The following is a 144,179-nucleotide window of genomic DNA, read 5'->3' as shown; positions in this document are numbered from 1 at the left end:
TGCTTTCAGGCCTCCCAGCCAGCTCCATTAAACCCCTTCAGATGATTCAGAATTCAGCGCGCCTCGTCTTCAACCAGCCCAAGAGAACCCATGTCACACCCCTCTTCATCTCCCTCCACTGGCTTCCTGTAGCTGCCCGCATCAGGTTCAAGGCCTTGATGCTCACCTACAAGACCTTGTCAGGAACAGCGCCCCCTACCTCAACTCTCTCCTGAAGGCCTACGTTCCCTCTCACAATCTGCGATCGATTAGCGACCGACGTTTAGCAGTTCCAACTCAGCGTGGCGCAAGGTCCCTTTCCAAAACCTTCACGCTAACTGTTCCTCAGTGGTGGAATGCACTTCCAATCTCAATCCGGACCACAGAATCTCTCACCATCTTCAAAAAACAGCTAAAGACCCACCTCTTCCATGAACACCTAACCAACTCATAATTTAAAAAAATAAATAAATAAATAAAAATTTAAAAATTTAAAAAATTGCACTTACACCTCTACTCTGTGCACTTTGCTTCTTCTGGAATTCAATTAATGGATCTTGTATGGTAGCACTACTTGTATTGTTCTCTGCTTGATATATCGCTTTGCTTGTATTTTTCTCATTTGTAAGTCGCTTTGGATAAAAGCGTCTGCTAAGTGAATAAATGTAAATGTAAATGTAAGTAAATGTAACCCTAGCAGCCATCAATACCACTGTAACTATTTAAGAGTATTTAAACTAATGTATAGTTTTATTTGAAGACTGTTAAAATCCCCTTAGTAACAGGCCTGTCAAAGTACTGACATAATGTGCCTAATGTTAAAGATCCTGAATATGATCCGCTACACAATACCACCTTAAGGTACAGGTCTTTATATGAAAGTTCAGCTTTATTAAACAATAATGATTATAGGAAATCAATATGTTTGCTACAAAAAGTAAAACAGTCAATGACATGAAATTACACAACAGTGAGACTGTAACAATGTCATTGTCATGTGATACTGTGGGGTGGAGCTTCATGAACCATTATGAGTTTAACATGTCAGAGTACAGAAAGACCTCCAAATGCTTTCATCCAGCAAAGACCATTCATCATGTTCCCCATTATATTCATGTGTCTGTGGCTTTCACTAGGTGAGTTTCCATTTAAATGAAAACTGTTCAATTAGTGATTATTTAGTGAGTGTGGTGTTAAAATATGTCTGACTCATGTACATTGGCAAAGTATTCTATTCTCTATGACAGGTGATTCAATGGCAGATCCAATAAAGTCACTTTTCCCTCATAAAGATCAATATGAAGGTGATAATGTTATCCTGTCCTGCAGCTACAGTGGTACTGTAAGAACCCTGTACTGGTACAGGCAATATCCAAAATCCAAACCTGAGTTCCTTCTTTACATCACTCCAAGTGGAGTTAAAAGTGCTTCCATCCCACCGCGTCTGTCTGCTGAAGTTGATCAAAATAATAAACAAGTGGATCTGCTCATCTCCTCTGCTGCTGTATCAGACTCTGCACTATACTACTGTGCTCTGGAGCCCACAGTGACAGGAAATCCATCGGCACTGTACAAAAACCTTGACACGGTTTTGTTATACTGAATGCAGAACAACTGGTAAAGTCTAAGCACATAACAGATATGGTGAACAACTGTGAGGTGTACAACAAACATAAAAGATTCCAAAGCAAAGATCCACTACATCTGCACAGTGTTCCAGAAAGACTTTGGCAGAAGATTGGTGCTGACCTGTTTACCTTTGATCAAAAAGTGTATCTACTCTTAATGGACTATTACTCGAAATTCTTTAAAGGGTCATGAAACGTCCCTCTTTCAGCTCAAGTCTACCTCTCAGTGTTTTTGAAAAATGCAGCTTAAATGGGCGTGGATGGCTGTGCGAAGAAGGGAGGGGGAGTGGGTGTGGCAGGGAAAGGCATGGGAGGAAGAGGGGGGCGAGCCTTCAGAACACTCACAATATAAGTTGGATAGTGACAAAGTTTGCAGATGAGCCAGAGGACATCTCTCCTCCTGAATCCCCAGGGCTAAATGGAGACACAATAGGTAGCAGTGCAGGTCCTAAGCCCTGTCTATTTAATCATTTGCCCCTGGCGTGACTATGGAGGAAAACATAACAAAACCAGAGGCAGTGCAGATGAAAGAAATGTCGGAATAGTAGTTAGCTAATAGGCTCAAGCTTTTCATGAATAAAAAGATGAAGGCTCTTCCCTTCAACATGAACTCTCGGTGTATAGTTTTGCACGTGACGGCCCGCGGAGCTTTAAGTGGTTTAATTAGTGGCTAACCTGGCCCACCAAATAAATATTAAAGTCAATTTTGTTCTATGTTAAAGTAGAAGTGAAGTAAGTCTAGAGGGCAAAATCAAGGAATAAACTCCATAAACTCCAAATAAACTCAGCCACAGCCAAAATGTGCTACATTCTCTCTGTAACCATGTCTCTTTCCAAAAGAAAAAAAAAAATAGAGGTTTCACAGTAACAGGGGTGAATACTTATTCAATTAAATCCTTAAAACAGGACATTTTTATTGGTAATATTTTTCCTCAACTATATTAATAGTTAAGTATAGAGTTATTTTGTGTAGATTCATGATACATATAATCCCAATTAAGTCTATATATTTTGGAGCCAAAATGTGGATTTTTCCCCTAATAATTCACAGTCAGTGCATCTGTTTAGTAGGTGATATATCCATTTGTACATTCAGAATGTAGTTTTCAGATAGATCCTGATAAATAAATACATTATATATACATTATCTTTATTATAACTGTAAAAATGAGTTTGACACCCTGAAAGAAAATGTAAAATAAAACTTTTAATTATGAGTTTATAATGTTTAAGGATTGAAATGATCTCTTTTAATAAGAACAGTACTTTTATTATCTTTTCAGTTTGAGCCACAGGTTCCCCATGTGAGATGAATGTAATGCCAGTGTACTGCATGAAGTCAAGAATCTGTCAGCAACATTGGTGACACTGTCATGTGATGCTGTGGGTGGAGCTTCATGAATATTTAAAATGTTAACATAATAATGTACGGTAAGACTTCAGAATATGTTCATTTGGCAACACCATTCATCATGTTCACTGTACTATTTATGTGTCTATGGCTTTTATCAGGTGAGGTAACATTAACATTTTGTTATTTTAGAAAAATTATGTGTTGAATTAGTGATTAACTAGTCCATGTGGTGTTAAGAAAAATTTGAATGTTATGTAACTCTGAGTTGATCATGTAAAGGTTAAAAATTTTATCTCTGTGACAGGTGACTCCATGGCAGACCCAATAGAGCCACTTCTCACTAGTAAAATTGTAGATGAAGGTGATAATGTTACTCTGTCCTGCAGCTACAAAAACAGTGCTTCAGTACCAGACTACCTGTACTGGTACAAACAATATCCAAAATCCAAACCCGAACACCTTCTTTTCCTTGCTCCAAGTGGATTTAAAAGTGACTCCATCCCACGTCTGTCTGCTGAAGTTGATGATAATAAAAAACAAGTGGATCTGCTCATCTCCTCTGCTGCTGTATCAGACTCTGCACTGTACTACTGTGCTCTGAGGCCCATAGTGACAGGAAATCCATCTGCACTGTACAAAAACCCTGACAGTGTTTATCTGCTTTTCAAAACAAGTTAAATAATTTACACCTCATCAAACTCTCTCTTTCTCTCTCTCATGCACACACACACACACACACACACACACGCACACTCTTTTCTCTCTCACAATAATTTATATAGATTCATACAGACATAATAAAGTTGTACAGTTGATGTTTAATTTGCTTAATTCGCTTAATATTTGTAACGTTTACAGCATATTCAAATACAAAATTACTTCCACAAGATGATTTTATTTTAGAACAATTCAATCATTTCTAAATTTATTTAGTGGGCCAGATTAGCCAGTATCCCATTAGAGCTTGTCACTTGTCACTGCATCAGAAGTCTGCACCCTTCATCTTGGTCCACTTTCCCCAGTGGCCTAACATAGATCCGAATTATGGATTGTCTGACTACCTGGCACCGTACAATGTCCCACCTGTAAGAAACGTGGGAGAGCCGGATCACATTTGTGCTCTCAGGAATGTTTCATGGGCAGCTCGCATGCCCTCCAAGCACACCACAAGAAATCAAGAGCAGAGCTCCAACCTGAGACCCACAAGGGGGTCTCACCTGCCGAGCTCCAGCCAGAGGTCAATGTAGTGACCTCCTCCCCAGAACCCCAACCTGAGACCTACGAAGTGGTCTCACCTGCCGAGCTCCAGCCAGAGGTCAACATGGTGACCTCCTCCATAGAGCTCCAACCTAAGACCCACGAGGCCAAGTTCTTGTTTGAGGTCGAAGAGACGACCTCTCAAGCCAAGTTCCTGTCCGAGGTCGAAGAGGTGACCTCTCAAGCTAAATTCCTGTCCGAGGTCAAAGAGACGTCCTCACAAGCCATGTTCCTGTCCGAGATCGAAGAGACGGCCTCCCAAGACACGTTCCTGTCTGAGGTCAACGAAGCGAACTCGCATGCCAAATTCCAATCTGTAACTGACGTCACGACCAACCAGGTTCTCCTCATACATGAAACCGACGTCACGACCAACCAGGTACTGGTCATGCCTGAAGCCGACATCACAACCATCCAGGTTCTATTCACGCCTGAACCCGGCATCACGACCAACCAGATTCTGCTCACGCCTGAAGCTGACGTCACGACCAACCAGGTTCTGCTCACGTCTGAATCCGACGTCACGACCAAACAAGAGTTGCTCATGCCTGAAACCGACATCACGTTCAACCAAGTTATGCCCATGCCAGTGTTTGTTGACATGACCAACCAAGTTCTCCTCATGCCTGAAACTGACTTCACAACCAACCAGGTTCTGCTCACGCCTGAAACCGATGTAACGACCAACCAGGTGGTGCTCACACATCAAGCCGACATCACAACCAACCAAGTTATGTTCATGCCAGAGTCTGTTGACACGACCAGACAAGTTCACCCCATGCCTGAAACTGACGTCACGACCAGCCAAGTTCTACTCATGCCTGAAATGGACGTCACGACCAACCAGGTTCTGCTCATGCCAGAGGCGGACGTCACGACCAACCAAGTTATGCTCATCCCAGAGTCTGTTGACACAACCAACCAAGTTCTCCTCATGCCTGAAACCGATGTCACGACCAACCAGCTAATAGGCTAATAAGCTTTTCACAAATAAAAAGGCAAAGGCTCTTTCCTTCAACACACACCACGTGCTCTCATGAATAATTAAGTGACAGCATACAGGTTCAAGATGCTGACGCTTCTTAAAGACTAAAGACGCATACTTCTAAAAGATGCATATTTCCACATAGGAATATCGCCCAGTCACAGGAAGTTCCTGAGGTTTGCGTTTGGAAACAACGCATACCATTATTGGTTTCTTCCCTTCGGGCTAGATTTATCCCTTGCACCTTCACAAAGTGCATGGATGCTGCTCTGGCTCCCTTGTGACTCATGGGCATCTGTGTACTAAACTACCTGGATGACTGGTTAATTCTAGCACAATCCAGGGAACTGGCGCTTCAAGATGTTGTTCTCACTCACATGAGGAGCTTGGGGCTCAGGTTGAACCTCAAGAAAAGTATGCTTTCTCCAGTGCAGAGGACAACTTTTCTAGGGATTATATGGGATTCTACTATGATGAGGGTGTTTCTATCCCCAACACGCATAGGGTCGATCCTATCAGTGTTGAGCAAGATAAAGCTGGATCTGGGCATCCCCCCCAGTCCTTACGAGAGACTATTGGGCCTTATGGTAGCAGCAGCCAATGTCATAAGGTTGGGCCTATTGCACATGAGACCATTTCAATGTTGACTGAAAAGTTGGGGAATGTCCCACGGCGATGCCTACATGCTCTGAATATTTGGAGGTGTCCCCAGTTTCTAGCCTCGGGTCACACTCTAGTGGCATTTACTTATCACAAGACGTTAATGACAGACGCCTCCCTCACAGGCTGGGGTGCGGTTTTAAACGCTGTCCAGCTCACGGTCTTTGGAGCGGCCCTCATCTGGAATGGCATATAAATCGCCTAGAGATGCGGGCCATTTTCCAGCAATGAAGTTCTTACTTCCTCAATTTAGAGGTCACCATGTGTTAGTGAAATACAACACAGCGGTGGTCTCATATCAACCACAAGGGAGGGTTACGTTCACGCCCCCTGTTCAGGCAGGCGCAACTAATTCTTCTCTGGGCAGAGGGAAGGTTCTTGTCAGTGAGTGCAATCTACATTCCGGGCAGCCAAAATGTGGGGGCAGACATCCTGTCGCAGCAGGGGCTGAGGCCCGGGGGTTGGAGGCTCCATCCACAAGTGGTGGAGTCCATATGGCATTGGTTCGGCCAAGCGGAAGTGTATGTGTTCACCTCAGTGGAGACAAAACACTGCCCACTGTGGTTCGCCTTCACTCCTCCCGCACCATTAGGGTTGGACGCCATGGTGCACATGTGGCTGAGGTCGCATCTATATACTTTTCCCCCGATCTCTCTGCTCCCACAAGTTCTAGCGAGAGTTCGCCAAAACTGTCTATGTCTGCTTAGCTGCACCTTATTGGCCAGCTCGAATATGGTTCTCAGAGATAATATCCCTGCTAGACAGTACTCCTTGGGAGATTCCCATCCACAGGGATCTACTGTCTCAAGCCGGAGGGCTGATTTATCACCCTCAGCCGGAACTATGGAAACTGTTTGTCTGGCCCCTGAGGGGCACTAGTTCATAGATTCTGGTCTCACAACTAAGGTTGTAGACACCACGTTGAATGTTAGAACACTATCCATGAGGAAATTGTATGGGCTCAAGTGGTAACTTTTTGATTTGTGGTGTGAGGAGCGTCAGCAAGACCCAGTGAACTGTGCAATAGCTACAGTCCTGGAGTTCTTAAAAGGATGTTTCTCAGCGGGGTGTGCTCCTTCTACAATCAGGGTTTATGTTGCCGGCAATTTGGCCAGCCATGCCCTTGTTGATGGAGCGTCCGTGGGCAACATTCTCTAACTTTGAGGTTTATGCGTGTTGTCAGGCGGGTGAGGCCAATTTGCAGGCTGCGCATACCTTCCTGGGACCTTACTGTGGTCCTGGAAGGTCTGTCAGGGGCCTCATTTGAGCCCTTAGAGTCAGCCTCTGAGAAGCTTCTCACTCTAAAGGTAGCTCTTCTGCTGGCCCTGACATCGCTCAAGCAAGTAGGAGATCTACAAACTGTCTCTGTTGCCCCTTCCTGCCTTGACTTTACCCCTGGATTTGCCAAGGCCTTATTATATTCCTAAAGTGCCTGGATCTGCTGCCCAGCCTGTGGTGTTGCAGGCTTTCTGCCCTCCTCTGTTCCTCACACTGGAGCAAGAGAGAATGCACCTGCTGTGTCCAGCTCTCTGTACTTACGTCCACCACTCCAGCCAGTGGTGTAAGTCAGTGCAGCTGCTGGTCTGCTTCGGCAGTGACAGTAGAGGTGATGCCGTGTCGATGCAGCGTATCTCTAATTAGATAGTGGAAGCAATCTCTATCACTTATGAGGTGCGTGGTCTCGCTACGCCTCTGGGCATAAGTACTCATTCCACTAGAGGGGTCGCTTCCTCAAAGGCTTTGTCCAATGGCTTATCCTTACAGGACATGTGTGCAGCTGCAGGTTGGTCTACGCCACACACATTCATTCGTTATTACAGCCTGGATATTCATTCCGCCCCAGGCTCGAGTGTCTTGCAGTGACGCTTGGGCTTGGGTCTTTTTGAACAGGATCAACCCTCGGTATGATGGAGTGGGTATTCTCGTTCCCATAGCGTTCCCATAATGTGGCGTTCCCTTTGAAAGGGAACGTTTGGGCTATGCATGTAACCCTGTTCCCTGAGAAGGGAACGAGACATTGCGTAGCTTTGTCATACCAGGGCAGGCCTGTTAATTGCATCTTCACTTCAGATAATAGAGGCTGACGGCACGGTTCACAGGTGCCATATATATATATATATATATATATATATATATATATATATATATATATATATCTCATGCGACGCACTTAAATGCCACGTCACCTAATCACGGCAGGCCTATAAATAGGCATGATGTTACACAAGCGTCAGATGCCGAGGGTGCTCCCCCCATAGTGTTATGCTAAACGTAACATCTCGTTCCCTTGTCAGGGTACAGGGTTACATGTGTAACCCAGAAGTTTTTGCAGAAGCCTTATAGTTTGGTGTCAAAATTTGCTGGTATTTCACGCTGTTAATTATTCCCTCCACCCTGATTATGCCCCAGTTCCAGCGCAAGAAAAACAGCCCCAAAGTATGATGCTGCCACCACCATGGTGTTCTTTTGCTGTGTTCTGACATGATTGGACTTCATTTCATTTTTTGTTAAATATTTTTTACATCACAAAAACCTGCCATTTTAGGGATATGTAGACTTTTTATTTCCACTCATTATAGAGTGAATAAATTCACCTGGATATTATAGTTGTAAAACTAAAAATCTTTCTAACACACAACAATGCTTGACTGTAGAAGAGTGATTTAGAATCTCACTATTGGGTGTTAGCCAGAAGAGAATGAGATCCCTTTTGAGTCAGATTCTTCTCAAGGTTTCTTCCTCATGTTATGTCAGGAAGTTAAAAAGCGATTAGTCACTCAGGCGAACAGTAACTGGTAGGTGTTTCTTTCCGGATTTTTTTAGTTGAAACTAGTTTTAGCACCGATTGTCAGATAGAAGCTGTAACTGCGCTTCCTAGTTGCTACAAGCTGTTTACACGTTGCTAGATTAAAGCTAATTCCGGTATCCATATTCAGTTTTGGCCGGGAGTCGCTCGTTCACGTGACTCTGTACTCTTTGTTTTACTAATTAAAGAGGGGTGCTCAGCTGGGATGCACCACAGTATTTAAGAATTAAGAAGCGCTGAGGTGGAAGCGTCAGCCCTTGTCGTGTGAAGACTGAGCTTGTGTAAAGACCTGCGAGTCTACCTGCGCAAGTCCATCAAGCAAGAACACCGACAAGACACCACTTACGCTGCTAAGTATAATTTTTTCTCCCATTATTCCTCTTGCTGTTTACCTGTTTACACACTAACATGTGTTATCAGTTTATCCCTGTTATTTGCTACAGGCACAGACCACGGCACACTCCCAGAAAAGTATGCAACTTGGACAACCCATGCTCTCTGAATGTGGGCTCTGCAGGTTCCCTCTCGTTCTCTATCGGACTTTGGAACTGCCAGTCTGCCTTCAACAAGGCAGATTTCATTCCTGCCTTTGCAACATACTCCAACTTCAGTGTGCTGGCTCTGACTGAGACCTGGATCCATACTGAGAACACTGCCACACTCGCTGCCCTAGCCTCCAACTACAACTTCTCCCATACCTCACGTCCCAACAGATGAGGGGGTGGTACAGGTTTGCTTCTCTCAAAAACATGGAAATTTACCTGTCTTTCTCCCTCTTGTTCATACACTTCCTTTGAATTTCATGCTGTTACAGTCACTGACTCTGCCAAAATGCACTTTCTTGTTGTTTACCGTCCTCCAGGTCAACTGGGGAAGTTCAATGATGAATTTGACACGCTACTTTCCCCTAACCCGGATGATGAAACTCCTTTTGTGGTCCTTGTTGGCTTCAACATTCATCTAGTCAAGTCACATGCAGCTGACTTTCTTGTTCTCCTTCCCACAATTGACCTCAAGCAGTTCACCACACCAGCAACCCACAAAGCCGGCAAACAGCTCGAACTCATCCTCACTTGTAACTGCACCACACACAATCTTAATTACTCCTAAAAATTACTCCTCTCCACACCTCTGACCATTTCTTTATCCAGTTCTTTATTTCTCTCCCCTCACCACCTTCACTGTCTCCACCCTCTATCTCTTTTCATCTTCGCTCTCTTTCCTCCTCACACTTCTCCTCCATTGTTACAACCTTACTTCTGTCTGATAGCCACCTCTCCTCACGGGACTTAAACATCGCAACTGACATGCTATGTTCCACTCTAACATCTGCTCTTGACAGAATCTGTCCCCTAACCACAAGACCTGCTCGCACGTCACCCTCTAGCCCTTGGCTCTCAGAAGCTCTGCGTAACAACCGGGCCAAAGTAAGAGCATCTGAAAGGAAATGACGTAAATCTAACAATCCGACTGACCTAACCAATTACCAGACACTTCTCTCCTCTTTCTCCAATAGCATCTCCATTGCTAAAGCCACATACTACCAAGAGCAGATTGGCAGTTCTCCCAACACCCGCACTCTCTACAAAACCTTTTCTTCTCTTCTTTGTCCCCCTCCTCCTCCTCCCTTCCTCTCTCACTGCAGATGACTTTGCCACTTTCTTTTCCAAAAGGTTACATCAATCAGGAACCAGTTCTCAACCCCAGACCTGCATAGACCGGCTCCTCCTCCATGTAACTCCAAACTGGCCTCCTTCACTCCTCTCTCAGAGACTGATCTCTCAAAACTCCTCCTCTCTAGCTGTCCCACAACCTGTCCTCTTGACCCTATCCTTTCTCACCGTCTTCAGTCCATCTCTCCCACGCTATTACCTGCACTCACACACATCTTTAACATATCCCTCTCTACTGGCATATACCCAACCTCATTTAAGCAGACCTGGGTTACCCCACTGCTTAAAAAAACATCACTTAACCCTGCTGTAGTTGACAACTAAAGACCTGTTTCCCTCCTCCCTTTTCTTTCCAAAACACTTGAAAGAGCTGTTTTTAATCAACTCTCCAATTTTCTCACACAGAACAACCTCCTGGACACCAAGCAATCTGGTTTCTAGAGCAATCACTTCGCGGAAACTGCTCTGCTTTCCATCCCTGTAGCCTTACAACTAGCAAGAGCAACCTCTAGATCATCTGTCCTCATCCTACTCAATCTCTCTGCTGCTTTCAACACTGTGAACCATCAGATCCTCCTGTCAACTCTCTCCAGCCTGGGCATCACTGGAACGGTTCTGCGCTGGGAGGAATCATATCTCTCAGACAGATCCTTCAAGGTATTGTGGAGGGGAGGTATTTATGAAACTAAGCAACTCACAACTGGTGTTCCACAGGGGTCAGTTCTGGGTCCACTGCTCTTTTCTATCCACATTACATCTCTGGGGCAGGTGATTGAGTCTCATGGCTTCTCATATCATTGCTATGCTGATGACACCCAGCTCCATTTGTCCTTCCATCCTGACGTACCATCCATCTCTGTACGAATCTCTGCTTGCCTGTCGGACATCTCGGTCTGGATGAGGGAACACCACCTTAAGCTCAACCTGGCAAAATCTGAGCTTCTTGTCATCCCAGTCTGTCCCTCAATCAACCACAACCTCACTGTACAGCTCGGCTCAACCACACTCTAGCCAACCAGGACGGCCAGGAACCTTGGGGTGATTCTTGATGACAGCTTGACCTTTACAGACCACAACAACTGCACGCTCCTGTAGGTTCATCCTGTACAATATCAAGAGAATCAGACCCTACCTCACAGAACAAGGCTCTTGTTATCTTAAAACTGGACTACTGCAACTCACTACTCTCGAGCCTCCCAGCCAGCTCCATCAAACCCCTTCAGATGATTCAGAATGCAACAGCATGCCTCTTCTTCAACCAGCCCAAGAGAAACCATGTCACACCCCTCTTCATCTCCCTCCACTGGCTTCCTGTAGCTGCTCGCATCAAATTCAAGGCCTTGATGCTCACCTACAAGACCTTGTCTGGAACAGCACCCTCCTACCTCAACTCTCTCTTGAAGGCTTACGTTCCCTCACGCAATCTGCGATCGATGCTATCAATCAACGACCTACGCTTAATAGTACCTACTCAGCGTGGCTCAAGGTCCCTTTCAAGAACATTCAAACTAGCTGTTCCTCAGTGGTGGAATGAACTTCCAACCTCAGAATCTGTCACCATCTTTAAGAAACAGCTAAAGACCCACCTCTTCCATGAACACCTAACCAACCCATAAAAAAAATAAATAAATAAATAAAATCTTACTTTAAACTTACACCTCTACTCTGCGCACTTTGCTTCTTCTGGAACTCAATTAATGTATCTTGTATGGTAGCACTACTTGTACTGTTCTCTGACACACACACACATACATACATACATACATATATCATACTACAAATCTAGGGAAATGTACTGTACAAGTAGCAAAACTTTCACATAGTACATAAAGTTTCCAAAGCTAAATGACAAAATTCACACTTCAGCTGTGCAAGCGAAGTCCTTCTGAACCTTGAGGAGGTCCAGTATACAGTCCCCTCTGAAACTATTGGAACGGCAAGGCCAATTCATTTTTTTTATGGGGTTTTTTTCTGTAGACTAAAGACATTTGAGTTTGAGAAAAAAGATTAATATGAGAGAGACATTAGAATTTTAGCTTTATTTCCTGGTATTTATATGTAGGTGTTAAATGACATAGAATGTAGCAAATTTTGTATTAGACCACCCAATTTTTAAGTAAGAAAAAATATTGGAACATGTAACTGACAGGTGTTTCTTGTTACCCAAATTTGTCATTTTAGCTTGCTTGTTTAGACAAGAAAAAGTTCTGAACATCTACTCTTGGATGTACCCTTCAATTTCACCTGTGAAGACTGCATTTTTTGTTTAAAAAAAAAAAGGATGTGCCACCCTGAAGAACAGAGGACTGTCTATGGGAGAAAAGCAAGCCATTTTGAAGCTGAGAAAACAGGAAAATCAATCAGAGGCAATGCACGAACATTGGGCATAGCCAATACAACAATTTGGAATGTCCTGAGAAAAAAAAACAACTCTGGTGTACTGAGTAACAGACACCCAATGGGTCAGCCAATAAAAACAATAACAGCTGATGGCAGAAACATTGTGAGATCTGTGAATAAAAACCCAAATACAACAGTTAGTGACATCATCAACAACCTCTACAGTGCAATCTGTAAATTGCTAGACAATTTAAACAGAAATGCATTCCAAATTAATTGGGAGGAATCATGCAGCAAGACAATGATCCAAAAGACATGCAACGCAACAAAGGACTTTATCGCTTTGGAAAAATGGAAGGTTTTCACTGGCCAAGTCAATCACCAGACTCTAATCCAGTTGAGCGTGCATTTCACCTTCTGAAGAAGAGACTGGAGGGTGAAACTCCCTGAAACAAGCAACAACTGAAAGAGGCTGCAGTAAAAGCCTGGATAAACATATCCACACTGGAAACCCGGATAAGTTGATTTTACTTAAAAATTTAAGTAATGTTTACTCGATAGCATAAGTGAACTTAACTTAAAAATTCCATCCCATCCAAGTTTAATACACTAAATGCTAAGTTAATCAAACTTAAAATCTTTTGTACTATTAATTAGAACATTAAAGTTCAATGCACTAAATTCCAAGTTGATTTAACTCAAAATCATTTGTGATATCAATTGCTCTGTCCATTTACTCAACTCAGTTCCTTAAGTTAAATTAAGTAAACTTTAAATTCATTAAATTACATTTAAAGAATAAAAATAAAAAAAAGCAAGCAAATACCAGAAGAAAAAAAAAATAATTAAAAAAATATTTAAACTGAAATATTTTCATTTGAAAATACAATACACACAGTCAAGAAAATTCAGTAAAATTATTTGCCAGATTTTACTTCCTAAAGATCTGGTCTTCTGAACAATGTTAGGAAACTTGTCTGTAAACATGTTATTCAAAAAGTGCAACATTACAAAGTTTCTCTTTTTGGTATTGTAGCTGGAATTACACATGGGTGACATGGGGGGGGGGTAAGAGGGGGCCCCCCCTCCCATATTACCATCAATTTATTGTAGTCATGGAGTTTCAGATTTGAAAATTGTTTAATACGTATGTATATGTACATCTCCGCGTTGATAGTGGGCAGTAGAACAAAATAAGAGCAGTTACTTTATTGAGATTTGGCCATAATCAACCAGTAATTTCATTTCCAGTGACTGACGGGAGAAAGTTCCATAAAGAATAGTATGGGATTTATGAATGGCTTGAATATAGTCCCATCATTGATTGGGCTTTTTGTTTCACGTGTCGCGCATTTGGTGGCAATGAGTCTAAGACAGACACATTTCATGTGACTGGATTTACCAACTGGAAAAAAGCCACTGAAAAATGAAGATCAGAAAAGGAGCGTGCACGTTTCTGCTGGGTTAAAAATGAACGGCATGCTGTTTTTGAGTCTTTGCGAGAATGGAGCAGTGACTTTTCAGGTAAATCTACTACATTGAAATCTCTGAGCAACACAAGCTGGAGCTGCCATGCAGAGGCTCTCAAGGCAATACTTGATAACTTTGAGACTTTCGTTGACAAGTTTAGCGAAACTTCTGAAAACGATGTGCGAGTCGGAGGAAAGGCAAGTAGTCTGCTGACATCTGTGACCGATTTTCACTTTTTGCTCCCTTGCATTTTGATGCGATGAATTCTCATACAGTGCAGTGTACTGTCCAAAGCGTTACAGTCATCCACCTTACATTATACCATTGTAAAAAGCCTAGCATCTTCCGCAATCTCTGCTCTTTTAGCAATGAGAACTGATCATCACTCTCAGCAGCTTTGGGAGTTCACAGTCGAGTTGTGCGATAAGAACAACTTCTGCGGCCCGCAACGTGCATGGAGGAGAACAACCAAAGCAACGGTGCCTGGACTGAATTCGGCCTCAGCTCAGGACTATTACAAGGAATTGCTTTTCAGAGTACTGAACAATACTATTAAAGAGATCTGTGAGCAATTTCAGGAAAATTACACTTTGACTGCACTTAATCACATCCTCAGCTCTAATACAGACACTGAAGGGGACCTGACATTTATTTGTCATCACTATGGATTTCCAGAAGAGGAGACAAATGCAGAATTGTCACTTTTCAACGTTATGTCAACTGGAGAAGTGAGTTTTGAACAACGATTATCACTGTTCAGAGAGTCAAAGCTAGTCCACAGTCTAGTAAATGTTGGTAAACATTGGGGGGTTTACTACTCACAAACAGCACCTCGATGTGGAAAATACCCAATAAAAATGAACAGATGAAAAAATGTTCCCTGAACTCGTCTGGTTGAAGTTCAAGCGGGAGAAAACATCCAAAATTGTTTCAAACTATATTTTTATTACTCACAGCCTCTCAATGGAAAATAGAAAAACTAAGGAAAACTCCTTAACAGCCTCTCAATGGAAAATAGAAACAATAAAAACTGGCTAAAACATACTTTCTAACTGCTCATCAACAGCTCCTTGAATTCACTTGCAACCACGAGAAAATGGCTTCCCCTGACTCTGCAACAGCTAACCAGTGGGGAGGCGTGGCCAGGACAAAAAATAATTTTAATCCATTTAACTTAAAGTTATTCACACACTGAAATATTTCTACAAATTAGTAGAATCTACTTACATTTTTATTGTAATGCACTCAAACTTGAATAATTTAAGTATGTTGTAATTAAATTGTTAATTAGATATTAAATCTGGGCTAACAGTGCATCTATTGATCTCAAACCCAAATGTCTTTGATGTATAGCACAAACAAATTAATTGGCCTTGCCATTCCAATAGTTTCAGAGGGGACTGTATTTAAATTTTAAATGCATGTACAGTATTTTTAATGACTGGCAATGTAATAGCTGTCAGATTTGATATAATATCTTGTTATAGAGTAAGTTTATGCTTGATTGCTTTGTGTGTGGCTCCCTTTCAGTACATTGACATGTTTGTTTCCTGTTCTCCTTCACCTGCTCAGTAACCATAAGCCTGTACAATTGTAATTCAAATTGTGACCCAAGTAAATCTTTGGCCCTCAGAAGGGAAGGAAAATGGTCAACAGCTGTTGCAGTGGAATTCATTATTTTTTAAAGTTTGCTGTTAATTAAATAGGTGTATTATTTATTTTTCTTAAAAAATGTTGTATCAAAATTTGCCTATTACCCAAAGACAATTAATATTTAACAGAGAAACAGATACTCACATACATTAACCAGTTGAAGGACGAAAGTAAGACACCGGGCCCATGAGTGAGGAGAGGCAAGGGAACAAGTTTATTGTTGCATGAGATCACACAGTTGAGACGTCCCAAGGATGATCCAAAAGACCAGAGCTGAAGCTCTTCTATTTATACAGTTTTCTTAGGGTCAGGATGACCCAGACATCAGTATGTTTAGAGTTAGCTGTTCCAGAACACCATTACGTACATCAGTTGGCACTGTTGAGCGACTCTTATCATGCAGGTGCAGTTCCGGCTCCAAAATATATTTTGTCTTGTTTCACTCTTTAAAAATAACCTGACCTTGTCTGTGTCACTCCTGACTGGATTTTCATCGAGAAAGGACACTTTCCAACACACCATCTCTACATTATGAGTAAATTTTATGTTTGCTCTACATTTCTTTTTTTATGGTGCTTGCATGTACATTACCCTATGATAGTTTTTCATGAAACAGAATATGAAACAGATTAATTTGTTTTCTGCATACACACCAGGCCTCTGTGTGTGTGTGTGTGTCTCTTAGTTGACCTTCTGCCTGTGTGCAGATGTACTCCACCTACGCTCTGAGACCTGCCGCACTTAATCAAATACATGTATTGTTAACCCCCTTCGCATTGCTTATCTGTGTGTTGTGTCTTAGGTGAACATCCGTACATACAGTCCACCAGCCCAGTGAATTCTCAATAAGATTACATATTATTCATACTAGGTCTCCCTCGTGTTTATTTCATGTATATTTTATATACAACAAAAAACTAAGAGTAAAATTAAATGCACTACAAGACTGGAAACATTGACATGACAGGTACAGGCAAATTAACATGGAAGAATTCTATGTTTTAAAAAAGTGAAATCTCATGTTTTAAGTTTTTAAGGTGATAGTTGCTAAAGTAAAAATGTCTTCTTGACTATAAAAAAAAAAATAATAATTTCATATTTATATGCCCACAAATTATAGTGAATTTTAAATGGTGTTTTCCAACAAGGTGAAGACAGCCTCTTACAGCACTACTTCTGATGCAGAAGTGACACTCTAAGCTCTAATGGGATACTGGCTAATGTTGACACCAACTGAATTTAGAAATGAATTGCTTATAAATAAAAAACAAAGCATTAAACTGAACTACTGAATTTTATATATATATATATATATATATATATATATATATATATATATATATATATATATATATATATATATATATTTCACTCTGCAACTGTGTTTTTTTTTCCAAAAGAACCAATTTAGGGATTTCACAGAAACAGAGGTGAATATGCATGCAGTATGCTTTTGTTTTTATCTGGTAATAATTTTTATATTATTGGCTATTTTTGTAGATTCAAGATACTGTATATAATCCCAGTTAAATCCATTTCAGTTAAAAAAAAAAAAAGTTAAAGGAGGTGAAAAATTGTGGAAGACACACACTCTATACATATTTTGGAACCAAAATGTGGATTTTTTTTTTCTAATGATTTTTTTTTTTCATTATGGTTTTGTTGGTGATATATCCATTTGTATAATCAGAATATAGCTGATAAATGAATTACGTTTAAGGAGCTGCATGTTTCATTACACTTGTTTATTATTATTATTATTATTCTTTGGTTTGGTCCACTGACATTGGATTAATTGTAAGGTGGCCCATTAATTAAAATGAGTTTGACACCCCTGGTAAGTAAAACCTTAATTATTAGATGACCATTTCATAGATTACGATTATACATTTTTAATAACTTCTTTGGTTTCCTGATGGACTAGTGGTTAGCATGTGGCACTCTCACTCAGACACTGGAAGGTTGCGTGAGCCAGTGCACTCTCAGTGCCGGTCCCAAGACCAGAAAATGGGGAGGGTTGCATCCAGCATAAAACTTGTGCCAGAATCAAATATGCAGACGGGTGATCCGCTGTTGCTTTCCTGAATGGGTGCAGCTGAAAGAGGAGGAAAAATATTAAAACTACTTTGATTTTCTTTCATTTTGACTTTGATTAAAATGGCTGGTTCCCTTTGTGAAGAATCTGGTTCCCCAGATTCTTGCCTTATGCAGTACCCTGACTTTACATTCAGCCAATGTAATGCCAGGAAGCTGCAGCAAGTCAAAAATCTGTCCGCAACATTGGAGATGTCATGTGATGCTGTGGGGTGGAGCTTCATGAACCTTTAAGATGTTCACATAAAAGAGTACAGAAAAATATTTTCATTTGGCAAAACCATTCATCATGTTCATGGTTATACTGATGTGCCTGTGGCTTTCACTGAGTAAGTTAACGTTGACTTTTTGTTAAATTCAGAAATTGTAGAAGTAATAGTAAGTTGTAGTGAGTGATTAGTCTGTGTTGTTAAAAAATAAGAATGTGAGTTTGAGTTATGTAACTTTGCCTTGATTGTATAAAATGTTTAAATATTTTGTTCTCGTCTGTATGACAGGTGACTCCATGGCAGATCCAATAAAGCCACTTTTCACTCATAAAGTTGTACATGAAGATGATGATGTTACTTTGTCCTGTAACTACAAAAACTTCAGTGGTACTGTAGATAATCTGCAATGGTACAGGCAATATCCAAAATCCAAACCTGAGTTCCTTCTTTACATCACTCCAAGTGGAGTTAAAAGTGCTTCCATCCCACCGCATCTGTCTGCTGAAGTTGATGATGATGATAAAAAACAAGTGGATCTGCTCATCTCCTCTGCTGCTGTATCAGACTCTGCATTATACTACTGTGCTCTGAGGCCCACAGTGACAGGAAATCCATCTGCACTGTACAAAAACTCTGACACAGTTTTGTTATGCTAAAGGCAGAGGTCTATAATTGAAACCCCTTCAAACCATGAGATCAGGATCCCTGAGTCCTGATATTTTTTGCTGATTTCTCAGAATTCTGCATGTCAGCCAATGTTATTATGTATTAACCAAGCTCTACTGTGATATTAAAGTGACATATATGTGTATAAATCTGAAACCATTGCAGATACTTTCATTCGTTCCTAAGCACTCTATAGATGACCAGCTCACACATTTCAGGTGAAATAAAACTGTTACAGTAGCATAAATTCATGAACAGAACATTCCTGTACATCCCTCCACAATTAAGAGTCTTTTTCCAATTTAAGTTTCCAATGCAATCAAATTTACAACAACAAAAAAATTGTTTAACTGCATTATTACAGTAATACTTCTTAACACTCATATTTAAAAATAAACAAAAATGTATTTGCAAATAAGTATCAGTTTGTTTAGATTAGATGAGAGAAAACTAACTAAGTAAATGTAACCTTAGCAATCATTAATACCACTGTAACTATTTAAGAGTATTTAGACTAATGTATAGTTTTATTTGTAGACTTTATTTATTTATTTATTTGTTTTAGTGTGTGGTAGTGGAGTTGTAGTGCAGTGACTCAGGACCAATTGGTACTGCAGAGTTTTATAATGATGGAGGATGCAGGGTTTTACCAGATGATGGGAGGTGGGGTTGAGAAAACAAAATAAAAGCTTAAAGAAGTCCTTTAATATGCTGACAGCATTGCTTTCACTGGACTAGTCATGACAACACTGAGGCCCTCTATAGAAAAGGATGGAGTAGGATGTTCTTTCTGAGGAGGCTCAGGTCCTTTAATGTGTGCACAAGGCTTCTACCAGTCTGTGGCAGCCAATGTTAACATCTTTGCTGTGGTGTGCTGAGATAGGTGGCATTGGGACTTGTGGACCACAAGTTGTGGTGCCAACAAACTGAGCAATCTGGTGAGGAAAGCCAGCTCTGTGGTGGGGATGGAACTGGACAGTGTGGAGGCAGTGACTGAGAAGAGGATGAGACTAATGCTGAAAGCTATCATGGACAATCCTTCTCGACAACAGTTAATTATCATTTCACAGATATTGCACATATATATAAATAAAAAATTACATTGCACATGTACATTTATAAACAGAACTCTAGCAAATGTACATACACTCAGATCTATTTAATTGTTTTCTGTTATTTTCTGTTGTTTCTTTTGTTTCTATTAATCCTATTGTATAGGTATTTATGACACTTTTTTCTTTTCTTTGATTTTCCTCCTCCTACTTGTGCTTCTGTGTCAACATGAATTTCCCCTACGGGGGATCAATAAAGGTACATCTTATCTAATCTTATATTATCTTATCACCACATACATTTTGGCAAGCATTGCTTATCTCGGTTTGAGTCAAGGAGATGATCAAGAGATGAAGTCTGTTATTTCCAGGGATGATTTTCATGTAATGTGATTACTGGTTCAGTGTGGGTGCAATGTCTATATTATATCTAATTATATATAATATATAATTTCTCTTACTCCCTAATTTCTCTCATGCATTCAATTTGTGTTTAATTTATGATGAATATAGTTGAAGACGTGAACGAAAAAAAACAGTAGTGCCATGTTATCAGCCATAACCACACAGCTCAAAATGCTAATCAAGTCAAGTGAGTTTTTAGTGTCATTCCTCTACATAGTTTGTATACATTGGAACAAAATTTCATTTCTTCCAGACCTTGGATCAACACATAATATTATGCAGGACTACATAAAGTGCAAATACACAACAGTGTGAGGCGAGTGGAGGATAATAAATACACAGAACAGGACAATAAATACACAGAACACGGTTTGTAAAGTGTAAAGTATTGTGTAATGTAGCAGCACAACAACAACAGCAATATTGTCAACAAAAATTAATTCCATAATATTAAAGTGGATGATGTAGCTTTGTAAAGTGCGGTGTGCAGTGGTACTGAGTAATACTGGGTTATGGGTTTGACTAGCCAAGGGAGACAGCCGGGTGTTGAGTAATCTAACTACCTCAGGGAAGAAACTGTATTGGAGTCTGCTAGTGGTGGCACAGTTGCTCCTGTACCTTCTGCCAGATGGCAGGAGAGTGAAGAATCCAGGAGAGGGGTGAGAGGGGTCGTCCGCAATACTGGTGGCTTTGTAGATGCTGCAGTTGAATAAGGTGTTGATGGTGGGTAGAGAGACTCGGATAATAATGGCCTACTCATTGCTTTAATTATGGCTAAGAAAACAATTCTGTTGTTGTTGTTCTTGTTGTCAAAGTTGAATTGGAACATACACTGATTAAAATTAAACACAATGCAATAAACACAATTAAAGGCACAATACAGATACTTAACATTCACAGTGATCTTAGCATACTTGTATTAACAGGCCCAGTTCTAGGAATAAAACCACTACAGAGAGAAACACTCAATCATTACATAGCAGTGAAGATTTCATGAAATTTTTCATCGATAAGGTTGAAAATATTAGACGTGAAATACAGGCCATTAAATTAAAACCGGACAGTACTGTAACAAACCCATTACATGACAATGTAGCAATATCAGATCAATGTTTAGAGAATTTTGCTTCGCTTAGAGAGACCGAACTAGCTACATTAATCTCTTCAGCCAATTCATCAACTTGCATACTAGATCCCGTACCTACATGTTTGTTTAAACAGATTTGTCCAGGAGTAATTGAACCACTTCTAAATATAATCAATTCTTCCCTCAATTGTTCCCTCATCTCAATTGTCCAGCTATAGACCAATATCAAATCTCCTCTTCATCTCTAAGATCTTAGAAAAGGTTGTAGCAAAGCAGTTATGCTCGTACTTAGATAGGAATAACATTCATGAAATGTATCAGTCAGGGTTTAGACCTCATCATAGCACAGAGACAGCATTAGTTAAAGTAGTAAATGACCTTCTACTGACCTACGATCAGGGTTGTGTCTCTCTGCTTGTGTTACTCGACCTTAGTGCAGCTTTTGATACTATAGATCACACTATTCTCCTTGATAGATTAGAAAATGTTGTTGGCATTAAGGGAACAGTCCTCTCCTGGCTCAGGTCTTATCTGACCGATCGTTATCAGTTCGTAGATGTAAATGGTGAATTCTCCATGCGTACTGAGGTTACTTTTGGAGTTCCACAGGGTTCTGTTTTAGGCCCACTGCTCTTTACTTTATATATGCTACCCCTAGGTCAAATTATTCGTAAACATGGAATTAGCTTCCACTGTTATGCTGATGATACACAGTTGTATGTTTCAGCGAAGCCAGAGGACAGACAGAAGCTTAGTAAAGTTGAGGATTGTATAAAGGACATTAGACATTGGATGTTAACTAACTTCCTTCTACTTAATTCTGATAAAACAGAAATACTTTTATTAGGCCCACGTGTAGCTAGAAGTAATCTTTCTGATCACATGGTTACTCTGGATGGTCTTTCTGTTTCATCATGTGCAGCAGTTAAAGACCTTGGAGTGATTATTGACTCCAGCCTATCATTTGATGCTCATGTAGATAATATTACTAGGATAGCTTTCTTTCATCTCAGAAATATTTCTAAAATAAGAAACATATTGTCACTACATGATGCGGAAATACTAGTTCATGCATTCGTCACCTCTAGATTAGATTACTGTAATGCCTTACTGTCTGGATGTTCCAGTAGGAATATAAATAAGCTCCAGTTAGTCCAGAATGCAGCTGCTAGAGTCCTAACTAGAACTAGAAGATACGACCATATCACACCGATATTATCAATACTGCATTGGCTCCCAGTAAAATCTCGCATTAATTATAAAATACTTTTATTAACCTATAAAGCACTAAATGGTCTCGCGCCACAATATCTAAGCGACCTTTTGGTTTTATATAATCCGCCACGCCTACTTAGATCAAAAGATGCAGGCTATTTGACGGTACCTCGAATAGTGAAGGCTACAGCAGGGGGAAGAGCTTTCTCTTATAGAGCCCCACAGTTATGGAACAGTCTTCCTATTAGTGTTCGGGACTCAGACACAGTCTCAGTGTTTAAGTCTAAGCTTAAAACGTATTTGTTTACTCAAGCCTACCCTGACTAGATTCTGTTCTACTACTTTGCAGTCATAATAATCTTTTTTCTCCCTCTCTCCTTTCGCCGAGCCCCACATGAATTTATTGAGATACTAGAGATCCAGATCCTTTCTGCCTCTGGATGGAGCTCAAATCTTCTCTAATTCCAGACTGCTGGGACTACGGCTGCTCCTAAGGCCATACAGACTTCATATAAATCCATAATGAACTTTTTCACACTATCTGTTGTTACCCAGATGAGGATGGGTTCCCTTCTGAGTCGGGTTCCTCTCAAGGTTTCTTCCTCTTAAAACATCTTAGGGAGTTTTTCCTTGCCACCGTCGCCACTCAGTGGCTTGCTCAGTTGGGATAAATTCGCACCTTTAATATCTGTATACCATGTTGATATTTCTGTAAAGCTGCTTTGAGACAATGTCTATTGTAAAAAGCGCTATACAAATAAAATTGAATTGAATTGAATTGAATTGAATTGAAGGCAGTTGTTCAGGAACCAAAGGGTAGTCCTTGATGTAATATGTACAGTATATTGTTATAAGTTTGTACCTGATTACTTTATGTGTGGATCCCTTTCAGTGTGTTTATATGGGTTTTTTGCTTTCTGTTCTGTTTCACCTTCTCAGTAAATCTGTACAATTGTAATTCAAATTGTATCAAGAATATATTTAAAAAATGGCCTTCCAAAGGGGACTAAAAAGGGGACAAAGTAACTGCTGCTTCAGTGGGATTGCATTATCTTTAACATAGCTCAGTTTTCTGTTAATTAAATAAAGTATTATGTCTTTTTCTCAAATTCTCAACTAAGACTAAAATTAAATTCAACTGGTACCATGAAGGTCTTCCACTCACAATGCCCTTGGGAAATTACTGGTTACCTTATACAATGCTGCCATCTAGCGTACATTATTAGGTTGAAAACTTCAGCAGTTTTTCTCAACATACATAATGAACACTAAAACCCAAATCCCCAAACATACCACTCATCTGCACAAAGTCCAAACTTCCACCCCATTCACTCTTCCATTTATTTATTTCCAATTTTTACAATTACTTATGTGTATTTCTCAATACTATGTTCACTTTTTCAAAACTCTTCACACAGTTATCACAACAGCATTCTGTGTGGATTCAAAATTCATGAATTCTTTTCTCAATCAAACTCAACATTCAGCAAAACTAACTAACTAACCAACTAACTAACTAATCAAACAAATAATCACCAATTTGGCCAATTTTTCAAATTTATTGTTACCCAGGTATTTTGTTTTTCACTTCATTACCATCTACACAAATCTGGTCCTATGCATATCATGAACATGTATTTGGTAGAGTTGTTTCCTCATAGCTGCAAGGTCCCTGGGTTGACCCTGAGCTTACTGTCTGCACTACATGCTCTACATGTTTTGAGTTCAAATATCACCATCCCTGTACAATCAGCAATTGCCTTTTTCATTATTCTCCACTAAACCCATTGGCTGCAATGATGGATCTGTGAACCACAAGGACAATCAAACATGGATTTGCTAATCAAAATGTGTTGTCAAAGATGGATTCGCTAATAAAATCATTTTGATTTTATTCGTTCACCTAGTAACATTACGGCATTTCATGGATTCCAACAGCCAGGTAAGAGATGTTTTGGAATGTTTATCATGCATTTGCGTGTATTAGTCTCCTTTTCTTCCAGCATTATAAATTGATCATCATAATAAGTGTCTTTGAACACTTCTAAATATAATCAATTCTTCCCTAAGCACTGGCTATGTACCTAAATCACTTAAATTAGCAGTTATTAAACCCTTGATTAAAAAACCTGATCTTGACCCGTCTCAATTGTCCAACTATAGACCAATATCAAATCTCCCCTTCATCTCTAAGATTTTAGAAAAGGTTGTAGCAAAGCAGTTATGCTCGTACTTAGATAGGAATAACATTCATGAAATGTATCAGTCAGGGTTTAGACCTCATCATAGCACAGAGACAGCATTAGTTAAAGTAGTAAATGACCTTCTACTGACTTATGATCAGGGTTGTGTCTCGCTGCTTGTGTTACTCGACCTTAGTGCAGCTTTTGATACTATAGATCACACTATTCTCCTTGATAGATTAGAAAATGTTGTTGGTATTAAGGGAACAGTCCTCTCCTGGCTCAGGTCTTATCTGACCGATCGTTATCAGTTCGTAGATGTAAATGGTGAATTCTCCACGCGTACTGAGGTTACTTTTGGAGTTCCACAGGGTTCTGTTTTAGGCCCACTGCTCTTTACTTTATATATGCTACCCCTAGGTCAAATTATTCGTAAACATGGAATTAGCTTCCACTGTTATGCTGATGATACACAGTTGTATGTTTCAGCGAAGCCAGAGGACAGACAGAAGCTTAGTAAAGTTGAGGATTGTGTAAAGGACATTAGACATTGGATGTTAATTAACTTCCTTCTACTTAATTCTGATAAAACAGAAATACTTTTATTAGGCCCACGTGTAGCTAGAAGTAATCTTTCTGATCACATGGTTACTCTGGATGGTCTTTCTGTTTCATCATGTACAGCAGTTAAAGACCTTGGTGTGATTAATGACTCCAGCCTATCATTTGATGCTCATGTAGATAATATTACTAGGATAGCTTTCTTTCATCTCAGAAATATTTCTAAAATAAGAAACATATTGTCACTACATGATGTGGAAATACTAGTTCATGCTTTCGTCACCTCTAGATTAGATTATTGTAATGCCGTACTGTCTGGATGTTCCAGTAGGAATATAAATAAGCTCCAGTTAGTCCAGAATGCAGCTGCTAGAGTCCTAACTAGAACTAGAAGATACGACCATATCACACCGATATTATCAATACTGCATTGGCTCCCAGTAAAATCTCGCATTAATTATAAAATACTTTTATTAACCTATAAAGCACTAAATGGTCTCGCGCCACAATATCTAAGCGACCTTTTGGTTTTATATAATCCGCCACGCCTACTTAGGTCAAAAGATGCAGGCTATTTGACGGTACCTCGAATAGTGAAGGCTACAGCAGAGGGAAGAGCTTTCTCTTATAGAGCCCCACAGTTATGGAACAGTCTTCCTATTAGTGTTCGGGACTCAGACACAGTCTCAGTGTTTAAGTCTAAGCTTAAAACGTATTTGTTTACTCAAGCCTACCCTGACTAGATTCTGTTCTACTACTTCGCAGTCATAATTATCTTTTTTCTCCCTCTCTCCTTTCGCCGAGCCCCACACGAATTTATGGAGATACTAGAGATCCAGATCCTTTCTGCCTCTGGATGGAGCTCAAATCTTCTCTAATTCCAGACTGCTGGGACTACGGCTGCTCCTAAGGCCATACAGACTTCATATAAATCCATAATGAACTTTTTCACACTATCTGTTGTTACCCAGATGAGGATGGGTTCCCTTCTGAGTCGGGTTCCTCTCAAGGTTTCTTCCTCTTAAAACATCTTAGGGAGTTTTTCCTCGCCACCGTCGCCACTCAGTGGCTTGCTCAGTTGGGATAAATTCGCACCTTTAATATCTGTATACCATGTTGATATTTCTGTAAAGCTGCTTTGAGACAATGTCTATTCTAAAAAGCGCTATACAAATAAAATTGAATTGAATTGAATTGAATAATTGAATTGTTATTCAATTCAACATGCTGAATTTAGTTTTCACACTGCCTATTGTTTCAAAGCTTCATAACCCTACAGTGGGCAGCCATGGGCAAAAATGACCAAACAAAAAACTAAGGTGGTAAAAACAGAAATCAAAAGAAACCAGGGCTGTTTTAAAATGATAACTGTGGAATTCTAACAACTTTAAAAGTGAAAACATGCCAATGTAGTAGTCAGTACGGTGCAATATGGTCAGTGTTTTTTTTTTTTTCTCAAGACATTTTCTACTGCCGAGTCTTTTGTGAAGTGCTCAAAATGTCCAAGCCATCAAAATCTTACAAGGACATGAGGGATGAGGAGTGGATTTTCCAACTATAGCGGTTTGCCAACACAAGTGTGTGGCTCTCTGAAGCTGGCAACAGACCTGCTCCTTGCCAGAAGAAGTGGTACGTACTGTTTCAGAGAGTATGTATAGGCAAATGTTAATAGGAAAACAGACATATAGCCATACAATGTAATCCATAGGTTGCTTGGCAACTGATAGAGTGTTATTAAGGTTACAGACAGATAAATGTCCAATGCAGGTCCATGGACAGGCATCACTTTTTGGAGGAGTACAGAGATTTCTTGTAGATTCCATCTTCCCAAGGTATGTAATTCAGGCTTTTGTTTTGTTTTGGTTTTCAATAATGACTTGTCTTTGGATAAGTTTTGACCCTGTTTCTTTTTATTGCACTTATTAGGGAACCAATGACCAGCCTTCCTCCACGATTGGTGCTGCCCAAACCCCAACCTCTGCCCAGATGGCCAAATGTGCCAGGGATGGACTGGGTGGACAACCTGGCAGATTATCTGGTGGAGATGAGGGATAAAACTAGTCTAACCTTCAGCAGGTGAATGGCATTTTTTAAAAAGGAATGAAAATGCGAAGAAAGAATCTCCTTTATTTTACACAGTGTTCCTCTGGTCTGACAAACAATATTGCATGTAACTCATCCATGTTTGCATGGTTTGTCTTTTGTCTTTTTCATGGCAGCGATATGGCAGAGCCTGCTGGATTTAGACAAGTAAGGGGTGGTGTTTGCTGACAGACACCAGGAAAGGCTGACCACAGGGAGGTTATAAAAGGCTGTTTTCAACCTCCTGGGGTAGACAGTCTGAAGCAGTGTGTGTTGGCATCAATAGCTTCACCTGCCTAATGTTCCTGGCTTGTAGAGGCCATTTTCATCTGTGCAGGATCCTCAAAAGTCTGAGGAGGAATGGCAAGGGCTCATTGACAAGATGGTCTCTAAACCTGCACGACTATCACAGGATCCGACAGCTTAACCTAAATAAAAGTGCCATCATGCAAAGCACCAATCTGCAGCTGGTGGAGGAGACCACTCTGGTTCAGTGGCACAACAAGAGAGTGAGAAGGAAAGACCTGACTCTTTTGTTGCAAGTAATCAATCTGTCTGATATTCTTCCTGTTGCTGCTGAGCCTCTGCAATTTGCCAACATGTTAATCCCATTGGCCCAGCACTTCTGTCATGCGCCCCACCCTAACCCCACGTTCACTGTGTTTGTTATCCCTGGATCTTCAGCCACCATCTCTCCCCAGCCCAGCAGCACTTCACCTTCTGCGATGCTTAGCAGTGCTCCTCCAGCTTCAGCCCTCCAGCCGCATGTACCACATCAACCACATGCATATACTAAAAGCGGATGCAAAAAAAAAAAAAAGAAAAAAAAAAGGATAATCATTAATTTACATTTCTAACAACTCAAAGGACAACCAATACAATAGAATAAAATAAAATACAATATTATTAATACTGTAAAAGACATTATTTTGTAAAAAGACAGTATTCATAACAGTACATACATAGATAAATGCCATAACTTGCATTGAATTAAATGCAGATAAGCAATAACTGCACAGAAGTGAACTATGGTGATGAACAATTGACTAATTTTAACAGCAGCAATGTAGAGTAGATAGTCTGTAGACCATCAGTTTTCATTTCAAAATTGAATTCAAAATTTATTTCTTGTCTGAGGTGGGACTCGAGATCCATCTGGTTGGCAGCATGACCCAAATTTTGCATAAAAAAGCATTTTTTCAGAGAAAAATGACAAAACAGATGCCTATAAATCACTTCTTTTTATCTCTCCTTTCTTTTTTCTTTCTTTTCCTCTTTTTTCTCTAATTTGTCCTCTTTCTTTTCCTTCTTTTGCCTCTTTCTTTTCCTTCTTTTGCCTTCTTAACTTCTTAATAATTGTCATGTTGGAATGTCCAGGGTGACGTGTGCAAAGTTTTCTCCAAGGTTTTTTGATAATGTGATGTATTCATCTTCACACACCCCCAAAACAGCAGAGATCCACCTCCTTGCTTCATGGTAGGGATTGTGTGTTTCTCTTCATGGGCCCTGCTGACACGTCTCCAAACATAGCATTTATGTTTGTGGCCATAAAGTTACATTTTTGACTCATTATTTAATTCCAAACTCCTTTATTCCAAAATTCTTGAGGTTTCTCTAGATGACTTTTGGCATATTGTAAGCAGGTCGTTTTTTATGGTTGTAGTGGCATAAAAATGGCTTCTATCTGGCCCATTTTTGTTCAAGCAGCTCTTTATTGTACAGCCAGAAACAGCCACAACACTTTGTTTCAGGTAAGCCTGTATTTGAGGAGAAGTTGCTTGAGGCTTTTTTGTTTTTGTTTGTTTGTTTGGGGTTTTTTTTGCTTGATCTAGCTGATCTTGCCTTGGTGATGCTGATGGCATTTTCAAAGCTTTGGATATCTTTTTATAATCTTTTCCTAATGTATAGTGTTGAATTACTTTTTCTTGCAGATCATTTGACAGTTCTTCTGCTTTCCCCATATTTTAGTATCCAGCAAATTCAGTACAGCCACTGAATGAATACACAAGGTTTCCCTAATTACTAACACACTGACAGTTTGTGAACATACACTGATTAAAATTAAACACAATGCAATAAACACAATTAAAGGCACAATACAGATACTTAACATTCACAGTGATCTTAGCATACTTATTGTATACTTATTGTATTAACAGGCCCAAAATACAAGGGTATGCAAACTTTTGAGAGTGGCCATTTGTGCAATTTCAATTATTATTATAATTAATGTAATGACATTTTTGTGATGATAAATAGCTTCATCTGAGTACTATTACCAAATAAAGAATACATGTTTTGAATGATCACTCATAATTTAAAAAAAAACCTAAAGACCCACCTCTTCCGTGAGCACATAACTAACCCTACATCATCCATCCATCCATCCATCTTCTACCACTTACTCCTTCTTCAGGGTCGCGGGGGAACCTGGAGCCTATCCCAGGAAGCATCGGGCACAAGGCGGGGTACACCCTAGACAGGGTACCAGTCCATCGCAGGGCACAATCACACACCCATTCATACACTACGGACACTTTGGACATGCCAATCAGCCTACCATGCATGTCTTTGGACTGGGGGAGGAAACCGGAGTACCCAGAGGAAACCCCCGCAGCACGGGGAGAACATGCAAACTCCACACACACACAGTCCCGGCGGGAATCGAACCCCAGACCCTGGAGGTGTGAGGCGAACGTGCAAACCACTAAGCCACCATGCGCCCCCTACATCATCCTTTTTTGTAAAAAAATAAAAAATAAAAAAATTAAAATATATATTAGCATGTCTTATCCCTCCCTGGACATTTTCTACAGACATATATAGGCATGCTTGGCTAGGTAGTCCTCTCCCGTAGGTATTAAGCCTATGTAATAATACCAAGCCAAAGTATTAATCCTAATTAGGAATCTCAGGAAAATATGAATGATGTGGTTGTTCAGTGCATTTTGTGTCAAAGTAATGAAAAGGGATCCACAGTTCAGTCCACACAGATGCTGCTAAAAATCTGTAAAGCAGTTTTGGGTTTTATCTATTGACAGTAGATGGCAATATGTGTTTAATTTTTTATTTTGAAATGCTGCTCTTCAAGCCCTCTGATGGAGAAGTAATGCAAACACAATCATAGTAAATAAAGGTTTTGGTTTTTTTTTTCATGAAACTGGATTTCAGTTTAGCTAATTTGTTAAGAATAAGGAACAAGCGTCTGTACTAAAATCATAGCAGTTTTAAGGGGGAAATAAAAATCAGATTTTTAATTTGCAAGCAGAATGTGAAGTGTGAAGTAAACTGGATAATACTGCTTTCCAGTGTCTATTATGAAGTGGAAAATTCTGGTAAATCACAGTTTTAAGTATTGACAATAGATGGCAACATGCACTTACTTTTTGATGATGAAATAAGTCACCTCACACCCCCTGGTGGATAGGTATTGCATAAACAAGCTTAGTACATATAGACATTATATATAACATCTAATTGTCTTGTTATGAATGTCCATAACCACAGGGTATGCAATTCTTTGTTATCATCTTCGTTATCGATCTGTACCCATGATTCTCGCAAAAGTGTCGCAAGATTAACATAGCAAGATGAACAGTAATGAGTATTATTATTAGCATAGCCAGATTAACAGTAATAAGTATGAGCAAGAGTAACATAGACAGATTAACAGTAATGAGCATGAGTAAAATAAATAAAAACATGTTTTTTAAATTTTCTTCTGTGATGGACTGACCTCTAATTTAGGACATATTCCTGTATTCTGGATCCACAATGGCAACCCTAACCAGGATAAAGCTGTTACAGAAGATGAATGAATTAATGAATAATGTTTCTATGCTTTGTTTAAAAACTGTAGCATATAGTCATGTGTGTGTTTGTTATAATTAATGATTATGTTCAAAAATAAATGTTTAATAATAAACATCCAAAGATCACTAATATATAGTAATAAAAATTATATTTTTCCAGTACAGTTAAGTTACACAATGAAGTTTCAATACAACTAAATGAAGCAATAAAAAGTAATGTCATTTTTAAAAGTTGTAATTCATTTTGTGTTGTTTGTATTTATGTAATGCAACTTACTGGTGCAGGCTTGGTACATAATTAGCACCAGATTGTGCATGTGCAACCTTTCTTTATGCAAGATGTCATGCAAAAGGTGCATGCATCAGTTTTCCTGTCCTCATTTTTGTCACTACACACATACACAGACACCAACACACATCCTGCCTTGTTTACCTCTCAGCAGAGAAAAACAACCGCAGACGTTTCTGACGCAGGCAGGAAGTCAGCAGTCATTTCTTATTCTGTGCGCGCCCACTTCCTTAGGAAAATAATTCACTGTGGCAAAATCATCAACATATCTCACCCCACTTACCTACTTTTAAAATGACACCAAGAATAAAGAACATATGCTTTAAAGATCTATATCTTCCTTTACCGGATGTGTGTCACTCATCCAAACATAATAATACATTTAAACAAAATACATAAAAATACAGTATATCTATTATTTAAATAGAAAGTTAACGTCAAAGAAACCACCACTTACATATTGTACATAGAACTCATAGTACACACCTTAAGACATAAAATGTCACCAATATTGAGTAATATGTTGTTCTGCATGAATTCCTATAATTTAACTACATAGATATTCATACAAAATATTCACTGACAGATACAAATGGAATGCCAGCAACACGATATAATTAAACAGCACATTTAGTTATGTTGAATATGTTGAATACCAAAAACCTCCCAAATATGACAAATGTATCACCCTAACAGTACTAAAATAAACAGTGCATTATGGCAAGCAAGCATTCAACACTTTTGTTATTCCCGTTCTAATAAACACTATATATATATATATATATATATATATATATATATATATATATATATATATATATATATATATATATATAAGTAGTATACAGTATATCCAGTATTGTGCAAAAGCCTATAATTGGTTATATACATTTTGTCTAAGATGTTTGTGGCACTTAGATTAGTAGAAAATGAGCCATTTTGGGATTCAAAGCATTAATTTTCTGAATAAACATTATGTGTTACAGAAAAAAGGTCAAGTGAAATAGCCAAAGTGTCCAAAAGAACTGTGGCAGGTTCTGCATGATGCATGTAAATACATGGACATGTAAATGGACAATAAAATATAGATTATTTTTATATGTAAAACTATTTCATTTAATCAATTTTGAATGCATCTTTGCTTTACAGAATTGCTTTCTATGTAATAAAAACTTTTGCACAGTGCTAATAATCATTGTTATTATTAAGGGGCCAAGCACAAAATGCTTGGAACTCTCTTGTTTTCATTATGATTTTTCTTCTTTCTTCTTCTTTTTTCTCCTTCTTCTTATTTTTCTCAGCTAAAACTGATCATGCAGACCAAACCGTAGGTTCTACAGACATGAATCGTGGTCAATAGGTGGAAGTCCTTCCTCTTACACAGACAAAAGAGATCAGCCTGATCGGCCTAACTGTGGAGCTATGACGAAGTGTTTATTGTTTTGGCTCATATCTCAGAAACTCATAACTCATACAGTGAAAATTATTTTTCCAATTATTTCTTGGGTTCACCCACCCACAATTTAGATCTGCCCACTCAGTTTGCACAATATGCAAACCCTTCTTTTGAGAATTTGTTTCAGGATTATTGTCCCATCTTCAAAAAACTGGTGTCTGGGGACTCAGGAAAATGTGACTGTCAGTACTTATCAAAAACATTAGTAAACAATATGGCCACCACATACAAATCGCTTCCAGTGAGGTGGAGCCTAATTTACTCAAACATCTCTAGCTCTTGAGTCACACGAAACATGACAGCCATATACAGGACAAGATTTTGAGATTTGGGGCATGGTCATACATAGGGGGCAGAGCTAAATTTAGATAAACTGTTTCTCAGGAAATGTAAGTCCGATCAAGCTCAAACTTGGTATACTGCATGTCTGGGCTTGGTATAGTGTATTTTTGATGATGACCTGATTACTTAAAAAAACATGGTTGCCATTGGCCAATCAGGTTTCAGCAAGCATTTTTAAAGGCCCCAATTTGGCAACTGGGGTGGGCGCTAATCATGCTATTGCACTTATAAATAGCATATCTATTGTAAAATAAGGTGTACAGTGAATCTTTATTTCTTCCCATGCTTTATTTTCTTACACAATAAAAATTTGCCTTTTGTACTATTTATGATAATTTGATAAATATGCCGAACTTGTCAATTTACTCAAGCATCTATAAGAGAGGGTTACCTTTCAACTGTCACACCAAACTTGAACGGTATGTTCTTTATAGATCAACTACTAGCTGATGCAATCTCTTTCAGATTAGTTACTAGGGGCACTATTCATGTTTATGAATGTAAAAAACCAAGCAATATCTCTTGTAAAATGAAATAAATTTTGAAACCTATTTTCTTTGTACTGATTCCTTGACTTACTGCATTAAACCTTGTTATTTTACCAGTTTAGCTCCCACATTCAAGTGTATGATGTTTCATAATATGCAAACCCTAGTATTCATCCTAGGATATTTTTAGATCAGGGGTAATCCATAGCATGTGGGGTGAAGTTCAAATGACTGTTTTTCCCATCAAGATGGAATCTGGTGTACTCCATTTTTGCCCTAATCTTTGAGTGTTATTCTACTGTTGACTAGGTTACATTAAAAAAACACGGCCAGCATCAGCACACACTTCACAGTGTAAACATTAAGTTACCATCATGAAACTTCAACAGTATGTTCCTCTATGGTTGCATTAGTGTTATATACAACGTGGCCAGAACTAGCCACTAGGGGCATTATATGCAAAGGTTGTTTGTCCCCCACAGATTGCAGACTGCTATTCATTAATTTTTCTTCTTCTTCTTCTTCTTCTTTTTCTTCTTCTTCTTCTTCTTCTTTTTATTATTATTATTATTATTATTATTATTATTATTAGTAGTAGTAGTAGTAGTAGTAGTAGTAGTAGTGGCGGGCGGCTGTGGATCAGGTGGTAGAGCGGGTTGTCCATTAATCGTAGGGTTGGCGGTTCGATTTCCTGGCCCACATGACTCCACATGCCGAAGTGTCCTTGGGCATGATACTGAACCCCAAGTTGCTCCCAATGGCAAGTTAGCACCTTGCATGGCAGCTTTGCTACCATTGGTGTGTGAGTGTGTGTGTGAATGAGACACAGTGTAAAGCGCCTTGGATAAAAGCGCTATATAAGTGTGCCATTTACCATTTTTTATCATTAGTAGTAGTTGTTGATGTTGATGTTGTTGTTGTAGCAATTCTCAGTTTGGTTTCAGGTCAGTTGTACAAGATTTGGTCGACACAACACTGAGTTGCATATATCCTTGACCAGATTCTAGATCACAGAAAAACGTGTCACAAAGTTTAGCGAACATGAAAAAGAAAGTATGCTAATATGGTGTTACAAGAAATAAATGATGTCTGAAAAGCAGCTACTCTCGATATTAGTCATGGAATAAAATGTGCTTGTGAAGCAATCTATCATACACCTAAGCCAACTTGTTCTGGGGAAAAAATGTTCACTGTTCTGATAAAATAATCAACAGTTTAAGTTGGAATTGAAAACATCAAGCTTCATGGCCTAAATCAGTTGTGTTATGAGAAGGAAAAATGTGCAATGCACTGGGGTACAAAACACTGAATCTACAGCATAAAGTACACAGTAAAACTATTTTAGAGTTTGTTATCATTGACATTACATCACTTTTCTGTATATTCCCATGCAACACAGGGATTTGTATTTTCTGCATATTTTACATGAATATCATGCAATTAAGTGCCATGCCTTTAGCATTATATAAATACAAAGAATACTAATACAATGAAATACAATGATTTGTAGTGACCTTCTTTCTTTTTTTTTATCAGCCCCCCCCCCCCCCCCCCACACACACACACATACACACACACACAAATGTATACCTCAATTATGCACTTTCCTACACCACTGAATTTGGTTTCATTTTAAGGCAATATAAACTTTACTATATATTTCTGCAATAGTTGCATATTTATAGTGTAATTACATATTTTAAAAATGAAAATAAATAACCAGATACTTTTATGACACACACTCCCTTGAAAAGTGGTAAGAGAATTCAAAACATTCGTGAAAGTTTATCGTAACTTTGTTAGACCATTTTCTGTGGAAGTGAAATTGATTTATTTTAAAGTGCATATTTATAATGGCAGTTATTCCTGCAGATACAGATGGTAAAAATAGTAGTGTTTAAGGTAGCAGTTATTCTGTTATTTATTTAATTAGGAATCCCTAAATCTAAATTTTTATAATTATAACATAAATATATAATCATTACAGAAATATATGATTAATCATTATAACATAAGCTTAAAATAAAACAAATGAAAAGTGCAGAATTATATGTATTTTTTAAAGTCTGTATTCTACTATTGCACTAGTGGTGGGGAAAGAAAACTTATCAGAGGTTAGTACAAAGATTTGTTCACTGTAATGCCATATAAACATATAAATCATATAACTAAATATTTGCTTAAAAATAACTTTAAGACTACACAAGCCAGCAGGAAGTGTGTGAGATTTTATTGGAATGGAAAACATGTGTTATGGATGTGGCCTGTGGGCTCTAAGCAGCTGTGTATGAGAAGAACAACATGCGGCACACTCTGCAGCTGGCTGAACTAGAGAGCACAGTTTCCGTTTCAGACACAGCTCTGGTTTTTATACCATGGAAAACACTGCACACTTCCCGGATGTTGTGGGCACAATCAGCATTGTCAGTAACAACTGTTTTTTCTAACATGTTGAAAATGTATAAGAACATAAATAAATATCATTCTGAGAAGATCATTTGTAATGTTTTTGGAATTTATTTTACAGACAGCAGCAGTACACAGCACATATAGAGCAGTAATGTTCTAAATAACACTAACACTAATAAATTCTAAGGCACTAAATAACAAAATAGTGAAAATCCATGAGGCTTGATATTAAATTCATGATATTAAAACAAACATTAAGCGTGGGTTGCACCAATAAGGATTAAATTAAGCACAGTTTAGAGTTAAGCTAGGATTTATTGATCTGGGTGTTATTTTAAATCGAGTTGTGTTGCACCATTTAATTTTAAACACAGATTAACAAATCGGGGATTAGAATACTAACCTGCGATTGAAACCTCCATTTATGAATAATTTTCTCCATCATGATGGATTTGCCATTGACAACACTGCAGCAGTGCATGCGGATTTCATAAACGTGGAAATGTATCAATTCTCCAGTGTAACTAAACAGCAACAATGTAACTCTTTCACTTCCACTTGAGTGACTACAAAGGGATCGTGAACTTTAAAGTTTGAATGTAAAAAAAAATTCAAAGTGCTGTTATTAACCGCTCATTCTCATAAACGATACAGTCTGAGAAAATGAAAAAGTTTTAAGAAAAAAATTAAAAATCTGAGTTTAAAGTGATGGAGCAACAAGATTATAGTTAATCCAGGTTTATTGTGAAATTAAATATAAATGGTTTAAATGTAAGAGAGAGATGTACTTTGTATATTTTGTGAAACCTTATTTTGACAGGTCTAGGTCAAAGGTCAAGATCATTATCATCAATCATATTTATTTTGACAGGTCTAGGTCAAAAGGTCATCGCCCATCTGGACAGATGTAGTTAAAGATATCTATTGTTGCACATTCTTTTCTATAGATTAATCATTGATTTTGACAGGCCTAGGAAAAGGGTTAATGATAGTTTTCCGGTGCATTCCATTCCACACATACACATACACACGATCCGGTCTAAAAAAGCAGAGCGTTCCGAGAGTCAGGCCTAGGTCAAAAAGGTCATCACCCATTTGAACAGACAAAGTTAAAGATAATTATTGTTGCATGTTCTTATCTATAGCTTTCCAGGAAACCCCGTAAAAATCCCGTTCCGGTGCATTCCACACACACACACACACACACGCACACACACACACACACACACACACACACACACACATACATAAGGCTGATGAAAAAGTAAGTAAATGATTAATAATGAATTTCCATACACATCCAACCAAATATCACACACACACACACACACACACACACACACACACACACACACACATGTGCATACATAAGGCTGATGAAAAATAATCATGGGGGATGACCTTTTGAGCTAGACCTGTCAAAATATATATGATTGATGATAATGATCTTGACCTTTGACCTAGACCTGTCAAAATAAGGGTTTACAAAATATACAAAGTACATCTCTCTCTAATGTAAGCCTGTTAATTTTTAAACAAGGTTTAAAGTTTGGGGCAATATAATTATTAGATAAACCTTGGTTTAATCTAGATTTAAGTTTAATCCTTAATGGTGCAACCCACCCTAAGTGTTACACATGAAAATAAATTGTTCACAGAAGCATTCCCAAGTGTTAATTGAACAAAGTCGCCAGTTTTTTTGACTGTTGTCGAAGTGTTGTCTTCTATTGTCATCTTTAATCAAAGCTCACAGACTTAAAAACATAACAATGGAAATGACTAAATAAATTGAGTCACTACTCAAATGTGTTTAAATGTCATATTTACTTATTTGAATTATCAGAACTCAGTCACCAAGCAGATTGTTTGAAGAACCTAATCTGATCGAATGTAAAGCCTTACCGAGAGCAAGCAAGCTGTTTAATTTTTAACGTAGCTCTATAAACAAATGGACTTAATTAGTTAATTCAACTTAACTCAGTACATTTATGTCAGTGTAACAAATAATAAGTTAAGTAAACTCAAATCTTTATAAGTTCACTCAAATACATTTTTTAGCTTAAATGGTTTAAGGCGATCAGTTTCCCTAAGTGATTTGTGTAAACTTAACTCAACTGGTTCTATTATAGTGCATCATATGCTGATATGTTTACTGTAAAATCTTTGGTAAGCCTTACTTTTCACATTTCCCTCACCTCTGTTGTAACTGTAATTTCTTTTTATTTTCATTTTTATTTTCATTTGTAACTATTTGTTACTTTACCATTTGTAAATCAGTGACCTTTTTGGCAAATTGATCAACATCAGCAAATTCTCATAATTATCACAGTGTTATCAAATTTCGGAAATGAAGTTACACTGATGGGGTGAAGGAACATCTGCACATCTGCTTTCTGAAAGGGTCTCTTGGAAAGAGGCAATTCATTGTGATAAATATGTTTATGGATATCTTTACACTGAACATAGAGGCATAAAGCAGGCACTTAAGCACTTAATCTGTTCTTATTTACAATCATAGCCTTATACCTGTATGCAAACTGACTACTGAACCTGCATGTGAAAGCAAGCAACACGTTAAATAATTAAAATGTATCCATTGCCCTGCACTAATATTGGCACCCTTGGTAAATATGAGCAAAGAAGGCTGTGAAAAATGATCTTTACTGTATAACCTTTTGATTTCTTATCTGCTCTCATGGATATCAAACAATTGCGAACAAATCACATGTTTATCCAAAAAAAAAAAAATCTTTGTTAAATATAGGTGTGCAACAATTATTGACACCCTTTTAGTCAATATTTGTGGTGTCTCCTTTTGCAGAGATATTAACAGCTCTGAGTCTTCTCCTATAATGCCTGATGAGGTCGGAGAATACATGGCAAAGGATTTGAGACCGTTCCTCCATACAGAATCTCTCCAGATCCTTCACATTTCGAGGTCCACGCTGGTGGACTCTCCTCTTCAGTTCACCCCACAGGTTTTCTATGGGGTTCAGGTCAGGGGACTGGGATGGCCCTGGCAGGACCTTGATTTTGTGGTCAGTAAACCATTTTTGTGTTGATTTTGATGATGTTTTGGATCATTGTCCTGCTGGAAGATCCAACAATGGCCCATTTTAAGCTTTCTGGCAGAGGCAGATAGGTTTTCATTTAAAATTATCCTAACATTATTAAACCTAAAATTATGCATCCTAACAAAATGTCCAGGTCCTCTGGCAGAACAACAGCCCCATATTTAACCGTGGGCATGAGGTACTTTTCCATATGGCTACCTCTCTGTGTGCTCCAAAACCTCCTCTGGTGTTTATTACCAAAAAGCTCTATTTTGGTTTCATCTGACCATAGAACCAGATCCCATTTGAAGTTCCAGTAGTGTCGGCACACTGAAGACGCTCGAGTTTGTTTTTGGATGAGTTTTTCTTGAAACCCTTCCAAACAACTTGTGGTGATGTAGATGATTCGGATTGTAGTTTTGGAGACTTTCTGACCCCAAGACACAACTAACATCTGCAGTTCTCCAGCTGTGATCCTTGGAGATTTTTATCCACTTGAACCGTCCTCTTCACAGTGTGTTGAGGCAATACAGACACACGTCCAATTCCAGGTCGATTCATAACATTTCCAGTTGACTGGAACTTCTTAATTATTGCCCTGATGGTGGAAATGGACATTTTCAACACTTGTGCTATTTTCTTATAGACACTTCCCATTTTGTAAACTTTTTGCCACAGATCACAGCTATATTCCTGGGTCTTACCCATTATTATGAATGACTAAGGGAATTTGGCATATGTTTATACTAAACTATACCTCATATTTATACTATATTTTTCTGATATGAATTCATAGGAATGCTAATAATTGTTGCACACCTATATTTAAGAAAGATAAGGATAAACCTGCGGTTTGTTTGCAATTGTTTGACATTCATGAGAGCAGAGTATTTTTGTGAAACATCAAAAGGTTAAACAATAAAGATAATTTTTCACAGCCTTGCTTGCTCACATTTACCAAGGGCGCCAATACTACTGGCATATATATATATATATATATATATATATATATAAATATATATATATATATATATGTGTGTGTGTGTGTGTGTGTGTGTGTGTGTGTACGTATATATATATATATATATATATATATATATATATATATATATATATATATATATATATATATATACACAGTATCTCACAAAAGTGAGTACACCCCTCACATTTTTGTAAATATTTGATGATATCTTTTCATGTGACGACACTGAAGAAATGACACTTTGCTACAATGTAAAGTAGTGAGTGTACAGCTTGTGTAACAGTGTAAATTTGCTGTCCCCTCAAGATAACTCAACACACAGCCATTAATGACTAAACCGCTGGCAACAAAAGTGAGTACACCCCTAAGTGAAAATGTCCAAATTGGGCCCAAAGTGTCAATATTTTGTGTGGCACCATTATTTTCCAGCACTGCCTTAACCCTCTTGGGCATGGAGTTCACCAGAGCTTCACAGGTTCCACAGGAGTCCTCTTCCACTCCTCCATGACCACATCATGGAGCTGGTGGATGTTAGAGACCTTGTGCTCCTCCACCTTCCATTTGAGGATGCCCCACAGATGCTCAATAGGGTTTAGGTCTGGAGACATGCTCGGCCAGTCCATCACCTTCACCCTCAGCTTCTTTAGTAAGGCAGTGGTCGTCTTGGAGGTGTGTTTGGGGTCGTTATCATGCTGGAATACTGCATACTGATCATGCTCTGCTTCAGTATGTCATAGTACATGTTGGCAGAGCAGAGCATGATCAGTGAACACAAAATATTGACACTTTGGGCCCAATTTGGACATTTTCACTTAGGGGTGTACTCACTTTTGTTTCCAGCGGTTTAGACATTAATGGCACTGTGTTGAGTTATTTTGAGGGGACAGCAAATTTACACTGTTACACAAGCTGTACACTCACTACTTTACATTGTAGCAAAGTGTCATTTCTTCAGTGTTGTCACATGAAAAGATATCATCAAATATTTACAAACATGTGAGGGGTGTACTCACTTTTGTGAGATACTGTATATACACAGTGGATGAAATAAGTACGCATCAGCATTTTTTCAGTAAATATATTTCCTATGAGGTTATTCACATGAACTTTTCTCCAGACATCAGTATTAACTCAAGAAATCCACAAATATAAAGAAATCCAAACATTAAAGTCCATAAATGAGGTTATGTGTAATAAAGTAAAAAAGTATTGTACACACTAACTGAAATGTATTTAATACTTAGTGGAAAAGTCTTTGTTTGTAATGACAGCTTCAAGACGCTTCCTGTATGAAGAGATTAATGGTCGCAGTATTCAGGTGTGATTTTCGTCCATTCTTCTAAACATATTGTATTTAAATCTTGAAGATTCTGGGGGGCCCTCTTGTGAACCTTGAGCTTTAGCTCTTTCCACAAATGTTCAGTCAGGTGATTGACTGGGCCATTATAACACCTTGATTTTTTTTTCTCTGAATCCAATTGAGAGTTTCCTTTGCTGTATGCTTTGGATCGTTGTCCTGCTGGAAGCTCCACCCACATCTCATCTTCATCATCCTGGTGGATGGCAGCAGATTCTTCTCAAGAATCTCTTGGTAAAGGGCTCCATTCATCGTTCCTTCAGTTATATGAAGTCTGCCAGTATCATGTGATGAAAAACAGCCCCACACCATGATGCTTCACCTCCAAACTTCACTGTTGGTGTAGTGTTTTTAGGGTGATGTGCAGTGCCATTTCTTCTCCAAACATGGTGTGTAGTATGACAGCCAAAAAGTTCAATTCTGCTCTCGTCTGACCAGACTGCACTCTCCCAGTATTTCATAGGCTTGTCCAAATGAGCTGTAGGAAACTTTAAATGAGCTTCGACATGCCTTTTCTTTAGTAATGGAGTCTTGGGAGGTCTTGGGAGAGATCTTTGCTTTTACTCATCATGAGACGTTTCTTGTGTGACACTTTGGTAAAGCCTTTTTATAGACCATCAATTTACTAACTCAGCTGATATTAATCTGCACAGATTTATACTTTATACTGCACAGATTTGCGGATTTCTTGAGTTAATACTGATCTTTGGTGAAAATTTCATGTGAATATATATATATATATATATATATATATATATATATATATATATATATATATATATATATATATATAAAGGCAACCCGAGTACAGATAATAAAAAAAAAACAATTTTTAAATAATAATCTTATTAATTGAAGCAAAAAACTACCTATTGGGCCGGTGTGAAAATATATTTGCCCCCATAGTTACTAATTCCCTAAATCTTTGAAACAGCATTCATAATGGGGTTTAGCTGGACTAGACCCAACCAGGCCTGATTACTACAAACCCTGTTCAATCACATGAACACCTATATAGAACTTTTTCAACAGCATGAAGTTGGTTAAAGGTCTTACCCAATAACACACTATGCCAAAGTTGAAAGAAGTACCAGAAATGATGAGGAAGATGGTGATTCAAGTACATCAGTCTGGGAAGGGTTCACAAAGCTATTTCAAAGGCTCTGGGACTCCAGAGAACCACAGTGAGAGCCATTATATCCAAATGGAAAAACAGTAGTTTTTCCAGTACAGTGCACAGTAGTGAATCTTCCCAGAAGTGGCCGACCATCTAAAATTCCTCCAAGAGCACAGTGACGACTCATCCAGGAAGACACAAAAGAGCCAAGGACAACATCAAAGGACCTACAAGCCTCTCTTGAATAATAAAGGTCACTGTTCATGACTCCACTATCAGAAAGACACTGGGCAAAAATGGCATCCATTTTGGGAGAGTGTTCTGTGGATTGAGGAGTCGAAAGTGGAACTGTTTTGAAGACAGGGGTCCCATTACATCTGGTATAAACCAAACACTGAATTCCACAAAAAGAACATCATACCTACAGTCAAGCATGGTGGAGGAAGTGTGATGGTGTGGGGATGCTTTGCTGCTTCAGGGCCTGGGCAACTTGCAATAATTGAGGGGTCTCTACCAGAAAATCCTAAAGGAAAATATCCTGTCTTCAGTCTGTAAGTTGAAACTCAAGCATAACTGGATTATGCAGCCAGACCCCAATGATCCTAAGCATAGGAAAATCCTAGTCCTAGAAGTTAGTGAAAGGCTCCAGTTATCAGAAGGGTTTGGTTGCAGTTATTGCTACTAAATGCAGCAGGGGCAGCTGTGGCTCAGTTGGCAGAGCCGGGTGTCCTCTAATCGTAGGGTTGGCGGTTTGATTCCTGGCCCACGTGACTCCACATGCTGAAGGGTCCTTGGGCAAGACACTGAACCCTAAGTTGCTCCTGATGGCAAATTAGCACCTTGCATGACAGCTCTGTTACCACTGGTGTGTATGGGTGAATGAGACAGTGTAAAGTGCTATATAAGTGTGCTATTTACCAAATGTGGCACAATTAGGTTTTCAAATGGGTGTTAGATAATTTACTTTTTTGCTTCACTCAGGTTGCCTTTAATGTTTATTCAGGTAGCCATTATTTTATGTTGTATTTCATTTGAATATATATATATATATATATATAGAGAGAGAGAGAGAGAGAGAGAGAGAGAGAGAGAGAGAGAATGTATATATAAATATACGATATGACTTACAGTATGGATGCTGGAATTCAAACAGAAAGTTGTTTTAGGCCATTCACCCTTTAGATATGGGGTCGGATCAAAACTTGTATCTGAGAAAAATAGACTAAGAATCAATTTCAAACAAAATCTACATTTCAAGTAGATGCACATTCATGGTCACTAATTGTTAAGAAAATTGTTCAATTAAAAAAAATCACATTCAAGCACACAAACAGGGAAAAAATCCTAATGTAATTCAGACATATACAACGAAATGCATTTATTTTTATGAGTCATCAGGAAATGATCTATGGAAATTTAATGGAGCATCATGAGGCACTACCAGAATTAATTGTTATAAAATTACAAAGAATTTTAGGCACAGTTACAGTATAGTGACTTGTGCAAAATATTCACCCACATTAAATTTCTTGATTGTTTAATTCTGAGCACAGTCACATACTCCATTATAAACTTGTGTGCACACGTATGCAACCAGCTTATTGTAAGTTAATATTTTTCCCCTAAGGTTTTACACTGTATGATATTCTGCCCTATTTTGCTGCTGCAGGCACAATCGCACATCGTAAAGGATCATTTTCGGTCCTGAGTTGAGATCGGTGTTCTTACAATACAAAATGTGACATGCTCAAAGGGGGCTGATTTAGTGCTGTGTCACTGCAGACCAATTACGGCAGAATTTAGCAGCTATGTTCATTGTTTTTATTTTTCACTTGATTTTTTTTTGCTTGCTAAATCACATTAAAGGTGGATAAAGATCTGAAACAATTTATCTTGGTTTAATTTTTTTATATCCCCAAATTCTGCAATGTCAACAAGGGTGTGCTGACTGTTTATATCCATTGTACATTTTGTAGTGTTACATCCTGGAACTGAAATGCACTTAACGGGGATTATATATCAAGTATGTACACAAAAGTGTTTCTAATACTCAAGTGTGGTGAACATTCAGCATAACCTGCAAAATAATTTTTAATAAAAAATCTCTCAATATCTCTCTCTCTCTCATACACACACACACACACACACACACACACACACACACACTGATCAGCCAAAACATAAAAACCACTGACTGACAGGTGTTGTGAATAACATTGATTATCTCAGGATCTCAGGATCCAGATGTGCAAAGCATGTAGAGACATATCCCAGAAGACTTGCAGATGTAATTGCCGCCAAATGTGGTTCTACCAAATGATCCCAAGGCGTGATAGGGCAGTGGTAGCTTAGTGGGTAGGACATTGGACTCCTGATTGGAAGTTCATGAGTTCAAATGCCAAGATGCCACTGCTGGGCCCTTAACCCTCAACTGTTCAGTTGTATAAATGAAATGATCGTAAGTTGCCCTGCATAAGGGCATCTGCCAAATGTCATGACTGAGTGAATACTTATGCATTGCACAAATGTTTGCTTTCTTGTTTAAACTTTGCATCACAGTGAAATATAATATATTCAAATGTGAGACATATTAAATAAATCCCAATTAAGTCACAATGAAATGCAAGACATTGTACAATGAATTACGATTCACACAATGAGTTATGTTAGCATTAAACACACATTTGTGTGGGCTTTTGACACATAATTACCCTTATGAAAACATTTCTAAGCTCTTACGCACTGTAGATATGAATATGAATATAAAATGAAGTTTCTCTATGTTCCACCTTGATTACTACCATAGCAACCAATGGCACTAAAACAAGCCTCTTTTCACTTGTATTGTCAACAGTTAAATGAATTGCCTGATTTTATTTGTTCTAAAGATTATATTACAAATTTCAAGAAACTCTTAATGACTCAAAATTTTCCCTCAACAAGTGTGTAACTGTGTGTGGGTGATAACAGGAACTAACTTGTCTTGCAGATGTTCCACAACATTAAATGTAACTATTTAACTATAAATAGTTACATGCTTGCAGTGATGCTCCTTAATAACCTACAAATTATCATTGTTTTTAGGCATGTCAAATTGCTGTGGTCTAAAGAGGAATTAAACACTTCATGTTGTGCTGGTATAGGAAAATAATAAACTTCAGCGTGGGAAGTGCATCACACCACCCCATCATGGACTCTTTTCTTATCACAGCAAGGCTCATCGTGTTTTATTCTTTAAATAACAGCAGCAGCACTAAATAACTCAGCAGCTGTTTATTAATATGCTCTTTATAATACATTGTTGTTTCTGTAGTAACATTATACATAGAGAGTTGCATGCTGGATGTTCCACATGAACAGATTTTGATTTTGTAAAGATTTTCACTGCTTGAGCTTGAACTTAAATTGTATTCTGCCTCAGCTATAGGTTTTAAATAAAGTGTCTGAGAAATTAAGAAATTTAAATGGTTTTCTGGAAGTTTTTGAACACTTGGATACAAACAAATGACAGCTATCTAGTACATGTGCATATGTATAAGAAGTTATATTTACTTGTTTTTCTAATAACCTGCACTTGCTTCTGCAAGTGCTGCATGACCACACATTTAGTGTGAGCAAGAAAACCACTGAAAACATTTACCATGTGTAGAAAAAAAAGAGTGAGAGGAACAGTATACTGCAAGACAGAAGAACACAGTGAGAGTACTTGGTAAAAATAAAAAATAAAAAATTGGTCACTCTTAAAGCTTACAAATCTCTATCCACAATTTTGGTGAAAATGTATATACTGTATGTGTACTGTATGTTTGTAAAGTGTCTGCACACGTTACAGCTAAAAACTAAAAGAATGGTGTAGCAGGTTACTGGAGACAAAAAGGGGTACTGACTAATCACACATTACTTACGAACTGTGGCTTTGCACTGCACAATGATAATGAAAGTCTGACAGATTTTTTCCTATAGTGATGTATACCAAAAATACAAGCTCTATATGTGCATTTGTCAGCTTTTTGTGTGCCCTGAAAGATTATTATTATTATTATTGGAATGAAACTAATATTAACATGCTTTTTATGAGTTATTTATATAACACTTTATGAAACAAGGTCAATATTATGTCACATAAGAAAACTGATTCATATATTTACAGTCCCCTCTGAAACTATAGGAACAGCAAGGCCGATTAATTTGTTTTTGCTGTAGACTGAATATATATTTGGGTTTGAGATCAAAAGATGAATATGAGAAGACAGTCTGAATTTCAGCTTTTATTTCTTGGTATTTATGTGTAGATGTGTTAAATGACATTGAACATAGCACATTTTGTATTAGACCACCCAATTTGTAGGCGAGCAAAAATACTGACACCCATGTGTGTCCTGTTAGATTGATTGTCTAAAAAATAAATAGCACTGAAAAGCTACTCTTGGTTTTAGCCTTCACTTTCACCTATGAAGACTTTTGTTATTAAAGATTTTAAGCCAACATGAAGATCGGAGAGCCATTTTGAAGCTGAGAGATGAGGGAAAATCAATCAGAGGCATTGACAAAAAAAATTTAGTATAGCCAGTACAACAATTTTGGCTGAATGGGTCAGCCAAGGAAATCAACAACAGCAACAGTTTTGGAACCAAGATTAACCTCTACAAAAGTGATGGAAAGACCAAAGTGTGGAGAAAGCTATTCATGCTCCAAAACATACAAGCTCATCTGTGAAACATGGTGGAGGTAATGTCACTGGAACATTCTCACTAATCTTTATTTATGATGTAACTCATGATGATAGCAGCAGAATAAATTCAGAAGTTTACAGGAACACTTTGTCCGCCAATTTACAGAGAAATGCATCCAAATTAATGAGGAGGAACTTTAGCATGCAGCGAGATAATGATCCAAAATACACTGCCAACTCAACAAAGGACTTTATCATGGGGGAAAAAGTGGAATCTATTAGACTGGCCAAGTCAATCAGCAGACCTTCACCCAATTGAGCAACACTTCACCTCCTGAAGAGGAGACTGAAGAGAGAACCCACCCCCCCCCCAAAAAAAAAAAAAACAACAATTGAAAGAGGCTGCGGTAAAAACCTGGAAAAGCATCACAAAAGAAGAAACCAACAGTTTGGCGATGTCAGTAAGTCACAGGCTTGATGCAGTTATTGCAAGCAAGGGATATGCAACCAAATATTAAGTGGTATTTACTTTAATTTACTTCGGCTTAATTGTTTCTATACTTTTGCTCGTCTAAAAATTGGCTGGTGTGATACAAAAGGTTCTATGGTTATTGCTGATTAACACATCTAAATATAAATACAAGTGGGGTAAAAGCTGAAATGCTAAACTCTCATTTCATATCCGTCTTTTGAGCTCAAACCCAAATAGCTTTGGTGTATGGCACAAACAAATGAATTGGCCTTGCTGTTCCAATAACTTTATAGGAGACTGTATGTTTAGTAACCACTTTATCCTGGTGAGTGGTGGAGCCAGAGCTTATCATGGGAATTACTGGGCTGGTCACTTGCATGACACCGAGCACACACATACACACATTCAAACATTCTTACACCTAGGGGCAATTTAGAGTAGCCAATTGAAAACACTGCAAAAAGAAAAATGTTAACTTGGTAAATAAACATATCATGAAAATAGTCTGATTTGTCTAGTACTTCCTATTATAAGATCACAGTAAACCAACTATAAAATTATTAAACCTATTTCTAGGCATTCTGTCTAATTTCAAGTTTTAAATGATCTTAATATATTGGCAGATCATTCTTCTTCTTTCTAGAAATAAATACAAAAAAAAAGTGATAAATTATCTGCCAATAGAACAATACTTTTCAATTTCAAACCTGGAAAGAAATTAGTAGAAAGAAATAGGTTTAATAATCTTATATTTGATTTATTGCAATCTTATAATAGGAAATAGTGCATAGATTTGATTAAATCCAGGGTATTTCCACTTGCTAAGATGTCATTTTTGCAGTGCACTGATACAGTATGTTACTACAGTCTGACTGATATTCATTACCCATACATATGTGTTTAAGAAAAAAAGATTTTTTAAAAAATGACAAGAAATCTTTACTTTTTTCATATAATTATCATTTATTTTGATCTGCCAAAAGACAGTACCTAAATATAAATGAACAATGATCTATACATATAAAAACACATACATTGTATATGCATGTGCATGCATCTTAGCATATTCTGTTAATGATTTCAGTGAGATACCTATGCGGAAAGAGCCAATATGGGAATATAAATGATAAATGATAGATGAAGAAAAAAAGAGAGGATTAGTAACACTGAGTAAAAAATAATAATAAACAGAAAAAACAGACATAACGTGCAGGCAAATGAAAGTAGAATTCAGATTTAACAAACAGTCAAAAGTAAACAGGTCTAGATTTGAGTGGTACATTGTGAAAAAGTCTATTGTTCAAAGTGTAAATAAAAAGTATTATGGAAATAAAATTGAATTCTATTGAATAGTAAGTATATTTTTAATCAGATAAAAAGGAAAGCACTATTTCTTAAATGAACAAAGAATTGTATAATATTGCATTTCAGCAACCATGTTGTCATGTTATGCAGAACATTCCACTTTCTTCACATAGGCAGCACAATATTCATCCAGGTCTTCCAATTTGGGATTGTGTCACCTTAAGAACATTTAAAAAAAACAAAGATTTTAATATTTCAAACAAAAATATATTATCCTAATATTTGGTTATCTTTATCTTGAATTTTTGAATGATTGCATCAGGCCATTTTGAAAAACATTTAGTGATCAGAGGCACTGACTCAACTGATTGTCTGAACAACAGAAAAAACAACAACACCCCAAGACAAATAGGCAACAATTTGTCATGTTTAATAGAACAGACTGTATTCATGAAGTTGAAAATTTGAAGGTTACATAGGTGATAATTTATGTGCTGTATTCAGATTTGGGAACAAAGGTGTTAGTTATGTGTGATCCTGACTTTGGAATTAAGACTAAATTGAGTGAGTAAGGAGTAGTATTAAGTCTAGTGCCACTGTCTTGACAGGTTGATGTTACTACAATATGTCACACTGAAATTCATGTTTTGGACTGTAAACATGCTTTTAAAGAATGCCATTAGGGATCAATATTAAATACATAAATATGCCTATAATAATTAATGAGAAGTATTGTCCTTCCATGAAATTAAATCATTTTTTTTCCTCATGGAGGAGACATCTTAATCAGAGCTGTGGTTACAGTACGGGTTACATTTATGAATTCAATTTAAGTGAGCTGTAAGCATAGTAGATGAATGCTTGGTCAGCTTATCCTTCAAACCTTAAGCACATGCAAACAAATTAACAAAAACAGTGGCATTGCTTTATTAATTTGACAAGTTACAATAGCAATTGTACAATTGTACAATTGTACAATACAATTGTTTTGTGTGCTTGAGTAACTGTCAGTTCAAAATAGAAGATCAAGTGTTGTTTTGTACGACGCCAAATAATGAACGTGGAAGCCGTGTTGTTAAATTCAACTAAATTTCCAATGATTAACGTGACTCCTGTTAGAAGGTTGTTTCAATGCTTGCTGTCTTCTCATTCGTATATCATCAATTGTGTTTTCTTTTTTTAAATTGTCGCTTGCTTTTATGTTACATCACATTACATTTCACAGAAAAAGAAAAGCAAAACACTATTTCCTTCTTCAGCCCACATTTTCTATCCATGATATTTGTCAGGTATAGAACATTATAGAGAACATTACAGTATAGAACATTATAGAGGTCTAGACGTTATTGAAAAACTACACACAGGTGATAATCAGAATCCATGAAATCAATGAAGGTAGTTGCGTGCAACTTTCACCACATAAATACTGATGCAACTTTTGGACCTGAGCCACCAATTCTGAATACAGACCATAAATTGTAGGCTACAACAGCACACACCTTTAAATAGAATCTATTCTATCGAGTAATCATTAGCTTTCCGTTAAAACATGGCTATTAAATTGTGCATATTTTTTAATTCATAATCAAATGTGGTAAATGCTCTCAGGCCTTAAATGGATTGTTATTTCTGTTGTGAAAATAAAGACCTGTGTTGTTGGGCTTCATAGTTACTTCTTTAAATATGCCACTTGTGTTATTCTGTGTCTTATCAACATACAAGACAAACTTATTCTGCTATATCAACAATGCTTACCAATTTCAAAATGCACTAGCTCATCCAGACTTTCAGCGTCATCAAGATATTGAACACAATGGTCTTCAAGAAGAGAACCCTCAACCAAAAGATGCTCAGTCCCAAAAAGTTGGTCTTGGCATCTACAGAGGAGAAATTAAACATTTGTAAGCAATTGTTTTGTATTCTCAAAATCCACAATTACTGATTTATATGTAAGTATAAAAATAAGCAAATCAGAGCAAAACTTCATTTACCTGATTTGAAACCCCCATCTTCACTCTTACTATTATCACACATGGTCGCTATGTATAAAAAAGAATAAAACATTAATAAATATAATGTAATAAATATAAGTTATATTGCAAAAAAGATGTAAGCAGTCCAAAATATTTTGTATAGTAATATTCTGTTACAATCATAGAAAAAATCTGAAAACAGTGCAATTTTGTCAGGTGTATGTGTTGTCTATAAAGTCTCACCATTTTCAGGACAGTTCTTGATATTCCGTAAAAGCCTGCTGTAATATCCCTCGCCTTCAAACCGAACTGCATCTTCTTTGTATTCGTTAGTTGACCAAGTGCCATTGGTAGTATTGTGAACTGTAAAGCGCGTGGCCAGGCAGTAATCTTGTTCATCATCTGACGGAATTTTGTAAATTGACGGCTCCCGTTTATCTTCTGTAAAAACACAAGAAAATGCACATAGAACATAAAGTTAATAAAATGATTAAAGATGAGGATCCAACAGTATATTTCAAATAATGCATAAAGAACACGTTTGATTATGTACTGCAGGAGTACATAAGTGTTATGGTTTGTTGCTAATAACCATTATTAGACAAATGTCTGTATATATAACAAGGGCAGTTTTGTTCATTAAAACATTACATTAAAAGAAGCATTAAAAGAAGCTCTAAACATTGGTTGTACATGCAAAGGTCTTTTATTCAAACCATGCACATCTGAAAGAATGTACTTGAAAGTACATGTACTTGACCTCATTCACATTTATTACACCCATGACTGTATTTAAATGGCAAGCTGTATAAATCTACAGTCTGGGCTAGAAGGAAATGAGCCCCAGCATCTACTTCATAACATTCTATGTATTACATTAATGGTGCTGTTGTTCTTGGTTCCACAAAAGTCCAAAATAATCCACTTTAAGCCTTTTATTAGCACCAAATCTGTATGTCAGAAGTTGAACCTGTAGACCCAGGTTCTAAAGTGACTGACCAATTGTAGCTTGGCAACTGTAATTATGTGCAGGCACCTTGGATGAACTTTTCAGACTAGTAAATTCTATATAACCTACTTTAAAGTGTACAGTAAATTTGATATGTCCTAAAAGTTAGAAAGGAGGAGTGCATTCCTGTTAATACAATTTTGTTTAGGATTACTTTCATCTGAAACATATGAGTAGAGGTTTTTGAACTGGATTAGACGTGTACACCTGTTTAACGTTATATATGTAGCTAAATATTAGCTTGTTTGTTTGTTTTTTTACAACAACTTTTGCAGAAAATCGAACAAGGGCAACCGTATTCATCACTGGAGACAGGTTAATGAACTGACCTCAGTTCACACAGATATTGATCTCATAACTAAAACTCTAGCTACATTTATCATGTTAACTGCGTGTCTGCCAAAAGTTTTTCTTAAAATTTCAACCAAGTAATAATAGTTGTGTCATATTTCATATGCATAGATTTATAAGAAAAGCTAGGATATCTAAAGTTAGGGCATCCAATCTTCTCTTTAGCCTAATTTTAAACACTGCTAACTTTGCAACCTAAAGAAAATGCCACACCGATGGTTTATATAGCAAATGGTTTCTGATATCCAAATAAACACATTTTTACAAAAATAATAATTTAAGAAATCCTACTGGTTTAGTACAGACCTACTGGATGCATAAATTTCTACAATATATTGCATAATTTAAAAGCTTTGGAACTCAAACATAGTTTTGAATGACTTTATGCCTATTTCATTTTTGGTAATCTTAGACAGGCATCCTGCTGATTATTGAAACTACTTGCAATTTTTAAAAATACATACTCACGTAGTTGTATTATTAATTATGTCCCATGGCCAAAGATTATCCTTAAGTTTGTATTCGCACAGTTTAAGGTGTCATTACAAATAGAGTTTCAGTCAGCCATTCTGTATATTGCTAAAACACTGACTAATATGCGATTGTTTCTACAAATATTGGAAAAGTAGACAATAAACTATCTATCCAGACTCAAATAACAGTTTTACATGCAATAAAAGAACTGGCAAAACCATGCTACATGCTCATACACATGTTCTATATTAATGTGCTTAATTAACTAACTAACTTGCCATACTTTATTACATTATGTTAGCTAACACTTAATCTAGTCAATTAGTTTAACCAAAACATAAGCTTGGTGGGCTAGTTAATGGATTAATAACTTATCCACCCCTGCATGTGTAATACAGTTTTTGAAGAATGACAAATTCTACTTACTTTTTTCAACAGTCACTTTTATACCCGAGCCAAATATTATTCTACTGTAATCATTCACACAGTATACAAATTAAGGACAGAAACCTTCAAAGGAAAGTCTTTCCTTTCCAGTTTTTCCAGAATCTGAAAAATATTTTGTCATCTATTTCTGTGTAAATCATTTCATATTCATTTATTTTTAAGCATAGCTCATTTATTATATTATTATTTAAATTAGTTATCGTTTTCTCACTTAAGTCAGGTTCAAACTTAGCAAGTATGCAAATAAGTACGCTTATTTGTATGCATGTTGAACTTCAGACTGCTGAAATTAAAGAAATTTCTCTCATTTTTAACTCTTTCATTAAGAGAATAGTTGCATCCGTAGCTTATATTTAAATCCTAAACTAAAAACTGCTGTTAATGTTTTACTAAAATTAATGCATATGCATTTAATAGGCATTAATTAAAATAAACAAACATGAATTAATAAATATATTTTTTCATTTGAAAATGATTTTCTTGTCATTCTTGTTATTTTTTCACATTTAATTCTGTCTATTAATTTCTACTAATCACTAAAATATACATGCTCGCTGTTTTGATTTTATTCCTTTTGGAATTCATTATTCTTATTTTTTATCATCATGGGATAGAAGATAGTAATATGTTGTAGGCTATAGGATCAGTGAAGCACATGTTTACAGTTATGTAGTTGCTTACTTCAAATAAATTAAAACACCTAACACCAGCTAATATAACAAAAATAGAACTTACTTGTATGAATAATTACTTGAGTTCCATGTCCAAAAATTATCTTATTCCCAGTATTCACACAGACATTGAATGCACAACAAAAACATCAACTGTTTCCCCATAATCCTATTTATACAAAACTCACTTTATTGTGATTTTCATTCTAAAGTTGGACATCTTTTCATCTTTTAAAGATATTTTGTTTGATACTTAATCATTTTATTGTACAACAAATGAAATTTATTGTTTGATGTAATTAAACGCAATATTTTGTAAATTGTTAAAATTGTTTGAGGAACTCAGTTGGTTTATTTGTTATTAAAAGTAATTGTAAAAGTACTCACTAGGTGCAACTGTCATTTTGGTTCGAGTTCCCAATATAACTTTCCCGTTTTGAGATGCCACACATTAGTAGTTCTCTACACAATAATTTCCATATCTATAGTCTATAGTTGATAATAAAGTAGCACATGCAGTTGACAAAAATTTTATTAAATATAAAAATGTAAAACAAAATGCAAAAAAAAAAAAAACCCACTTTAATCCTAGGGATGGATGGATAGATAGATAGATAGATGTACTTCATTGATCCCCAAGAGAAAATTAGTGAAGAATATGCATTTTAGACACTTTTCACTATCTTATTTAAGCATAAACAATTAAACTTAGCAAAGTAATACACAGTATGTTGCACAGGAATTCTGGACCCTACAATTACAGCCTTTTTGGTATTTATATATTGATCCAAATTACTGTATGTTACGTATGTTCCTGTGATTTTGTTTCAACAGTGAACCTCAACAAGTTAAATTACATTTTAAATTCTACATTAAGTTCCACAGAAAAAAATATTAATTTTATATTAACTTATTTAAATATTAACTTTAATTTTTTCTCAAAGATTAAACTTAAAACTAAAAATAAGCTAACAAACATATTGAATTTTACAACTACATACACTTTCACTTAAAATTATATCTGTACATTATTCCTGAAATAGAGAAACTTACTTGTAGGGATAATTAATTTTGTCCCTGATGCAAATATAATTTTCCCATAGCTAGGATTCACACAGCCACTGGCCACAGAACAAAAAAACTTACTGATTTCTCTCATGCTAAACAAATGTAAGGAAAAGTTTATATACACTACTGGTCAAAAGTTTGGAGTCACTTGACTGAAATGTTTCTCATAATCTTAAAAATCCTTTGATCCGAAGGTGTATGATTAAATGTTTGAAATCGGTGTTGTAGACAAAAATATAATTGTCCCAACATACAAAAAATTTTACTGGATGACTTATTCGTAGCGAAATATTGTGGAAAGCAGGAGATAAGAGTCCAGCATAGGTGGGAACTCCTTTAATACTGTTTAAAAAGCATCTCAGGGAAATTCCTCAAGGAAATCGGGTGAATACATACAATACAAGAATACATTTCTGGAAATTCTCGGCAAAAGGGGTGTCTACTTTGAAGACGCCAAAATATAAAATTATTTTTCTATTATTATTCTAAAATGTGGAGGGAAAAAAATAATTAAATAAAAAATAAAGAATGAGTGTTTCTAAACTTTTGACTGGTAGTGCTTATATAAAATCTTATTCTAATAAAACAATTTTGTAGATTTTTGTGGAATGCTTGCTTGCTCATTTTATTGGAATAAAACTAGCTAAGTAAAGGTATCAATAAAAGTAACAAAATGAAATTAATTTTGAATTAAGTTCTAAAAATTATTAGAAATGTTTTTAGTATTGAAACTCCTAAATACTCACTAGAAGTAACTTTAAATTTATTTCCAGTTCCAAATATGACTTTCCAGCTTCCAGAAGTCACACACTGATAATGTTTTAGTGTAAAATTGCCACATCTATAGTATATTAAGCAAATCAATTAGCATATGTGTTAATTGGCATACCTGTGGTTTGAAATAAGAATGTAAGACACTCTGGAATATTTTAAACCTAGATTATTCCTGATATATCGAAACTATGAAAAACTTACTTGTATGGATATTTAGTTTTGTCCCTGAAGCAAATATGATTTTCCCATAGCCGTCATTCACACAGCATGACACCATACAACATTAATGCTCCAGTGAATTAACAATCCATGATAAGCAAGAAACATAATTTCGTGTGCAATTTTTTGAGCAACCTAATGACAAATTTGGCTAATTGTTGCACGTTTTTAATTAAGTAAATTCTTAAATCAACAGCTTATTATTAATGCTGGCTAATTTTTATTGGAATAAAATTAGCTATGCGAACATGTTGAGAAATGTATTGAAAAGAAAATATTATGGTCTAAAATGATCAAAAATAGTAAATATACACTAAAAGCAACTGCTAATTTGGTTGCAGTTCCAACTATGACTTTCCAGCTTCCAGATTTCACACCTTAGCCGTGCTTTATAAAAAATGTTTAGAATTTTGTCATTTTACTTACTTAACTGAACTGTGAGCCAAGTTCCTTTGCCAAGTATTATTCTATAGCCATCAGTCACACTACCACTGTCATCATCTCAAAAACCACTCAGTATGGTGAAAAAATTGCACAGCAATTTTTAGGTATTCATCTGCACATTTTCTTAAAAAGCTGTTTTTTTTTCTTAAAAGTAATATTATATGTTATACTCACATCTTTTAACAAACTTCACATAAGATTTCACATAGTGCTGTATTATATTAGCTTATGCTAAACAACAGCATATATTTCTTGTGGTTGTAGCTTTTGTAATTGTTACCTTTGCTTTTAAAATAAAACATTCTGACAGGGCTGTGAGTTTTAAAGTTATAGTAGGCTAATAGCTGATATGATACAATATAAAGTGTTTCTGAAAAAGCTAATGATACACTTACTAGACTGAACAATCAATGTTGTTCCATTTCCGAAGATGAGCTTGTCATTTGCATAATTCACACACTAACAAACACCTTAGCAAAAAGTTACTGAAGTCCAGTAGAGTTCAGGGTCTAAAATATGGGTTTAAATATGGGAATAACAATGTTCCTACTTGCTGAATCATAGATGTTTTTCAGGGGTTTTTTTCATAGTTTGATCATTTGTGGGATATTGAGTATTTTTATTGGAATAAACAAGTTCAATAAATACCCTGTTGAATATAATACATTTAATTTTTTTGTTTAAAAAAAAATAATTAATAAGTACTCACTAGCTGTCACTGTCAATTTGGTTCCAGTTCCAAATATGATTTTCTGGCTTCCAGAAGTCACACAATACTAGTGCCTTAGACAATAATTCATATGCTTTGCCAGAACACTGTACATAAAGATTACTTAATACCTTTTAGGATAATATATGCATGTTCCCATAAAATATGTACTCATGTAATATTTTAACCATTTGACATGTGATTTACTGTTTGTTCATGTTCATGGAAGTACCATGTTTTAAACCAAAAAGGAGAGAAAAATAATTAAAATTTGAGCTGTTGATGTTCAAAAATCATAAAATTCTTTCATATTTCTAATACTTCCTTTTTTAATTTAGTATTTACACTAGCATAATTAGCTCCATATGTATAGTATATTAATTTAAAACTCCCCTACTAATACACATTGGTATTAGCTTTATAAGATAAAAAAAAAAAAAATTAGGCAACCTGTAAATACAATGCCTGGAATTAATCACAGGAAGACAATTAACTTACGTGCCATCACTATCAGCTTTATCACCTTTCCAAAGATAACATTATATCCTCCAGTAGTCACACATTATGAGACCACAAACCAAAAACTGCTTAGCTAAACAGATAAGAAATATTACTGAATATTTTTGTCTAAGCTTATAGTATACTTTTAAGTTCTTCACTTTACTACATTGTCATTTTAGTCATACATATTCTGTCAATGTGAATTAGTGATTGATTAAATATAAACATTTAAAGTTACCTATCTATTTAAAGAATTAAAATGCAATAATTGCTGTTTTTAATGCATAGTCAATAATAATGCATATAAAATAGTCGATGCGCTTACGTGATTCAATTATTAACTTGATTCCAGTAGCAAACAATAGTTTTCCCACTGCAGCTCCAGAAGTCACACATTATCAAACTACTCAACAATAAGTACTTTAAGAACACGAGATTGATTTGTTCATATCTCAAACTTAGACATTTAAGCTAATTAGCAGGCTCATCTTATAATACCATGAGTACATTGTATGTGAATTCTGAATGAAGAAGCAACAATTATACAATAAGTTTATACACTAATATCAAGAATCATAAATGAACTGATAAGTACTTAATGGCGTCGCTGTCAATTTTCTATATTATATAACATTTATTATAGAATGATTATTTGTGTAGATGTATTGTGTTTTATGTAATAAATGTATTTTTATATAAATTTTATTTCGTATTCTTAAGTGGCACTTAATATCAGTCCTTAATATCAGTTTACACAATTGAATATGATTGATTATTTCTGAGCTTTTTTACATGCTAGAATAATGTTACAAGACAAGAAGAAACATGTTTTTCGTAATATTAGTTATATTCTATGGTAATATTAGAATAGTATGGTAATTAAAATATTAAACAGTATTTAACAAAAGTTCTATAAAATGTCTTGGAAATTGAAAATCTTCTATAGCTGAAAAGGTTGAAATAACAGATCATATTCTTCATTATGACCGACCTGGTGAAATATGCCATGTAAAGTATATTATCATGATAATAAATAAGTACTTACTATAATTAACAGTCAGCTTGATGCCCTGACCAAATATAAGCTTGTTTCTGAATATCACACAGTGTTATGTTCATTACCAATATCTACCATTTTAGAGAATTCAGATTTTGCAGACCAGTACATCTCAATTTATTAATTTTAAGTTATTTAGTAATAAATATAACTGTAGCCAATTATGTTCTTTTTCTTTTGCATTTATGACGTTTGACTTTTACTTAATACATCATAGGTCATAAACATTAGAGAATATTTAAGTTTAAAGTATTATATTTTAAGTTCTTCAGTTACCATTCTAATTTTACTAGGTACAACTGTAGTGTATTAATAGTGCATTAATTTAAGACTCCCCTACTACTTTAAAGAACTTTATCCAACTAAAAGCTTGTCACATAATAGGTAAACCATAAATATATCATATAGTATGTGAATTATTGATGAAGCAGTAATATATGTTCATGTTAATACAATTAATATAACAAATGAATTAATAAGTACTCACTAGCTGTTACAGTCAATTTGGTTCCAGTTCCAAATATGATTTTCTTGTTTTGAGAAGTCACACATTATTAATTCCTTAGACAATAATTTCCACTTCAATTCAACATACAAATTAGCGTATGCACTTCTCGTTTGATTATGCGCTTTGCAAAACTGTACCTAAATACTACTCACTACATTTTGATATTATATTATTTAGTCTACATTTAGATATTATAATAAATACATGATACCTTGATGTATTGTTTGAAATGTTTTACATTTGACATGTGATTGGTTGTTCGTGCATGTACAGTGTCTTTAAAAAAAAAAAAGAACAGAAAAACAACAAAAACGTTTTTGAATTCTCGATATTCTTGATAATATCTGTCTCTTCACATGTTTATCTGCTATTAGCTACATTTAACATATAGCCAGTTTGCATTGTTACAAGTGTATCTATATCTATTAGCATGCAATCTAGATTGCATGCTAAAAGATGTCAATGTAATTTTTTTAATAAAAATTTTATTTTGTACTTTTTAAGTGACATTTTAGAGTTGGGTGGTGTACCCCATCGAGTTGAGTATGCTTTTTTTGTCGTAAAGCTTATTTACATGCTAGAATGATATCACAAGACAAGAAAGAGTTTGGAAATTTTACCACTTACTTGAAGAAATGATCAAACACTTATTTCTCTGATTAGCACTTAACATCTTTGATAGCTGACGAACAACCTGATGAAATATGCCATGCAATGTACATTATCAGGATAATAAATAAGTACTTACTATCATTAACAGTAAGCTTGATGCCTTGACCAAATATAAGCTTGTATCCTGATGTCACACAATGCTATATTCATTAGCAATATCTTTCAATTTAGAGTGTATATTTTGAAGACTCGTAAATCTCAACCTCTTTAAAATAAAAAGAACCATGACAAATGTTTAATAATACTGACTTTTAACTGTAAAAATTGTCATTGAAAATGTAGAACATTCGAAAAATGTTCATGTTCTTACAGTAATAGATGAATGAATTAATAATTACTCACTAGCTGTCACTGTCAATTTAGTTCCAGTTCCAAATATGATTTTCTGGTATCCAGAAGTCACACAATATTGCTGCCTTAGACAATTATTCCCACACACATTCAACATACAGATTAGCTATAGACTTGTTACTTTGGCATTGCAAAATTTATGTACCTAAATTCTACCAATTTCATTAATTTAATTAGTACTAATTTGTGTACTTAAAGCACATATGTTTATGAAAAACTAATTGAATGAAAAATGAGTTACATATACTCATTTAAAACTGTCATACTAAGTCCCAAATGATATTCAATTTAATGGTTAATAATTTTAGGCAACATGTAAATCAAACACCTGAAATTAATCAAGACAAGAAAATTAGCTTACGTGACAGCACCATCAGTTGTGTTGCCCTTCCAAAGATAATTTTCTCAAATCCTACAGTAGTCACACATTATGAGACCACATTCCAAAAATTAAGCTAAAGCTAAAAATGTAATAAACATTACTTATAATGATACTTATAGTGTCTTCCCTTAACTGCATTGCAAATTCAGCTATATATCTGTAAATGTGAATTAGTGATTGATTTTATATACATATAATGTATATAAGCTTAACATATAAGTATGTTAACCTAAGCTATTATGTTCTTTACTTAATCAGTTATTGCTCCGAGTATAGCAACTTAAATGCTAAAATAGTTACTGCACTTATGTGATTAAATTTTTTACTTGATTCCAGTAACAAAGAATAGTTTACCCACTCCACCTCCAGTAGTCACTCAAACTACCCAACAATAAGCACTTTAAGAACACCAGCTTCATCTGCTCACACTTCTATCTATATTTCTCTTACTTTTATAGAAAAATTAAGTTCATTGCTAGCATATCATGCACTATGTATAGCATAGATATATTGTATGTGAATTATTTATGAAGCAACAACATGCATTCATGTTCATACACTAATACCCCACAAGCTGAATTAACTTTAAAGTAATTTCTATGAATAATACTTTACAATGCCCCAGTCAAGTATAACTTTCCAAATTTGCCATTCATTTAGTTGAAAAAAAAAAAAAATGCCACTGAAAATTAAAAACTGTTGAAAATCTTACATCGCTGAAAAGGCTGAAATAACATAATGTGCTTCATATGGCCAACCTAGTGAAATATGCAATGCAAAGTATATTATGGTTATGATAAATAAGTACTTACTACAATTAACAGTCAGCTTGATGCCCTGATCAAATATAATCTTAGTTCCTGCTGTCACACAGTGTTATATTCATAAGCGATTTCTTTCATTTTAGAGAGTTTATACTTTGCAATTCAACTTGCAAAAAACAAACAAATCTAACAAATGTTTAAACATGTTTATGTTTTTGTAGTTTAGCGACAATACATATGATTAAACTTATTTTCTAATATAAAGTGGTGGGAAGTATAAAAGTACAATCACTGCTAATCTACTTAAGTATGGTTTATACTGTATATTTATGTTTAATTTGTTATTTTCTTATCACAGAAATATGTGACCTGATATACATTATTACAAATGTTTAACTGCTGTTAGCTACATTTTGCAACGTATGCATCTCAAATAATAAAATAGCTAATATAAATCACTTACGTGATTCAATCCTTAACTCGATTCCAGTAGCAAAGATTATTTTACTCAGGGCACCTCCAGCAGTCACACATTATCCAACTACCCAACAATAAGCCCTTTAAAAACACCACCTTAATTCTCTCACACCTTAAACTATTTTTTTAAGAACTGTAAGCTAAATCAATTAGCGTATCATGTAATTTGTAAACCAGAAGTATATGTGATTTGTTTATGAAGCAACAACATATGTTGTTATATCTGTTAACTCAGGTTTACATTTGTGAAAATAAGTAAAGCTTGCACAGTTAATTCTTTTTTTACACAGCATTTTTGTCATAATTATTTAAACTTTTTTCATTTTAAATGTTACTTACTTAACTGAACTGTGAGTAAAGTTCCTTTGCCAAATATTATTCGAACACCATCAGTCACACTATTACTGTCCTCATATCAAAAACTTACAGCTGTATGTCCTATAATCTTCAGGATTTCACATACCATAGTGTACTGTATTGCTACTTATCATAACCAATTACATGTATTACATGTGGTTGTAGTTTTGGTTATTGTTTTACTTTTGGTTTAAGGGAACTTCAAAATTTATACGGTGATAGGGCTTTGTATTTTAAGATTAAAGTACACTAATACTTCATATGGTACATTTTAACAATACACTTACTAGACTGAACAATCAGTGTTGTTCCTCTTCCGAAGATGATCGTATTTGCGTAATTCACACACTAACAAATGCATCAACAAAAAGTCCTCTAAACTTCAGGGACTGAAATATTTTCAGTTTTTCACCCATATTTACTGTATATGCTAGGTTCACACCAATATTTAATATTAGGAACATGAAATAAAAGTGGTCCTAATTTAATGAATCCCTAAATCTTGATCAATTTGATCAATTGTTGGATGTTGACTTGTTATATTGGAATATAACAAGTTCAGTTAGTATCTTGTTGACTCAACCAGAATTGTAAAAGAGACAAATGAATTAGATTTGTACTCACTAGCTGTCACTGTCAATTTGATTCCAGTTCCAAATATGATTTTTGTGTTTCCAGGTGTCACACAGTGCTAGTGCCTTGTACTTAATTTCCGACATCTTTAAAAACACATCTTTAGTCTATTCAACATACAATTTCGTTTATAGTTTATACACTTCATGTTCGTTTATGTGCTTTGCAAAACAGCTGTACCTAAGGATTGTTTGTACAGATCACTTGTGTTTTATTTAATTGTATTTTTATGTACATTTTATTTAGTAGTTTTTAAGTGATATCTCAAAACTGGGTGGCATGACAATCCTATCCTTCATAACATTTTATGCCATCAAGTTAAGTATGGTTTATTTATATATTTTTAAGTTTGATTACATGCTAGAATGCAAGAAACATTTTAGTAACTATGCATAAATTCTGTAATTAATTAATATGGGCTTCCTTTGAAGAAATTATCTTATTTCTATAAGAATGACACTTATTTCTATAAATACCACTTTGAATTACTCAAATCTGAAAACTGTAGCGAAAATCTGTGTATAGTTTGTCAATGAAAGACAATGAAAAAACAACAACTACTGTTAACTAATAAGAATAATTTATCATATATCAAGACACAGGTAACAATAAAATCTACCAACCTTTTAAATATAAATAAATTTCACAGATTTATTTCTTGTACTTTTTTTAATCAGTTATTGGTCTGATTGCAACTTCTAAAATTCTAAAACAGTTCATGCACTTACGTGATTCAATTATTAATTTCATTCCAGTAGCGAATAATAGTTTCCCCACTCCAACTCCAGTATTCACACATTATTAAACTCCCTACAAATAAGTACTTCCAAACATATTTACTCTTTCTTTTTTTAAGAAATGTAAGCTAACTACCTGGACATGTACAGTATATGTGTATACTGGACATGTGTGTGTGTGTGTGTGTGTGTGTGTGTGTACACCATAAGCATAATGTTTGTGAATTATTAAACATGCAGCCTTGCAGGTGTTCAAGTTCATAAACTAATTCCACCCATGCTGAATTAACTTTAAAGTAAATATAATAGAACTTTTTTTTTACTTTAACTTCAACAGGCAACGTTAACACCTTTATGAATAAATGTTGAAAATAAGAAAACATAATATCTTATAATATCGAATTATAACCAATCTGGTAAAATATGCAATGCAGACAACATTATTATTACAATAAATAAGTACTTACTATAATTAATGGTCAGCATGATGCCTTGACCAAATATAAGCTTGTTTCCGAATGTCACACTATGCTATGTTCATTAGCAATATCTATCTATAGAGTTCATACTGTCGATTCCAGGAGAACAAAATAAACTTTAAAAAATAAACCTAACAAATAATTTGCCAGTTTGTTTTCTTGTACATATCACTTTATTAACTTTTATTTACTGCATACCTGGTTATATGTCTTTGTATTTGCACATTTTACATGTGATTTGGCTGTTGGTACATGTACAGGCAAGTACAGTGTCCTAGCCCAAAAGCACAGAAAAATAACTGAAATCTTAATGTTCAAGATTTATAGGGATATGTAACCTAATATCTATCCTCACATGTTTTTTCTGCAGTTAGTTACGTTTTGTGAATTCCAATTTGCATTGTGAAAGGTAGCTACTGGCATGCAAGCTAGTTTGTATAATCAGAATTATCATGCTATATAATGTTTGAAAGATTCCAACTAGCTGAATGTAGCTATCTCGACTTAATATTTGCCCACACTCTTTCCCACTTTGGCAAAAGGCTCAAAAATGTATCTTTAGTAACTAAAATTTTCCTGCTAATATCTAATGCTATTGACTTTAAAAGATAAAATATCATTTCAGGCAATCTGTAAACATAACACTTAAAATTTATCAAGGGAACAGATTTAACTTACGTGACTGCACTATCAGTTTTGTCGCCCTTCCAAAGATAATTTTGTCATATCCTACAGTAGTCACACATTATGACACCACAAACCAAAAACTGCTTAGCTAAACGGACAATAAACATTAGTGAATATTTAATGTTTAAAGTTATATTATTATAGTTTTAAGTACTCTAAGAGAATTAGGGATTGAATAAATAGAAATGTTTAAAGATATCTCAACACCCTCTACACCTTTAAACATGAATGTATCTTATACATTGTATACATTGTTTCCTTGGTTATTTCTCTGATCGAAAATCCTAAAATAGTTAATGCACTTACGTGATTCAATTATTAACTTGATTCCAGTAGCAAAGAACATTTTTGCCGCTGCACCTCCAGAAGTCACACATTATCAAACTCCCCAACAAAAAGCTCTTTAATATTCCAAATTCATTCACGCCTCAAAGAATATTTACTCTTTTTTTAAAAAAAAGAATTTCAAGCTAGCTAGAATTCTAAGCTATCACGTAGTAAGTACGCCATAATTATATAATTTCTGAATTATTTATGAAGCAACAACATAAGTTCATATGTCTTCACCCATGCTACATTAACTTTAATTTACAATACTTTATGGTAATAGGTTTAACTTCAATAGGCAATAATGTTCTTATAAGCGCAAACACAAACTCATTTACTTACTACTTTCAACTACTTACTACTCTGCTACTTATTACTTTTTAACATAATTAGTTCTCTTATAAATTAATAATAATTTCTTACTTGACTCTATGTGTAGTACTGTTCCTTTCCCAAAGATAATTCTTCGGGCCCCATCATTCACACAATGGCGAACCACATATCGAAAAGACTTCTAGATATAATCATCCATTTGTTGTGTTCTACAGCTGATATTGTATGAAATACTATATGAAGAATGTTAGGCATAAAAAAAAAAAAATTACTACTTAGCTTCACTACTTTTTATAGTAAGCTTACTAGCCAAACGAAATATATGCTTATTGCCAATTCAATCAAAAGTACACACAATACTTTTGAATGCTGATGACGGCTGGAATGACTTTAAAAGTAAAACTTAAAAATCTGTGAAAACTGTCATGAAATTCAAAAACTATTTCCATTACCTGATGTTATTATATAATTAACCGTTTTGAAAGTTTAAACTTACATTATTCTTTTAAGTTGTTCACTTGATTGTTATCATTTTAGCCATATATGTAAATGTGAATTAAAGAATGATTAAATATATGTATTTAAAGCTACCTCATCTCCAATAGATTTAAAAATATATATACTATTGACTAATAATTAGTCTAATTGTCATTTATCATAAAACAATGTTAACACTAAAATCCACAAATGTTCTAGGTATAAATGATTTCACACATACTGAAATAGTTAACAAACTTACGTGATTCAACTGTTAACTTGATTCCAGTAGCTAAGAATATTTTTCTGAATGAACCTCCAGTAGTCACACATTATTAAACTACCCAACAATATGCACCAGCTTAAATGGTTCACAACTCAAACATTTATTTTACAAATTAAGCTAACAGCCTCTCATGTAACTTTTACCATAAGTATATGTTATTTTTTAGTGAAGCAACACTACTTCATACATAACTTCTAATATTATGAATTAAACAAGTACTCACTAGCTGTCACTGTCAATTTGATTCCAGTTCCAAATATGATTTTCCTGTCTCCAAATGTCACACAATGCCAGAGCCTTTGACAGTAATATCACATCCTTAATCTATTCAACAAACTTATATAAACCAAGAAATGTATACGTTTAAGGATTATAGATGTACTGTATGTGAATTAATATCTATATTTACATGTTCATCTATCATTCCAAATGAACTCAATCAGTTCTCTAATCATTTAATAATCATTTCTTACTTGACTCAATGTGTAGTACTGTCCCTTTTCCAAAGATAATTCGTATTCCCCCATCAGTCACACACTAGTGAACCCTACAGCAAAAAGACTTCTGGATTTATTCATTCATTTGTTGTGTTCTACACATGATATCTTATAAAATACTTTATGAAGTATTAAGTGTTACTACTTTTTATAATAATCTTAATAGCCACACCAAATATATACCCAACAAAAGTACACGGAATAGGAATAACGTTAATAGCGTCTTACGTTAATAGCAAGATCTTTTGAACAGGCTGATGATGGCTAAAATTACATTAAATGTAAATCTTTGATCATTGAAAAGAGGAGTGAAATTCCAAAACCACTTCTTTTACTTAATTTTACTAATTCACTAATTCTGTGCCCTTTCCAAATTTTCCCTTGTCCCATCCATTTCCATTTTCCTAATATCTATTCACAAGGAAGAGTGTTTTCCTTCAGGAAAATACAACTATTAAATTTCCCTGCTGGCAAATGTAGAACATGAAAGACATTTAACAATAAAATAAACTATAAATGGATTTAACAGATCGTAGGCTTTTTTTTTTCTAATCAATTATTGATTTTAACATATAATATCTGACAATAATTTATGCACTTAATTATCTAATTAATTAATTTAGTACCCTAATAAATTAATAATAATTTCTTACTTGATTCTATGTGAAGTACTGTTCCTTTTCCAAAAATAATTCTTCGTCCAGCATCATTCACACACTAGTGAACCCTCTAGCAAAAAAGACTACTAGATATATTCATTCATTTACGGCATTCAACACCTGATAGTGTATCAAATCCTTGTGAGGTATGTTAAGTGTGAACAAAATTATGCCATACTTAGTCTTAATACTTTTTAATAGAAATTTCAGTGATCACACCAAAGGTATGCTTTTTTTTTTTTTTTTTTTTTCAAGTCAATCATAAGTTCATTCAATGGGAATATGTAAGGTCAAAAACATCTTACGTTCAAATGCTGACGATAACTAAAATTACATTAAATGTAAAACTTTCATTATTGAAAACTGCTGTGAAATTCAAGAACAAGTTCCTTTTTCTAATATTACTAATTCAGATACTAATTCCATGCCTTTTCCAAATAGTCACTTGTTCCATCCAGTTCCATTTTTCTAATATACATTTACAAGTAATTATTTTGAAATTATATGTGGATTTATCAATCAATGGTATTACAAAATAACCATATGTTGTTTCATACTGTGAATTACAGAATATAAAAGACATTTAACAATAAGATCCACCAACATTTTAAATATAAATGGATTTTACAGATCATAGACTTTTTAAAAATCAGTTATTACTCTGATTTTAACTGATCTCAAAATAGCCAACACATTTAATGAACTTACTCAGTTCTCTGATAAATTAATAATGATTTCTTACTTGACTCTATGTGCAGTGCTGTTCCTTTTCCGAATATAATTATTTGTCGCCCATCATTCACACACTAGTGAACCCTCTAGCAAAAAGACTTCTGGATATATTCATACATTTTTTGGCATTCTACACCTGATATTCTTGTCAAATCAACAGTAAACGTAATAGGAATATCTGAAGTCAGAGCAAGTTAAAAAAAACACAATGTGAAGTACTTAGACAGTCTTACTTTTGAAAGCAATGTAATGTAAAGCAATGTAAAAATAATAATAATAATAATAATAAATTATGATCATTGAAAACCAGTGTGGAATTCAAAAACTTTTTCCTTTACATGCGGTTACTAATTCAGTTCCTAATTTAATGCCTTTTGCACATATTCCCCATCCAGTGTCCACAAAATAAACATATATGGTTACATATTACACGTATAAATAGACTTTTTAAAAATGTTTAGGTAATTTCTTACTTGACTTTGTGTGTAGTACTGTTCCTTTTCCAAAGATAACTTTTTGTCCCGCAACATTCACACACTAATGAACCCTGCAGCAATAACACTTCTGTATATATTCGTTCATTTGTGGCATTTGACACCTAATATTGTATGAAATAGTCAGAGAATTTTTTTAATGCAATACTCAATCTTACTACTTACTACATTTTTGTAACGCACCAGATAGACACAAAGGATATATAAAATATCTAGTTTTTGTTATAGTATTTTTTGTTATGTTATAGTATTTTAGATTAGGTTGTAGTACTTTAGTACATAACATTTTTCAGTGTTACGGCAAATGTTCAGTAGTTGTGTTTTGACATATTTACTGTATTCCAAGTAGATATTAATAAACAAGTTCAGGTTTGATAAAGTCATAAATAGTGTGTGTAGTAATAGGAACTGTGATGAAGGGTGTAATGATAAATTAAAAAACAAAAACATACTACCTGAATTTACTATCAGCTTTGTTCCTTTTCCAAATATTAATTTAAATCCATCAGTCACACACTGTTACACAACCACACAAAAATATACTTCTGCTGCTAACTGAATACTATAAAGCAATCAAAGGCAGTAAAAGGCAAAGGTGGCATCCTGAAGTTTATAATCATTGAATGTTCTGTCCTCTTATGTCTATTAAACTGGCATTCTTAAACCTACATTCACTGTTACACACAAGAGATTTGGTAAAACTAAGCATATTTAGGCTTTTCATCCCACAATTCATTCCAGTGATGTAAATTTAATAAAATAACATTATTTAACTGTGAACTATGAAAAGTAATAATGCATACGTACTTGTCTCAATTACCAGCTTTGTACCTTTGCCAAAGAAAAGCTTACGTCCACCTCCAGTAGTCACACAATGTGACATTATCTTACAAAAAACTTCCACCAAGAGGGACACCTCACACAATGTGTCAAATAAAAGCTGGCCCAAATTGCACTATTAATTTCTATTCTAGCTCTATAGTATATATGGTTATCTATCTAAAACAAGTAATACAATTAAAACACTACCTGATATTACTCTGAGCTTTGTTCCTTTCCCAAATATTAGTTTCTGTCCTCCGGTGTAAGTCACACACTCTTATACAGCCACACAAAAACATGCAGGCCGACAGTGGCATACAGTGCCACAATATTTTCATTCATTCGTCTTTAGTAACTGCTTCATCCTGGTCAGGGTCATGGAACACTGGGCGCATGGTTGGAATACACCCTGGATGGGTGCAAGTCCATCCATAGCACGGCATCATTGCACAAATACTCAGACAGTAATCTGAGCTCAACTTGAACCAGGGACAATGGAGCTATGAGATGGTGATGCAACCCGCTGTGCCATTGTGCCGCCCTTCAATATTTTCAAATAGTTTGAAAATATCAGAATGGCTTTGCAAGCCTGGTCAGAGATCACATTTAAGGGGGTGATTCAAGTTTAGGAATCAGTGTAAACCTTAATTAGGTTCTCTAGTGATGTCTTGCCAAGCATGTGTCCTTCATCACTATAACTTCCATTATTACGACTAGCACTGTTATTTCTAAATCTAAAAAATTTTCAACCAACTCAAACATTAACACAATATAATTAACTTACATCTTTGACTGTCAATTGAATCTCTTTTCCAAAAATTATATGTCTAAGTTCTGTTACAGCATCCACATTGCATAACACCATATAAACAATAACCGTTACCAAACATTTCCAAACAATATCTTCTAGGATTAGAAATGCATTTCACTCCAAACGCATGCCTTACCAAATGTCAAATTTACAGGACGTTGCACAACATGTTGTCATGCGACACTGGAAGCACATCTAATATCAATATTAGTAATAATGGTATGTTATGTAATAATCTTTATAGTCCTGTAATGTACACGAATATGTTGTAGCACCTTAACAGAACAGAATATATATTTTTTTCATTCTAACGCAATACTTGTCAAAGACTTACCTGTTTCAACAATCAATTTGGTTGCAGAACCAAAATAAATTTTCCAATTTCCAGAGCTAGTCACACACTGTACAGACCAGGAACAAGAAGTGTGATCTTAAATTTCCATATACTACAATGGTGTATCGAGTTTTATGTATTTCATTGCTAATTACTTATATTGTGTGTCCTTTGATCGGTTTACATTTTTAAGGCATTTTAAATATTAATTAATTGAGATTGGAGAGACATAAAATACATTGAAATGGATTTGTTCATTTAGAATATTTTGTAATAAAAGTTGTAAGATCAGAACTGTAAATTATACACCATTTAATTTCAGTAACTTACTTGATTTAACTGTCAGCACTACGCCTGTGCCAAAGATCATCTTATATCCAGTAGTCACACATTATGCGGACATGAAGCAAAAACATTCTTGCATAAGAACCCAATCTTATGTCATTATTGTTCTACTTCACCCTTTTGCCTTACCTTAACATTATATGCTGTTATATTTTAGTGTAGTTTGTACATGGTTGTAGTTGACTTTACATTATGCACAGATAATAAGTGGTTGTGATTTTAATGTAATTAATGCGAACAACCATACATAAATCCTAATGTAAAAGATTAGCTTTACTGTTTTTATCATTATTTCATATTTTATTTGAAACACTTACTTGTTTCAGTGATTAATTGGATTCCAGAGCCAAAATAGATTTTCCAGTCTGATTTAGTCACACACCGTACTATCCCTAAGCAATAACTCTTTAGCTACTCTGATACATTTGATTAAAATTCACTGTTGCATTTCATGATAGATATTTACAACTGTTAAACGTTGACATATTTATGAAAGTATTTGAATCTAAACAGAAGTTTTTAGGCATTAAACTTTGCTAGTGAAAAAAGTTAATATTCTCACCGCATTCTCATTGTATACTCTATACAATGAGATATATAATGTATATATAATATATAATGTCTCTATGGGGTATAATTATCTATTTCATTTTTAAAATTTTCCTAATTAACGTTAGCCACTTACTTGTCTCAACAATAAGTTTGATTCCAGAGCCAAAGTAGATTCTCCTAACCCCATCAGTCACACACTGTTATTTTCCTGATCAAAACGTCTCTCTTCTAAAGCGGTATTCTAGATATACTTAATCAAATTTGACTTTAAATACTGATTGCATGGTAGAAATGTAAATAGAAGTTGTATTCTTTTACTATGTATTTTTGAGCATTACAATATGTTGATAGTAGATTCGCAATATCACATGCCAGTAGTGTCACTAACTTAAACTCAGTTAAGATTGAGAAAATGTATAGTTGTTTTGTTGTTGTTGTAGGTGGTGGTGGTTTTGGGAAAAGTATAATAATAATACAATATAACATTTCTGAGTTTATTACATAAGACTTTTTAAAGGTATTTTTTGTTTGTTTGTTTGTTTGTTTGTTTAGCCACTTACTTGTCTCAACAATAAGTTTGATTCCAGAGCCAAAGTAGATTCTCTGGACTATAGTAGTCACACTGTTATTTTCCTGAGCAATACTTCTCAGGTTTAAAACCGTATTGGAGCCATATTTCATCAGATTTTATTCTAAACAGTGATTGTCATAACTGATAGAGAGTGTTTAATGTAATGTTTGTTCTACCATTTAACTATCTTTGTAATGTGATGCTTCTCAATCTCACTTAGCACTTCATATACAAAGCAAATCATAAACGCCGCCTTTGTGCAAATTATTTGGGTACTAGCTAAAAATAGCTAGGCATTAGTTTAATCAGAGAACAAAGGAATTTAAGAATACAAAGTTGGAATATTGCTAGTTCAGCAGATTTTACTGTCTTTTTGTTCAAAAGCTCAAAACTATAAATGATGCACCAGTAATTATCAGTAACTTACTTGTTTTAACTGTCAGCACTATGCCTCTGCCAAATATTATCTTATATCCAGCTCCAGCAGCCACACATTATCAGGACATGCAGCAAAAACTTTCTTGCATAAGAAATTAATCTTATCAGTCCTTATTGTTCCATTTCAGCAATTTATCTTACCATGTCACTATATATCCCGTATTTTGGTGGAATTTCTACTTGATTTGAATTGGATAACTTTACATTATGCATGGATGAAACAGTATAGCAATTTTATGTATTTAATGTGAACAACCATACACGTGACAATTTGAAAGATTAGTTTAACAGTCTTTAAACATTTTTTCATAATGTATGTGAAAGACTTACTTGATTCAGTGACCAATTTGATTCCAGAGCCAAAATAGATTCTATTGTCTGAGCCAGTCACACACTGTACTGTCCCTAAGCAATAACTCATTGGACACATGACTACTCTGACATGTTTGATTACAATTCTCTATTGCATTTCATTATATCTATCTATCTATCTATCTATCTATCTATCTATATATCTATCTATATTATTTATTTATTCATTTATTTATATAATGATTTCCATAAATTTTATGTTGTATGTTATATTATACATATATTATAATGTTATATTATTTTGTATGATTTATGTCAGTGATACACACAAACACACACACACACACACACACACACAGACACACACACACACACACACCCACACACACGCACACATATGGCTAAAAGAAAAAAGTACATAATAAAAACATATTACATTGTCTTTGAGTATATTTTACCTTATTAAATTTTTGTTTTGTTTTTCTAATTTTTGTTATCCACTTACTTGTCTCAACAATAAGTTTGATTCCAGAGCCAAAGTAGATTCTCCCAACCCCATCAGTCACACACTGTTATTTTCCTGATCAAAACGTCTCTCTTCTAAAGCGGTATTCTAGATATACTTAGATTTACTTAATCAAATTTGATTTCAAATACTGATTGCATGGTAGAAATGTAAATAGAAGTTGTATTCTTTTACTATGTATTTTTGAGCATTACAATATGTTGATAGGAGATTCGCAATATCACATGCCAGTAGTGTCACTAACTTAAACTCAGTTAAGATTGAGAAAATGTATAGTTGTTTTTTGTTGTTGTTGTTGTTGGTGGTGGTGGTTTTGGGAAAAGTATAATAATAATAATAATAATAATAATAATAATAATAATATTAATGCAATATAACATTTCTGAGTTTATTACATAAAACTTTTTAAAGGTATTTTGTTATCCACTTACTTGTCTCAACAATAAGTTTGATTCCAGAACCAAAGTAGATTTTTTGGACTCCATTAGTCACACCGTGTTATTTTCCTGAGCAATAATGATGTGGTCTGAAGCAGTATTCTATACATATTTAATCAATTTCATCAAATACTGATTTCATAATAGAAATGTAAATAGAAGTTGTATTCTTTTACTATGTATTTTTGAGCATTACAATATGTAGATAGTAGATTAATAATGTACATAATAAAAACATGACAATATCTTTGACTATAGGGTATATTATCTATTTAATTTGTTAATTTTTTTCCCTAATATTTGTTAGCCACTTACTTGTCTCAACAGTAAGTTTGATTCCAGAGCCAAAGTAGATTTTCCCAAACCCCTCAGTCACACACTGTTATTTTCCTAAGCAAAAATTCCCTCTTCTAAAGCAGTATTCTAAGTTTATTACTTAAGATCTGCTTAGCATAAATGCACTTTTTGTTTATTTGTTAAAAGCCATAGCATGCACACTGACAACCATATAAGTACAGAGAATGTAGAGAATACTTCTAGGAAAATGTATAGTAGATATTACAGCATATAACATAACTTTTTTTAGCTACTTACTTGTCTCAACAATAAGTTTGATTCCAGAGCTGAAGTAGATTCTCTGCAGTGTGTCACTCACACACCGTTATATTCCCAATCAATAATTCTCTGTTCTAAAGCAGTATTGGATACATATTTCAGCAGATTTTATTCTAAACAATGACTACATTGTGGAAATGTCATTAGGGTTGTATCTTTTACTGTGCGTTTTTGCAATATATAGATAGTGGATTTTCAATATTGAAGTTAAATTCTGTCCAGTTTCTAGAAGCCTCAATGTTTCTCGTGCAACACTTACTTGGTTCAGTGATTAATTTGATTCCAGAGCCAAAATAGATTCTCCAGTCTCCTGTCTGAGTCACACATTCAACTTTCCCTAAGCAATAACACTTTGATCGTGTGACTACTCTGATCCATTTGATTATGGTGCACTATTGCGTTTCATGATTGTAAATCATTAACATGTTTACTAAAGTATTTTCATCTAAATGGAAATTTCTGAGGCAATTTTTTAGCCAATTTATATTAATGACACACTTTCATAATATACACTAAGCATTAGGAAATACAACATTTCAATGCAACAGTCCTTACCTGAAATTTTGTTTAGTTTAGTCATGCATAGTTACACAATCACAAAAAAAACTTACATTTTTGTTACATTTTGAAGAAAACTAATTCTGACTATATATCAATGCATTGTTCACCAAAAAATTCATATTCTTATTGCATACTAATCGCATCATACAGTTCATCTCATATGACATTTAATTTGTGTCACTATCAATGGTTATTGTTATTGTTATTGTTTAGTTCTTTTCGTTTAGTGACAGAAAATGTCGAATAAAAAAATCTTTCAGAATTTTAATACAAGGGGTGTATTTAAGGTGGGTAACCATACGCATGTTGTAATTTGAAAGATTAATTTAACATTTTTTAACATAACAGAATTTTTCATAATTAATGTGAAAGACTTACTTGATTCTGTGATTAATTTGATTCCAGAGCCAAAGTAGATTCTATTGTTATTCACACACTGTACTATCCCTAAGCAATAACTCTTTGGTCATGTGACTAGTCTCATACATTTGAGTAAAATTCGCTATTGCGTTTCATGATATGTATTTGAAATTGAAACCGATGTGTTTGAATATGTCGTTTTGAGGCACTGAACATTTATTAACAAAACATTATGTTTCTTTACTAAATATAGACTTATTTGTAGTAGTGACCTGCTCTTACAAACTTCAACAGTTAAGTTTTGAATAAAACTAATTCTGACATTGTAAACTTGGTATTTCAAGCATTGTGCTTACAACTATGCTAACTTTGATACTAAGTATATTACTTAAGATCTGGTAAGGATAAATTAACTTTTTATTAGTTTTTAAATGTCATATCCAGCATGTATGAAAAATCCTGGATAATGTCTTTAAGATTTTATTTTTTTTTTAGTTTTTGACAAAGCATAACAAAATAATTTATATATATATATTATCTAGCGACTTTTTTTTATTTATATTTTTAACTTACTTGTCTCAACAGTCAGTTTGATTCCAGAGCCAAAATAGATTTTCTTAGTTCCAGTGTCAGTCACACACTGTTATTTTCCTGAGCAACAATTCTCTGTTCTAAAGGAGTATTTCTGCTTAATTTCATTGGATTTTATTCTACACAATGAGTGCATAGTCAAAATGTAGATACAGATTGTATTCTTCAATAGATTTTCAATATCGGGTGCCAGTAGTGTCATTAACTTAAACATGGTACTGTTCACTAGAAGTAACGTAAAGTTAAGAGCATCTTATTTGGTGGACTGTATGATGATATGTTTGTTCCACCATTTAACTATGATCTTTGTACTGTGATGCTTTGCAGAAACTCTCCGAATACAAAGAAAATATATCAATGTTGCTTTTGTACAAATTCTGTTGATACTAGTTAAATGTAACTTTGTATTAGTTCAGAGATCAAAAGTGCTTAAGAATAGAAAGTTGCTACTTTACCTGATATTACTGTCAGTTTTGTTCCTTTTCCAAATATTATTTTCTGTCCAGTATTTGTCACACATTGTTATACATCTGTACAAAAACATGCTTCCTACTACTAGGAAATAATATCTGTTGCATGGTTTTGATTGGAAGTATTATATATACACACACACACACACACACACAAAATTGTATATCACTGACATATATAAGTAACATATATTGAACTCAGCCAAGCATTTCAAAAAGTACTAAAGTTATGTGGACATTCTGGCTAATGATACATTCTAGCTTTGTTTTTAGGTCAATGCACTTTTTGTATCATAGGACAGAAATGAAAACTGTAATAGGTAAAATTACAGTGATGTAAATATGGTCATATAAAGTGTTTAGTTCCAAGTATTGTATTTGAATTGAATTTATACTTAAGGCATTCATTTGTATTTAATTCCAACTAGAGTTCAATAATCACTGCAATTAAGTAATGTACTCACTGCAATAATAATTATTAATAATTTAAATGACTTACTTGTTTCAATGATTAACTTTGTGCCTGTGCCAAAGATGAGCTTATAAACTCCAATCTGAGCAATTACACAGTATGTAACCCAGCAACAAGAAGCCTCATGAGTTGCATGATGCATTGTATAATAGTTTAATTATTATTAAATTACTACATTTATATCTAACTATTTAATGGCACACACCTGTAATTATATACTACTTAGGTATAACATATCACAGCGTGTACACAAATAAATACAAAGTGAAATTTCTTTTACTCTTTGCACACTTACTTTTTTCAACAGTCAGTTTGATTCCTGATCCAAAGTACAGTTTAAAGCCTCCACCATCAGTCACACAGTGTTCTGACTCTGGTCACTAACTCTACAAATCTTTTTATGATATATTCTAGCTACATTTCCTACATTCCGTTTCACTTTATTTAAAATATTATGTATAGTAGACACGTGGACTGTAGGTGTAGCCAAACACTATCATTTTAACTAAAAGACCAGTCTTACAATATCATGTGCCACTACCTAAATGTACTAAATCTACTGTGTAATATTTTTTGTACTATATTCTAGAATAATATATGCACAGTTGTAACGTGACAATCTTACCAAAACATAAAAATCATTACCTTGTTTCTACAAGTTCCAAGGTTTTGTTTTGTTTTTTATCAATACTCACTTGTAATAAAAAAGGCCAAATCTGTTAATTATGAACAATTTAATGAGTAACTTACTTGTTTGAACTGTCAGCACTATGCCTGTGCCAAAGATAATCTTATATCCACCTCCAGCATTCACACATTATGGAGACTTGCAGCAAAAACTTTCTTACATAAGAAATAGGTCTTATCAAATATCCACGTTAACATTTTGCTTTACCTTATCATTATATACTGCCGTAATATCACAAATATTAGTGTAATTGGCTCTAGTTGATTGATTTTCCATTATGGACCAACAAACACGTATAGATATTGTGTTTTTATGTAATAATTTTTGGTAATCCTACTTGTATCACCATTTAACAGATTACATTTTTTTCCCCAAAAAATATATGCTAAACACTTACTTGATTCTGTGATTAATTTGATTCCAGAGCCAAAGTAGATTCTATTGTTATACACACACTGTACTATCCCTAAGCAATAACTCTTTGGTCATGTGACTAGTCTCATACATTTGAGTAAAATTCGCTATTGCGTTTCATGATATGTATTTGAAATTGAAACCGATGTGTTTGAATATGTCGTTTTGAGGCACTGAACATTTATTAACAAAACATTGTGTTTCTTTACTAAATATAGACTTATTTGTAGTAGTGACCTGCTCTTACAAACTTCAACAGTTAAGTTTTGAATAAAACTAATTCTGACATTGTAAACTTGGTATTTCAAGCATTGTGCTTACAACTATGCTAACGTTGATACTAAGTATATTACTTAAGATCTGGTAAGGATAAATTAACTTTTTATTAGTTTTTAAATGTCATATCCAGCATGTATGAAAAATCCTAGATAATGTCTTTAAGATTTTATTTTTTTTTAGTTTTTGACAAAGCATAACAAAATAATTTATATATATATATTATCTAGCGACTTTTTTTATTTATATTTTTAACTTACTTGTCTCAACAGTCAGTTTGATTCCGGAGCCAAAATAGATTTTCTTAGCTCCAGTGTCAGTCACACACTGTTATTTTCCTGAGCAACAATTCTCTGTTCTAAAGGAGTATTTCTGCTTAATTTCATTGGATTTTATTCTACACAATGAGTGCATAGTCAAAATGTAGATACAGATTGTATTCTTCAATAGATTTTCAATATCGGGTGCCAGTAGTGTCATTAACTTAAACATGGTACTGTTAACTAGAAGTAACGTAAAGTTAAGAGCATCTTATTTGGTGGACTGTATGATGATATGTTTGTTCCACCATTTAACTATGATCTTTGTACTGTGATGCTTTGCAGAAACTCTCCAAATACAAAGAAAATATATCAATGTTGCTTTTGTACAAATTCTGTTGATACTAGCTAAATGTAACTTTGTATTAGTTCAGAGATCAAAAGTGCTTAAGAATAGAAAGTTGCCAGTTTACCTGATATTACTGTCAGTTTTGTTCCTTTTCCAAATATTATTTTCTGTCCATTATTTGTCACACATTGTTATACATATGTGCAAAAACATGCTTCCTACTACTAGGAAATAATATCTGTTGCAAGGTTTTGATTGGAAGTATTATATATATACACACACACACACACACACACACACACACACATACACACACACACACACAAAATTGTATATCACTGACATATATAAGTAACATATATTGAACTCAGCCAAGCATTTCAAAAAGTACTAAAGTTATGTGGACATTCTGGCTAATGATACATTCTAGCTTTGTTTTTAGGTCAATGCACTTTTTGTATCATAGGACAGAAATGAAAACTGTAATAGGTAAAATTACAGTGATGTAAATATGGTCATATAAAGTGTTTAGTTCCAAGTATTGTATTTGAATTGAATTTATACTTAAGGCATTCATTTGTATTTAATTCCAACTAGAGTTCAATAATCACTGCAATTAAGTAATGTACTCACTGCAATAATAATTATTAATAATTTAAATGACTTACTTGTTTCAATGATTAACTTTGTGCCTGTGCCAAAGATGAGCTTATAAACTCCACTCTGAGCAAATACACAGTATGTAACCCAGCAACAAGAAGCCTCATGAGTTGCATGATGCATTGTATAATAATTTAATTATTATTAAATTACTACATTTATATCTAACTATTTAATGGCACACACCTGTAATTATATACTACTTAGGTATAACATATCACAGCGTGTACACAAATAAATACAAAGTGAAATTTCTTTTACTCTTTGCACACTTACTTTTTTCAACAGTCAGTTTGATTCCTGATCCAAAGTACAGTTTAAAGCCTCCACCATCAGTCACACAGTGTTCTGACTCTGATCACTAACTCTACAAATCTTTTTATGATATATTCTAGCTACATTTCCTACATTCCGTTTCACTTTATTTAAAATATTATATACTGCCGTAATATCCCAAATATTAGTGTAATTGGCTCTAGTTGATTGATTTTCCATTATGGACCAACAATAACGTATAGATATTGTGTTTTTTATGTAATAATTTTTGGAATTCCTACTTGTATCACCATTTAACAGATTACATTTTTTTCCCCAAAAAAATATATGCTAAACACTTACTTGATTCTGTGATTAATTTGATTCCAGAGCCAAAATAGATTCTTCTGTCTCCTGTGTTAATCACACACTCAACTTTCCTTAAGCAATAACTCTTTGACCATGTGACTACTCTTTGATTTCAATACTCTATTACATTTTATTATTTACTTCATCAGTATATCTCAAATTTCATACTTTACTGAAAAAAACTTAAAATCTTAAAATCTTAGAGAATGTTTATAGAAAATTTATAGTCGCTACTCGTTAAGAAAAAGTACATCATAAGAATACATTAAATGGGTATATACATATATAAAATATGACCTAATAACTTTTTCCCCGATTTTGTTATCCACTTGCTAACATTTTGAATGTATTATTTGTTGCTAATTTTTGTTAGCTACTTACTTACTTGTCTCAATGATAAATTTTGTTCCAGAGACAAAGTAGATTCGTAATGTTTAATATAAGGTTTTTGTACCAGTTAACTTTGATTTTTTTTATTATTATTATTATTATTATTGTTATGATGCTTCAGGGAAACTCAGTGTTCGAACTCTAGTCTAATATCTCAGTGATGAACTATACACAAATTATTATCATCAAGTCTTTAAAATACTATTTGTTGTTACACACTTACTTTTCTGAACAATCAGTTTGATTCCCGAACCAAAGTAGAGTTTAAATCCACCATCATTCACACAGTGTTCTGGCCCTGATCAATAATACTAGATACTAGATTCTAGATACTGTTTTCGTGAGCTATGCTTTTAGTTAAATAGATTAGTTAGAAACTATGTTTTAATTACAATTGTGGAAATTTCATTATCCTGTGTCACTATCTAAATATAACATACAAATTCCATTCTATGTACGAAATATTCAAAACGTTCTATTGTTGGTGAATAATTAATCTGTAATATTCAAACAAACCATATGTCAATAAACATTAGGGTATAAAGATATGTAGTTATGACAGTTCTGTAGTTATGGAATTCAGTAAGTAAAATACCATTAAATTTGCCAATATGACAGGTTATTAGCAAAATGTATAGTTTATATTTAACATTTTGAAATTCATTTTACTTGACTAAAATTACTACATTTCTGCACATTCCTGTACAATGATACAAAAATCATCTAAAAATCATCTGAACTGACACTAGTGATGTACTGTGTATATAATCATAGAAAATGGTTTGTTCCAAGTATTAATTTGAATTTACACTTCATATGTATTCACTTCCAGCTAGAATTAAATAATCACTGTTAAAGTGAATTCACCTTTAAAAGCATACAGACTGCAGTAAAGCTTAATAAATGTAACTTACTTGTTTCAATGATTAACTTTGTGCCTTTGCCAAAGATAATCTTATTAATTCCACTTCCAGTAGTCACACAGTATAAAACCCAGCAACAAGAAGCCTCATAGGTTGCATCATGTTTTTTCATGTAATTTGAGCCATTAATTGATTTTAAAATATGTAATGACGCCCATATGTAATTATACAGTGGCTAAAAATAACAGACAAAATTTATATTGTATTTTTAAGGCCATAATTCTCAAATTGGAAAGTTAAACATAGCCAACAGGTATGTTTGTTGTTAAAACCGTAACAGAAATCACAGCCCATTATTAACATTATTATATTTGTTTTGGTTTAATTATGTTCATAATTCTATACTATACTATACTATACTACACTATACTATACTAAGGGGTTCTATATTAATGATTTTACAGGTAAACTGATCCCTGGCTAAAAATTAAGAACCACTGTTTCAAGGTACATCTTGTATATTATAATGAGTTTCATTTTTTTTTTTTTTTGTAACAATGCAACCTTGACTGTAAACAAATAAAATTTTAAACAAATTAAAATGCTATTTGTTTTACTCTTTGTTGCACACTTACTTTTCTCAACCATCAGTTTGATTCCTGAGCCAAAGTAGAGTTTCCTGCCTCCACTGTCAGTCACACAGTGATCTGGCCCTGATCAATTATTCTATGAATATGGTTTTAATTTTATTTTAATGATCGTATGTATAGTATATATGTGGATTGTAGCCATATCCAAAAACTGCGCTTTAAGTGTAAAAAAAAAAAAAAAAAGTAGATTTACAGTCCCCTGTGCCACTTTGTAAAAAAAACACGCAAAATCAGATATTTTCCATTGAACCATGTAAGGAATACGTACATTTCCTATTATTGGTGAAATATTATTCTATTATATTCATATAAAGCATATGTTTAAGCCTCATATGTATATAGTATTATTCCCAATTAAACTTATATTATTCAATAGTGAAATGCCAGCTACAGTATAAAATGCATAACAAAAGCCAAACAAGTAACAAACCCTGGAAAAGCTCAATGGAATATATAAAGAATAAGCCATTATACTCACTGGAATTAATTGTCAATGCTATGCCTGTTCCAAAGATCAACTTTCCATATCCACCTCCAGTATTCACACAGTGTTTAACTACATATCATTAAGTCTACAGCAAATTGAAGACGGGCAAAATAACTACCTTATTGAGCATTCAAAAATATTCCACTTAGTTTCGTGATATTCTGGTTAAAACTGTCATTTTCCTGAGCAACAATACTTTGTTCTAAAGCAGTATTCTACATATATTTCATTGAATTTTGTTACAATTAGAAATGTAAATAGAAGTTGTTATATTATGCATTTTTGTACAACTTGTGGATAGTTGATTTACAAAATTGTGTGCCAGCAGTGTCACTAAATTAAACTGGGTCCAGTGCAAATATCGTAAAATTAAGATTGTTGTAACTGGTAAACTGTTTAATGCAATGTTTGTTATATAATTTACTTGTGGCTTTCTGCTATTATGCTTCAGTCTCAATCTTAGTTCTTCAAATATAAGCCTAATATGTTGATGCAAGTTTTGCACAAATTCTGTGTATACTATCTAAAAGTAGCTATGTATTAGTTTAATCAGGCAACAAAAACCTTTCAGAATCAGAAGTTATATTAATTAACTTTACCTGATATTACTGTGAGTTTTGTTCCTTTTCCAAATATTACTTTCTGTCCTGAGCTTCTCACACTTAGTTATACATCTGCACAAAAACATGTGTCCTACTAATATGATGCATATTAGCGGTCAAATGTATTGGGAATATTTAAATAATAAATACTTTTTAAATCAGTTTTATGGAAATTAAATAAACCTATTCCTGAATCTAGTCGAGCATTACAATTAGTTATACTTATGTTGACACTCCGGTTAATAACATTATCTAAGGTTGTTAATGTAGCATTTTGTGTCATTGGCCACAAATGAACATTTTTATACTTGGAACCAACACTAGTGGTGTATATATGGTCATATAAAGTAAGTGATTAGTTCAAAGTATTAGATTGGAGTTACACTTACAGAATTCATTTGTATTCCCTCCCAGCTAGAATTTAATAATCACTGGAGGAGTTAACTTAACATTAAACGGCAGTAATGCTAAATATATTTTACTTACTTGTTTCAATTGTTAACTTTGTGGCAGTGCCAAAGATGAGCTTATAAGATCCAGTTCCAGTAGTCACACAGTATAAAAGCCAGCAACAAAATGCCTCATGGGTTGCATCATGCATTGTTATTCAACGTACAAATTGAGCCATTAAATCATTGAAAACTATTTTAATAAGTTATTTTGAGTTCATATAATTATTATCCTGGTTGACTGGTTACTTGATTTGAAAGAGTTTAAACAAAAACCTCAATACCGTAATAACTTTTAACTAATATAAACTTGAGACTAATGTATAAATGGAAAGTTCAGGATTGAAAAGCTGTATGGCTCCAATAGATGAACAGATCCGTTCATAAGTCTGTACTGAGGGGGGTGTATGGATTGTTTTTAACTATAAAATTGTAACTATAAACAAGTAAACAAGTTTAACAATAAACAAGTTTAACTATAAACAAATTTAACAATAAAATTGTTTTATAGTTAACGGAGTCCCCGGCTAAAATAAATAAATAAGAACCACTATTGTAAGGTACAGCCTGCATGTTATTATGAAGTCATTTTTCCACCAAGCAAACCAGCACGTAAACAAATAAAAATGGGTAAGTTTTTAAAATGCTATTTCTTTACTCTTTGCAGCACACTTACTTTTCTCAACAGTCAGTTTGATTCCTGAGCCAAAGTAGAGTTTCCAGCCTCCACTCTCAGTCACACAGTGATCTGGCCCTGATCAATAATTCTACCGATATGGTTTTCATTATGTATTATATATTATTATGTATTTATTTTAACAATCATGTGTATAGTATATCTGTAGATTTTAACTATATCCAAAAACTCTGCTTTAAATAAAAAAAAGTAGATTTACAGTAACCTGTGCTGCTTTTTAAACAAAACATCCAAAATCAGATATTTTCCATTGAAGCATTATATGTAAGGAATATAAAACATATAAATATGTTATAATAAGTACATTTTAAACATATTAATAAAAATTGGCGTATGAAGTGAATTAATTATTACAGAGTACACAGTAAGCATAATACCATAATTGACCAATATCACCTGTTATTCATGTCCTAGTAAAATATGCTGTTTATATCTGAGATTTTTTTTTTAATTAGTCCCTTTGTTGTTGATTGAAATTACTGCATTTAAGTTTGCCTAACATTTATGGAAAAAAATACCTTTTGGAACTATTGTGAATGTTCACTAATATTGAAGATTCATTGTACACCAGAAAAAAAAACATATAATGAATATATAATGAATAAGCCATTATACTCACTGGAATTAATTATTAATTTTATGCCTGATCCAAAGATCAACTTTCCGTATCCAGCTCCAGCATTCACACAGTTGAAAACTATAAGACTTATTAAGTCTACAGCAAATTGAGTAAGAGCAAAATAACTACCCATCTGATCATACCATTCTGAATGTTTACATTTTAATGAATGCCATTTTCCTGAGCAACAATATTCTGTTCTAAAGCAATATTGTGCATATAAATTATTAAATTTAGAGTAGTAGTAGTAGTAGAAATATAAATAGAAGTTATTATATTGTGCATTTTTGTGCATTACAATATATGGGTAGTAGATTTACAATATCCTGTGTCATCAGTGTCACTAATTTAAACTAACTACTAAACACTAAATTCTCACTTAGTTCTTCAAATATAAATCAAACATATTGATGCAACTTTTGTGCAAATTCTGGCGATACTAGCTAAAAGTAGCTATGTATTAGTTTAATCAGGCAACAGAAGCCTTTAAGAATAGGAAGTTATAATACTTTACCTGATATTACTGTGACTTTTGTTCCTTTTCCAAATATTAAGTTCTGTCCTAGGCTTCTCACACATAGTTATACATCTGCACAAAAACCTGCTTCCTACTAATATGATGCATATTAGAGGCATGAAGCAATTTGTTGCAAGGTGTTTTTTGAATGTATTGGGACCAACTTGGAACCAACATTAGTGATATACATGATCATATCAAGTGATCACTTCAAATAATTAAATTGTCACTTCAAATATTCATTTGTATTCCATCCCAGATAGAATTAAATAAGCACTGTAGGAGTTAATTTAACATTAAATCTATACTGACTGTAGTAATGCTTAATAAATGTTACTTACTTGTTATAGTGATTAACTTTGTGCCTGTACCAAAGATGATCTTATCAACTCCAGTTTGAGCATTCACACAGTATAAAAGCCAGCAACAAGAAGTTTCATGGGTTGCACCATGCATTGTTTTATGTACAAACGGAGATATAAATTAATTTAAAACCATTTAAAGGTTCCCAATATTATTGTACAGATTCAAATAATGAGTTAATATTTGAATAGATGGATTATGTTCAAATCATTTTACATTTAAAGGGGTACCTGGCTGCAGAAATGTTAAGAACCATTGTTTTAAGGTACATCTTGTATATTATTATGCACCGACCAGTCAGTACACACATAAATGCGATTAATATGAATGATTAGTTTTGGACACTTACTGCTCTCTACAGTCAGTTTGATTCCTGAGCCGAAATACAGTTTGAAGTTTCCACTGCCAGTCACACAGTGTTCTGGCCCTGATCAATAATTCTACATCTTTTTCATTGTACAGATACATTTGATTTATGTAATTTCAGTTTATTTTTAAAGGTGTGTGTATAGCGGACATGTAGCCCATAGTTGTATCTAAAAAGTTAAGTAAATAGATTACCAATATTGTGCACTACACAAAACACACAAAACTTTTCATTGTTAGTGGATACTGGGTATTCATAAGTTTGATCCAATTACACTTATTTTCAAAATCATATAAGAGAAACAATTACTTTAACTAGTCTATGTTAAACATGAATATTTAAATATCAGTAATATCAATAAAAGTCTAGTTGATACTTTAGGTTTCTAGATCATTTAGATTTCTAAATTTGACTTATTTAGGTTGATAAAGGACATTAATGTGTTGCTAAGCAACGTTTGACTTAAATTTCATGTTGATTATCTTATCAGTTTTAAATGTTGACCTAGTTATTACTATATATCTGCAATATTTATATGAGACATATTGAAGGATATAAATCAAATCAATTACGATAGAGCATTCTGTAACACCATTTAAATTTCCAGTATGAACATATTACTAGTATATTATACTTATACTTATATTATACTTAATACAACATATTACCTGTACTATAATAGCATGTCTAGCACAGTATGCATGTATAACACAAGCCAAGCAAGCAAAAATCCACAGACAAGCTTAGTGGAATATATCGTGAATATATCGTTACTAACCCTAACCCTACTTTTTCCAGAAAATACTTACTTGTTTCAACAATCAGCTTGATTCCTGAGCCAAAATAGAGTCTGTTACCCCCCCCAGTGCCAGTCACACACTGTACTATCTCTGAGCAATAACTTTTCATTATAGTTGAACAATGTAAACTGATATCCTTAACTGAATTTTGTCAATTTAAAAAATATTAAATGAAGTTACGTTTATGATCAGTCTAAGAAATAAGCCAAGTGGTTTGATGTTTATTAAAATCTCAATCAGGTAAATAAAATTTTACTTACTCGGGATTAGAATGAGTTTTGTCCCATTTACCAAACATGAGCTATAGTGTAGCGTATAATGATTAATCTGTTAATCAAATATATATGACATTTGCAAAATGTCTTCACATCAATAGAAGAAATGGCGTGCTAATTCTGTGCGTCAAGCATGTGTTTAGCATATACTTTTCTATTTTTAAAAATCTATTGAAAAATATTTATTTGCTGAAATTTTGTGCTAATCCAAAGATGAACTTTCCATATCCACCCCTGCTATTCACACACTGAGCAACTGCATATTACTGAAATCCCAATTCATAAAAAATTACTTTTGCACTTTCACAAGCTATTCATTCACTTGTCAAAATTCGTGTAGTAATTTAAAAAACATACAAAACGTACATTACTGCAAATACTTACTTGACTGTACAAGCAGTTGTGTGCCTTTGCCAAAGGTAACTTTTCCAGCGATATTAGACACACATTGCTAAACCTCATAACATTTTCTCTATAGAGTTGTACGTACGCAAACGACTGTTTAGTCTTCTTGAAGGTAATAAACCTACACTTTCTAGAATTTTCAATCATCTAAAACCAACAAACAACATGAGCGGGATAGAGGTTCATCACCAAAAAATAAGTCTGTATCCTTCAATATTTAAGGTTTACGGTATTACAGTATACATCAGATACTCTACGTAAACATTAGAACTCAAGTAAAGTCTGAACGAAACATGATTAGAAAATTGGAATAGAATGGAATAGAATAGTGTTTCCACTGCAAGTTGTGTTCCAGCACCAAAGATAATCTTGGTGGCACCAGTGTTCACACTGGTGACTTATACTCTATATGAAATACACCATGCATGACACACTCATGCAGAAATGTAACCCAGCATTTAAACAGATTTCTTAAAAATATTAAAGCTTTTTGACACTAACTAATTCTGCTGTAAACAATACTAAATCTGATACCTGTGGTTTTTAAGGTACTATTGGGTCAAAATACATTATATGGTGTTGTATTGTGAAATAATGTTTTGCATAATGACAAACTGACCTCCACACAAATAAATAGAATTAGGATCTTTGTAATACTTTTTTTTTTAAATAGTTTTTAGCACACTTACTTTTTTCTACAACCAGTTTTGTTCCAGAGCCAAAGTAGATTCTGTTGTCTCTAGTCACACACTGTTCTGTCTCTTATCATTAACTCTATTAGTCAACCTATAATCCATTAAATTTTACTGTAAACATTAAGTAGAAATGAAGCCTATACTGGATTTAAAGTATTCTGTAAGTATATCACTAGCGAAATACATTATGCATTATAATAAAGACAAGCAGAATGAAGATTAATTTTCTGTAATGAGCACTGAAGATTTCTGTAATTACCAGACCTATACACTGTTAATATGAAAAATTATTTATAACCCACCTGAATTTACTGTAAGTGTTGTGCCTTCTCCAAATATTAATTTGTATGCTCCTCCACTCATTGTCACACAGTTTCTTAAGGCTTGACAAATACATATGCAATTTTCGCTTTCAACCATGTTGAGTATATTTGAGTATCACTGTATATAATTATACGATATATTAGACAATTATGGATAATAATCCTCAATAATTAAGACACTATAGTTAATTGAGGGTTATAGAAATGTTAAAACAAAAATAAATGTGTATCTGAATTTATTTGTTGTTCGTATTATTGTATTTTTTTCATCACGTGCACATTAAGCTATACTGTAGTATAGGATAAAACCTACATGACATTTTCTGGGGGTTTTTTTTAATTATTGTAAAATAGTTAATTAGAGGCAAATATAGGAAAAAGGAAGTTACAAAATCGATTGAGATTTTCAGACTTACTCTGAAACTTAACTATGAAATTTATACCTGGCAATGAAGTGCATAATCCATGCGTTTCAAAGCATGAAATGCAAAAAAATTAGTAGAAGTGTGTTTTATACTCACGGGAATTAATTATCACTTTGGTGCCTAATCCAAAGATTAACTTTTGATTTCCACTTCTACTATTCACACACTGGGAAGCTACATAACACTAACTCAGTGTACTAAACGAAAGACAAATAGCTACTTATATAAACTATTAAAATGCCATTTCTTACAGAACTAACTTCTGCACTTTCATGCGCTATGAGTTAATCTATTGGATGTAATGAAATTCCTGTAATACATTGTTCAAATTGTTACTGCAAACACTTACTTGACTGTACCAGCAGTTTTATGCCTTTGCCAAAGATCAGTTTTCTTGCGTTATTATCCACACACTGCTACACCTCATGACATTTTCTCAGTAGCCTCGAATATATACAATATAGACTGTTTTATCAAATACACTATGCATGACACTCATGCAGAAATATAACCTATCATTTGAACACATTTCAAAAATATGAAAGATTTTTAAAGTAAGATTTTAAGTAAATCTGCTGTAAACAATATAAGTGGTAAGATAAAGCCGCTAACACTAAAGATGTGAGCTGCGTCATTGTTGTGTATAAACTACTAATAAAATAAGTTATGAATTCATTTTGAACCATTTAATGTAGTGTATTTGTAATTATATACTACTGAAACAAAGCTCATTCTAAATCTGATACCTGTAGTTAAGGCTCTATCTGGAAGAAGAATATCATATATAATTGTTTTGACAAACTGTCCTTCACACAAATAGATAGGATTAAGAATCTTTTCTTACTTTTTTCTACAATCAGGTTTGTTCCAGAGCCAAAGTAGATTCTGTTGTTTCCATGCACACACTGTTCTGTCCCTTAACAATAACTCTTTATTAATCTAGCTATCTATATTACATTGAATTCTACTGTAAAGATTAAGTATATAGTTGAAATGTACACTTGAATGGATTAACAGTATTCTGTGAACACTTTACAACCTAAATACATCATACAACTAATCTAAAAAGGACAAGCGAGCAAATAATGAGCATTCATGTTTTCAGGAATTACAAGATCGTTTATGCTGTTACTAAAAAAGATTATTTATAACCCACCTGAAATTACTGTAAACTTCATGGCTTCTCCAAATATTAATTTATATCCTCCTGCATCTCCAGTCACACAGTTTTTTACAGCTTGACAAATACATACGCATTTTCTGCCTTCAACAATCTTGAGTGAATTTGAGTATCACTGTCTATAACTATAAAATACATTCTTTACTAATAATAAAGTAATGTTGAAACATGAACAATGAGTATCTGATTTTTTAAAGCTATACTGTAGTACAGATACAACCTGCATACAACCTGCCTGAGATTTGTATTTTAAATTAACGTAAATAGTTCATAATATTCAAGACATTTCTACTTAGGAAGTTACAAAGAAGACTGAGATTTTCAGACTTACAATCTATCAAAATTATTCCTGCCGATGAAACGCATAACAGTAAAAACCTGAACCAAAGATTAGCTTTTGATATCCACCTAAAGTATTCACGCTGGGAAGCAACAGAACACTAACAGCCAAATACTACTGATATGTACTATTAAGCTTCTGCACATAAACACACTATGAATTCATGTTGTGAATGTAGTGTGTAGTATATTGTACAAAGTGTGAACCTTCTTAATTACAGCAAAAACTTACTTGATTGTACCAGCAGTTTTATGCCTTTGCCAAAGATCAGTTTTCCTCCATAGCTATTAGACACACTGCTACACCTCATAACATTTTCTCTATAAAAAATTACTTCCCACTATAAAAAATTACAAATAAAAAAAACCTGAATGCCAACTGGGTTATACATTGTAAGCCAAATGAGCAAATGTAGTGGATTATGTGTTATTTTATACTACGTAAGATATTACAGTACTTTACTGTTGTTTATTGTATTTTACAGTATTTTGCTGGTAACCCGGTTGCCAGTAAGTTATTGTAAAATTATGTACATTTTTTTTACAGTGTATGCACTATATGGTTTTGCCTCCTTAAATAAGATAATGTATATACATTTATTAGAATTTAGCATAATTTTGTTACCGGTAATATAAAACTAACAAGCACCAGTTCAACTTAAAACATAAGTGTGTATCCTTCAATATTTACAGCTTATTGTACTAAAGTTTCTATCATATAATCTATAACATCATGTACCATTCCTAAATTGTGTATCCTGAAGAATCTTTTATAAAACATGATTTAAAATAAAATAGCTAAACAACACTTGCCTGATTGAACTATGAGTTGTGTTCCAGCCCCAAAGATCACCTTGTTTACATTCACACACACTTACAGTCTATATCAAATACCTAAGCATGTTGTCCTCGTGCAGAAATATTTATAGCATGTATAGCTTTTATAATTGTATTGTATGTCTAAAAGTCTGCATGAAACATGAGTAGAGAATCCCGGTAATGCCAAGATTCTGACACTGGAATTATACTCTACATGAAATGCAATTCTTCAAAGTGTCATATTATTGCACTTAAGGAACAAAATTTTGCACTTTGTAGTGAAATTCGTGTAATAAATTAGACAAGCTTAAAAGCCACTTACTTGACTGTACCAGCACTTTTATGCCTTTGCCAAATGTCAGTTTTCCTCCAAAGTTATTAGTCACACACTGCTACACTCAATAATATTTTCTCTATAGCCTCCAGTGTATCAGAGGCAACAATAAGCCTATGGCACAATTGCTGAGTTGCATCATTATGTATAAATCGAGCTATTCATTCATTTATAGATCATTTCATTAATTATTCTTCTAATTATATACTACTTAAATGAAGACTATTTTAAATCTAATATTTGTAGTTCTTAAGGCTCTATCTGGTCTATCATAATATTGTGCATCATAACATTCTGACCTTAAGACAGATAAATAGGATTTGGATCTTCATACACTTACTTTTTTCTACAATCAATTTTATTCCAGAGCCAAAGTAGATTTTGTAGTTTCCATACTGAGTCACACACTGTTCTGTCCCTCATCAATAACTCTCCATTAAGCTATTATTTATATCACATTAAATTTGACTGTAAACATTGAGTATTTAGTTGAATTGCATACTATACAGGATTAACAGTATACTGTTAACACTTCACTAGCTAAATACATCACAAAACTGATCTAATAAGGACAAGCAGAATGAAGCTTAATTGTCCATAATAAATATTCAAGTTTTCAAGAATTACAAAACCATTTATGCGGTTAATATTAAAAAAAGGTTTCTATCGCACCTGAATTCACTGTGTTGCACCTTCTACACATATTAATTTATATCCTTTTACACTCACAGTAACAGTTTTTTTTAATGGCTTGACAAATTCATGTGCATTTTCTGCTGTCAACCATGTTGAGTATATTTGAGTACCGCGGTAAAACTCTGAAATACATTACTTACTAACAGATAATAAAGCTCAATATTTAAAGTCCTATAAATATTTGATGAGTTCTTGAAACAGTACTATGCACGTATTGAGTTTCTGAATACATTTATTTTATTGTTACTTTTGAATTTTTTCAGTGTGTGCAGCTAAGCGTGCTCTCGTGATGAGAAATTTGCGCCACATTTTGCTCCTTCAGTTTAGCTTGAGTCACTTAGTAGGAAAAGTAACAAACACATTATTTTAAGATACAAAGGTTACCAAGTGTATCAAGTTTGACAATTTAATTTGCATGAAGGAAATTTACATCGCCCCAATTTTGTTATATTCCTAGGAACTGAGCATGCTGTTGAATACCAAATAGTGATCACACATTTGTGCTTTCTACACTTCCTATGTTGTCAAATATCTTTGTAGCGAAATCATCAATGCATTAATTATAGCACTATATTAGAGCTTTAGGGTGTATTTTGAGTTACACTTACATAATTACACTTACTTCTTTCTACAATCAGTTGTGTTCCAGAGCCAAAGTAGATTTTGTCACCTCCAGAATAAGTCACACACTGTTCTGTCCCTTATCAATAACTCTCCATTAATCTATTCTACACAGTACATTATGTTAAGTTTGAATGTAAACATTAATTACATAGCAGAAATGTACATTATAGTTGATTTACAGTATTCTGTAAATGCATCACTACCTAAATACAACACACAACTAATAATATGTTATTAGTGAAATATATGAAACATTCATGCGAAAGATTATTTATGCCTCACCTGAATTTACTGTAAGTTTCACGCCTTCTGCAAATATTACTTTGTATTGTGATGCACCTCCAGTCACACAGATCTTTATGCCATCACAAATACATGTGCATTTTCTGCCTTCAGCCATGTTGATTATGTTTGAGTGTCACTGTATATAACTATAAAATACTTTATTTACAAATGTGCTAAACATAAGACAAATAACTACTTAGATGTACTATTAAAATTCCACTTCTTAAATAAATAACCTTTGTACTTTCATACACTATGAATTCATATAGTGACTGTTCGTAAAAATGCATTTAGGAAGTTATAAAAAAAAAAAACAATTATAGTAAACACTTACCTGACTCTACCAGCAGTTTGATGCCATTGCCAAAGGTCAGTTTTCCAAAGTTATTAGACACACACTGCTACACCTCACAGCATTTTCTCTATAGTCCCTGATTTATGAAATAGACTGTTTTGTCTCCATAAATAAGGTCATGTACTTGCCTGGTTCTACTATAAGTCGTGTTCCAGCACCGAAGATAATCCTGGCATTGCCAAGATTCACACAGACTTATACTCTATATCAAATACATCAAGCATGAAACACTCATGCAAAAATAATGCAAGCTAGCACTACAACAAGTTTGAGCTAAATGTAATATTATTAGAATTCCACTTCTTAAAGAATTAAATTCTGCACTTTGTAGTGAAATTCATGTGGTCAATTGTACAAATTTCCTTAATTACAGCGAACACTTACTTGACTGCACGCGTAGTTTTATGCCATTTCCAAATATCAATTTGTCCACATTCCTATTCACACACTGCTATACTTCATAACATTTTCTCTATGGACTCCAATATATGCAATAGACTGCTTTGTCAAATACGCCATGCGAGACACACTCATACAGAATTTTCAGAACTGGTCATCTGGTCAAAGTACATTATGTAGTATTGTAATGTGAAATAGTATTTAGCATCAATAAACCAGTTTAGGATCTTAACAACGCTTTTTAAAAAGTACACTTACTTTTTTCTACAATCAGTTTCATTCCAGAAGCAAAGTGGATTCTATTGTTTCCAGTATTAGTCACACATTATTCAGTCCCTTATCAAGAACTCTCTACTGCTCTATTAAATATATATTACTTTAAATTTTTACTGCAAGCATTAAATATATATTTGATATGTATTCTAGCGTGGATTTACAGTATTCTGTGAACGTTCCACTACGTAAATTCATCAGACAGTGAATCTAATAAGCACAAGTGGACTCGTTGTCAGTAATGAGTATTCACATTTTCAGGAATCGCAAAACTATGTACACTGTTAATATGAAAGATAATTTATATCCCACCTGAATTTACTGTAAGTGTTGTGCCTTCTCCAAATATTAATTTATATTGTTCTGCACCTCGAGTCACACAGTTTCTTAAGGCTCAACAAATACACGTGCATTTTCTGCCCTCAACCATGTTCAGTATATTCGAGTAATTAATGTGTCATACAGCTGTTGCTGCATAAGTTTTGAGTATTTTAATCTATCAAAATTATACCCAAAAGTTTTTTTTTTTTTTAAAGTGTAAAAGTATGTTTTATACTCACGGCAATTAATTATCAATTTTGTGCCTGATCCAAAGATTAACTTTTGATATCCACTTCCAGTATTCACGCACTGGGAAGCTACATAACACTAACTCAGTATAGTAAGTGATAGCCACTACCTATAAAACTGCTATTAAAAACACATCTCTTGATTTAACTTTTTCACTTCATGTGCTATGAATTCATATAGCAAATGGAGTGAAGTTTATGTAGGATATTATACGAAATGTACAAAATCTCTTAATTAAAGCAAACACTTACTTGACAGTACCAGCAGTTCTAGGCCTTTATGCTACACGTCATAACATTTTTTCTATATCTCCCAAAGCATGCAATAGACAGTTTTGTCTTCTTATGTACATACACTTGTAAAGTACATGCCCTTTCTAGATGTTTGCCTCTTTGTGATTACATTACTATAATATCAATAAGCACTTAAACCACTCTTTATGTTCAACAACAAAAATAAACCTATGTCCTCCAGTATTTACTGTTTACAGCATTACAGAGTACGATAGGAATACTATTGTAAACACTTGCCTGATTCAACTATTAGTTGTGTTCCAGCCCCAAAGATCAGCTTGTTTCCATCATTCACACACACTTACAGTCTATAACAAATACTTATGCATGCTGTCCTAATTGAAAAATATATCTAGCATATCTAGCAAACATAAATGATAGTTTGTAAACTAATAGTCTGCATGAAATATGAGTAGAAAAAGCTGAATAGAAACACTACCATTTAAACACATTTCTTTAAAATGTAATATTACTGAAACCCCAATTCTTCATAAACTTCCACTATATATTTATATACTGAATGTAGTGAAATTCATGATTTGTAGAAAATCTCTTATTCATAGAAGGCACTTACTTGACTGTAAAAGCAGTTTTATGCCTTTGCCAAAGGTGAGTTTTTCTCCATAGGTATTAGACACACACTGCTACACCTCATAACGTTTTCTCTAGAGTCGCTTCCAAATGTAATGTTATTGAAGTCCCACTTCTTAAAGAAAAAAAGTACTTATTTACTTATTCACTGTTACACCCCATAACCCTTTTCCTATAGCCTCCAATGTATGCAATAGATTCTTTAGTCAAATACACCATACACGACAGGATCTTTCTAATGCTTTTTAAAATTACACTTACTTTTGTCTACAGTTAGTTTTGTTCCAGAGCCAAAGTAGATTTTGTAGCTTCCAGTAGTAGTCACACACTGTTCTGTCCCTTATCAATAACTCTTTATAGTCTGTTATAAATATTACATTAAGTTTTACTGTGAACATTAAGTATGTAGTTGAAATGTATACTAGAGTGGATTTACAGTATTCTGTAACACCATCACTACCTAAATACATCATATTCTGTTGAGTATATTTGAGTAATAGATACAGCTGTCGCTGAATTTGAATTTTTTTTTTTTTTTAATTAATTTTGTATTTTTTCATCATGTGGAGGTTAAGAACATGGTCTCATTATAAGAAATTTGTTGCTATTTCACATCAAGGTTGAATGAGTCAACTCATAGGAAAAGTTGCAAATGGATATGGTCAAGATAGAGAGAAAAGTTGTTGTTTGTAGCATGTCTTAGAACTTCATTTCAACAAAAGAAAGAGAAATCTAATTTCTTACTGGTCCTATGAGTACGCTATTTAGTAACAAAGAGTGAGCACAAATTTGTGCACTTCAGAAACTGCATTGTATGTTGTCAAATATCTTTAGTGGAGTCATCAATGAATATTATAATACTACATAAGTGCTTTATGATGCACTATGAGCTTTTATATAGTATTTGCAAAAAAATATATTTAGGAAGCTATGAAAGACATTTTCATACTTATCTATGAAAATTAAACCTGGTAATGAAATGCATGACAAAAAAAAAAAAGATATAAATGTGGATTTTTTACTCACGGGAATTAATTATTAGTTCTATGCCTGATCCAAGGATTAACTTTTGATTTCCTCCAGTATTCACACACTGGGAAGCTACATAACACTAACTTAGTGTACTAAACGAAAGCTGAATAACTACTTATATGAACGATTGAAATAACATTTCTTAAGGAACGAACTTTTGCACTTTCACACACTTTGAATTCTTATAGTGAATGAACTCAAATTCATGTAAGAAGTTATACAAAACACAGAAAATCTCTTAATTACAGCAAACACTTACTTGACTGTACCAGCAGTTTTATGCCATTGCCAAAGATCACTTTTCCCAAGTTATTATCCGCACACTGCTACACCTCATTACACTTTCTCACTAGCCTCTAATGTATACAATAAACACACCATGTATGACATGTTCATGCAGAAATGTAACTTAGCATTTAAACACATTTCTTCAAAATACTAAAGATGTTTGAAACTATCTAAATCTGCTATAAACAATATAAGTGTCAAATAAGCTTCTGGCACAAGAGTTGAGTTGCATCATTGTTGTTGGCAAATTCATCTTCACACGAATAAATAAGATGAGGATCTTTGTAATGCTTTTAAAAATTACACTTACTTTTTTCTACAATCAGTTTTGTTCCAGAGCCAAAGTAGATTCTGTCTCCAGTATTAGCCACACACTGTTCTGCCCCTTACCAATAACTATCTCTTACTCTATCGTATATAGTACTTTAAATTCTACTGTAAACATTTAGTATACAGTCGAAATGTATACTATAATGGATTTACAGTATTATGTAAAAACGTCACTACCTAAATACGTTGCGCAAATAATCAAATAAGGAAAAGGTTGAATGAAGATTCATTATGGATTACTATGTAATTCTTATTATTAAGTATCTACTAATATTAAGAAAATTATACTTTGGAAGTTTAATTTTTATTTGGGGGGATTTTATTTAGTATTGTATTTTTTCAGCATGTGAAAGATAATCTATACTGGTGTATGGATACAACTTGCATAAGATTTGTTAAAAATATTCTAGGTAGCTACTAATATTCAGGACTTTTATACTCACAAAGTGACAAGTGACATTTTCAGACTCACAGCTATGAAATGGATTTACCAGTTACAAATGGATAAGGTTAAAATACAGGGCAAAATTTGGATTTGTAGCATTTCTCATAACTTTGCATGAATTAAATTTAAATTGATCTCAATTGTTAATATTCTTCTAAACTGAACGTGCTTTTTGGTAACCAATAGTGCGCACACATTTATGCGTTCTAAACTTCAGAAGTTGCCCTGTATGTTGTTAAATATCTTTAGTGAAGTCATCGATTCATTAATTATAATACTATATTATAGCTTTTTGAGTTTATATAATGCTTACAAAAGATTGTAAACGTAAACTGTAAGCATGGATATATTGCTGTACGGATACAACCTGGGGAAAAATTTTTTTTTAAAGATTGTATATAGTTACTAATATTCTAGAAATTATAAATAAGATTTTACAAAAAAGATATCTTCAGACTTATATCTATGAAAATCACACCTGCCAATGAAATGCATCGCAGTAAAAAAAAATAAAATAAATAAAAACAGTAAAAGTGTATTTTATACATGCCGGAATTCATTTACGTGAATTTAGATTATTTTTAAATGCTTTTAAAAAATACACTTACTTTTCTCTATAATCAGCTTTGTTCCTGAACCAAAGTAGATTTGGTTTGCTCCAGAATAAGTCACACATTGTTGAGTCCCTTATCAATAAGTCTCTATTAATCGCTTAAATGTATTATGGTAAATATTACTGTAAACATTATGTATATAGCAGAATTGTATATTCTAATTTATTTACAACATTTTGTAAATACAAAATTACACCTTATTATAGCACACACCTAATAATATGTGAATATGAATGATTAATTATATCCCACCTGAATTTACTGTAAGTTTCGTGCCTTCTCCAATAATTAATTTATATCCTCCTGCACTTGTAGTCACACAGTTTATTCTGGCTTGACAAATACATGTGCATTTTCTTCACCCATGTTGAGTGAATCTGAGTATGACTGTATATAACTATAAAATGCATTATTTACTAATACATGATTATAAAGCTCAATAGTTACTGCACTATTTTTAATGGAAGATTATAGAGATGTTGAAGCATGAGTTCAGTAATGAGTATCTGTTTTTTGTTTGTTTGTATTACTGAATTTTTTTCAGCATGTGAAAGATAAGCTATACTTCTGTATGGATACAACCTGCATACGATTTTTTTTTAAGTATTCTAGGTAGCTACTAATATTCAGGAGTTATTCTCACAAAGTGACAAATGACATTTTCAGACTCACAGCTATGAAAATTATACCTGCTAATGAAACGCATGGCACAAAACACATGTGTAAAAGTGTTTGTATACTCACGGGAATTAATTACTAATTTTATGCCTGGTCCAAAGATTAACTTTTGATTTCCTCCAGCATTCACACACTGGGAAGCTACATAACACTAACTCCAGTGTACTAATTGAAAGCCAAATAGCTACTTATATGTACTATTAAAATTCTACTTCTTACAGAATTAACTTTTGCATGTTATGAATTCACTTCAAATTAATGTAGGAAGTTATATAAAATGTACAAAATCTTTTCATTAAAGCAAGCACTTACTTGACTGTACCAGCAGTTTTATGCCTTTGGCCAAGATCAGTTTATAGTCATTAGACACACACTGCTACACCTCATAACATTTTTTCAATAGCTCCCAATGCATGCAATAGACTCTTTTGTCTTCTTATGTACATACATTTGTATTGTATGCTTCAGCATTTGTTGTCTACAGTATTACAGTTCAAAATTCTAGGGTTTTTTTTTTTCACTAAAAATTTTCTTTAAAACATGAATAGAAGAAAATGTTTATTATAAACACTTGCCCGATTCAACTATGAGTTGTGTTCCAGCCCCAAAGATCAGCTTGTTTACAGCATCCACACACACTTAAGGTCTATATCAAATACTTATGCATGCTGTCCTTATGGAGAAATACTTCTATCGTATCTAGCAATTTTAATCAGTATAATCTATAGTCTGCTTGAAATATGAATAGAAAAAAAATTATAGGTCTTTCCGACGCAAACGTGATACATTTTTAAAACTGAAAGTCTTCATGGAATATTAGTAGAAAACCTGAATAGAAACACTCGCCTTTTTCCACTATAAGTTGTATTCCAGCACCAAAGAAAATCCTTGTATTTTCAAGATTCACACAGATTTATACACTATATCAAATACACCATGCATGACGTACTCATGCAGACGTTACCTAGCATTTAAACACATTTATTAAAAATGTAGTATTATTGAAATCCCACTTCTTAAAGAAAAAAAGGTTTGTGCTTACAAACACTATGAAATTATATAGTGAATGTAATGAAATCCTTGTGAATTGTACAAAATATAGAAAATCTCTTAATTGCAGTACTTACTTGACTGTATCAGGAGTTTTATACCTTCGCCAAAGATAATTTTTTCCAAGTTATTAGTCACACACTGCTACAACTCATTACATTTTCTCTATAGCCTCCAATGTATATAATAAACTGTTTAGTCGACACCATGCATGACACACTCATGCAGAAATGTAACCTAGCATTTAAACACATTTCTTTAAAAAAAAAATTATAGATTTTTTAAACTAGCTAATACTGCTATGTTGACTAAATGTATGTATGTAAACTAAATGATTAATTCATTTAATACCCTTTAATAATGTTTATTTGTAATTATACACTACTTAAATAAAGACTATTCTAAATCTGATAACTGTAGTTTTAAGGCTCTATTTGGTCAAAGTACGTTACGTAGTATTGTATTGTGAAATAGTATTTTGCATTAAGGCAAACTGGCCTTCACATAAATAAATAGGATTAGGGTCTTTGTAATGCTTTTTTACTTTTAAAATTTCACTTACTTTGTTCTACAGTCAGTTTCATTCCAGAGCCAAAGTAGATTCTGTTGCCTCCAGTATTAGTCACACAGTGTTAAGCCCCTTAACAATAATGCTCTCATACTCTATTGTATATATTCCTTTAAGTTCTATTGTAAACATTAAGTATACTGTTTAAATGTATACTAGAGTGGATTTACAGTATTCATTACAAGCAACACTACCGAAATATATCACATAACTATTCAAATAAGGCCAAACGGAATAAAGATTCGTTGTCCGTAATGAGCATTCAATTTTTCAGGAATTACAAAAACATTTGCACTATTAATATGAAGGATTAATTATAACCCACCTGAATTTACTGTGAGTGTCATGCCTTCTCCAAATATTAATTTATATTGTCCCCCACTCGCAGTCACACAGTTTTTTAAGGCTTGACAAATTCATGTGCATTTTCTGCCCTCAATCATGTTGAGTATATTTCAGTATGGCTGTTAAAACTATAAAAATATATTATTTTGCAATAGATAATAAAGCTCAATAAAATAAGGATTATAGTAATGAACCATAAATAATGAATAACTGAATAAACTTTTTTTGTATTATTGTTTTTTTTTTCAGCAGGTGCAGGATAAGCTATACGGCAGTATGGCTGCAAAAGAAAATCTTATGCAGTATATAAACCTGTATTAAGATTTTTTTTGTAAGTAGTTACTTATATACAGGACATTTATACTGAGGAAGTTATAAAAGAGATTGTGATTTTCAGATTTATATCTATGCAACTTACACTTGGTAATGAAATTCATGTTGTAGTAAAAAAAAAAAAAGAAAGAAAAAGTGTCAAAGTTCTATACTCACGGGAATTAATGATCAATTTTGTGCCTGATCCAAAGATTAATGTTTGATATCCACTTCCACTATTCACACACTGGGAAGCTACATAACACTATCTCATACCTCATAGCTTATTAAATAACAGCAAAAAAAGCATATAAGATGTACCATTAAAATTCCTCTTTTCAAAGAATAACCTTTGCACTTTCATGAACTATGAATTCATGTAGTTAATGTAGTGAAATTTATATAAGACAAAATGTACAGTATAAAACACTTACTTGACTGTACCAGCAGTTTTATGCCTGTGCCAAAGGTCAGCTTTACGTTATTATTCACACACTGCTACACCTCATAACATTTTCTCGATAGCACCCAATGCATGCAATGAACAGCTTTGTGATGTACATAAATTTGCTTGGATTTTGCCTCTTAAAACCAATACGCAATATGAATAATATCTATGTTCAGCAACAAATATAAGTCTGTATTTTTCAATATGTGAAGTCTATAGTATTATAGAATACATCATATACTCTATGTACACTTTATGCACTGCAGAATTTAATCTAGTATTCATAAAACTGTGCATTCTGGGGGAAAAAAACTGATTATAACCTTGTATAAAACATACATTTAAAAAGGTTTCTTAGAAATGCTTGCCTGAATCAACTATGAGTTGTGTTCCAGCCCCAAAGATCAGCTTGTTACCAGCATACACACACACTTACAGTCTATATCAAATACTTAAAGAGCTCTGAAAATCTGGCATTTCTTTCATTTGAAATTTGAAATAACAAAAAGATTTAGAATTCTGAAAAGGGAAATATACAAGATTCAAGATTCACTATGTCTAAGTTAATATTTAAATTTAATCAAATTGGTGCTGTTGGCCATATTTTTTTTTTTCTCAAAACGTCTAATTGTCCTTAAGTCTTATCTCTTCCATTTAAATTGCAATTGCAAGTAGGGGACATTCTGAAATTCTGAAAAGTAAATATTTCTAAGATTCTAGTTTTCACTCAAGTTGTTGCTGCAAAATAGCACATTTTAGCTAGTAGTCCTAGCCTTTTGGACCCCACTGTATATCTAGCATTTAGAATTGGTATTTCCGACACAAACATTATACATTAAAACTAAAAGTCTGCATGAAATATTAGTAGAAATGCTGAACAGAAACACTTGCCTTCTTCTACTATAAGTTGAGTTCCAGCACCAAAGATAATCCTGGTTCCTCCAGGATTCACACAGATATATACTCTATATCAAATACGCCATACACGAGGCACTAATGCAGAAATGTAATCTAGCATTAATGAAATCTTAGCGATTTAGAAACTAAGAAACTTAACTAACTTAAACTAAATAATATTTTTGTACATTACACCAATTTTCAAAATTGCACCTGTCCCTGTCAGACAACTAGGTAATTACTGGAGGAATTTGTCTAATGTTTTTTAAACCATCAGCTAATGGTCACTGAGGTACAGACACACAGATATCTAACCAAAACCAGTATCTCGTATACTTATTTTTTACACAACAAGTGCGTGTCCAGAATCATAGCACAAAATCTTGTTCAATTTCTTGTATATTTAGTATTTTATATTCTTACTTATAAAGTAACTTATCAAAGAAAATTTCATGTTTAAGTTTTGTTGTGAATTTCATTATTAAGACTGTAATATTCTACCAACTGAAGTAGAACAAAATATTAATACTCCAGTAAGCGTTTCACAAATTTAAAATGCTACTGCCACAATGAATCCTAATAATGATAAGCTGACTTACTTGAAGTTATTATAAGCTTTGTTCCATGTCCAAAGATCAGTTTATTTCCAGCACCACCATACACACAGTGGAATGTGTCATTTCATTAACTCCAGTATACTCAACAACTATCTTTTTGTTGTCTTAATTGGTTTTACGCTGACTAAAACTAATGTATAGCTTTTGTTTTTGCCTTATGCCTTAATCTATAGAACTCCAAGAAAAGGATGTTGAAATTTGCAATGTCAGAAACTGACAATGTTCACATTGAAACCAATATCCCTCAAGGATAAATGATTTAAATGTAGATTTTGGTGCTAAAATGTGTACAATGTTAAATGTAATCTGTCCTGCTCTGTCTTGTGCAGATCTTTGTTTTTTAATGGTAAGAACTGAAACAGACACAGCTATGGTCAATCAAAATTTAAAGGCAATTAACTTACCAACTTCAACAAGCAGTTTAGTCCCTTTTCCAAAGATTATCTTGTCAGCACCACGAGTCACACAAAGTGACATGCCATAACAAATACATCTTCAGATTACTCTGAGGCCACAAACTTTTTATTCCTTATAGTTAAATAAAATATAAATGGAAAAGTGCACCCTTCCCTTATTAACCCTAATTAAACCAAACAAACTTGACTATAACATACATAGCTTAAAAGTTGTCTGATTTATTACTAAACACTTACTTGAAGTTATTGAAAGCTTTGTTCCATGTCCAAAGATCAGTTTATTTCTACCACCAGCATCCACACAGTGGAATGTGTCATTTCATTAACTTTTCAGTACACTCTAATCCATTACAAAACATCAAGAAACATCATTATGTTGTCCTGATTGGTTTTACACTGGGCGAAACTAATCTACTGTATAGCTTTACATTTTGGCTTAACGCCTTAATATACAAAACTCCAAGAAAATTAGTTGGGAATTTCCAGTCAGAACATTTCTTCAAATGCTTTCAACAGTGTCAAATCTTCAGACTGTTGACAGTATAAACCGTTGTATAAATTGAAACCTATACCCCTCAAGGATAAATTATTAAAATATAGATTTTTGTGCTAAAATATATATGTGCATTGCTAAATGTAGCATGTACATTATTCTTCTAGGTCTTCAAAACAAATTGATGTCTTCTAATATTCAGAACTGAATCAGGCACAGCTATGTTCGATCAAAAGTTAAAGGCAATTAACTTACCAACTTCAACAAGCAGTTTAGTCGCTTTTCCAAAAATTATCTTGTCACCACTACGAGCCACACACAGTAGCACGCCATAGCGAATACTCCAGTTAATGTATAGTACATCAGAGTACCTTGACACTACACTAAATTTTCCTTAGAATTTAATCAAATATAAAGGCAAAATGAGCACCTTTCCCTTTATTAAACTTTAATTAACCCTTCCCTGTTCAGTAAGGCATAACGTGGTGTTAAAAAGCAAGTTTAATCAAATGCAGTTTTTCTATTTGATTAATTTACTTTACTTAACATTTAGTTGTTACTAATATACTGATCTTAACAAAATGTGAATGCCACAATGAATCCGAAGCACAATAAACTGACTGAGGATATAATATTTCAATCTTCGCACACTGGCAGCAATAAACAAATGGGACTATAACATCGTTAAAATATACATAGTTAAAAGTTGTCTGATTTTTCACTAAACACTTACTTGATGTTATTGTTAGCTTTGTTCCATGTCCAAAGATCAGTTTATCTCTATTAGCATCCACACAGTGGAACATGTCATTTCATTAACGTTCCAGTATACTATAATCTATTCCACAACATCTATATGGTGTCCGGATTGGTTTTACACTGGGCAAATAGCGTTTATTTTGGCTTAACACCATAATATACACAACTGCAAGGAAATTATTTGGGAATTTGCAGTCAAAAATATTCAATCTCGACTGTTGATAGTATAAATTGAAACATACAACATTTCACGCAAGGATATAATACTAACAATATAGTTTGTGCTAAAATATATACGTTGCAGATACACTGCTATGTCTTGATAACAGTTCAATAAGAGTTTTTAACATTCTAATATTTAGAACTGAAACAGACACAACTATAGTCAATCGAAATGTAAAGGCAATACACTTACCAGCTTCAACATGCAATCGAGTCCCTTTTCCAAAAATGATCTTATCATTACTAAGAGTCACACAAAGTGGCATGCCATAGCAAATACTCTAGGTTTAGAGTAACTACATTAGGCTGCACTAAGGCCACAAACTAATGTTTCCTTTTAATTTAATATATGTAAAGTCAAAAAGGGCACCCTTCAACTCATTTAGGCATTCTCTAAGGCTTTAAGCCCACACCAAAAAATTCTTAAATTTCTCAAAGGCATTAAAAAGAACAAAAGAATTACAATTTTGGATTAATTTAACATTTGAATTAACATTTACTTTAATTAACATTTAGTTAGTAGTAGTGGTTATTAATACATAATCATATATGTAGTATGTTACGTTCGCATTCATGAGAAAAACCATCAGAGATTATTTTACATTGACATTTTGTTACGTATTTCGTTATTCAAGACTTTAATATTCTGGAATTGCGTTCCCGAAGGGCGGACATATTTCCTCAACAATGGCAATATTTTAATATTCAGAACTAAAACAGGCACAACTATGGACGATCAAAATTTAATGCCAATTTACTTACCAGCTTCAACATGTAGTTTAGTTCCTTTTCCAAAAATTATTCTCTCAGTACCAGCAGTCACACAAACTGACATGTCATAGCAAATACTCCAGTTTAGGGTGCATAAATAAGACTACATCAATGCCATAGACTAACTTTTCCTTGTAATTTATATAAATGGAAATGCAATCATTACCGGACCATTCAGTATGCCTCAATCTTTATGCACTGTGCATTTGTCCTTATATTTGAGAATAATAATATCTTGTCATACTGAATATCAATAATGTTTCAGTGCATATGATAACTGGATCATGTAGGTACTATTTAAGATTTTTTTTTTTTTAAATCTAGACCTCAATTGACATCTATAGAAAGATTATTAAACAATTTTTTGCCATCACAAATATTCAGGATAGCTTGAATTTCATTGCAAAGTAGATAAAGAATTAGCTTTTGTGGTGTTTCTTGGGCTATGAAAAGTATTCTCATGTTGAAATACATAGCAGCGTATAAAATAAACTGTATAAGCTATTACCTTATAGTCAAGCCTGGTAGTCAGCAAATTTCAACCCAATTAAACTCAAACGTGACAAAAAATGACAACTGAGGAAATAACTTTTGGACCGTAATGCTGTTACTTATGTCATGATAAAATATTTCAATTACTGACCAGTTTTCCAGCACCACCAATATGCATGGTAAAACTATTTTTAATTAAGCAGTCAGGGAGACTATGTATCTCAATGCATACTATAGAACTGGATAAGTGTACAAAACTTACGCAACTCCACAGAAAGTTTAATGCCACTTCCAAAAATGATCTTGTTGTCTCCTCTAGTCACACAAAGCTAAGTGCCATTACAAAAATTACCCTCTTCAAGTGATCTAATGTTCAGGGTAGACATATATTTTTTAATAATAATAATAAATTAAATTAAATAGTGGATATCAATAAAGAATCTGTATTTACACGTAGAATATTATTAATATGAACTTTTAACCCAACCATTATGCGCTGCACATATAACTAAAGTTAAACAGTTCTAAAACAATAATCATATTGTGATACACCTCTTACACCTGCAATGACCAGTATTATGTATTAAAAAAATTGTTTGACAACTTACTAGATTCCACTATGAGCGAGATACCTTGGCCAAATATGATCTTGTTCGCCCCACCAGTATTCACACTGAGTTAAACTCCATATCAAATACTACCAAACTACAGTAACAACACTGTACAATTCTCTTCCATATACTGTAATAATTTACTTCTCTCGAAAATCACCAAATATGGCTGCAGGTTTGACAACTATGACAGCTAGTTTTATTGTTGTTTATAGCTACATTTATAATTGTGACGGGTTATAATAAAAGAATGCTGACTAAATCTACTACTGTATAGATTTACTACATATGTAGCTTTGACTAAGTATCTCCATATTTCTCCAATTAAACCACATATCTCCAGTTAAATGTCTTATTTATAATGTATGTAAAATCTTACATAAACCATAATGGTATTCACTGTCAACTTAATTGAATCGTGCCTCTGCTATACTACATATACCATTTGTCAATCAAATAGCTATTAATTAAATAATTTCTTAAAGATTTACATAAAGAGCTGCATTGTTCTTATGAAGAATTGTTCATTTTCTGCATCAATTCATCTAGTGTTATTGTTATACTTTAATGTTACATTTTAAATACAAGTACTTCCCATCAGGTTCTACCACTTTTCTTTCAGCATTAACAGAAACGTGGACTTATTTGAGCATAGAGATATAAATGTCGAACTCACTTTTCTCAATGAGAAGCCTGGTTCCATGGCCAAAGATGAGTTTACCATTACCGCTATATGTCACACAATATTACACATCAGTACGTTAACCAGGTACACTTACTCATTCCAAACTAGCTTTATAAACTTTAACTAAGGTATGACAAATAATTCTTCCCTGTAATGATCTTCTGACACTACTGAATGGCACAATTGAGACAAAATGCAAATATAGTGAAATAAAAAATAGCCACAAATCATACTAGAAGACATGATGATACAAAGCAAGTTAGATTATATAATTCTAAAAGGAAGTGACACATAATCCTAGGTTGCTGCACAAATGCATATTCAATGAATTTACCATAATTATTTTTTTGTCATTTTAAGTCATGGATAAAATTTAGCACCTTAACATGCTAATTGGCCAAAAACGATACTACTTTCTTACCTGCTGCAACATAAAGCCAAGTTCCTTTGCCAAAAATTAATTTGTATTCACCAGCAGTCACACATTCTCAACTTCCATGCAAAAAAACTGGAGTTAGTGTGTTTGTGATCGTTTACTAGATTAAAGCTAAATTAAAAACAGACCATATTTTAGAATTGTGTAAGTGTACAAAACTTACGCGACTCCACAGATAGTTTAATGCCACTTCCAAAATAGATCTTGTTGCCTTCTCTAATCACACAAAGCTAAACGCCATTACAAAAATTACCCTGTTCAAGTCATCTAATCTTCACGAGAGGCAAATATTAAATAATGTGATATCAATGTGTATTTATTCATATAAATTTATTCATTTTTCCCTGTTAAGTGCCTAAGATATTTTAATAGTACGAAATACAATTTAATGCTTTTTTTAAAAAATAAAAATTATGAACACAATTTAAAGTTTTAACCTAATCAATATGCTTTGCTCCTGCAACTTATGTTAACATCACCATGAAATCTGTTTTCAGTTAGCTTAAGTTTAACAGATTAGAAATTTGGTATTGATACACCTGAATTGATCCATAATATGTTACAAAAAAATTTCAAACTTACTAGATTCTACTATGAGTGAGGTACCTTTGCCAAATATGATCTTGTTTACTCCGATAGTATTTACACTAAGATAAAGTCCCATATCAAATACTCCCTAAATACATCAACACCACTGTACAATTCTCTTCCATATAATGATTTACTTCTCTCAAAAATCACCTAATCTGATTGTAGACAAATTGTATAAATCAAATCTTACTACAATACATTTATTACAGTAGAAAATCAGAGGATTTATGCATTCCATTTTGCTTGATAGTATTCATCTATTAAGTATCATCATATGCTCATCAACTAAGAAATTCATCAAGAAATAAATCAAATAACGTCACCTGATTGAACAAAGAGCTGCGTTCCTTTGCCAAAAATGATTTTGTCCCTGTTGTTAGTCACACAATACAAACCTCCACAACAAAAACTTATTGCATTTCATTCCTTTAAAAATCTTAGCATTTGTTTACAAGTATTGTAAATATGTCATGTTCTGTATGAACTGGTTTAGTTTCTATTATAACTACATTTATCATTGTAATTTAATTGTGTTTATAACAAAAGAATGACTAAATCTACTATTGAAAATTCCACAATTATAACTAAGTATCTCCATGTTTAGTGACACTTTACAGTGAAATGTGTTATTTCTAATAAACTTACTGGTATCCACTGTCAACTTAATGCTGGTCCCAAATATAATCTTATTGGCCCCTCCAGTCACACAGAGGTTTAATCCAGGCCCAAAACTGCTCAACATTTGGGTACTAAAAGTTCTAAAGGTATTTCCTTCATTAAAACTAATAATATGCTAATATTGTAATATCACAATTCTGTTAAAGTACAAAATGTTACAAAGGAAGCACTCAACTGAAAAATGTTACTTGTTTGTTTTTATTTTGATGCCGTTTATAATTTGCACTTTGTAATGCCGTATTTACAGCTTAGTATTAAATCTTACTGGTAGGATTTTTTATACTACATACAACTTACTTACTTGCATGGATTAGCAGTTTAGTTCCATGGCCAAATATCAGTCTTCTATTATCAGCACTCACACAACATGGCATGCTCATACATTATTCTAGAGGTAAGAAGCCTCCAAAACAATACATCCATATTTTGTTTTTAAAATGATGGCAGTTAGGGATTTAAAAAAGGCAGTAACTTCTTACTTATTTTGTAAAGTGCTAGGTTTAAAGTACACTTCACTTTACTTTTTCACTTTACTAAACCTTGTCTCTGGTATACTAAATATATTTCTTACCAATCAAATAGATATTAATTAAATAAATAATCACTTAAACCTATAGATAAAGAGGGACGTTGTTCTTGTGAATATTATCATTACTGACTAATTTTAATGTCACACCTTAAACACAGGCATGCTACAAGCTTCAAAATTAATAATTAACACTAATTAACAAAAGTGTACATATACGTATATATGTGAACATATAGATATCAACATATAAATATAAATGTTGAACTCACTTTTGCCAATGAAAAGCCTGGTTCCATGACCAAAGATGAGTTTACCATTAGTGCCAGATGTCACACAGTATTACAGATCGGTACGTTAACCAGGTACACTTACTCATTCCAAACTAGCTTTATAAACTTTAACTAAGCTGTGACTTAACAAATTAATATTTTGACTCTACTAAATGTGCATGATGTCCGACATATTAGTCACATTGAACAATAGTGTAAGTGTGGCATAATAAGTACAAAAATAGCAGAATTAAAACATAGCAAAGATATAAAAGATACTAGATTCTATTTCAAAAAGAACTGAAGCAGAATCCTGGGTTGTTTCGCACAAATGAATGTATTTATTTATTCCATTCTTTTTGTCGTTGTAAATCTCAAATGAATGCACTCCAATTTAAAATGTTAGCAGGTTTGACCCAATACGTTGTGGCTTAAAAAGTGTAATATCTTACCTGCTGCAACATAAAGCCAAGTTCCTCTGCCAAAAATGATTTTGTATTCACCAACAGTCACACATTCTGAACCTCCATACAAATAACATGGAGTTTGTGAATGTGTGACAGTTTGCTAGATTAAATCTGGATTTAAAAAAAAAAAAAAAAAAAAATCTGCCATAAAAACATTTATTAACTGACATATCATGTTTAGCATTTTTTCTTTTGTTGATGTATTTTGTTGTAGTTTCTGTAGTATTATGTAACTGAATGTTATGTTTCATACCATGTTTAAGTGTCAAGCTACATAGTACATTAACCAAACAATCATAAAATAACGAACTTACCATGTAAAATTTGCAAGTGTAAAAATGCACAGTTTTTTTTAATATATCAAACATACCTGATTCTACTATTAGATTGGCGCCAGTACCAAAAATGATCTTAGTTGTCCCTTGAGTAGTCACACTGAGCAACAAGCCATGACAAAAACTTTCTTTAAAATCTTGCTAAATATTGTCGGCTGCACAGTAAAACAAGAAAACGTGGCGCATGAAAATAATTCATTTCTGATTACAAAACATAAAATAAATTTTATCTTTATCAAAGACTTCAGTGTCGTTCATTAACTCTTTTGGGTTACTATTTTTATCTATTATTAGCTTGTGGAGTTAAAAAAATATCATGAGCTTTATTTTATAGCAAATAAATGTCATCATTTGTACGGAACTTTCTTTAAAGTAATTACATTTAGATGAACTGTGCAGTGTGAGTCAAGAATCTTGATGTAAGCTGATGCACTGATTATCATGACATGAGCTATTTTTATAAAACAGAAATTCAACGGTCAAATGTTGATTTAAAAAAAAAAAACTAGTTACAGTTACAGCTATTTTCTGCAACAGAATTCATATATGTTTCCAAAGTTACATTTTGGCTAAGTAATGTGTCCTACAGTTTAAATATTTAAGAGTGTGCTTTATAAAAGTCTTTAAAAAAAAAAAAAAAAAAGGGCTATACAAATCAACCTCTTAATAATGGTCATTTGTAATCATTTATACTCACTAGATTGAACAAACAGCTTTGTTCCAGCTCCAAAGGAGATCTTGTATCTAGAATCAGAAGTCCACAGTGTCAAACACCCATACATAAAACAGCATCACTGAAGACATGAATCAAGAAAAAACTCAAAATTTTTATTTCTTACCTGTTGCCATGTACAGTTCCTTTGCCAAAAATAATTTTAAAATGAAAAAAAAAAAAATTTAAAAATCCATTTGCATCGATGTTCCTTTGAAAAAATTATCAATGAGACTTGCAACTTTAGCAAAATGTGCAATTGCATACATCACCTTGGAATTGCTCAAATTACTGCAGCTTGATAGCTCAAATACCGCCAGAAAATTAAAGATTTTAAGGTTAATGTACATCCCAATTATGTTACCTGAGTTTTCTTGGTTGCACTCTCAACTGGATGTCCGTTGATTTCTACATGATGAATCTCCTAAAATTATATATAAAAAGCAGTTAAATTTGTAAATAAATTAATTTTCAAGACAAATCTGCACAACCATAATACCACTCAGTTAAATGCACAACTCAGACAACACTTCAAATAAGAGATACGACTGTGCAGCAGCCGTTTTGATGAAGATCTGCTCCACTGCCCCACTTTCATCAAATGAGCATACCTTATCCTCCAGTAAGCTGTGCATATAAGAACTGCATTATTTTAACACATATTATTTTTTTGTTATGCTGTTATACATCTCCATTACTAAATATAATATAACTATTTTCTAGCAGCTTGTATAACCAAGCTTTACCTCTTAGGGCTTATATTGTTCCCAACATAATTCTGTAAGATATAATACACAACCTTGTAAGAGAGCTGTAGCAAAACGTTGAATCTGGGTTTCTTTTAGACTACATACTCAGCCTATAGTGGGGGGTTTTTTTGTTTTGTTTTGTTTTGTTTTTTTCACGCAGAAGCCATGAAGAATAGAAATATTTGGATTTAACTTTATATGTGTAGTGGTCTGGGGAAACCCATTGGATGTCCCTGTAGCTCAATTCTAGAAAATAATCAAAAGTAAAATCTGTACTTTAAGAAAACATGAATATGTTTTGCCCAAACAAAGTACAAATGTGAAAATGTTTTTATTTAGTCTATTTTCTAAACTTGCCTTGGCTGTTACTGGCTGATTTTCGATGTGAGAGTGATCAAAGATCAGGGGAGTGACAAGATGACAATGAAATTAAATCAACGTGACAACTCACTGTAAACTTTTAAATTTGGTAGTTTTTTTTCTGCAAAACTTTTTTCTCGGGCTGCCACACATGTGAAATCGTTGGTCCATATAGGTGTATCTGATAAAAGCTGCATTTTGAATGCATACGGTTACTCATTGTAGATGAGTACAAGAATCAGCACCACCACAGCAGTGACAGTGACTTAGTAGTGTGTGAGGTGCTGGTATGATTGGATCAGGTCTAGCAGCACTGATGGAATTTTAAACTCCACAATAACACTGTTGGCTTAAGAAATAACCCACAAACAAAATGTTTACTGTAGTGATGTGGTCAGAAACTGAGCTAGAGAACAATTAACACAAATGTGCACAGACTATACACCTACAAGTTGGACTAACAAGAAAGTGTTTAAAACTCCTATAGCAACACTGCAGTGCCAGATACACTTAGTATCATAGCAACACCCACTAAGGTACCACTTGAATACCAGGGTCACTGCTGCAACCACCAAAATACTTTCTGATTAATAATAGTACTATGGTGGTCCATTCCATTAATGGATAGGGTAGAGTGCACATGTGTGGGAAGTGGACCCCCTGGTGGCTAAAAGGGCTAATTGCCATAGGTATAAATGTGTATGCCTAGTAAGCCACTTTATGCGTCAGGGTCACAGTGGATCTGAAGTCTTTTCTGGGAACACTGGCTGCAAGATGGGATATTACCCTGGATGTTACACGCATATTGTATACCAGGGATGGGAAATACTTGAGTAATTGTACTTCATTACTATACTTGAGTATTTTTTTTGTATTTATTCTTAAACTGTATGTTACTTCCATTTTCAATTTTAAAAAATTATTCCTTACATTTTTATTTAGACATTCAGAGTACACATTACACATGATTTCATCCAGCCAGTGACAGTAGACTAGATACCAATTGAATGAGCTCCCGTGTATTTTATTTACATTTCAGTGTATTGCATCCAGTTAGGTTTATCATTGTAGAAACAACAATCAAGATTTATGTCAGTTTGTCTTTTGCACAGACCTTCTCATGTTACAGCTACAGTTAACACTACACTACTAGTTAATAGTACTAGTTAATCTGTGTGTATCTGTATATGGATAAACTACCAGACTTCAGTGTGGAACTCGGCACTCCTGGCCCTACCTCAGTAAAATGTTTCAATATGCCGGAGAAAGCAAAGACTCGTATAACAAGATCATTTTTGGAAGTCAATCTAATTATAAAAGCACGATGAGGTATGTTTTGCTAATCTGCTAATATGAACTGCCTATCTAAGTAAGATAGCTTTTTTTCTTTGCTAAAGCAGGTTTGACTAGCATCACTTCCATTAGCTAACATGGCTAGGCCACCAGTCAAATTCTACCTAATAGTACGTGTTGTTTTTTGCATGATATTTTACTTCTGATTAATTCATTAGCAAACTATTTAGCATTAGTAATGCATATAATGAGCAAACTCACAGAGATTGAATGGCATCGTTAGGCCAAATATCATACTTGCTTGTACGAGTTTGGTTTCCACATAAAAACATGATATTTCATTAAAAACATTCACATTTTTTCTGCCACTTTAATTGAGTAAGATTATATATATATATATATATATATATATATATATGTGTGTGTGTGTGTGTGTGTGTGTGTGTGTGTGTGTGTGTGTATATATATATATATATATATATATATATATATATATATTTGGAGACAAAGTATGATGAGTATTTGTCTCCAAATTCACAGCCAGAGGAGGGAGCCAAATAAACCCAACATCATGATTTTGGTAAAGAGCACTTTTATTGTTATATTAACTCACACATACCCATCCTTCACAAATACATATTCATCCCCATTCATCATAGCCCATATACACATGCATCATGATTGTTCTTTTTATTTAGATTCATAGTAGATTCATCAAAACAATTGTTCTTTTTGCCTAGATCCAAATCATTAAAAGCATACACAAATATAAAACTTACTGGAAGGTTATTAGATTGCAGCAATATATTGTTGCTATACATGAAGCCAAAGAATGAGCATTGAATTAAGCATGAACTTGCTGTTGCTTGTTTCTTCATTGCAGACAAAGTGCTCACTTGAGAATTATGCATAATGATGAAACACAGCGTTTCATAAAATGTGTGCTAGATTGTTATCTGAGCGTGAGGTTTACATCGTGCCTTGCAGGGTTATTTGCTGTTAAACCTGTGGTTAATGCAACAACTTGCAAAACTGCTGTCTGTCTGCAGGCCATATTTTAATGTTGCACTATTTCTTTTTAACATTTAACCCCATATGCACACTCTGTTTCATATAGACAACATATCAATAAGAATGTATATGAGATAAATATAGCAAATAGGACAGTTAAAGTAAAGAATATTGAAATTAAACATCATACAGAAATATCATGGAAAATGACTGCTTGTTCAAATATCTGCTTTTTATCAAACTTAACAAGTGTATGAATATAAATTGTACTAAATGAAATACTTACATTTTAACCACATCGTTCGAAATTTATGCATCAAACCGAAGAATTTGAACGCAGGAAATAAGCTTTTCAAAAACATAAAATGTTATTTTCTTAGGAAATGTCAATGAACACCTATGAACACTTACAATTTGGAAATTAACTGTCTACAGCTTTCATTTCTGTCCATCTAGACTTATATAAACAGCATAAATGTTAATTTACTGGAGGTTTTGCTGTGTAGTTGAATATCAGCAGTATTAGATTAGGCAGAAGGTTGAAGGGAAGGTTCTGGATTTGTCTAGCTTTAGACAAGAAATGCTTTAATTGTCATCATTATATTTATACCAACTGCTTTAGCCAACAGAAGTCTGAGACCAGTCACAATCAAAAGCATGGTGTTCCCCTTAGGATCACCTGAAAAATAAAAAATAAAGTACATATAAAGCAAAACATTAAGGCAAGGCCTTTACAGTCATAATATACATGGTATGTACTCACCAGAAATTTTGATTTCGTTTGGACTCATCAGATTATTAGAAGTACTGTTACCGAGAGTGCTGTTCTGGTCACAGGATGTGACTTGTGGTACGGCTGAGAAAAATTCCCATGAAGATTTTTGTGAAAATTTATATAATAATATAATATAATTTATCTTAGAAATATTGGCTTATTTGGGAAAAAACAATCAAGATTTTATGAATACTTACGTTTTACATCGTTTTTATCAAGGGAAGCATCTTTCATTGCACATTTTTTAATTCCATCTTTGGAAAATGCAGCATAGTAATAAGTCCCAGTTGTGGATATCGCAGCATTTTCAACGGTGTGATTTTCAGGCGAAACATTGTCACCTGTGTACAGAGATACTTCGCCTTCTTTTGGAAAGAAGCCTGCAGCCAGACATGTTTCCAGCTTCTCATTGCTGCCATGAGAGGTTAATATTGATAAAGTAGGCAAAGACCTAGGCACATCCTCTAAAAAAGAAAAGAAAGAAAGAAAACGTGTATAAGTGAGTCAACATATATTTATGGTGTCAAGTCTTAATTAATGCATTGCATGTAAAAATTAAAACAGGCTCAAAATGAGGTTGCATTAATGCCTCTCATTCAGATTTGAATGACAGAACGCTGTACAAACAACTCAACAAATCTAATTCATGTAGCTGCTGAACAACATTTTTTTATTATTATTATTAATAATTCGAAGGCATTATGAATCAGCTTCAACTGCAAGGATGTAAGCTCAACACATTCAGAAATGTTTGACTTTATAATATGCAGTCATGGAAGAGGAATGGTTTGAACTCCCAGGATTTTAAATGGTTTCTGTTGTTTCTTTTTAATCTGGTTCCTTTCAGTAGTTTCTTTCTCATCATCGTCAGATTTTTTCTTCACCTCTGTCGCCTCTGGCATGATGATTAGAGATCTAAATCTATATCTGGATTCCTGTGAAACTGCTTTCTAACAATGTCTATCGCTAAAAGCAGTATACAAATAAAATGGAATTTAATTGAATTCAAGCTCCCGCCATCTAGCCTGTCATATGCATACATATGTTATGGCTATACAAACTATTCATACCTAGGTTTATTCTCATATTAGGGCTAAATAAGTCCAATTTAATTAAAGTGCTGTTTTAAATATAGGCAAGTTCTGGAGCCTCATGATGCATCTCACACAAATGTAATATGCTGAAATAACAGAATATGACTGGTATAAGCAAATCCTTCATTCAGATAAACACAAATCTGAAAGAAATTAATCAAAATCTGAAAAGCACTACCAAAATGGATCAAATTTACCTGCCCACAGCTCTCCATACTTGGTCTTTTGTGCATATATGTGGCTATTTCTCAACTGACAAATGTGCTGATTTGCATTCATAAATTACATGTTGGCACTATTTAACCTGCATTACCTACACGTTCCTGTCTGCACAATTATGATTATTAATGTCATTTTCTACACTATTCTACCAACGATATTTTTGTCAACACTGATATTGGTATCGATTGTGGAATGTTATGCCCAAATTTACATGCACTCTGACCAGATGTGAGTTTAATCATACAGACACGGCAAAGACAGAACTGATTGAATAGCGAAATTGTCATGGATTTAGCAAACACTTGTTTTACAGTCAGATTTGTATGTGTGGGCCTGAATAAGGGCCAATGGGATAAGAAAAATAAAACTCCAAAGACCTAGAAAAATAGTAAACATTAATGTTTCATTAAGATGGGGAAAGGTCCAGGAGTTCACTCCCAAGATTGATCGCCATGATTTGGAAATTGAAGATATTAAAACATTATCACTATTAATGTTTTATACAGACTTTTTGGAACATTGTGCTTACTTATGATAGTGAAAAGATATCGCATTAAGTACTATATTCTATATATATATATATATATATATATATACTATATCAATATTCTGCATGTATGCCTTATACAAATGCTCATAGTTATGAGGTCAGAAACTTTAACTTCCACCAAGCATTTAGAGGAGGAAATGCTGCTGCTCACCAGTTTTAGTTCAAATATAGACAAAAGAAAAGTTTAGATGCACACTTTTTTATTAATTACTGTATGTTATTTTCGCCTTATTTTTTCGCTTATTTTGCGCATGTTTGTTCAACAAAAACAATCTCAGTTCTCACTTCTCAGATCTATCATTTAGAAGAACTAGATAAAGTAGATAATGATTTAATGGTAAGATTTACTCCATTTGTGGAGTAATACAAATGGAACTATGGGAATTATGTTGTGATAAAAAAAAAAAAAAATCCAAAACAAATCAAAATAATTTAGTATTTTAGCATCTTCAAAGTAAACACCATTTTTACCTAGAATTTTCAGAAATGTATTTTTGGCATTTTCTCACCCGATTTCCTTGAGGAATTTCCCTGAAATGCTTTTTAAACAGTATTAAAGGAGTTCACACCGACGCTGGACTCTTATCGGCTGCTTTTTGGAAAAATTTTTGTAAATAAAATGTTATAGTTTTCTATTGAAAGAAATGAATATGTCGGGACAATTATATTTTTGTCTACTACAACGATTTCAGACATTTAATCACACACCTTCAGATCAAAAGATTTTTAACATCATGAGAAACATTTCAGTCGAGTGTCTCCAAACATTTGACCAGATGTGTGTGTTATATATATATATGTTCAGGTTCACAAATAGCTTAAGGTACAAATAGGTGTCCAGTGACAAATCAATGAACACTGACAGTTCAATACATTTTTGCGTAACCAAATGTTAGCACCTTATGCAGATTCTGAATTTGAAATCAACTGCATCAGGATCTTTCCCCGCTGAGGTACATATAGAGTTGACTATAATTACATAGTTACAGCCAAGAAACATTAGAAACACAGAAACATTATGTCTGTTCACAGACATAATTGTGTCCCTGTCTTAAACGCAGTTAGCCTGTGATCTGCTGGCTGTAATGTTTTAAAGATTACACAGAAGAGAGCTTTAAAGAAGACGAGCAGGGGGGATTTTGAAACGTGTTAATTGGTTTAAAGTCTACACTGCGCATACAAGACTTTATACACTATCATGTATTACTATGATTATACTGTACTATGATAATACCATAATAAAGTGTTTTGTAAGTTATATGAAATCTCCTTGATGTTATAGTATGCAGCTTAGAACAGCTCAGAACAGACATTTCCACATTTAGGTTCTAATAATGACTCAAGAAGAAACATTAATAACCCCCAAAAACAAAGTTACTTCAACTACCAGGTTACTACCAGGTTAGTATCAGTTATGTTGTATTAGTATTAGTTTATCACTTTTTAGCTAATTCAGCATAAGTTAGTATTTAAAGTGAAATTTATTATGCATTATTTTTTACTATATTGCATTTGTTTAAAGTGAACTGTTTTGTCAATTAAACAGCTACATGATTATTACAATAAAACTTGAAAAACAAGTAACTTTAAGACATCATTTTTTTATACTCTACAAATAAGGAAAATGAATTGTGTACATGTATAATCAAATACAAATCTATCATCATAATTAATTCATTATTATAACGTGAATGATCGTGCTAGCATTTGTCATGTTTTTTTTTTTTTTTGCAGGTATTTTGCAATTGTCTTTCCAAATATTAGGTTTATTTTAATATCTGTTCCTTGCCAGCATTTCTGATAGCTGAAATCTTTTAACTGGAATCTTCTCAGACCCTCAGACCTTTTTTTTTAGTTTATCCTTCATTTAATTACTTTAGTGTGCAATTCATCTTTCTAATTACATAAACACATTACATAAATTACAAGAAGTTATCAAAGAAAGTGCAAATTCTGTATATTTATATGTTTAAATACTAGACATATTTTCATTTTTAGGTCAATTATATACATCATACTAAATTTAAGGCATGTGTAACTATAATGCACAACATTATTTTAGATATTTTATGCAGGTGTGGCCCATTTTTCACATAGAACTTACGCTGTACTATAGGAGACTATACGAATATGTTTACATTTTGCACCTGAATGACTATTAACACATTATTGCAGTTTTTGAGTGTCTCTTAAATGTACTTCAGCAATAATTTTGCAGTTTCTCAAAAGCTATCAGTGCGTAGAAGTCCACAGTTTCACAGTCTCTAAACTAAAATGTGACATTACTTAAATCTTGGAACTCATTTTTTCTTTAGTTCAATTAGATTTACCACTGCCAAGTTACAACATCTACCGTTCAACACAGCATTGGCCATTTTCTTTTTTACACATATCACCTAAGAATTATCACAGGTAAGAAAATTTTAAGAAAATGTTTTAAAGTAACAACAAGCAAAATACTTCAACAACAAGCAAAATAAGGTGAAAAATTACTTACTTGGTTCAACGCGAAGAGTTATCGGCTTTCCAAATGTCAGAGCATCAGTATCACTGTGATTCAAGCCTTTACAAATACCCTGTGCCCCAAGATTGTGTCAAGAGCAAGAGTTTTTAGCATATATAAACTAAACTATAAACTAGATAATCATTAACTGAAAATGTCAGCCTGGTACAACCTGGTATATAAACTTTACAGGTTACTTTTAACACATTACATAGAAAATAATTACAGGTCATTCTGAATTCTTGTCCTTATCTTGACCTAATAATGTGTATTAGGCTACTAGAGGTAAGCAACATTTTAAATTACAATTAATCTCTTTACTTACTTGATGTGACGACTGGCTTTCTAAAAGTGTTCTCGCAAAAAAAGTCTTTAAACATATTATCATGGTCTTTAAGCTTCTTATTCAACATCCAGTAAGAATCCATAGTGTAGTTTGTAGAAATCTCCCATTTCCATTTCACTCATTCTCCATGCATGCACTTATAAATCCATAACCCCCCCAAAAAAAATCTAAAAACCACACAAAATAAGTTCCATAGAGTAATGCAGCTGTGATGTTCGAGCAGTCCTGAGTCTTCAGTTGTTCAATGCACTTCCAAATAAAGAAATTTTAAAAAATCCAAAACGTGAGACAATAGCTGGTCAAAAACAGGCGTTAAATAAACTAAACAAGAATCGAACATCGAGGGCAAGAACAAAGTTCAAAACTATGGCACAGAAACAAAAAACAATGGCTTGGTATACGGAAAACTCACGCAATACTTTGCACGGAACATCGACACATGAGGGGTTTAAATACCAAACGTAATCAAGGGTGAGCACATAAGGACTAATGATGACACTTAAGGGAAACTACCAATGACAATACAGGGCATAATGTCTTCACAGCCCCTCAGGTCCTGAGGCAGGCATTGTCCCACAGATAGCAGGCTCCTCAAGGAGCCGAGGAGCAGGCATGAGGCTGGGGCAAGTTCGCCAGGGTCCATAGGCAGAGCAGGAAGGCAGAGCGATGTCCTCAGCAGAGCAGGAAGGCAGAGCGATGTCCTCAGCGGAACTTGGTTGCCCACGTCAGCTGACTCACGTGTGAGCAGAACTTGGTTGGTCATGACATTGGCCTCAAACAGGAACATGGCCAGGGAGGCTGCCTCGTCAGCCTCGGACAGGTACATGGCTTGGGGGGCCATCTCCTCAGTCTTCAACAGGAACTTGATGTGGGAGGTCGCCTTGTTGACCTCCAATGGGAGTTCTGGAGATGAAACCACCTCGTGGGTCTCGTGCTGGAGCTCTGGGGACGAGGTCGCCATGTTAACCTCCGACTGGGGCTCAGGAGTTGAGGTCGCATCGTTGACCTCAGATGGGAATTCAGCAGGTGAGACCACCTCATAGGTGGGGAGGAGGTTGCCACATCGACCTCTGGCTTTGGCTCTGGGGATGAGGTCGCTCCGTTGACCTCTGGCAGGAACTCTGCAGGTGAGATTTCCGCTTGAGTCTCAGGCTGGAGCTCTGGGGATGAGGTCACCACGTTGAACTCCGGCTGGAGCTCATCAGGTGAGACCACCTTGTGGGTTTCAGGCTGGAGCTCTGGGGATGAGGACTCCATGTTGACCTCTGGCTGGAGCTCGGCAGGTGAGACCACCTCATGGGTCTCAGGTTGGAGCTCTGCTCTTGCTCTCTTGTGGAGCCATTTGTGGGTACGCCAACTGCTTTTAAAACATTCCTGGGAGCAGAAATATGATCTGTGGATCCCGAGTTTATTACATGTTGGACGGTTGGCTTCTTTACTGCAGCCCTCAGACTTACAGGTCAGTGTTACCTCCATCGCCACCCTGTCGACCCTGGGCTGAGTTGTGGATACCCTCCTGTCGGCCAGATCCCTCTCGTAATAGGAGGTGAACATCTGAGAGGGTTCATCCATTAAGCTGGGTCTTCTTAACATTTTCTCCAGGTCAGGGTTGAACCCTGGATATCCGAACACCTGAACTAAAAGTGTTACCAACTAGGTGACTTGGTTAAGCTCACCGGCCCTCCTAGAAATCAGGAACTCAGCCCAACTGCGGGCTGGGCCAGTGAGCCGGGACAGCATGAATCCCAGCCACTGCTTTTCTGTAGGCTGGGGGTCCTCCAAGATTCAAAAATTAAACTGGCATTGTAGTAGATAACATTTGGGATATACCTCAAAACCACTGAAGGAAGCTGGAACAGCCAAGGGGAACCAGTGGGGAAAATGCACGGAATCAAAGGCTGGTATACAGATACCAGAGTGATGCTCTCCTTGCTCTCCTGCTGCTTCCAAGTTGTGCCAAAATTATCCTGTCACGTAATGTAGGTTAGGACGTATGTAAGTGCAGATAAGAGCTTAATTGGAGTAGAGACAGGCAGACAAATCCAAAATGTGAGAAAATAGTGTGGTCGAGCTTCAGGTTTCAGAGCACGCCGCATGCTCCAGCGCTTTTCACGAGAGGAAATTGTGACAGGAAGTCAAGAACACATTGATACTCCACAGCACAAAAACCCTCTAAGAGTTCAGACTAACTGTAACTATAAAAATGCCCTCAAACAGATATTTCCTGGTAAATATCAAGATCAAGTAATGGATGATTATTCAGAATCCACCCACATTCCTTTCTGGAGAAAATTAAGAAAATCCTTTTATACAAGTCTATAATGATCCATTTTGCCCTTGATGAACTACAAAAAAAAAATTGAAATCTAATAAGAAACAACCTAAAGCAAAGATAAAATCTTAGATGAAAAATATGGCAACATAATGACTTTGGAACACTATGGTACTCTTGTAGCAGGTTTTTGTACGAAGCCAGTATTGAAATGTATCACTGTGACTCGTCCAACCCCACAATGACACAACCCTGAACAAAAACTCACTGACTCCCTCTATATGAATATTCCAGAGGAGCACACATGAGATCTTGATTATGCACAATACATATGTCTATAATAATAATAATAATAATAATAATAATAATAAATCAGAAGTGGCTGGTATAAATGATCTAGCAGGGTTAAGTCACTGTTTTTGTCAAAGATAAAAAAAAATTAAAAAGACTGATATATATATATTATATATTTATATCAGACAAACAGTTTTTTTAAGGTCTCAGTTACAATAAGTTAGGATACTAAAGGGACTTTACTACTGACTCTGAAAATCACCAGAAGAAAGATGCCTATAGTGCCTGCTCACCTGCATGAACATGCCATAGACCTGCTGCAGGGAGGCATGAGGACTGCAGATGTAGCCAGCGCAATAAACTGCAATGTCTGTAATGTAAGACACCTAAGGCTAAGTTCACACTATACGACTTTCAACGTCGGCAGATCGCTATGCGGTTCACACTACATGACTTGCTCTCATGAAGTCAATCTGACAACGACTCTATCACCCAGAGACTCTAGCTGGTGTCCAGACTACGTTTTGTCACAAAAACACACGAGAAGTGACACAGATATATGGCGCGAAAACCACGCGCGAAACAGGAGTTGTTTATTTGAAGATGCGAGCTTGGGATTGTGTGTGCTACAGAGAGAGTTGGAGGTGAGTAAAAAGTTGTACAGCTTTTCCCCTTTATGCTTCTGCCATATGTTTTGTGGGTTTCCCTTCCTCACAGTGACCTCACCCCGTGCCTTGCTGTCTCATTGGCTGTAGCTCATCGCCATAATCGGTGCCAGTGACGACACTTTTCACACCACAGTCGCTCCAACAGCTCCAGATATTTAGCATGCCAAATATTTGTGTTGGCGAACCTCTGCGATGTGTCGTTGAGTAGTTCACACATAAAGATCGACACTGCCGATTGGCGAGCGCTGATCGCTCTGATCAGACGGGTTTTGTTGGCAAGCTCAGTGACTTGCAAATCGGGCTTCAAATCGTGTAGTGTGAACTAGGCTTAGGACGGTGCAACAGGGAGACAGGAAGGACAGCTGATCGTTCTTGCAGTGGAAAATTACATGTGACCATGTGTACCTCCAGCCGTGATCGAGAACTTGCAAATGCCTTGGTGGAAGAGTGGAGGAACATCTCACAGCAAGAACTGACAAATCTGGTCCAGTCCATGAGGATGAGATGCTCTGTAGTACTTAAAGCAGCTGAGAAAAGAGGGAAAATCAGTCAGAGCCATGTCACAAGCATTGGGCATAGTCAATACAACAATTTGGAATGTCCTGAAAAATAAACCAATGGTGTACTAACAACCAGACAGGTCAGTCGAGGAAAACCACAGCAGCTGATGACAGAAACATTGTGAGAGCTGTGTTAAAAAACAAAACAAAAAAAACAATCAGTGACATCAGCAGCAACCTCCACAGTGCAGGGGTGAAGGTGTCACAATCCACTGTTCCAGTAAAGAACACAATCCACTGTTCCAGTAAAGAACACAATCCACTGTTCCAGTAAAGAACACAATCCACTGTTCCAGTAAAGAACACAATCCACTGTTCCAGTAAAGAACACAATCCACTGTTCCAGTAAAGAACACAATCCACTGTTCTTTGAGGGAAGAAATATAAAGGACATAAAACAACACGAGGCTTAACATGACAACATGACAATTTAGACAAATCAATACTCTTTTGGAACAATATACTCTGGGCAGATGGAAGAAAAATGGAAGTCTTTGGCAATAATTTAGCTTGTCATGTTTGGAGAAAGAAGGGTTGTGCATATGATCCCAAGGACAACATAACCACAGTGAAGTACAGTTGGAGCATCTTGATAAGAGGCTACGTCTCTGCAAATGGTACTGGGGCATTATATGTTATCAAAGGAAACATGAATGGAGCAATGTACCAGGACATATTAGAGGAGAATTTTAATCTCATCAACCAATAAACTGAATCTGTAGACCTATTGAAGATATAAGTGCCAAAAACTGCTTCGCAACAAAGTACTAAGGTATTAATGTACTTTTTTCCTTTTTTAATACATCTTTTTTTTTCATTCATATTTTTGTTAAATATTCAAAAGACATTTTGTGTGTAAATTTAAAATGGGTATGTGCGCTATAAGTATATTAAAAAACAAAAACAATAATGTCCAAATACTTATTTCCCCTAAATTTAAACGCACACATTTATACAAAGCTTATTTATTTATCTATTTATTTTAGTACTATTATTGATTCACCTTTGACTAATTCTACTTTTAATTATTTTTTATTTGATTTTATTATCCATTAATATTTAGATCCATGTAGGTTTTAAATGAAAGTACAAGTAATTCAAACGTAAGGTTTTGTATACTAATAATAATACAACACGAGATAAAGCTGTAACATCACAGTACATTCATTACAGTTCTGTAATTTCATTTCTGTTGATTCCCATGATGGAAAAATTAAAGCAATATATTTTTTAAAAGACATCAAAAATACAGGATCATTTTTGCCATCCACATCAAAATATTCGCAAACAGATGTCTTATCGTGAGTCTTTGTGTTTGTTTGTGTGTGTGCGTGTGATCCAAAACAAATTGAGATAACAAAAACACACAGAATAGTATGAAGAAGCAAGGCTGGGGAACAGACTGTGGATTTATGCATCTATTTAGTTGGAGTCATGGCATGGGATTAGATAGTGTAACGCTATCTGCTTCTTTTTTTATACATTTCCCTTGCAGAGAAACTAGAAATATATTAATAGATTAAGCACATTGTCCAGTCACAGTACAGTTATACAAAAGGAAGGTGACATAACCATAAGTTGTTGCTGATATTGGTGGTGTTGTTCATTCTTGTCAAGCCATCATTGAAATATATGATATAATGCATCTCTCAACCCACATAGTTTCATTTTCAAGCTACTGATAGATATTCAATTTTTGATCTTCTATATAATAGGCCAAATTTTACAAGGACATTTTTAAAGCTGGATTTAAAGATACAGTATCTCACAAAAGTGAGTGCACCCCTCACATTTTTGTAAATATTTGATTATATCTTTTCATGTGACAACACTGAAGAAATGACACTGTGCTACAATGTAAAGTAGTGGGTGTACAGCTTGTGTAACAGTGTAAATTTGCCGTCCCCTCAAAATAACTCAACACACAGCCATTAATGTCTAAACCGCTGGCAACAAAAGTGAGTACACCCCTAAGTGAAAATGTCCAAATTGGGACCAATTAGCCATTTTCCCTCCCCGGCGTCATGTGACTTGTTAGTGTTACAAGGTCTCAGGTGTGAATGGGGAGCAGGTGTGTTAAATTTGGTGTCATCGCTCTCACACTCCCTCATACTGGTCACTGGAAGTTCAACATGGTACCTCAAGGCAAAGAACTCTCTGAGGATCTGAAAAAAGAATTGTTGCTCTACATAAAGATGGCCTAGGCTATAAGAAGATTGCCAAGACCCTGACACTGAGCTGCAGCACGGTGGCCAAGACCATACAGCGGTTTAACAGGACAGGTTCCACTCAGAACAGGCCTCGCCATGGTCGACCAAAGAAGTTGAGTGCACGTGCTCAGCGTCATATCCAGAGGTTGTCTTTGGGAAATAGACGTATGAGTGCTGCCAGCATTGCTGCAGAGGTTGAAGGGGTCAGGGGTCAGCCTGTCAGTGCTCAGACCATACGCCGCACACTGCATCAAATTGGTCTGCATGGCTGTCGTCCCAGAAGGAAGCCTCTTCTAAAGATGGTGCACAAGAAAGCCCGCAAACAGTTTGCTGAAGACAAGCAGACTAAGGACATGGACTACTGGAACCATGTCCTGTGGTCTGATGAGACCAAGATAAACTTATTTGGTTCAGATGGTGTCAAGCGTGTGTGGTGGCAACCAGGTGAGGAGTACAAAGACAAGTGTGTCTTGCCTACAGTCAAGCATGGTGGTGGGAGTGTCATGGTCTGGGGCTGCATGAGTGCTGCCGGCACTGGGGAGCTACAGTTCATTGAGGGAACCATGAATGCCAACATGTACTGTGACATACTGAAGCAGAGCATGATCCCCTCCCTTCGGAGACTGGGCCGCAGGGCAGTATTCCAGCATGATTACGACCCCAAATACACCTCCAAGACGACCACTGCCTTGCTAAAGAAGATGAGGGTGAAGGTGATGGACTGGCCGAGCATGTCTCCAGACCTAAACCCTATTGAGCATCTGTGGGGCATCCTCAAACAGAAGGTGGAGGAGCACAAGGTCTCTAACATCCACCAGCTCTGTGATGTCATCATGGAGGAGTGGAAGAGGACTCCAGTGGCAACCTGTGAAGCTCTGGTGAACTCCATGCCCAAGAGGGTTAAGGCAGTGCTGGAAAATAATGGTGGCCACACAAAATATTGACACTTTGGGCCCAATTTGGACATTTTCACTTAGGGGTGTACTCACTTTTGTTGCCAGCGGTTTAGACATTAATGGCTGTGTGGTGAGTTATTTTGAGGGGACAGCAAATTTACACTGTTACACAAGCTGTACACTCACTACTTTACACTGTAGCAAAGTGTCATTTCTTCAGTGTTGTCACATGAACAGATATAATCAAATATTTACAAAAACGTGAGGGGTGTACTCACTTTTGGGAGATACTGTAGCTATATGTAGCTTGTGATCCTGATGTTCTCTGAAACACCATTCCAGAGTTTATGCACAATATAGGAAACATATCTCCCACTGACTGAGCTGCAGCTGATTCTTGAGACACATAGCAGGGTAGGCTAAAATAAGTTCGACAGAACAATGCAGCTGGTATTAACCAGCAGAGTCCTCAGTTGTTTAATCCCCTAAATAAGTCTTTAAGAGGGTTTAAGTGTACTTACAGTGACTGTGGTACTCCAATACACTGTGATAATCAACAGCATAAAAATCAGACAGTTCAGTCAGCATATCAGTTTAAGCACAGCACTTGATGGTAAAAAGCATTTCTACTTACGTATACAGACTATTTCCAGGTAAATAGCAAATAATGGATGACCTTTCAGAGTCTACCTACATTCTCTTCTCTTCTTGAAAAGAAAAAAAAAACTAAGAGATGCCTGTATTTTCCCCATAGGCTAAACCTGAGAAAATAGTACACATTTCAGATTTTTTTAAATCAATGTTTTGAAAGCTTGTCAACAAAATAAACGTCTAGGGGATTAAATAACGCAGTTTGAATGGGTTTCATAGGGACATTTTGTGTACCTAGTTTAACATAGATTTATGAAAGCAAATGAGGGTGAAATATTAAAATTCCAATAAAAATGACAAAATTGATGCTGTTTGCATTAACAAAGACAAAATGATTAAAAAACAAAAATGAAAAAGACAAAAATGTGCATCAGGACACACAAAGGTTAATCATCTGCAAACAGCATATATTTTTTCATCAGTGAATACCTGCACTTGCGTCCATACCTGCAACATGACAATGATTATGTGTCCACACAATGTGTCTCTTGCACACCTTGGCACTCTTGTAGCAGGTTTTTGAACAAAGTCAGCTGTGAAATGAATTACTGTGGTACCCCAAGCCACAGTGACACAGAACTGAACAAAAACTCACTGACTCCCTCTATTTGAATAGCAGTGAAGGATATTGTGAAGAGATCTTATGCATTATTTATGTAAAGGAACATTAAAGACTTAATCTACAGTCTCAGCAAGGATGTGTTAATATCCTACACACTTTTTGCGTTATTATTATTTCAACACATGTCGTGTTAAATTATCCAATAAATGTGTTAAAAAAATAAAAATTAAAATTAACCAACATAATGTGTCTTAAATTATTGTCCAACATTGTTGCGGACTGCGCTGCCAACATCATCCTCCAACTCTAAACTCGCCTCAAAGTGAACGTTCATTGCTTTGACCTTTTGATTGTGACAGCGGAGTCGGAGTCCTGAGGTGAGGAAACCAAATGACCACCGGCCGAGTTTGTGATTTGTAGGTTTTTTACAGTAGGGATGAGTGATGCTAACCAAGACGCTCACTCGAAGTGATAATATTGCTTTAGCATACAGCTCGTGGTAATGTTAGATATTCCCATAACCTTTCTGAGAGTTAACGATCAGCTAGCATTACAGATATTCACCATGATGTAATACAGAGAGTGGGTTAACTACATTTAGCAACTGTTTTGGACAAGGCAAGCTGTAGTAATTAGCATCAGGAGGATGGGGTAGAGCCGTGTTTCTTCATGTATTCGCTGAATGTTAATGCCGGGTAACAGGTGCAGACAGTCAGTGGCTAACGGAACTTAGCTAGCTCAGTAATGTCGAGGCCAAAAGTTCTTCACAAGGTTAACGTGAAAAAAAGAGAGGTTGGGGTTACAGTATGTTGTAATGCTTCCCACTATCTCTGTAGTGTTGGTTGACTTAATTAGGTTGTGCAAAAGAATTAGCGGTGAGGTGCTAAAGGCTGGAAAATAAATATTCATTTTGCCATAGGAGATTGGAGGTACATTTCCAAAAATTACACAATTTAGGATTCTGTAACGTAGTTTCTCAGTTAGGCGTTTGTGCGTATTTTGTAGCTAACAACTAACCAACACTCTTTTTGCTCTTTTACAGCTTTTCAAATGGAAGGAAGTGGGACTCATATCTTCCCAAATGGCTGGGAGATTTATAAGAAGATGCATTATCTCCAATTCTCACATCTGCCAAATGTTTAAATGATTTTAATAAACGTCACCTGAATTTCATTTTATGAGCATTTTAGTAGAATTATAGCCTACAAAAATATCACATTTTAGGATACTTGTAGGGGAAAAGTACACATCTCTGTTATTTTGTGGGTTGTTAAGACATCTTTGGGTAGAAGTGTACTGACACACAGCATGTGCTAAATACACTAACACACTGACTGTGTTAAAAGCAATATAAAATGTGTTCTCCTTATCTAGACACAAAGGTGTGTTAAAAATGAACAGATGATGCGTTATTTTTAACACCTGTTTTAAGAGTGTTCAATCACTAATGAATGAATTGTAGATTAATGAGAATAATAAAATGTACAAAAGGGTATTGCGACATTAAAAAAAAAAAAAAAACCCTATACACACATTTTACAGGAAAACATCCCTAAATTTGAACTGATGAATCCTCATGCGACACTCCTTTGATAAACTATTAGATAGGGTGGACACAAATACTGACGAAATCAGTCAGGCTTGAGAAGAGTTTAATGTTGAAATACACAGGTGTTCCATCAATGCACAGCATGCAGTGATTCAGTTCAAATTAATGCATGAGCTATACTATTCGTATTCTAAAGTATCTCCTATGTGTACATCAGACGGCACCTTGATCCATGTAGCCATGTCCAAAGATAGAACCATTTGGGATGCATATATGTGAATTTCTTTGAAAAGTTTCCATAGCTAACTGGGAGTCCGATCCTAGTGTAGACATTCTGGAAGCAAACGAGTACATCGGTAATAAATAGTACACCCCAAATACCAAAAGTCACTTTATTAAACTTGGTATTAGCAAAAGGGTCAATATTACAAATGTGAAAATTTGAATCTGTTCCTACCGAAGTTAATTGTTTTATCTAGACGCAATACATGAATATGAACAAACCAATCATATTTGTGAGAATATGGCAACCAGAGAAAGAATATTTAACTAATATTGGATCATAGTTCTGCTATTTATCTTTTTAAAAATTAAATAGCAGTGAGACTCTCACAGAGCTCTGTGTTATGACAGTATTTAATATAGTACAGTAATATATTTACAGACATCAAGGTTTACAATTGATTTAATACCTTTTTTACTCAGAGCTTAAGGGTTTAAGGTCACAACAGAAGTGACTATTGAGCACAATGGACCAGTAGTATGGTTTTACTTTTACAGCTACAAATTTAATGAATTTTGATTGTAAACCTTTCAAGGTTAAGTACATATTAAGTACAATCAAATGTCTTGGTGGTTTTTTATATATTATATATAATTTAAAACAAAACAAATACAGCTAATTAAAATATATCCTATAAACGTAGTTGGAAATTTCTTCTACATGTTGTCGTAAAAAGCTCACAGACCTTATAGCTGTTAATTTTGTGAGCTTGCCTAGTTTGTTGCTTTTACTTTTTGTTGAATATGTTAAATAAACCCTGAGGACTGTGGTTCATGTGTGTGGGTTTCTCATTTGCTGATATATTTTCGATGTATCATCATTTTGATCATCACTGTAAATCAACTAGTTATCCTGATTAAGCATTATGCTCCTGAAATAGCTGATAAATGTAGCTCATAGCTGCCTGACAGCAGGCAGTGAACTCTTGTAATAGATAACTCCTTCATAATGTCAAGAGTGGAAATTCAAAAACAAGGTGCATGTTTTATCTTTCTACTAACTTTTGACATTTTAGCTCGGTAACTTGATTAATGAGGAGTAGCGCTGGTGAGATCTAGTCCAGGTTTCTAGCGCTCCACTTGTAAACCCTTTAGATAAAGGGAACGTTGGAGATGAATTTATGAGCACGATATATTGGAATTCCAATATTGACACCATGACTCTTATAGCGGATATTTTTGTACAAAGCCAGTCGTGAAATGAATCACTGTGGTACCCAGTCCCACAGTGACACAACACTGAACAAAAAGTCACCGACACCATCTATACGTGTATACCAGTGTAGGATACACTGAAGAGATCTTGAGTATGCCTTATGTATGACAAAGACATATTAATGCTTTAATCTAAAATTAATAATGATTTAAATATAACGAGAATCATCAAAATTTTTTTTTTTGAAAGAAAAGACACATGAGCTATGAACTGGCTGAATTACACAAGTACATTTTTAATCTGGATTAAGCGTTTACAATCCTAAGGTTCTCTAAAAAAAAAAAAAATCAGAGTTTATGGGCAATATAGGAAAAACATCTTCCACTTGCATGAGTTGCAGTTTATCCTTACAGTAGCCCTGCCTCAGCTGAATAAATAGTTTTAGGATACGCTATACTGATTTCCTGTTGTGATGTGTCCTGATACACTTCTACTGCCATGGCGCTCCGGTTAATCATGATACTTCTTCGGCATGGGGAAAAGCTTTCTGCTCATTTCACCCACTCACTTTCTCCTGCTGCCTGAAGATAGCCACATGTGTATACCCTGAGAGTCACACTTGCCAAAAATAGTTCATGTGCAAGTCTCGCCCTTTCTTCTGTGTATTTAATCTCACCCAGATTCTGCAGACCGAGAACAATCACTCACCAGTTATTTGATATCTCTCAGAAGATGCTAGCGTTACTTTCCTGAGCCTGGTTCCTCTCAAGGTTTGTTTGCCTCAGGGACTTAGTCGTGCTCAGTTGGATTAAGGTATGGTAATTGATTTGTTTTCCCCTGATAAAATCCTTTGTTGTGGTGGCAGTGTGTTTTAGGTTATTGTCTTGCTCCATGATGACGTTCCTCCGACTCAGATTAGATACATTTCTCTGTTAACTGGCAGACAGAATGTTTCTGTAGACTTCTGAAATCATTCTGCTGCTACCATCATGAGTTACATCATCAATAAAGATTAGGGAGAATGTTCCAGAAGCAGCCATGCCATGACGCTAACGCCACTATGCTTGACTGATGAGCTCGTATGTTTTGGATCATGTACTGGTATAAGTATTTATAACAAACCTGAAGTAAATTCTGACACTGGTATCATATAATATAGTTGAAAAAAGTTGAGGTGCATGTTTATCTTGAGACTTTTGTGCAGTCAAAAGCTATTGTTATTGCAGGTATTACAGAGCTATGTTCTTGTAGAGGCCTCATGTTGTCTTGCATAACTGTGACCCCCCGTATACACAATGAAATATGCTGGTGCAAAAACCGTTCAAAAGAGTTTACATGAGTAGGAAATAAGATAAGGCAACTGGTGTATGTGGTAAAAAACCACTCGGGTTGTCTCAGGAAGCTGATGTGGTATCATTTTTCTCTCTGGGCCCCAGGTAGAATAGTTTCAGAAAGCTGGAAATTATGAAATTAGAAATCTATTTCCACTTTGAATTTAAATGTGTATGTCCGTCATGTTAATAAAAACTTATTTATAAATTTGAGATTATGTAAATCAATGTAGCAAGTGTATGAAATTTTTGAGTGCGATAGACTTCCATTACTTGTTAGCTACATTAAACTCCTAGCTGCAGTGAAAAACTAGTCAGTTATCTAAACAAATCTTGGCTGAATGATTAAACTTTGGCTATGGGGGAAATTGTATGAAATTGTAGAATATTTTGTGCTGAAATTATTCCTTTCAATCTGTAGCCCTAATGTTTGAGGGGAATCTTACTCAAGCGCTCTGTGCCTCTACTCAAGCAAGCGAGATGGGTCTAATTGGCCTGATGGTGGCACTATAGCACAAGTGTTTATGTTTTGGCCCATATCTCGATTATTCCTACACTAAAAATATGTTTTCACTCATTCCTAATCTCCACCCACTTAGGTTTTTTTATACTAAACCTACTTTGGCAAACTAATCCTAGGATTTTTGGCCTATCTTCACAAATTTGGTATCAAATGACTCAGTAGAGTGTGAGCCTCAATAATTACCAAAACTTGTTGACATTTGTAAACAATATGGCTGCCACATGTCAATCAGTTCTGTTGAGGCAGAGCCTGCTGTAACTCATGACTGCTTGAACGGTTTCACACAAAACGTGAAAGGCATAAATAGGGACAGAACTAAGGTGAGAAACTAATTCTCACAAACCACAAGTTCCAGAGCTGATATTTGGTGACATGTGCTGCATCTATGTGTTCATCTGTAAGTAGATTTTTGATGAAGACTTAATTACAAAAAAAAAAAAAAACTTTGTAATTGGCTAATCAGATTTCAGTGTTCTTTTGACAAGGTTAACACTGAGCTATCATTATAAATGGCCACTGGGGGGCGGTATTCATGTTTCTGCACACAAATCCAAACATACAGTGCATCCAGAAAGTATTCCCACATTATGCTTCACTTTTCCCACATTTTGTTACGTTACAGCCTTATTCCATTATTTTTCTCAAAATTCTACAAACAATACCCCATAATGACAACCTGAAAGAAGTTTGTTTGAAATCTTTGCAAATTTATTAAAAATAAAAAATTTTTTAAAAAAGCACATGTACATAAGTATTCACAGCCTTTGCTCAATAGTTTGTTGAAGCACCTTTGGCACCAATTACAGCCTCGAGTCTTTTTGAGTATGATGCTACAAGCTTGGCACACCTATTTTTGGGCAGTTTCTCCCGTTCTTCTTTGCAGGACCTCTCAAGCTCCATCAGGGTGGATGGGGAGCGTCGGTGCACAGCCATTTTCAGATCTCTCCAGAGATGTTCAATCGGGTTCAACCTGAGCTCAATTTTGAGTGTCATGGCAAAGGCTGTGAATACTTATGTACATGTGCTTTATTTCGTTTTTTATTTTTAATAAATTTGCAAAGATTTCAAACAAACTTCTTTCACGTTGTCATTATGGTGTATTGTTTGTAGAATTTTGAGGAAAATAATGAATTTAATTCATTTTGGAATAAAGCTGTAACATAACAAAATGTGGAGAAAGTGAAGCGCTGTGAATACTTTCCGGATGCACTGCATCTCTTGTAAAATAAGGTGTGCAGTAAAATATCTTTTTAGCTCGATTCTTTTAGTCAAGCTATAAAAAAAAATAGGATTTTTGGCCAATCTTTAGAATATTTACAGTATCTCACAAAAGTGAGTACACCCCTCACATTTTTGTAAATATTTGATGATATCTTTTCATGTGGCAACACTGAAGAAATGACACTTTGCTACAATGTAAAGTAGTGAGTGTACAGCTTGTGTAACAGTGTAAATTTGCTGTCCCCTCAAAATAACTCAACATACAGCCATTAATGTCTAAACCGCTGGCAACAAAAGTGAGTACACCCCTAAGTGAAAATGTCCAAATTGGGACCAATTAGCCATTTTCCCTCCCCGGTGTCATGTGACTTGTTAGTGTTACAAGGTCTCAGGTGTGAATGGGGAGCAGGTGTGTTAAATTTGGTGTCATCGCTCTCACACTCCCTCATACTGGTCACTGGAAGTTCAACATGGCACCTCATGGCAAAGAACTCTCTGAGGATCTGAAAAAAAGAATTGTTGCTGTACATAAAGATGGCCTAGGCTATAAGAAGATTGCCAAGACCCTGACACTGAGCTGCAGCACGGTGGCCAAGACCATACAGCGGTTTAACAGGACAGGTTCCAGTCAGAACAGGCCTCGCCATGGTCGACCAAAGAAGTTGAGTGCACGTGCTCAGCGTCATATCCAGAGGTTGTGTTTGGGAAATAGACATATGAGTTCTGCCAGCATTGCTGCAGAGGTTGAAGGGGTGGGGGGGTCAGCCTGTCAGTGCTCAGACCATACGCCGCACACTGCATCGAATTGGTCTGCATGGCTGTCGTCCCAGAAGGAAGCCTCTTCTAAAGATGGTGCACAAGAAAGCCCGCAAACAGTTTGCTGAAGACAAGCAGACTAAGGACATGGACTACTGGAACCATGTCCTGTGGTCTGATGAGACCAAGATAAACTTATTTGGTTCAGATGGTGTCAAGCGTGTGTGGCGGCAACCAGGTGAGGAGTACAAAGACAAGTGTGTCTTGCCTACAGTCAAGCATGGTGGTGGGAGTGTCATGGTCTGGGGCTGCATGAGTGCTGCCGGCACTGGGGAGCTACAGTTCATTGAGGGAACATGAATGCCAACATGTACTGTGACATACTGAAGCAGAGCATGATCAGTATGCAGTATTCCAGCATGATAACGACCCCAAACACACCTCCAAGACGACCACTGCCTTGCTAAAGCAGCTGAGGGTGAAGGTGATGGACTGGCCGAGCATGTCTCCAGACCTCAACCCTATTGAGCATCTGTGGGGCATCCTCAAACAGAAGGTGGAGGAGCACAAGGTCTCTAACATCCACCAGCTCCATGATGTCATCATGTCATTATGCGGGGGGGGGGGGGGGGGGGGTATACCCTCAAACAGTATGCCCCCCCCCCTTTTCTGATAGAGGAATAACTAAATTTAGATAAATGTACATAAAACACATTGACTGTTCAAAGTACAAATTACACAAAGGACAGATGACAGAACCTTAAATTGAGCGTTTTTAGGTTTGAAAGAAAGTGTTACTTTTCTAACTTTTCTGTTTACCAGGTTTGATACTTGTGGAAACATGACATAGACCCAGCAGAGCATTATGAACATGAAACACTACGGTTCCCAGATGGGAGGTGCTAGGACCGGAGATAAACCTAAAAAAAAAATTAATTACAAACGTAGTTGTCTATCTGCCTTTAAATCTGTGTGTGTAATATCCATCCATCCATTTTCTGTACTGCTGATCCCACACAGTGTAGCAGGGTAGCCTGGAACCTAGCCCAGGTCACAAGGCAGGGGACACCCTGGACGGGGTGCCGAACCATCACAGGGCACAATCACAAGTAATACATGATTGTTCCTACTTACGTGGGTTTTCTCGTCAGTAGATACTTTGAGCCAGAGAGAGAAGGAGCTGACAAAGCTGACAACACACTCGGCTTGAATCTGGATGGGACCAGCGTTAAACTGCTTTGAAAAAAATGAAGTGGAAGATGCCCGTGCTGAAAAGCACTCGCAATAAAAATATGGAAAAATTGCCTGTCTCCCGAGTCCTCAATCACAAACACACAGACACACACACACACACACACACACACAACAGGTCGTACAGATGGGCCGAAACCCAGATGCCATCATGGAAGCCTCACTGCTCAGCAAGAAAGGAACCATTGCTAAGGAGCAGGCCGAGGACCTCCAGATACCGGGTGCTCCAGATACTGATTCAAACAACTGCTCCTCCAGCTGCAGCTCGAGCTGGCCCAGCTGTGACACTCATGAAGATGACCTCCACAGATATTCAGGAGGCCTTCGTGGAGCTGCATGATGGCTCTATGAGTGGGCTCTATGCCTCCTCTCCTTGCTGTAGGGAAAAGCTCCCTTCCAACAGCTCACTTCCCAGCAGCTGCAGTCACAGATGGAGTACCAGACCATAAAGAAGGCAGTGCTGCAGCAGAAGAATATAGCCAATGTTTCCTGACCCTGAAGCTCAAAGATTTCAGCCACCCATTCAGCTTTGCACAGCAGCGTAAGCACTCCTGTCAGCAGCGGGTGTTGGCTGAGGAGCTGGACACAGAGGTCATCCTTGATCTAAGTTTTTCACTCAACTCCCAGCAGGACGAGTGGAGTGGGTCCAGTGCCACTGCCCGGCATCCCTCAACAAAGCCATCCAGCTGGTGTAGGTTCACCGGACGACATGTTCAGACAGCTCTTTTATGTATCAGGCAGTGGGGGTGTGGTCGAGCATCAGCTGTGGATGGAGAGGAGGCAGGTTAAACTGGCAGGTAACGCATGATGATTCTCACCTGTGCCTTATTAGGCCCGAGTTTACTTGTGTATGTTGGTGCTTTCAGTGCCTCCTGTAACCAACAAACGAGAGCAAGAGAGAGACAGATTGTGAGCCCGCTTGGCAGACACAAATTCACACATGCCACAAAACATGAACTTGAACCTGACGGAGTGAAAGCCGTGAGTTTTTTCTTGTTTGCTATTGTGTTTTGAAAGTACGCTGAAAAGCACAGTTTGAATAAACATGAGCCCGGAGCTCAGTTAAAACTCCACCTGTTTCTCGAGTCTTCCTCCACATCTTCACAGACCAGGGTTCTACAGTGAAACTCTCTAATTCCCCTCTGGTTTCATCTCTGAGGAACCAAGGTGCCAGGGGCCCAAAACTGGTACCTGGGACCTGGTTTTCTCACCTCTTTGGGTCCATGCCCCCTAATATCTCCATCTGCTCCCACTCTCTACAAAAAAAGGGAACCACTCAGCCCTCCCTTGATTGAGCCAGAATGTACCACATACCAATGGGTATCCATGGGAGTACATATGAGGCCTTGGTGGCCAGATTTTCAGACACTGTTACAGGAAATGTCTGTGGATGGGTCTTGCTGACGCGCCTCATGGGTGCCATCATTCCCACTAGTTTTTATCTTCCCCAATCAAATTGTCTGGTTAAACAATTTAATCAAAACATGAAAAAATTTGATTCATAAATTCAAGGGCAAAGACACAAGGCACATAAACAACAGTGCAGGACAAGAAGACAAGTAAGACACATGACACAAAGTGCACATCAGCGAAGAAACGAAATCTCTCTCCCTCTCTAAGTAAATATCTAGTACAGAATGCACACTGCAATATGTAAGTACTGTACACATTATGTGCTACAGGAGTGTCCTGATTTGTGATGTGTGTGCTGTTGGAATGAATGATATGAGAGAAAAGTCCAGGGCCACATGTACACGTTAAACCTATATTTATGAGCGTTGGTTGATGGTATGCATGAGGTGCAATCTCAGGATTAAAAAAGATGTCGTGTAAAACAAGTACAGTCCACCGGGACGGCATCTGGACATGTCCACGGCATCGTCCATACTCCAAAACTCATCATATCGAGAGCGTATCAGATGTTAATAGATACTACACTCGATCTTAGGAAAAGGCAGAGAACCATACACTCAAAATGAGGTTCCTAATTGGGATAAATGGCTCAAACCCATTATTTGCAGTACAAAAGTTACCACAAGCCTCCATGGGGTTCTCCCCATTCAAATCACTGTGCGGGTGAGAGCTCAGCATCGTCTTAGAGATCACGCAGGAAAATTAGGAGGAGGGACCTTCTAACATTCCAAAATCAAAAACTAACATGTTCTAGACCTAAAAGCAAAACTCCACACCTTGCGTCAACTCACACAGGAGAATTTGGGTCAAGTAAATCATGTGACAGGAACTCGAACTCGGCTACTGGAAGTTGCACTAGGAGATAAAGTGCTTGTATCATTATCTATGTCATTGCAGGTAAGATCATGGGTCTAATTCTGGATTATTACAAGAGCTCCGGGCTTAGTGTTACCCACAGAGAGAATGTGTTGGTCAACACTAATAGTTTATTTGTCAAGCTCCCAATCCAAGATCACCACCAGCAACACTAATAATCTAATAATGAACATGGAGAATATCAAGTGTATGCATTACATCCATCCATCCATCTTCTATACCGCTTACTCCTTTTCAGGGTCACGGGGAACCTGGAGCCTATCCCAGGGAGCATCGGGCACGAGGCGGGGTACACCCTGGACAGGGTGCCAGTCCATCACAGGGCACAATCACATACGCACTCACACACCCATTCATACACTACGGACACTTTAGACACGCCAATCAGCCTACCATGCATGTGTTTGGACTGGGGGAGGAAACCGGAGTACCCGGAGGAAACCCCCGCAGCACGGGGAGAACATGGAAACTCCGCACACACATGGTCCCGGAGGGAATCGAACCCCGGACCCTGGAGGTGTGAGGCGAATGGTATGCATTACAAATTTCGTCAAATATGAATACAATATTTTGAATTAACTATTCTAAACAGATATAAATACAGATATGAATACGTTTATGGCATTTAGCAGACACCCTTATCCAGACTGACTTACAGTTACTGTACCTCATTCATACATCTGAGCAGTTGAGGGTTGAGGGCCTTACACAGGGGCCCAGTGGTGGCAGCTTAGTGGTGTTGGGATATGAACTCATGCCCCTCCAGTCAGTAGTCGAATGTCTTAACCACCGAAAGCAAAAAAAAATGAAGGCATGCCAGATCTCAAATGTGGTCGAGACATTAACATGAATGCGAGTTGGGGGGATTGGAATCCCTCCCAGTTCAGTTTTATATCCAAATCCATATTCAGATACGGATATTTGCAGAACTAAACAGATACAGGCATTGCATTACACCCTTAGTACATATATACACAGAATTTATAGGGATCTTCGTTGGCCCTCAGGAGGCACATATAGAACTAGGATGGATTCCAATTAGAACTCATTTTTAATGGACAGTTGTATCATGGACAGTTATATAATGGACAATCTTATATAATATTGTCAATAACATTGAATGTCTGCGTCGTTTACTTTTATTACATTCAATTACAATTACTCAGTTGTATCTATATGTTCTGCTGCCTTTAAAAGAACTTCAGTCAGCATCAAATATCTGGTCCAACACGCCCTGGGCTATGTGCATTTTGTACAGCTATAAAATACAGAGCAATAAAAATTACATATGCAGAGCCTATCATTTTATTTGCAAAATAGATTCCCCCCCCCCCCAAATGTATATGCATACACAAGGTTATTTCACTGAATAGCCACTAGATGGTGCATCGTTGATTCCGATACAGTTTTTAGGGATCTTAAAGTGTACTCGTCAGATTTCATACGCAACGTGTTTTATGTTGTTAATCCCTAAAGATCCACTGAAGAACCCTTTTTCTCCATGACGGCAAGGTGTTTAAGACAATGCTTAAAAAATGTCTTGTTTCTGTAGAATTCCTGAGCCTTCCCAAAACAGGGAAATCTCGCCGTCTAATAAACGCGCCACTCATCTCCCCCTGAACACACGGGATTAAAACTTGCATTGCACAAGCATCAAAATACATCATCCATAACATTAACCCTGGTAAAGAAATGACAACAAGTAAAGAGGACGTTTTACTTTTTTTTTTTACTTTATTGAAGGCATAGCTGATCTCAGCATTTCATGTCTGTCAAAAGAGGCAGGAACAATAACTCAAGCCCATTTCAGAAGGAGACGTCACCGGGTCTAACCTCTTGCAAAATCTTCTGAAAGATCTGCTGACTATCTCCTTGACTCCGAAATACACAAAACTTCATTTTCCATGCAGATTTCCCCAAAGAGATTTGCACAAAATGTGGATGGGCATTGTGGTAGCTTTCACTGTACAGTGGCTGTAAAAAGCTGGTTGTTTCTTTGACATTTATTGGAATGTTAATATTGCCACGGTTAACGCAGCCACTGTCAGAAACCGAGGGGAGGAAAGGGTATTATTCACATTTAATATGCAGTGACCCGCGGGGCTTCACGAGGAGAACCTTCAGAACCAACTGCACAGTGACCCGAGCGCTGTTGATGAAACTCATATGTTTAGGTGATAAAAGGGACAGAGTGACTGCCTGAAGCCTTACTGTGCTCATAGATCTTTTGATACATTATAAAGTAATTATTTCTTTAAAGTTTAGCTTGTTTTATTATGCCACTTTAAATCTTTTAAATACATTTTTAAATGCAACGAGAAGCACAATCACACAGCAGATAGAGATATTTAAAGTTGTCTTCAATAAAAGTCTCTACATGAAAATAAACGTGTGCTTTCCCTTCATACGCGACACTGTCAGTCTCCGAAACCGTCCATCCGAAAAGGGCTGGTACACCGTAACCATAAAAAGAAAAGATGATGCACGTATTTAGACATCGAAGCTTATCCAACACTGACCTCTAGCCAGAAACTGCAGGTATTAAACAGAGGCACAGACCTAGGATTTAGATCACCAAATTAACACTTTTTTTTGTTTGTTTGTTTTTAAGTGCTACATGTCTAAACTTCAGAACATCATCTCAGCAGATTATAACAGACAGGAACTGATTTTCAAAGAACAAAATCTTCAAACCCCTTGTTTGATCGGACTAGAGAAACAAAGCAGACTTCCGACAGCGACAGTAGGATCAGCAATGGGGGGGGGGAACAACCTTGTAGAGCTTGTCCAGAACCAGCGCTAGCCTAGAGAGCCGACAGCAGAGGACATCCAGAACCGATCAGAGTGCAGCTAGGTCCGTATTTATCCACAATATTTCATTCGGATTTATACAACTGTTGCTATTTTCAAGAACAGCACAAAAAACTTATAATTCCTTTTTTTTTAACAGTGATGGCTGAACAAAAGACTGGTTTCTCTTTAACACCAAGTACCTGGGTGGACGTTACGTTTTCCTCTGATCAGGTTACAGTTAGAGGCGATGGAAATGTTCTCATCCCTTCATTCAGAAAACAGTTCCTTCTGCTTGTGTCCCCGCCCCACCCCCACCCCCACAATGCTGAACCAGCAGCGTTGATGCTGGACCCGTTTTGTTTAGTTTTTTTTTTTGCTAGTTTTTATCTTCGAGACACTGCCAACCATGATGTTGGTGATTCTTTTAAAAAGAAAAAGAGACAAAACAAGAGAGAGAAATACTACAAACACTGACGAGACACAAAAAAAAACAAAACAAAAAAAAAAGAGCTGAAAAAACTGCTTAAAACTTCGAAAGGCAGAACATGAACAAAATGGAGCTGCAAGCAAGTTAAAGTGGTGCTCAAGAAAACAAGAAGAGCTAGAAGGGACGGGGAGGATAATATATAAAGCTCCCCTTTAGCAGTAAACTACTGAACATATTAATCCAATATTGTCTCAAAGCTAAAACTGCTACATAACAAGTCACAAAATACAGTATTGTTAAATGCAAATTCTATTGCAGCTAATGATACTACACTCAATATCTATAGTCTAAGCCCTACCTCCGTTTGAATCATTAAGCTATAATATCATGGTGCAGTTCCTAGCAGTTCCATTTCTAGAAGAGCAGATAACAGACCCCCCATCCCCCCACCCCCACCCCCCCAAAAAAAACACAAAACCCATCCAATAGATGTCCAACTATGTCCTGTGTGCAATCCATAGAGGCACACTCGTTACACCCACTGCAATATACACAGCACTTTATTCTTACTATATCTTTCACACCCTAGCTACAGAGCCCTCCTCCATGCTAATATGTTCAGACGTCAGTAAAAAGTTCATCCTTCTGTTTTGCTCTTCCGCTTCTACCTGTTCGTAAAACACCCCGATTCTTCCCCCTCACAGACAGACAGACAGACAGACAGACAGACACACACACACACACACACACACACACACACACACACACACACAGTCATTCTCTCCCATGTGCTGTGAATCAGTTGCAGGTAAAAGCAGGTGGTTTTGACGAGGTCCGGTCCAGCATCCAGAGCCCAAATTAAACAGGAGGAGTACTTTTATTTGTCCCTTAGAGGAAGCAGAGTGGTGATCAGAGCGGGAGTTCCCTCAAAGTCAGCCTCTGTGACCGGTTCTGCAGCGGCTACATGCTGAGCAGTGCGGTATATCAGGTGCTTTTTATGCCCTCCTTTGCCTCAGAGGCACAGAAAGGCAAAGATAGAGAGACAGAGTTGAAAGAGAGAGGAGAGGGCTGCACCTCCCCTGTCGCTCAGACGAGCGGTTGCTTTGGAGCGCGTCGGTTCACGCCGGCTGCCGTCTCCAGCCTCCACACGCAGATTAACGCCGGAAAACAAATTTCCGATTGGAGCTTGTGGTTTTGCACCTCTTCTTTGACTTCGGTATCATTTTCGCACAAGTGCTTGGCACCCGCTTTGTGTATCTCTTCAGTGCGGCGGGTTCATAGTGCCGTGGCCGCGCTGCTGCTTCTGCTTCTGCTGCATGAGGAGCTGCTCCAGCGCAGAAGGGCCTGGCTGCATCATTGAGCTTGACCAGATAGACTGAGAACACAGAGGCTCGTTTAACACACTGAACTGCTGAGAGAACTAGTCAGAAACAAGAGACACCCAGCAAATATTATGCTACACTCTACCTAATTACCATTATAAAACGAACTACGAATTTCAGTCTATGCTTAAGCAGATGAACAGGACACAAACACACTGCTCATCTTCAAACATTCCATCCTGCAACTGTGGAATTTACCTTGAAGCTGTCAAGTAAGACAGTGGAGGAGTCGTCCATGGGCATGTCCTGGGCTGCCCAGCTATTGGTTGGGGCAC

The 144,179-nt window shown here is 35.0% G+C and overlaps 2 protein-coding genes and 2 gene segments (V, D, J or C); 1 reads left to right on the top strand and 3 right to left on the bottom strand.

Annotated features, from left to right (window-relative positions):
* The first annotated feature begins 18,188 nt into the window (after window positions 1-18,188).
* Window positions 18,189-18,902, top strand: LOC128610132 (T cell receptor alpha variable 12-3-like). The segment is given in 2 exon segments: window positions 18,189-18,228; window positions 18,397-18,902. Coding segments are annotated over 2 exon segments (408 nt in total).
* A 29,850-nt stretch (window positions 18,903-48,752) lies between these two features.
* Window positions 48,753-112,087, bottom strand: LOC128609477 (M1-specific T cell receptor alpha chain-like; the record flags this gene model as incomplete). The annotated part of the segment is given in 6 exon segments: window positions 48,753-49,334; window positions 50,872-50,993; window positions 51,108-51,155; window positions 51,333-51,530; window positions 111,914-111,960; window positions 112,056-112,087. Coding segments are annotated over 5 exon segments (432 nt in total), but the record flags the coding sequence as incomplete, so codon positions are not given.
* A 2,818-nt stretch (window positions 112,088-114,905) lies between these two features.
* Window positions 114,906-121,104, bottom strand: LOC128609476 (uncharacterized). The gene is made up of 5 exons (XM_053627955.1): window positions 120,811-121,104; window positions 120,480-120,558; window positions 116,314-116,580; window positions 116,105-116,197; window positions 114,906-116,020 (listed from the first exon to the last, which is right to left on the bottom strand). Exons 1-5 carry the CDS (start codon window positions 120,871-120,873, stop codon window positions 115,911-115,913), a joined length of 612 nt encoding a protein of 203 aa, XP_053483930.1. The 5' UTR covers window positions 120,874-121,104; the 3' UTR covers window positions 114,906-115,910.
* Window positions 121,105-143,064: 21,960 nt separating this feature from the next.
* Window positions 143,065-144,179, bottom strand: part of smg7 (SMG7 nonsense mediated mRNA decay factor) — a 22,420-nt gene continuing 21,305 nt past the window's right edge. For all 3 annotated transcript variants that reach the window (XM_053627950.1, XM_053627952.1, XM_053627951.1), the window contains 2 exons: window positions 144,103-144,179; window positions 143,065-143,897 (listed from right to left, as the gene is read on the bottom strand). The exon at window positions 144,103-144,179 is cut by the window's right edge and continues 72 nt beyond it. In XM_053627950.1, coding sequence (XP_053483925.1) covers window positions 143,784-143,897; window positions 144,103-144,179 — 191 coding nt within the window. In that variant the 3' untranslated portion in view covers window positions 143,065-143,783. The remainder of the gene's footprint in view (window positions 143,898-144,102) is intronic.

This window comes from Ictalurus furcatus, chromosome 7, assembly GCF_023375685.1.
Source record: "Ictalurus furcatus strain D&B chromosome 7, Billie_1.0, whole genome shotgun sequence".
In the NCBI taxonomy this organism is placed as follows: domain Eukaryota; kingdom Metazoa; phylum Chordata; class Actinopteri; order Siluriformes; family Ictaluridae; genus Ictalurus; species Ictalurus furcatus.
This window is presented reverse-complemented; position numbering and strand designations above follow the sequence as displayed.

Bases quoted from the DNA above. Each gene is read 5' to 3' on its own strand.
- LOC128609476 (XM_053627955.1), bottom strand. From the start codon at position 120,873: ATGATAATATGTTTAAAGACTTTTTTTGCGAGAACACTTTTAGAAAGC. The intron at 120,559-120,810 runs GTAAGTAAAGAG...CTTGGGGCACAG, and splicing joins AAAGCCAGTCGTCACATCAA to GGTATTTGTAAAGGCTTGAA. The intron at 116,198-116,313 runs GTAAGTATTCAT...AATTTTTCTCAG, and splicing joins TGATAAAAACGATGTAAAAC to CCGTACCACAAGTCACATCC.